The sequence below is a fragment of the Ceratotherium simum genome, chromosome 15, assembly GCF_057802395.1.
Source record: "Ceratotherium simum simum isolate JZ-2026a chromosome 15, ASM5780239v1, whole genome shotgun sequence".
Classification (NCBI taxonomy): Eukaryota; Metazoa; Chordata; class Mammalia; order Perissodactyla; family Rhinocerotidae; genus Ceratotherium; species Ceratotherium simum.
The window spans coordinates 7,986,999-8,131,177 of record NC_141914.1 but is presented as its reverse complement, the minus strand read 5'-3'; positions in this window follow the sequence as shown (position 1 = coordinate 8,131,177).

Sequence of the window (144,179 nt, the reverse complement as noted above, 5' to 3'; positions counted from 1 at the left end):
TCTTAAAGAGAAGAAGAGAAAATAATTAGAAATCAATAAAGGGCTCAATGCAAAGAAACTAAAGTGTATTCTAATTTAGAGCAACTGTTGAATTGTGCACAAGAAATGTATTTACTTTGGTGCTTGGTACATTCTCTTTAACACAGTAGTTTAAGGATTTCTCTTTATACTCATACATGGTACTTACTTCTGAGCTAAAAAAAATTTAATGATGTTTCTGGTTTTTACAATTAAATTATGGTTAAAGCATAGGTGTTTTGCTTATACAAACTGATTGTATATTTACATGTGAAAATCTCAGCTGTAAGAATATTCTAATATAATGGACACCAGATAGAACTCAGGAGCAGAGAAAACAGAACAGAGTGGTGAGACTGACAAGTTTGTCCTATTATGGATTATCAAGGTTTGGGATAATGTGTTTAAAATTGAGAGATTTAATACATATTTTAGAATTATAAAGACAAAAGATCTGAAAACTAGGTGTAAATAAAAATTATTGGGAAGAGAATTAAAAATAAATGAGTGGTGTTAGATCAATTAAGTAAATTCTCAAACTTCAAATAGGAGAGTTAATAAGTAATACGTAAAATTAATACATCACTAAAAGGAAGTATCCACTTGAAAACCCCAAACGAGAAAACGTTCAAAGTGTTTAACTTGTGGATTAGGACAAGGGTCAGATGTGAGGTGGCTGGTGGTGGAATTGGCTACTTTTACATTTCGTTCTTTTACTCTTCTGAAACACTTTGAATTTTTTGAAAGCTAAAATCTTGTGTTAACTTTGTAATAATTTTAAAATAAAAAATGATGCGACCCGTGACTTAAGAACATCTTGGAGGAGCAGGAGAGAGGGAGAAAAGATAACTTTCCATTTGATATCGCTTACATTGTTTTAATCAAAAAAGAGACATTATGAAGTAATATTTTCAGCATTTAAAATATGATATTCCACATTAATATCTTAAAGATTGCTCTTTTCTCCCTGTTTCACAGTTGCTACATTTCCACCATCACTTCCAATAGCAAAATACTCCTGTGTGCCCTCAACTGCTACCATACTTGGCATTTCATTTCGAGGACAAATAGCTACCCAATAGCTCTTTAGAGAACACAGTGCACCAGAGAAAGACAATAATGTTGCAGGAGCGAGAGAAGCAGGAAATGTTCTCTGTTTAAATCCTACTGTGTGCAGTCTCCTAGGAGGCTGTTAGTAAAAATTTCAGAAACGGTGCCTCCCTGTTCCTAACCTCTCTATTTTTTTTCTTTCAGTATAAATTCTACAATCAAGAATGTGACCTTCTGGGAAACTGTACATAACGTTTGATGGAAAGTTATTATCAGGATGATCACCTCCATTTTATTGGCTGTGCCCGTGTCGCCCAAGTAAATAGCTCTCACTCTTACAGAGAATTGGTTTGCTGCCCCAATTACAGTGTCATAAGATGCTTCTTGAAACCTAAACTGTTATTATTTACACATTGGAAAAAGTAATAATACCTTCAGCCTAAAATGGTTAATATAAACACAGAGAGGAAATCCACATCTCAGGAATCAAATTTGGAAGACCGTTCAATATCAAATATGTTCTGTAAAACAAAGCCCAACTTAAGAACAATTTTGATCTTTTTTTTTTTTTTTTTGCTGAGGAGGATTTGCCCTGAGCTAACATCAATGCCAATCTTCCTCTATTTTTAGGCTCCATTATTTGGTAAAAGTAATTCAAAAAATAATTTTTAACTTCATTTCTTTCATATTTCATGTAAATTGCAAGGCAGCAGTCAATGCCATTGCATTTTGAACCACACTGGGGCTGGGAACCCAGCACACTAACCTAGGGTTGGCCCTGTTTTTCACAAGGACAACAGTCATGCCATGTGGCTCCTTCCTTTGAATAATAGTAGCTTACGGAATCAATAATTTATTACTATATGAATCTTTCTGTTATGAATGTTTGTGTGCTTTTTTCATACACTTAGGAAGTAGAGTCTTTGAGGCCAGACATTGGGCCAGCTTGCGCTTCTATGAGGCTTAACGTAATTGCCTTAAATATAAGTGATGCTTAAAATTTGTTGACGGGGCAGAATTTACCAATTCAGATTATTAGCAGTCATTCTCTCTAATGAGTCTAAGCCTCCAACTTTAAAATTTTATTTTTCATCTTCTTTGACTTGTTTTTTCCCCATGGTTGGTAATATTCCCCTAAATTCAAAGACTTCAGTGACTTCTTCCCATGAGAAAGAGCTGAGAAGCTTTAAAAACATGCAGTGTCCTGGCACTAACCTAGACTGATTAAAATAGAATTTCCAGAAGTATTTCCTAGATTTATATTTTCTCAGAGCTCCACAGCTCACTGTAACATACAATCACAGTCAGGAATCAATGACATAGACTGTTAGACAAGGTCCAGCATCTCCCATCTCTACCTCCATTACGAAAATCTGTTCATTCTCAGCTTTTATTGTACACTCTTTTGCTCCTGAAATGTTTGTCCTCTTTGCTAGACATAGTAGGAATTGCCTTTATTAAGGGTCTTAAATGAGTGTTCACTGCACTAAGTTGTATATATTTATTATTGTATTTTAGAGGTATTATTTATCATAATGTGTGGCTGTAGAGTCTTTGGGAGGGTGACCTACTCAAGGTAAAACAACTAGCTATTGTGTTACATTTTGAGGATTTTATTGTTTGCTTTCTTCCTTTTCATGCCTTAAGGATCTCTTCCACAAACAATTCCTGAGTCTTTCTTTCACTAATAGTGGAAAGTCTTCATATTGCCTTTTTTTCCTTTTCACACCTAATAAAGAAATAGAAATAATTGGTGATCTTCCCTTGCTTTGATTTTTAACTACATTATGGATATATTGACAGTTAAATCTAGAACACCCCGTTTTTGCTCTGAATTATCTCAGGATTTATTGGAACATAGAAATAAGAAGGAAGTAAGATACAGAGAGAATAAATGACTTACCCAAAGTCACAAAGCTTGTAATTGGCAAAGACAGAATTGAAACTAGGTGTATCTTCTTTATTTTTCCTGCAAAATACTTAAAACACATGTACAAGAATGTATAGAAAAATAAAATAGTCATATTTCCACTATGCATTTTAACAAAACCTAGTATTTTTGGCCATATGTGATTCAATTTTAAAACAAATGTTTTATTACATCTATAATTAAAGCCCTGTAGGAAGCTCTCTCAGATTCTGCTCATATCCCTTTCTTCCTCTGTTAGTAGTGGTACCAGATCCTCTAAATGTGGTGTGTATTGTTTCAGGATATATTACTACTAAAATAATTAATATCCTTTGAATTCATAATGATTCTCACATTCTCTTTTTAAATTTTGCCTCTGATTTTATTTATACACTTAAGACTATTGTACTTAGAACATTTAACTCCACGTTAAGTAGCACTCACTATTTTTGCTTTTATTTGTTTTACTATCTTAGCGAAAAAAGTTATCTCATACACAAAGTTTAATTAAATTTACATCATAACTCTTTCAGTAAAGCTAAATATTAAATTACTGTTGTATTACATCCTAACAAATCTTGATTCTCTTATTTCAACAATTTCAATGACAGTAAAAGACTTATTTCTTATATCAGTAATTTCTTATGTCTCTTCCGTCACCTTCATCTTTGTTCTATAACTTTATGTTATCTGTCAAATCAAGTTGAAAATCTAAAAATGGGCTTTAACGTTTTTGGATACTACCTTTTTATTCATTCCTTGTTCATTTCTTACCGCTGCTCTGGATGCTCTTTCTGCTGCACACGTACTGCCATTTGAGGCACACTGGTGTATCCTCCTCCCCATGCGTCGGTCGGTGCTATCATATCTACCTAAATCATGTTCTCATCTTCTCTCTGATTAGAAATACTTCCATCCATCGTTGTGTTCTTTGTTTATTTTTTTGCTGAGGAAGACTCGCCCTGAGCTAATATCCGTGCCAATCTTCCTCTATTTTTTAGAATGCGGGCCACCAGCACAGCATGACCCCTAACAGAGTGGTGTGGGTCCGCGCCCAGGAACCAGAGCCAGCCTGCCGAAGTGGAGAGCACTGAACTCAACCAGTAGGCCACTGTGTCTGGCCCTTATTGCTGTGTTATTTTAAGGAAAAAATTACAAATAACCAAAAAATTTGGGACCCCAGAGTCTGATTTTATAATAGGGAGGATATTTATCTAAATTAATCTTTCAAAGTGTTGCAATGGGCTACGTTAGCCCACCAACTCCACTAGAAGTGCTGTGAGCTCTGCTATGACTTATTTCCTTATATTATATCCCTAAAGAATAGAGAACTTGTATAAACTCACTAATACTTTGAGCAAATTTTGGTGATCCTTCAGAAACTAAAAGCCATCTCCTTTCAAATCCACTGCCTTTACTCTACATTTACCAAATGACAAAGTATTGAGGCATATACTCAGACCTCCAAGAGCTTACCTAGCATTCATAATATTTCACTTTTCTCCTCAGTTACCTTCAATGTAAAAGAGAAGATAGATATCAACTAAGGAAACCGGAGTGACAGTCATGTCCTAAGTTACTCCTGCTGCCATCATGATTGTATTATATTTCTGGAATGAAAAATCTAAAAGGTAAAGCATAAATATAAGGACTCTTAACCGTGAATATTAGCTGTTATGCATTTCTGGTTTTCTCTAGACAAATCGCTAACTGTTGAGTTATTTTATGCTTTTATTAGAAAAATCGCAATATTGCTTTAGATGGTGATATATGGCTTATAGACATTCTAAACAAACTAAAAAAGAACCACATATTTTTCTAGTCCTGAGGGTTTTTTGCAAATAGTGGCACTTAATTTACAGAAATTACAAACAAAATTATTTTTGAAAACTTAAACTGAAATTATATCAGAAGAAAGCCCTAATCCTGTCTTGGTGGTAGGATAATGTGTTGGAGTCAGTTGGGGAAGGAGTGTAAAAGCTTGTGGGATGAGTCTTGTCTGCAGAATGAAGATCTATATACTGTGCTGCAGATTCTAAGTGAGAAATAGTATCCCAAGGCATTAGAGTCTCAGTTGATAAGGAAAAATGACTGTCTTGTTTATTAAGTGATAAGATTACTTGTGTTAAAAGTATTAGTAATAACACCAAGGCAGTTGCCAACATTGGGTTGGGTCACATTATTTTTCTGCTCTCTTTGTCAAATTAGCCAGGAGACCACCTCCAGTGCCAGGAGGTAAAACAATATCATACACACTTCAAAAAAGAGACGCTGGAGACGAGGAAGGCCCTGTGTTGTTTGGCCGAGCAGCATTCGTGTAATTGGATCTGGGGGCTGACAGCACTAATGCACTCAACGACAGGAGGTGATGGAGGCCCATCTGGACTGGCCTGCTGGGTTGATCAGATCAAGGAAACTGCTGGTCAGTTTTCTGAGAGTGACTCAGAGCCAAAATTAGGTTGCTGAAAATTTCCATCCATCTAATAGGAAGACAGAAAGAAATCTGCTGCTGTATGATGGAAAATAAATGTATTAAGTATATTAAGAGGCTGTCTTAAATTACGTATAATTATACTCTCTAAATTTTTTGAAAGGTACTTATTCATTCACTATTGGATTATTTTTTTTTCGTACTCTGTTTCCGATTTTTTGTCTTTTCAATGAGACAGCATAGCAAAGTCGCAGTGTAAGTCATACCCGACAGCCTGGACTTACGTCACTTATAGTAGCCTCTGTTTCCTTTTGAAATGTGTTTAGCTTCTGTGTGCTTCATCTTTGCAATAGGGCTTATAGAATTTTTGCATTAAGTATTATGTGTTTATGTCTTATTAAAGGCTTGGTAGCATTTCAGGCGCATAACACAAGATCAATTCACATAAATGCGAACATTATCATTAGTCTAGCAGTATTAGGAAAAAGTATATCAGACCTAATTTTGCCCCATCTAGCTTTATATGATCTGTTTAGCAAAGCTGGATAAAGAAATAGGAGAGTGTACTCATGACCTTCATGCAAATAAGTGGGTCCAGTGACCTCTCCTGAGCTACTGGGTTCATCAGGAATACTAGTCATTGGCTAAGGCACAGTGTTAATTCCTCATACTGTCTTCTCTGTGTAATTTCTATTTGCCCTGTTAGTGTTACTTCCTTACACACCTTTATGGTATCGAATGCCCTCATGCTATCTACCTCATTCATCTTCTCTTGAAACCTACTCTCAGAACTTTAAATCATCCTAAGTTAGACATGACCCATGATGGTTTAAATGAGTCACAAGGTTACTGGCCCTTTAAGAGTCTGTAAAGGGTCAAATTGAACAGGATGCATTTGAGAGGATGGAGTCAGGTGTCTGCTATAGGACGTCACAAATTCTTCAAGGTACAGGACTGCTCTTCCTGATGTACCATTGGGGCCGTGCCCACCAGTTAGGCAGCTCATGTGAACAGATGAGGAACTGCTCCGTGGCTACAGCGTGTACAGTTGGCTGACTCTCAAGAAGAATAAAGGCAAAGGTGCAAGAATGGTTGGTTCGTTTCTCCATTTATAGCGATGTGCTTTGCTAACTCCTTCAGAGATCTGAGGGGATGTTTATAATTATACACCGTATCTCCCTTTAACCCCGTTTATCATCCTCTTGTATAATAGCTGAGAGTTGAAGTTTATTATTTTCCACATTTTAATTCATTTTCACTCAGTCGTTCCTCAGCACAACTTGATAAAGCTCTCTTGGTTCAGAATATCTGTCATTCCTACCTATGAATAAGAATAATTCAATAAATGGGAAGAGATATTTGTGGATCCTCTTTTAGATGGATCCACAAATCAACTTTCCCCTGAAAAGCTCTCATTCTGAGCTCTTGCTGGGTGGGGTTTCCTCATGCTCAGGCTGCCTGGGTGCAAGTTATACCCCATTGATTATTTTGCGCTGCCCAGAACACTCTGCCCCACTCTTAGCAGACAGAAAGATAGCTCGGTGTTGTCATACCCTAGAAATCATCTATTTGAATTAGTATGTATTTTGTTAACCAACTAGAAAACAAAATCAACAAGAGCGTCTTGCATCTAGTTACCATTTTAAATAAATGACATATTGAGCAAAAAATGTCATAGAGGAAAGGATTTGTTGATCAGTTCCTCTAATCATCTTATCAAATAAGCAAATTGAGCCTCAGACTTTTTAAAATAAATTAAGGACTTTTTTTACTTACAGTAAGATGCTTTGAAAAAATTAAATGAGTAGAATAATGAATGAATGCCAGTTATGTTGCACTATCATATTCCTTTAGGAGTTTTGAATTAGATTATCTCCCTCCTTTTGATTATTTTGTCTCAATCAGTACATTCCTCTTCTCCAAATGAGTTTCATTAGGAATAAATTATCCATGGAACTCAGGCTTATATAGTAGCTAAATCTCCATTCAGTTAATTCAGATGACTTCTTCCCAGACATCGGATGTCAAATTAGGTCAGGTGAGTAATAATTGGATCTAATTAGCTTTCCCACAAGCTGCTAATTCCCTTACCTGGAGCCAAAGAGAAGACTGGTGATACTGTAACTACCTGTGTGAATGTATACGATCTGCATAAGGAGCAAAAATATTCTTTGCCACTGAAACATGAAAATATAAATTCTTTTATTATAACCAAGTAATATTTAAAAAACCAACCTGGGTTTGATTCCTTGGTGCTGACAACAATGATATATGTGACAGTTTTTGCATCACGTTCCTCTTTTAAGGAATAGTATATAAAATTTAGAGTATTTTATAATCAAGAATTAATTTCTCTGGACATGAGGGGTTTCTGCAACGTAAAAATCAATAGGGCTTATAAGTGATATAAATGAGTCCATAGTCACTCGGAACACATTCAGTGTAAGGAACTAATCTGTAAGGAACTAATCCCAATTGCACTTGTCACAAAAAAATAACCTTTTGACAAAATCTGCTATATTACTTTGCAAGTATTAGCAACTTTCTCCAACTGGATTAAAAAAAATAGAAACGGGTAGAGGATATAGAACTTTAGAAAGATGATGAGAATCTCAATTAATTGAAATAAAAAAAAGGCTTACCAACCAACCATACATTATTTCATCTGCTGCTAGTTCCCTAGCTTTTTATTCCAAATTACAATTTTGGTCCAGTTTAGGTCAAATATATATTCCTGAAGAATTAGATAGGAAAAAAATGCACAGTTGCAATAATTGAGATCCTAGCTATCGCTATAATGGCTATTCCCAGACAAAGGAAGTTGTTCTGAAGGAGATAGCCAGCCACAAGAGAGGTCCATCTCAGCTGCCCTGGTTGTATGTTATTGTGGTAGGAAGGACAACGTCTTGAAATGAAATGTGGGCTGGGATAATTAGGAGGCATTGCAAAACTAGTTGTTTGTCTCACTATGTTTTCCCTCGGCTCAAATCTGAACCAAATCTGGACGGCCATTTATTAAACTTTAATGATATGGTTCTACAGTTTTAGAGAAACTTGTCAATCTTACCCCTGATAATGTGTATATTTGAACATAAGAGTCTGTATTTGATAGCTCTATTAAGTAGTGCTGTGATGATACCAAAGAGCAAGCAGTGTCCATGTCTCAGGAGCCTAGAGCTGTGCACATTTCCCTCCTGAGTCTGAGAATTTGGTTGGGCCTGGGATCAGATCAATTGCATAGTCAGTGACTCATGGCAAGAGAGAGGAGAGAAATTTGTAATCTATCGCAATAGAAAAAATAGGCTAATTGCACAACAGATTTAGTGTATTTACCAGGCAACACAATTTTTAATGGTATGTTACTCAAAGGTATAAAATATTTAGCTGAAAAACACAATTAATTATAGAGAATTGACTGAAATTTATGATGTTTACCTATGTCAAAGAATATAAAATCACTGTCTAGTAAGCAAAACCAGCAAAATCTTGAGTAATTAGTTTTTTTATTAGTCATCATAAAAATGTATTTACTCATTTGTGCTATTGTAGGACATTACTGATTTATATTGGGACATTATGAGACTCATTGTTGTCTACTATAAGAGATGTGTTTAGGAATTACCACAAATTCCTCATTATGAGGGCAGAGAAATGTATTTCTGTCATAACATCATTAATAGTTACTCTTTCCTTGAGTAATTGGTGTGATTTTTATCATTAAACACTCTAAAATTATTTTACTCATCTGGTCTTCCTATTCAGATTGCTGATAAAGTTCAGAGACAAACTAATATCCCACTTCTAGGAAATGTATAAGATTTTGCTGTATTTATTTCTATTTTAGACATATTCCTACCTCTTTTCTATGATTATCTTGTTTACTTATTTTATTTTTCAGTTAGTTTTCAGTAAACTCCCTTGTTGTGTTTCAAGTATCATTATAAGCTGCCCTAAATCTTTTCTAGATCACAACAGGATATACATCAACAAATATAAAACATTATGCACCTTTGACAACTTGATTGATCTCTCCAGATCAGCTCTCTCATTTTCACAGCGAGGAAGTTTAGATTACACTGATTTGTCTAGCTCATTTGAGGTTTAATATGTTATTAGGGATAGATTCCAAGGTCAATGATTGGGGCCAACACTAAGCTCTTGAGATAAGGGAACCATTGAGTTAGTGAGCACCTTACTCAGCACACTAGAAGTGGTGAGAACATAATGTGAGTCAACCAGCAGTGCCTGCTCACAATGAAGTTGGATACCGATTAGGGAAAAGAAAGCACACAGTTAGGAAACTCAGAAGCAGAAGTAGATTTTGGCAGCACTATTAGATATCATAAATTAAGCAATTAAGAGGCAGAGCTACTTAAAATAGAATTTTTAGTGTTACACTGCAGTCCTTACATGTCTGAAGCTGTGACCAGTCACAAGCTGCTCTTAAAAAAGTTCAGATCCAACTACCCTTCTCGTTCTGTTTAACAGGAGATCAACCCTTAGGCAGGATTCTGAACCATTCAAAAATCTTTCCTAAGAAACCTCATAAGTAGCAAGCATTCTGCATCAGTGAGTACGTTAAATGGCTCCTCTCTGAAGGGAGATAAGGAACCAAGACCCTTACATTTCTTAACAGTCAGTTCTGCTCTCTGACTGTCAGATGTCTTTTTCAATCTATTGCAGAGGCAGTCTGCATAATAGGTACACTTCAGAGATCTCAAACTTAGGAAAGTTGTCATCGTCCTCAGTTATGTCATTTCTGTCAAGAAAAGCTGACAGAGTGCTACTCGTCATAGACCTAGGGACAGTAATTCACTGCTGTGAGCTTTCCTTTTAAACCCCTATCTCTGAGCTTTTTTCAGATTCAGGCAAAGAAGCTTTTGTTCTCTTATATTTGAATACACAGTAAATCAGCTTTAGTCAAATAAGTATTGAATGGCGGCTGATGGTCCAGCACTTTCAGCACACCTACTAATTGTATCATTTATTTATTTTAACTTTTTTTTTTAGTTTTCCACTTTTTACTAATTTTTAAACAAAGTAGTAAGAGTGAAGTGTTCTAACATAGTCAAAGAATTGCCTACATTTGTATACCTGGCAAGACTGTGTAAGCTGAACCCCTGGCTAAAAGGTACCACTGTCTTTTAGAAGCCTACTGCTGCAGTCATTTTATCAGAGGCACCTTAGAGGTGACACTGTAGACTGCGAAAGTGTGAGCATGCCTTGTGGTTAAGACCAACCTTCACTACAGCATGTGACCATTTGACTTACCTTTTGAACATTTCTTAACCAGAGGAATAGGCTTGGAAGAGCCTGGGGTCCCAGATTGTGGTGATAAAGCAAGGCTGTAGTATTTTATTTTTTCTGTTGTTGTGAACTTTACTTAAAGAGACATTATAGTATGTTCTGTTAACTTCTGGATGGGTTGTTAGTGCCAAGATTTTCAACTGTTATCAGTAACTTTTAATACATTTACTATTTTGTATTAATAAGTACACATAAAGAACTTTGGTGAACATCACTTTCCCTAATTGGTCACATAACCACTCTGCAATATAGGGGTTAGGACTACAAATCTGGGAGCCATATTTCTCTCGTTCAAATCTAAGTTTTGTCATTTTTTTGCTGTGAGATATTATGGAAATTACATAACCTTTCTGTTTTGCAATTTAACACTGGTAAATGGTATTAATGATAGTACTGACTGGGTAGGTGTAGAGAGTAAATAAGTTGATGCACATTTTATAAAAAGGAAAATAGTTTAAATATCAATAAAATCGTAATATTGTTTTTTTAATTTTAGGGCTGAAATTTTGGGCTAAGGACAGAATTTGTACAGAATTATACTGAGAGTTTTTCAAAATACATGCCAAAGATTGTCAAGGGGATTCCAGAAAGATGGTGCACAGGAATCTATCTTCCCACCTAACCAAAAATTGCACTGGCAGAATTTGTCTGATGTAATTATTTTGGAACTCTGGAGTCTGTTGAAGGCTTGTAGCTTCAGGGGAAGAATTGGATAGTAAATTGTGGTTAATTCCACTCAACTTCAGCTCTTAGCACAGTAGCTGCCAGCTACCCCTCACCACTCCCCAGCCATGTGGCAGGCAGTTGTGCATGTGTTCCTGGATCAACTTTTACACAGCTTGTGGGAGTGAGGGTGGGCAAAAAGGACCTTGTCCTCCAAATATCAGGGTTCTCTGCTGTGATTGCTTTTTATTGCCTCTGATCACAGAGGTATGACAAAGAGGTGGGCAGCCACTGTTGTTGCATCTCCTATCATTGTTTGTAGGCCTCTCCCTCTCTAGATGAAGTGACTTCCAGGAGACTTAAAGAGCTAGGACTCTTTTCCTCTTTCATTTTTTGCTTTTTCCCCTTTCAAGAACAAGACATTAAAGTGCAAGACATTCAAAAACAACTGCATACACAGGGAAAATTAGAAAGTGACTATGCATGTGCAGGGAAAGGCTCAGAAAAGACCCAAGGAGACATTGAGTTTATACTTCAGGCTAATCCTCAGCACAGACACAGTCTACAACAGTCAAAAAAACAAACAGAATAAGTAAAAACAAAAAGAAAACCTTTGGGAATGAGGAGAATCTGATTTCCAGAGTTACTACATTATTAGATTAAAATGTCCAGTGTTCAACAAAAAGTCATGAGGCATAGAAAGAAACAGGAGAGCATGGCCAATTCAAAGGGGAAAAAAATAAATCAACAGAAACTGTCCCTGAAAAAGACCTAATGGCAGATACACCAGACAAACACTTTAAACCAACTGTATTAAAGATACTTAAAGAACTAAAAGATGTAGAGAAACTCAAGCAAATGTATGAACAAAATGGAAATATCAATAAAGAGATAGAAAACCTAAAGAAAAAACAAAGAATTTCCAGAGGTGAACAATACCATAACTGAATTTTGAATTTATTAGAGGGATTCAAAGGCAGATTTGAGTAGGCAGAAGAAAGAATCAATGAACTTGAAGATCAGATAATGGAATTTATCAAGTTTGAGGAACAGAAAGAAAAAGGAAAGTGACCAGAGCCTAAGGGACCTGTAGGATAGCATCCAGAGGACCAACATACACATCATGGGAATCCCAGAAGGAGAACAGGAAGAGAAAGGAGCAGAGAGAATATCTGAAGAAATAATGGCTGAAAATGTCCCAAATTTGTTGAAAGACCTGAATATGAACATCCAAGAGGCTGAGTGAACTCCAAGTAAGATGAACTCAGAGACTTACACCAAGACACATATTAATCAAACTTACAAAGGCCAAAGACAAAAAGAGAATTGTGAAAGCAGCAAGAGAGAAGTGAAATGTCACATACAAGAGATGCTTAAGAAGATTATCAGCAGATTTCTCATCAGAAACTTTGGAAGCCAGAAGACTACAGGCTGATATATTCAAAGTGCTAAAAAAAATAAACAAACAAAAAGACTGTCAACAAAGAATCTTATAATTGGCAAAACTGTTCTTCAAGAGTGAGGGAGAAAATAAGACATTTCCAGATAAACACAAGCTGAGGAAGTTCATTACCACTAGACCTGCCCTGCAAAAAAGGCTTAAAGGAGTCCTGCAAGGTGAAATGAAAGGGTATTAGACAGTAATTCAAAACTGTATGGAGAAATAAAGATCTCAATAAAGGTAAATACATGGACAATTAAAAAATCTAGTATTATTGTAACAGCTGTTTGTAATTGCACCTTTTGTTTTCTACATGACTTAAGAGACTAATACATTTAAATTAAAAAAAAATAGTGTAAAAGGCAGTATTACTATAACTTTCATTTGTAGCTCCAAGTCATGTTTTCTACATAATTTAAGAGACGAATAGCTTTTTAAAAATTAATAGTTTATGTTTTGGGGCACGCAATATATAAAGATGTAATTTTGTGACTTCAACAACTGAAAGGAGTGAAGATGGAATTGTAAAGAGCAGAGTTTTTGTATGTGATTGAAGTTAAGCTGGTATAAATTCAAATTAGAATGTTATAACTTTATGATGTTAAATGTAATACCTATGGAAACCACAAAGAAAACAGCTATAGAATATAAACAAAAGGAAATAAGAAAGAAATTTCAATATTTCACTACAAAATTCAACTAAACACAAAATAAGACAGTGATGCAGGAAAAGAGGGACAAAAAAGGCTATAAGACATATAGAAAAAAAAAAGCCCAATGACAGATGTAGGTCCCTCCTTATCAATAATTACTTTAAATGTAAATGGATTAAACTCTCCAATCAAAAGGCAGTGATTGGCAGAATGGATAAAATCACATGATCCAACTATATATTGTCTATAAGAGACTCATTTGAGATCCAAAGACACAAACATATTGAAAGTGAAAGGATGGAAAAAGATATTTCATGCAAATAGTAACCTATATACAGGGGTGGCTATCCTAATAGACAAAATATACTTTAAATCAAAATAAGTTACAAGAGAAAAATGAGGATATTATATATCAATAAAAGTTTCAATACAGCAGGAAGATATAATAATTATAAACATTTACATGCCTAATGACAGACCACCAAAATACATGAAGCAAAAACTGAGAGAACTGAAGAGAGAAATAGACAGTTCTATAATAATAGTTAGGGGTTTTGATACCCCACTCACAATAATTGATAGAATAACCAGACAGAAGATAAGTAAGTAAATGGAGGACTTAAACAACACAATAAACCAGTTAGATATAACCGACATATATAGAACACTCTACCCAACAACAGCAAAATACACATACTTCTAAAGTGCACATAGGACATTTTCCAGAATAGATCATATATTAGATGACAAATTCTCATTAGAATTAGAAAGATAGATATTATACTAAGTATCTTCTCTGACCACAATGGGATGAAGTTAGGTATCAATAACAAAAGGAAAACTGGAAAAATCACAAAATTGTGGAAATTAAAGAACACACTTAGTCAATAGATCAAAGAAGAAATCACAAGAGAAATTAGAAAATATTTAGAAATGAATCGAGAATGAAAACACAGCATATTAAAACATTCAATAAAGCAAAAGTAGTTCTGGGGGAAATTTATAGCTATAAATGCTTACATTAAAAAACAAGAAAGATCTCACATCAAGAACCTAACTTTACAACTAAAGTAACTAGAAAAAGAAGAACAAAATAAACTCAAAGCCAGCAGAAGGAAGGAAATAATAGAGATTAGAGTAGAGATAAATGAAATAAAGAATAGAAAAACAATAGAGAAAAATCAATGAAACCAAAAGCTGGTTCTTTGAAAAGAACAACAAAATTGACATACCTTTAGCTAAATGGACTAGAAAAAAAGAGAGAAGAGTCGATTTACTAAAATCAGAAATGAATGTGGGGACATTACTACTGATTCTACAGATGTAAAAAGAATTATAAGAAAGTACTGTGAACAACTGTACACCAACAAATTACATAATGCAGATGAAATGGACAAATTCCTAGAAACACAAACCTGCGAAGATTAAACCAAGGAGAAATGGAATATCCTAATAGACCTATAACTACAGTCATGCATCACTTAATGATGGAGATATGTTCTGAGAAATGAATCATTAGGTGATTTTGTCATTGTGCAAACATCATGGAGTGTACTTACACAAACCTAGATGCTATAGCCTACTACACACTTAGGCTCTATGTTACTAATTTTATGGGACCACTGTTGTATATGTGGTCCATTGTTGACTAAAATGTCATTATGCAGTGCATGACTCTAGTAAGGAGAGTGAATCAGTAATCAAAAATTTCCCTACATAGAAAAGCCCTGGACTTGATGGTTTCATTGGTGAATTCTACCAAACAGTTAAAGAGCTAATACCAATTGTTCCCAAACTTTTCCAAAAAGTTGAAGAGGAGGGAACACTTCCAAACTCATTCTATGAGGTCAACATTATCCTGATGCCAAAGCCAGACAAAAACACTACAAGAAAAGAAACCTACAGACCAATACCTCTTATGAACATTGATGTAAAAATGCTCAACAAAATACTAGCAAACAGAATTCAGCAGCATATTAAAAGGATTATACACCGTGACCAAGTGGGATTTATTCCTGGAATGCAAGGATAATTTAACATATGAAAATTGATCAATGTAATATGCCACATCAAAAGCATGAATGAAAAAAATACACGATTATCTCAACTAATACAGAAAAAGCATTTGACAAAATTCAATACCCTTTCATGATAAAAACACTCCATGAACTAGCATTAGAAGGAAACTACCTCAAGGCATATATGCAAACCCATAGCAAATATCATAGTAAATGGTGAAAGACTGAAAGCGTTTCCTCTAAGATTAGGGACAAGGCAAGGATTCCCATTTTCACCAATTCTCTTCAATGTAGTACTAGAAGTTCTAGCCAGAGCAATTAGGCAAGAAAATGAAATCAAAGGCATCCAAATTGGAAAGGAAGAAGTAAAAGTGATCTCTGTTTGTGATGATTTGATCTTACATGTAGAAAGCTCTAAAGATTTCACAAAAAATCTGTTAGAACTAATAAAATGAATTTAGCATAGTAGCAGGATATCAAGTCAACACACAAAAATCAGTTGCATTTCTGTACCTGAACAATGAACAATCTGAAAAGGAAATTATAAAAACAATTCCATTTACAATAGCATCAAAAAGAATAAAATACTTAGGAAGGAACTTAACCAAGGAAATGAAAGACTTGTACAATGAAAACTACAAAATATTGCTGAAAAAGATTAAAAAGTACATACATATACATATATAAATGGAAACACATTCTATGTTCATGGATTGGAAAACTTAATATTATTAAAATATAAATACTACCCAAAGCAATATACAGATTCAATGTAATCCCTATCAAAATCCTAATGATTTTTTTTTTTTGCAGAAAACCTCATCATAAAATATGGACTCCTAAGGGACCCTGAATAACCTAACAATCTTAAAAAAGAAGAACAAAGCTGGAGGAGTCATACTTCCCATTTTCAAAACTTACTACAAAGCTACAATAATCAAAACAGTGTGGTATTGGCATAGAAACAGACATATAGATCAATGGAATAGAATAGAGAACCCAGAAATAAACCTTCACATATATAGTCAAATGATTTTTGACAAGGGTGTGAAGACCATTCAATGGGGGAACGACAGTCTTCAAAAAATGGTGCTGGGAATATTGGATATCCCACATGCAAAAGCATGAAGTTGAACTCTTACCTAATACCATATACAAAAATTAATTCAAAATGGATCATGGACCTAATGTAAGACCTGAAACAATAAAAATCCTAGAAGCAAACATAGGACAAAAACTTCATGACATTGGATTTCGTGGTTTTCTTGGATAGGACACCAAAGCACAGGTAACAAAAGAAAAAATAGACGAATTGGACTTCATGAAAATTTAAAAAATTGTGCATCAAAAGACACTATCAACAGAGTAAAAAGACAACCCACCGAATGGGAGAATATATTTGTAAACTATATATCTGATAAGGGATTAATGGCCAGAATATATAGAGAACTCATAAAACTCAATAACAACAAAAATAAACAATCAATTAAAAAATGGGCAAAGGACCTGAATAGACATTTCTCCAAAGAAGATATTCAAATACCAATGAGCATATGAAAAGATATTCAACATCATTAATCATTAGGGAAACGCAAATTAAAACTACAATGAGATACCATCTCATACCCATTAGGATAGCTCCTATCAAAAAATAGAAAACAGCACATGCTGGTGAGTATGTAAAGAAACTGGAGCTCTTGTGCACTGTTGGTGGGAATGTAAAATGGTATAGCCACTGTGGAAGACAGTATAGTAGTTCCTCAAAAAACTAAAAGTAGAGTTACCATATGATCCAGCAACTCCACTTCTGGGTATTTGCCCAAAAGAATTGAAAGCAGAGTCTTGAAGAGATATTTGTACACCCATGTTCATAGCTGCATTATTCACAATAGCTAAAATGTGGAAGCAACTAAAGTGTCTATCAAGGGATGAATGGTATATACTTACAATGGAATATTATTCAGCCTGAAAAGGGAAGGAAATTCTGCAATATGCTACAACATGGGTGAACCTTGAAGACATTATGCTAAGTGAAATAAGCCAGTTACAAAAAGAAAAATACTGTATGATTCCACTTGTATGAGGTACTTAAAGTAGTCAAAATCATAAAGACAGAAAATATAATGGTAGTTGCCAGGAGCTGGAGAAAGAAAATGGAGAGTTACTGTTTAATAGATATACAGTTTCAGTTTGACAAAATGAAAACAGTTATGGAGATGGATGGTGGTAATGGTTGCACAACAATGTGAATGTATTTGCACAACAATGTGAACAGTACTACAGAACTATGTACTTAAAATGGTTAAGTTTCTAAATTTTATAAGTGTATTTTACAACAATAAAAAAAGATTTTTAAAAAGGATTGTCTAAATGTAGATTAGGTTAAAATTTTGATTATGAAATAAAATTATCTAAAAATATAAAGATAAAATAAAATAGATAAAAAAGATAAAATAAAATAAAAAAGATAAAAGATAAAGATAAAAATTATCTTTATCTTTCAGATTTGTTTGCTATCTCCATGCTATCTTATGGAATCTCCATTATTTAAATCCCAAACTGTAGAAGGCATAAACATTTTAGTCTTAAAAAATAAATGACCAGTTATAGATGTTGAGGCTATGCAATAGGACATTTATTTCCTAGGGTTTTATGCTCATGAGCTCCTACTTAATAACTGAAAGTATGCAATCTTTACATCTTGGAGAATTTAAAATATCAAAATTTACAAAATTAAACTCAGGCCATATTTCAAAAAGAAAACCTTGATTTTTAGATTTATTTTATTCAATTACTGCTGTTCTCATGGGCACATGAGACATTATATGATTATATAGCGTTGATTGTATTCAGAAATAGCTCCCCTTTCCAAAGTATCACTGTGTCTGGTCTAAAATCTCCAATATCATGCACATAAATATATCTAGCAAATAGCTTAGAAATTATTAAGCACCATTAAAGACATCATATAATAAAGTACCTAATGCAACAGCAGGAGGTAAGATCATGTGTTTTCCCTTTTTTAAGGAGGAATGGTTAGAAAAGAACCACAAGACTCGTTTGCAATGGCGGCTGGAAGGTTAGAGTAATGTAAGAGTTATTCTAAGAATTTATTGTATTTCTTTCATTGGCAACTTGGGCGAAGACAACACAGCTTACATTGCTTCCTTTTTATACTTTCTTTGAGGTTGAGAAGCCCTAGCTAAACCTTTTACTCACGTGTTCTTACTCTTTACATGAGATACTCTTATTTCTAACTCATGTATCAATTTTGAACAAAAGCACTCAGATATTCTGAAAATGGCAACACTGCCCTTTAGTTTATAAGTAATTTGTCTATAATACACATCACCAAACTTTTGAAAGACTAAAGCAAAAGTCAATGACTGAATCACATAGCATATGGCATCCTCACGTTAAGGAAGAGCTGAGAGATCTTCCCGTCCCCTATTTAAATGTTCTAACATGTTATATATATTAAATGAATCTTTCATTAGGTGGATAGTGTCAAGTGGATAAAATAAAGGTACCTGGGTCACTGACTAGATTGTCGTAAATTTTAAATGAGGTGATGCATATAAAACTCTAAGAAAAATATCTACATTAAACAATTGTTTAATGAATACAAGCTATAATAACACTATCAATGATCACAATGATAATGAGATTTGGGGCAGGGAGCTAAGCCATACCATTTCTCAAACCTAGAGGAAATACACAAGATTTGGAGACACAAAAAGTATCAGAGGGGCTAGCTATTTCGTCTCTGGGTGTTACTGAGGCCTCTTTGATTGTTGCTTAGCAGTTAGTTTGCACAGAGATCTGCTCTGGAGCAAGCTGGTAATATTATTCTAGAGAAGCCAGCTGAAGAGAATTCTAAGTTCAGAACTCCAACACAGTTTGAGGACAAATAAAATGTGGAATAGACAGGCATGCATTTTCAACAATTTAGAAAGTCTATTTCCTACTGCTTTCTTTTCGGTTATTTTTCTGCTTAGCAAATCATTTGGAGATTATCTTTGAGTTATTTGCAGGGTGCCAATTTGTCGGTGCGTGAAACGTTTGTATGTATTTGGTTGGTTGGTTGGCTTTGGTAGAAACAGTTATCTGCTAATTTGTCACCTGTCAAGAATGTGGAGTGATCAGATGACAAAAGGGACAGAAAGTAGAAATGGTACTAAATTCAAAAATGCATTTTTAGGAAAGGAAATTCCTGGAATGCATATTGAATTCCATTTATGCTTTCCAAGAAAAAGTAGTACTGGCTAGCTAATTTACTTTAACTCCTTAAACTTTCAACATTAAGAAAGACAGATAGATAGAATTGTTTGCTTTTTCTTTCTGATTTCTAAATCAAGTACGATACTGAAAGAAATGTGTGGGGTATAGAAGCAAGGAAATATGACTCAAAAGAAAGTACTGCTGTTGAATGGTGGTAATTCCTAAGTAGGTTTAAAAATGCCCAAGTGAATTGACAAGGAAATAAAAGGCTTTTCCTTCAGATTCTTTGCCATTTAGAAAGAAGATATATACATATTTCCTGTGATGAGTTAAGAACCTAAAGGAGTTTTTCCCATTTTTTAATTCAGTTAATCAAATTGCAAACACTGACTATGAGGTAGACACCAAAGGGATTATAAATATGAGTTTAGACACAGGTGTTAATCACTTTAACTAACTAGCTGTGTGGCCTGTTGTAGCTTAATGTAACTTTCTGATACTCTTGTTCTACACATGCAAAATGGGGATAAAATTACAGACCGAACTAGGTTGCTTAACGTTTAATTAGGTACCATATAAAGCCTGACATATATTAGAAAGAGTTGAAGCCAGTCAATTAATGATGATCTGTCTCTCTCTCACACACACACCCCCCTCACTATCACGAAGCTAGAGTAGGTGAAATGATGAATGATTTATTGATGATAATCCAAGAGCCATGAAGTTTAAAAAAGCTCTGTGATTGAGACACCAACTATTGATAACATTGCTATAACTCCATTGACAAAGGCTAAACTCATCCTTGGTTGTTTTACATACAAGAGCCAACACATCTCACGTATCTCCTTTTTTAGCTAGTTTGGAATGTTTCCAAATTTTTAAAAAAAGCTAATGAATAAAACTTCCTCATGAGATTTTGATTACACCACTGGTTTTGAGGCAAAAAAAAATATTTGGAAAAACACTGATGCTAGATCAAACCTCAATTAACTTCATGTTTCTCTTTTCCATCATTTATCATATCTGTGCTTGAATATTTTCCATTAGAGAGAATGTAGTGACTCTTAAAGCATCATCTCCCATCTTTGACCAGCTCTGATAATTTTATTTTTATTCCTCATTTCTTTTCTAATCTACTTCACAAAAAAATTTATTTAACAAATATTTATTAGGTAAATTCTGTGTCAGGTACCATGGTAGGCTCTAAAAATATGTTGGTGGACGTCGCTAATTCAGTCTCTATCTCACCAAATGGAGAATCTACTGAAGCCAACACACATTGAGAGCCTAACGTATGTGTGCTGAGTGTTGGAGGATAAGTACTTATACCACTCTATTGATCAGATGAGTCAGATCAAATTGAAAGTCATTGACAATTTAAATACATTCATCAGTGTTCCCTGAAATGTATGGATTCATGTGTTAAATGCAATAAATAGCAAATTTCTATTGTCGTTATTTGTTAATGATGATAATAATGTAAATAAGACAATTTACAATTGTTTTATTCAGAGTCCTCATTTCAATGGTTATAGATATGTCCACATAGGAGAGTTTATGAGACACAATGTTGTTATACTTCTCCGCCCATACCATCACATTATTGTTTCATAGTAGGAAAAAGAAAAAATATGCAAAAATATCACTAATCATCTTATTTCCTAGCAATGTGTTCGACGTTCTGATTGTGCAATAAAAAGATAAAGTGCTTTAGTCACTAATTTGTAGCTTATGTGGCTGTTTAATGTTTTTTACTCTATGTCCACATGCCACCAGATGAGCTTGCTGACAACATGACATCCATCAATAGAAAAACTCTAGATATGAAGCAGGGCTACGAATCCATACGAGCTCTATCCACTCGTGTACTCGAGTCTGATTACAAATAGGAGTTGTAGAGCCTGTTTAGAAACAGCAGGGCAATGTTTTACCAAACAACACTCTTTGACCCTTCTTAATTTAACAAAGAGGCAATCTATCACTTTCTCTTGAGAATATATTTATATGTGGGATTTAACTTACATAACTGGCAGGCAGCAATGGTAATTGCCTTCTCTTACCCAGAAGGCTTATTTTTTAAACGACTATATACAGTTTTAAACCTCGGTGAGTAGTCAATAGAGCACTCAGGTAGAATACCCTAACGTGAATAGTATGCCAAATATATGGCTATAAGCATGTAAGTATAGGCTCAGTAGGAACTGCCTACAAACAGCATATTTCACGGTGAGTTTGTATGTACATATTTCTTTTGCAAATTTAAGGTTACAATGCACAGTTGATCTAACCAATGTAGAAAGTGTTTTAGATCCAATTCAATAGGGCTGCATTAAAGGCTAGCATCATTCGTGCATTGGATCAAATACATAGCTGTGACCAGTATCTCACTGGTTAGTAAGAAGATGTGTTTTAGAGCCCCTCAGGGTTAATCCAGGATATTTCAAATGAATCACAAGGGATGATCGCAAAGAGATGGGCACAATCAAGCATGAAAATAAATCTGACATTGGAGAGTGAATCAGATACATCATGCCTCTTACCCCTAAGAACTGTTGTGTGCATTTCCTTAAAAACTAGGACAAGGACATTATTTTATATTATTATTATTAAAAGTCAAATTATTCTTAAATATTATTACAGTACAATTAGTAAAAGTCAAAAATTTAATATTTATCAAATGTTATCCACAGTTCATATTTAAATTTTGTCAATTGTCTCAATAATGGCTTTTATAGGTTTTATTCGTTCCCTGGTCCAAGAACCAAATAGAGAGTTACTCATTGCATTTTAGTTGCTGTGTCTCTTTAGTACTTTTAATTTAGAAGAATTTCTCAGTCTTTTTTTTTTTTTTAGTCTTACTTGACCTGTACGTTTTTGAGGAGTAGAATGTCCTACATTTTATGTTTATTGGATGTTTTTCTCAGGATTTGATTCAATCCATGCACTTCAGGGAGGAATATCACAGACATGCTATTGTATTATTCTCAGTGTTGTTGATGTCAACTATGATCACTTTGTTAAGGTCACGTCCCTCAGGTTTCTTCTCCGTAAATTTGCTATTTTTCCTCTGTAACTGATAAGTATTTTGGGATGAAATTCTTTGAGATTACATAACTATACATTTTATCCTCAAATTATCATTAATTCTAGTATCGATGGATGATTTTCTAACTCCATTTCATCTATATCTTTATGTCATCATTCAAATGTAAAGAAGGGCTTTCCCTTCTAGGACACTTGTTTATTTATTTATTCTTTAATTTATTAACACTAGTATGAACTCATATTGTCCTATGTTATTGAGTGTATTATAATCTGTTATTATTTTTATTTTGATATTCAGCTTTTTCCAGATTGCACCTGTGAAGGCTCCTTCATGACCGCAACTGTGCCCTTTTGATAAATCCCTATCATTCTTTGAGCACTTTTAGGTACAATAAGATTAAAATATTCCAGGATGAACTTGTACATTCCCTGCCTCAGTGTTGGATTTGGCCTTACTCGAGGAGCATTGGTTCCCTTGAGTGGGAAATGGGATGTCGATAGCCAGATCTGAGCACTGGAAGTGGTCTCTGCTATTGGAGGGCCACTGCGTCAGGATCCTCTCATTGGACAGAACTAAGAAATACAGATATTGTAGATACTCTTATTACTTGTATTTAGTCTCTCTCCTTCTCCCTTTCCCTCTCCTTTTCTTCCCCCTTCTTTCTCTCAATGTAGTAAAAAAAACACAAAGTGCACTCTAGTCTCCTCCCTTTCAATTTTTTTGACTTAGTTTTCCAAAAGTGGAGACCTAGCTCCCAGATCTTCAATACCTTCATTCATTGATTCAAGGCTCAAATATAGTTTAAGTAGATTCAGAACTACCTAACAGCACTGAGAAAAGCAAACCTACTAACTAGAGTTCAATATTTGTTTACAGTTATTTATTTGTTTATTTTTTTGCTGCGGAAGACTCTCCCTGAGCTAATATCTGTTGCCAATCTCCCTCTTATTAGTTTTATTTTTGCTTGAGGAAGATGAGCCCTGAGCTAACTTCTGTGCCAATCTTGCTCTATTTTGTATGTGGGTCGCCACCACAGCATGGCTGAAAAGTGGTGTAAGTCTGTGCCCGGGATTCAAACCCACTAACCCGGGCTGCTGAATCAGAGCGTGCCGAACCCAACCGCTATGCCACAGGGCCAGCCCCTACAGTTATTCTTAAGGTAAAGTTTGCATATAGAAAATGCATAAATCTTCAAGTGGATAACTTGAGGAGTTTTTAATAAATTATACTCATGTAACTCATATCACCATCAAGATATAAAAGATTTTTATCACCCCAGAAATTGCTCTTTTGCCTTTATTTTATAAATACTGTAATTCTCAAAGTTTAAACTGTATTTTAGATTTAGTCAACTACCAGATATCAGATCTTCTTAATTGTTGTATTTCGTGTTGGTTTTGTTTCACAACCTAAGCCATGTTCTCTGGTATATCTTATTAAATAAATAGAAATTTCTTTTCAAAATATTTATATTATAAAAGCATAAAATAAACAAAAATAAAAAAATAATTTTAGAGTTCACATATTTATTTAAGAAGATGCATATAAATGAATGCACAAATCTTAAGTATATATTAACAGTTTTCACAAACTAAATTCACCTCATGTAATCAACACACAAAAAAGCATATTACCATAACTCCAAAAGCCCTCTTTCTCTTTGCTACTCAGTGTTATTCTCATAAGGTAGTCCATATCCTCATCTTTATGATTCATGTATGCCTAGAACTATATAACAATGGAATCACACAGTATGAGTTATTTTGTGGTTTTATGTTTCTAATATTTATTCATGATGTTGCATATAGCAGGTTCACTTGTACTCAGAGTGATACAGCATTACATTGTATGGATATATCACAATATACTAAATTTGATGGGCATTTGTTTTCATTTTTGTTTTTTTAACTGGGGCTATCATGTAAAGTGCTGCTAAAAACACCCTTACATGTGTCTTTAGTGAATAATGTACACATTTCTCTCAGGTAAATACCTAGGAGTGGAATTGCTGAGTCAGAGAATGCGTATATGTTTAACACTGGATGATAGTGCAAAGCAATTGGTTGGATGTTTTAACTTAAAGTGACACCAGAAGTGTAAGAGATTTCCATTTGCACCATATCTTTGCCAACTCTTGGTATTGTCTATGTTTCATTTTAGTCATTCTTTTTGGATGTGCAATTGTATTGCAATGTAATTTTAAATTGCATTTCCCTGATGACTAATGATTTTAAGCATACTTTCAAAAGTATATTGACCATTTTTATATTATTTTTTATAATGTGTAAATTCAAATCAGTTGCCCATATTATCTATTGCATAGTCAGTGATTTTCTTATTTCTAGTCAGTGCAAGAGTTCTTTTTATATTTCAGATATAAATCCTTTGTCAAATATGTGCATTGAAAATATCGTATGGTAATTTGTGGCTTAACTTTTGACTCTCAATGGTATAATTCTTAATTCTAATGTGGTACAATTTACCAATTTATGGCTATCTTTTTTGTCTTGTTAAACAATCTTTGTTTTGCATTTCACATTTAGTTCTACAATACAACTAAAATTGGCTTTTGTATATCAGGTGAAGGTGGAATATATTTTCCCATATAGGTATTCACTTGACTTAGTGGTATTTATTGAAAAGGTCATCTTTTCTCTACAGCACTGCCATGCAATTTATGTCATAAATCAAGTGGTGATATATGTTTGGATCTGTTTCTGGAAACCATTCTGACCTATGGGTCTATGATTTTTTTTTCTCCTCTCATTTATACTGACCAAGTTAATTTTTATAATATATAATATTATATTCTATATAAGTAATAGAATATAAACGTTATAAAAGCCTTGATATCTGTTAATGCAAGTCTTCTACTTTGTTTTTCTTCAAGAGTGTTTGGTTATTCATAAACATCACTTTTGGATGGAAATTTTAGAGAATATTTGTCTGTTTGAAAACCCCCTGTTGGGATTATTATTATTGTGTTTGCATTATTTTTATAAGTCATTTTGTGTAGAAATGACAGCTTTAGGATATTAAGTGTTCCTTTTCACAAGTATGGCATATCTTTCTATTTATTTAGTTTGTCTTTAATTTCTCCCAATAATATTTAATGATTTTCAGAATAGAAATTTGTATCTCTTTGTTAAATTTATTCCTAGGTATTAGAATATTCTATATTTGTGTAAATAGTATTTTTATTTCATTTTTTGTTTGCTGCTGGTATATACAAAAATAATTTAATTTTATAAGTTAATCTTTTTCAGAAAAAATTACATACTTGTTCTTATAGTTTGTCTATAGAATATTCTGAATGTTCTACATATATCATCATCATTTTTATGTAACACCATCTTTATTTCTTCCTTTCCAATTCATTTACATTTACTTATGTTATCACTCTAGCTAGGAACTCCTGTACAATGTTGAATAGAACATGATCTAATGGGGGGAAACTTTGAATATTTCAGCATTAACTTTGACGTTTGCTCAAGCAATTATTTTCTGCAGAAATTCTTTATCAGATTTTAAAGTCCTTTTTTTCTCTTTCTACTTTCCTAAAAATTTATAAAATATATTTTTAATTCTGTATGAATTTTCCATTGCTGCATAACACGTTACCACAAACTTAGAGGCTTCAAACAACAACTCTTCATTAGCTCACAATTCTGTAGGTCAGGAGTCCAGCACGAAGGGTTTGGGTTCTCCCCCCAGGATATCATAAAGCTGAAATAGAAGGGTTAGCTGGGCTGAGTTCTATAGAGTCTGGAAGCTTTGGAGGGAAATCTGCTTTCAAGCTCGTTCAAGTTGTTGGCATAATTCAGTTGCTCTCAGTTATGGAACTGAGGTCCCTGTCTCCTTGCCTGCCTACTGTCGGCCACAAGCTGTTCTCAACTCCAGAGCCTGCCTGAATTCCTTGCTATATGGCCCACTATCTTCAAACTCGTAATGGCCCGTTGAATTCTTCTTCTGCTTTGAATCTCTAATTTCTCCTCTCTCTGAACTCTAGATCTAGATTTAAAGGACACATATGATTAGATCAGGCTCACCCAGATATCTCCCTATAACATTAATTGATTTGGGACCTTAATTACTTTTGCAAAGTTCTTCCACAGCATCACCTATATTAATGTTTGATTGAATAACTGAGAGCAAATGTGTGTATGCCAGGGGCTTGGAATCTTGGGAGTCATCTTGTAATCTTGCCTACCCCAAATTATATTAAGTGGCTTTTTTTCCCCCACATCTATTGAGATAACCCTGTGATGTTTTCGCCTTTGTTTATTTAATTAATGTTGTGAATTATACTGATTTTCAAATGTTGAACTAACATTGCATTCCTGGAATAAACACAAAATAGTTTTCATATAGCTTTATATCTATTTCTAGATTTGATTTGCCAAAATTTTAAGATTTTTACCTCAATGTTCATTACAGAAATTGTCCTATGCTTTTCCCTTTTTTTATAAAGTTTTTTTTTTTTCCCCACATTATAGAATCAAGGAGATGCTGGCTACATCACTTGAATTTTTGGATTATTCATTCTGTTTTCTGTTTTCTGAGAGATTTGGGGTAAGACTGACATTATTTCATACTTAGAAGTTTAGAAGAAATTATCAGTAAAGCCACATTGATTTGAAAATGTCTCTTAGTGGGTATTTTTTTTTTATGTATAGATGTAGGACAGCTGCTATTTTCTTTTACTTTTTGTTTCACTTTTGTACTTGGAAAATTCTATTTTATTATATCTTCTAAAATATTATCTTATTAATAACTTTTGTCTTTTGATTAGCTGAGGTGCTCCAGAGAAACAGAACCAATAGGATCTTTCTCTCTATATGTTGATATTGATATTGATATACCTATTCCTATAGCTCTATATTTATTATATTCTATTTATATTTACTATGAGGAACCGTCTCACACAATTGTGCGCACAGGTAAGTCTGAAATGTGTGGGGCAGGCTATGGGCTGGAGATTTGGGTAATAGTTGATGTTGCAGCCTTAAATCCAGAAATGACTGGAACCGCCAGCGAGCGGGACACCCAGGCAGGGTTTTTTTTTGTGTGTGTGTGTGTGTGTGTGTGAGGAAGGTCAGCCCTGAGCTAACATCCATGCTAATCCTCCTCTTTTTGCTGAGGAAGACCGGCTCTGAGCTAACATCTATTGCCAATCCTCCTCCCTTTTTTTTTCCCCCAAAGCCCCAGTAGATAGTTGTACGTTATAGTTGCACATCCTTCTAGTTGTTGTATGTGGGACGCCGCCTCAGCATGGCTGGAAAAGCCGTGTGACGGTCCCCGCCCTGGATCCGAACTCTGGCTGCCAGTAGCGGAGCGCGTGGACTTAACCGCCAAGCCACGGGGCGGCCCCAGGCCTGGTTTTTGTGTTGCAGTCTTGTGGTAGAATTGCTTCTCCTTCAGGAAACCTCAGCCTTTGTTCTTAATACCTTCAACTGATTGGATGAGGCCGGTCTACACTATACAGAGTAATCTACTTTATTTAAAGTCCCAAATCAATTGACCTTATGATAGGGAGATTATCTGAGTGAGCCTGGCCTAATCACATGAGCCCTTTAAATCTAGATCTTTAAAGACTATTTGGGTGTTTCATCCTTTTTTTCTCTGATCTCCAGTAAGGATATTTTATATTAACTTGAGTACAGTTCAGTAGCCCTCTTTTATGCTGTGAGCTGTGAGTCTAATATTTGGTTAAATTCATCTATTTATTTTTTAACTTCAGTTGTTTTATTTCTTACTTCTAATGTTTCTATTTTAGTATTTAATATATGTTCCAGAATTTGGTGGAATTTTTATTTTTTCTTCTCTTTTTTCCATATTTTCCTCTACAGTCTACTACCTCAAATATCTCTCTATCACGTATAGTTCACTTTCTATTTTTTTTCTTTTTTTTAATATTCTGTCTTTTTCTGTGCCTGGTAATTTGTCCTTAAATGCTTGACATTGTGTTAGAAAAATTATAAAGTATACAGATGTTCTCCGCCTACAAATAGTTCACACTCTTTTCTGATAGAACGAAGGAATGTGGGCTGATTACATTAAACTAATTAGAACATAACCTGATTGTAGGATAGTTTGTATTTGGATCCTTGGGGTGTTTCATGAAGGCCCCCACTTTACTCTCCCTCCCTAGCACACAGGTCCTAGACTCCAATCATTATCTCTAATCGTTACTTTCCCCTCACTGTAAGACTGTCAAAATATCTAGTCAGATTTTCATAGGCATTTTGATTGAATTCTTGGTCTCATGTTTTGTGCAGTTTCACAATTTAACAAATATCCAGGGAAAAGGGTACATCAGAGAGTTGGACCTAGTTTATAGCTCTTTTCCTACTGCAAAGCTGAACTGAAAACTCTTTTTTTCCCCCCAGGATCATTAACATCTCTGCTGGTTTCTCTGCCTCTTAGTAGAGGCCTTTTGTCCTTTCGCAAAGCATCTTCAGATTCTATTCTGGCACCCAGAATTTTAGGCCAATGCCCTAGAAAAGAAAACAGTTGTTGACTATCCCCTTATGTATTAGTGTGTTTACATTTCTCTACGGGTTGTTTTCTCCCTCATGTTATTTTGACTTCACAATTCTCTAATACCTTCAATGTTATTTTTAGTTATTTTTAACAATTTCATCTGGATTTCTGAAAGATTATCTCTGAAAGCCATGGTCTACTGCAAGCTACTTGTTTGTATTGAGGTGTGGATGCTTGAAGGGCTCATCCTGCATGAAATATACATGAAAATGAACAAATGTATTCATCATCTCTCCCAATGAGATTGAATAGGTCTTTAAATACTAACTTCATTGCTGCCATTAAAATGGAAATGAAATGTCAGCCATCTAAAAATTAATAATATTCTTACTTAAAATCTGTTCCTTGAGATTCTTAGTGTGCCTTGTGTGTGAGGACTTTGCAAGGTTCCTTTTCTGTCTTAAAGCAGATAAATAACCTGAGGCCTCATGAGAGATCTTCTTTCTAGTTTCAGTGAAAAAACACATTCAGAAAAATGAAGTCTAAAGCAAAGAATGGCTTAAGATTCAATGCAGAGTAAAATTTAATTGGGGCTATTTGTCTATTATTAGTTAAATTCTACCTTAGTTAAGTTTTGTCCTTGAAAATAAATTATATTTCATTCTAATATTAACATTTATAATACTGTCCCCTCCTTCTAATTTCATACATTCTTATTTTTTATAATGAAATCACAGAATTTTATTATCTAACTGCCATGATTATAAAATTAGAAGTAAACAATTTTCATTTAAAAAAATAAACAATAGAAAGAATGGATATAAACATCTTGCCCTCTTTGCCAAAGTTTTTTTCCTCCTCAATTAAAGGGTAATTCATAATTTGCACATAATGGGATTATTTAGTGTCTGACTCTATGTGGATTATTTTATAATTCAGCTGCCTAACTTATTATTTAATCAAGACATGGTACAATAGATGAAGGATTAATTCACCATTTTTTTCAGTGTGTATTTAATGAAAGGCATATAGATTTTACTATTTACACATTTTATAATTAGAGTTCTGAAGTTCTTCCCCTCAAAAATTAAAAATTAGGAAGAAATATTTGCTACTTGCAAACAAGTAATGCTTTTTTTTTTTTAATTTTATTTTTTTTCCCCCAAAGCCTCAGTAGATAGTTGTATGTCATAGTTGCACATCCTTCCGGTTGCTGCATGTGGGACACAGCCCCAGCATGGCCAGAGAAGCGGTGCGTCGGTGCGCCTGGGATCCGAACCCCGGGCCGCCAACAGCGGAGCGTGCACTTAACCGCTAAGCCACGGGGCTGGCCCAAGTAATGCTTTTAAATTATCTGTGCATCCACAGGGAGTATCATAATGGCTGGAATATATAAGAGATAAATGGTAGTATGTCTCTTACTTAACAACATAGTGCATAATAAAAACTATAAGAAGAGGTGAATGAGGGAAAAAATATAACTAGGTTGTTCAGGAAGGACTGTTAGAAATTAATCTTTAACTTGGGCCTTATAGAATGTGTAGGCTTTAAGGAATGCCAGTTCAATAGTCCACAAGGCAAAGACAAGTATGTAGGAAAGAGCATTTGACATCTAAGTCAAGTGTGAGTAGTCTTATTTAATTTAAATGTTGAATATAAATAAAGGAGTACTGTTAGGTAGAACTAGAAAAAAATGGAGTGAAAGGTTATGGAAGAAAGGTTATGGAAGGTCCTGACTGCCAGACACAAGTAGATAATACAGGGTGTAGAAAAGAAACAAGAAATAAGCAGATGAGAGACATACTACGAAGACATTAAAGCAGCTGGATATATTGTATAAGACAGTTGAGACTCGAAGAGTGTGAGATTAGGTCTACCAGTTAGGAAATTATACTAAAAATAAGTGCTCATAAATTTATGAGAATTTAAAGCAATTCAATGATAGTGTAAGGTATTCATATGATATGAAATTTATTATTAATTAATAATTAATTAATCTTGAATTAAATTGATAACTGAGTGTAGAAGAACAAAGTGTGAATGGTGCAAGATTGCTCTAAGACTTTAGGCTCGTCTTCTTGAAAAAATGGTGTGCAGATATAGTCATAAATGGGAGAGTGAGAAGAATAATCTAGTTTTGACCTGTTGGTGAAGGAAGCAGGTAAGATAATGGACCTCCTGCAAAGTCAGCTTTGATGGTCCATCCGGATACGGAACTGGAAATAATTACTAGACCTCTGCACATGCAGAAGAGATTCTTGAAGTCTGAGAAGGCATACTCTAAATCTGACACTTGGCTGGGTACCATAAGTTTGCGAGTCAAAGATGGGGAAAGGTGTGGAAGAGGGGAGGAAGGATGAGAAGACATCTATCCCTGTGAGAGAACATTTGATGGGCTAGGTGAAGAAGAGGAAGAATTTAGAATGTGAAATGAGAAAAATGAAGGTCAAATTCCTTTTTTTTCCCAATTGAAAAAAAAGAAATCGGTCTTTTTTGACTTCAAGTCACTAGTTGGATGAAAATGAGTTTCAGTTGGCCAGAGGAAGGAGCTTCTTAGGAATCTTTCATATGTAACCAAATTACTGACTCGTGTGTTTGCGTGAACTGTGCTTGCTTAGAGGCAGCTCATTTAGCTTTACTGCTTACATATGTCAACGGCTTTTTAAAGTCTTCCACTCACATGACTTTCCTTTGGATAATAATATTTACTCTATTGCCTGGGGTCACGCAGTAAGCCCCTGAAATAAGACATGCAGCATAATTGCTATGTTCTTTCTTTTCTCAAACTACTAACAAGAAAATCCCTAGCTGGTCTTAAAGGCCACTAGGGCAACATGTAGATATTTCTTTTGAAGCATAAAGGTTAAGAAAAAATGTAGTTCCCGGAAAGTAATGGATATAAACAAGATTAGGACCCCATAAGTGAGTTCCAGCAATCATGTTCCTGCTGAAAACTCATAAAGCTAAGTGTCTTTCAAGCCATGTAATATCCTTTGTAAATCTTCTAGAGCACACATATCATTATACCATTTGGCAATCTTTAAACCAGATGGATATCAATGTTTTCAGTGTGGTACATTATACTTTGCTGTTATAGAAGCTCTAGGTAATAAAGGTTTCTGCAACCAATTTAAAGAGAATCCATTATGCAAATATAATAATACTTGCATAAAATCCTTGATGTTACAGTTTAGTATCATGTATCAGGTTGACTCTAATGATTTCCCAAAATAAGTTTGTTCAAACAAGAGAAAAAATAAAATACAGTTAACTTGTGTGTAGCCATTGTAATAAACGGGAACACTGGCGCTTAAATCTCCAGAATTTCCCTTTGAAAATTATTTTTATTCTGAATATGATTAAGACAGTCTTCTAAGTTTTTGATGAAAAGATATTTCTTTCTGCATGGCTTTCTGGTATCATGTTTTGCCCTAAAATATCTACCCATATATCACGTGGATATAAATATGACTATATAAAAAATGGTATTAGTATGTATATGCATATAGACACACACAGACACACATGCAGAAATATTTCTTACATCCTACTTTCCTCTGGTTAATTAAAATATTAACTCCTCTTTTGTTAGACTCTTCCAGGATGGATATATTAAGCTATATGTTAATCTTTTTAATGATTTAATATTATCAGTTAATAGATTTATAACTTTCAAAGTGAAAAGATAGGGATAAAGTAGAGAAACATAATTTTCAGTTTCTAGAATAAGAATTAAAAAAATAACCTGGTGTCTGACATAGCAGCCTCTGCTCCCAGCTCTGACTCACCTCTGCAGGGGTCAGTTGGCAGCCCCAGAGGCTGCCCCTCTGCTGACCTTCATGCCTCCCATAGTGCAAATCCAGGAGAGGCCACAAACTCTACAAGATTCTGGAAAGACCTTAAAACTCCCCTAGCATTCACAGCTTCACAACCATTATCTGCCTTGGTTCTATCTGCACAAATATAAGTGTGCCCTCTGCTTCTACTTGATCCATCATGCTTCATCACAAGAAAATACAAGACTCCCAGGCCTTTTGTCACACCTGGAATCTAATGTTCCTCTTGAACTCCTGAAACTTTCTACCCTGCTTGCAGGAACCATTAAAATCCCCTAAATTATTTATCTCTTTTGTGAAAGTTCTCCTGTACTCTTCCTCTAAGGAAAAACTGACTGTCCAATCCAACTTGTGCAAATGATGATTGTTTTCACCCATACTTTGGGGACCATTGGGCCTGAAAATGAGTATTATGTTATCAAATCACTACCTTCTTTTGTGAAGTCATCCAACGATCCTTAAGCACTTCCTGGTATTCCTAGTCTTGAGGCTCCTAGCTGACTGTCTTTCTCCGTTAGTCCTGGCATCTGCTTTCTTGGTCATTTCAGTATCCACGTAGATGATCCAGCTAGCACTGTACAGTCAGTACCATGGCTTTCTCTCTTCCAGTGACTGTCTTCTCCTACTATCTCCAACTTATTCCCTTTCAGCACCTCTGGTCTCCTTGTTGTTCCTAGGACACACCAGATGTAGGGATTTGGACATACTCCTCCTTCTGCCCGAATGCTGTCCTGCGATATTCACATGGCTTGTTGCCTCACCCTCTACAAGTCTTAGTTCATTTGTCACTTTCTCAGTGAGTCTTTTCCTTTCTAATTTAAAACTCAAAACTCACTTGTCCCTGCATTCCTTATCTTCCTTCCTTGATTTATGTTCTCTCTATAGCACTTCTCACCATCTGATATACTATATATTTTACTTATTTTATCCATTTATATTATTCATAGTCTGACACCCACTTTAAAAATAACTTCCACAAAGGTCGATTATTTTCTGTTTCCTTCGCTGTCATATCTTCAGTGTCTAGGAGTTAGTGGTACATGGTAGGTTTACAAATAGGAATTACAAATAATTCTTATTTACAAATAGTAACTATATATAAACAGTGACTTAAAACAAGCTGTTAATTTATTCACTGGTTGATTTATATATTAATGAATCCATCTATTAAATATGCACGTTTATCTTACTTTCTGAATAATACATTCATAAAAATAAATCTTTGGATAGTTATTTAAACCAGACAACTTAAATGATGAACCTAAATCTGTTACTGTCATTTCAGCCTGATCAGGAAAGAGATTAAGGTATATAATCAGACTAGAATGAGTAAATAATACTCAACAGAATCAAATAGTACTATCTTCCAAAATACTAATTGAAATGACAAGAAAATAATAAACAAGATATGATTTCTTAATGCATCCTTCAAATTTCTAACAAATTGTAGAAAGATCCAAATGAAAACCAAATTAAAGTATCTAGATAGTGCTTAAATAACTCAGTCTCTAAAGAAACTATAGTTTAACATAAAGGAAATCTTTCTGTACTTACATTAGATAGATGGATACAAGTATTCACAGACAGCTAAGTAGACCTATAAATTTAGTGGTACTTATTATATACTGTCATTGAGGTAAAGTTCCCTATTAGGAATGCACTTTAATAATATATCTGTCAGCCAATATACGTTTTTATAAAATCCCCCATTGTAGATTCCTCTACCCTAGACCCCTCTGAGGCAAATTTGAGAGTTGTTTGCTATATAACCTCTACACCTCTCCCCTTTAAGCTAGTTTCCCTCTCCCCCACTGCAGCAATTGATGGCTTCATGCTGGCCCTTGGTGCCCTAGACCTGGGGATACAGAGTCTAGCAAATAAAATACAGGAATCCCAGTCAAATTTAAATTTTAGATAAACAATATGTGTATTTTTAAGTGCAATTATGTCTCATGCAATATTTAGGACATGCTTATACTAAAAATTATCTGCTGCTTGTCTGGAAATCAAATGTAAGTGGGCATCCTCTATTTCATTTGGCGACCCTACTTGGATCTCCTCTACAACTGCAGTCAGGTACTCCATATGTGTAAATTGTTACCGCTAACTCCTCACACTTATTTATCTGTGCCACATTTTCTTAGAGGCCTATGGGATATTGTCTTATGTGACCTGTGTCCCAGCCTGGCATAAATCAGAATGAGAATTAATAAATGAAGTAGAAAATGTAAGCCTGCTAATAGATTAGGCAGTTAATTACCCATACTGCCTGACCTTTACACCCTCCCCCCAAAGCAGGCAGACCATAAAACACGCAAAGGTCTTAACTCTCTAGTTCTCTCTAAGGAGGACCATGAAGAATTTTGTAAATATTTGGAATTTTAGATATGTTTGTAGCCAGTTGATACAGCTTTTTAGTTTGGTTTAAGAATGAAATTGGCAGTAGAGCGAGCAAGGCTCTTTAGGTACTCCTCCTCAAAAGTTTGTTGAAGGCAGTTGCCTTCTAAGTGTCAATCATAACAGTTCTTTAAAGCATGAGTATGACAGAGCCTTATCTTGAACACATTGGAAATGTATTAATAAACTGATTTTAAAAAGCAAAGAAAGCTTTGGCGTCTGTGAGAGAAGCAATAAAAAGAACAAATTCAGTAGACATTTAAGTACTCCAGAAGGTTGCAATTGATTAGTATAAGCTAAATGAACAAATGCAACAAGACTATGTATGAAAAAATTAACAGAAACACATAACTAGACCTACAAATTGTCTTCAAGAGCTTAATTCCTAACATCTTTGAAAAAACAATGCCATTGAAACACAGTTCCTTTTCTATGGAAGAATTGTGCTCTTCCTTTAAAGAGGCTAATATAGAAGATGTATTATATATTTAAATTGTTTTGAAAATTTGCAGTTAAAATTATCTCTAGGAAAAACATGGGAAGGTGTAGTCAATTGGCCTCTTGAGAGTTTTCTCAGGGTTTCGCCTTTCCTTCACTTCCAATTATCCATGCGTTTGATGGTTGTGATTTTTGTAGGTGTGTATCATAGAGAATGACTGAGTCAACTCATGTTCTATCAACACTCCATTCTTTAATTTCTCTTACTCACTCACGCAGGCAGATACACACATACACACATACCCCTAAATAGTGTACAATAGCATTCCTTCCTGTGGTGAGAGAGACAAACAAGAAAATCTGAAGATTCCTTGAAGACATTTTAATGGGTATAAAAAGAAAGAAATATACTTTGATTTTTTATTCCTTCCTCCTTTTGATTGAACTCGGATATGAGACATTGATTCAGTAATCATGTATCTTTCTCATCTGTCAGTAACGTCTTTCCCATTTTGCATTCTGCTGTTGTGCTTTCTCTCTACAAGAAAATGTGTAAAATCAGAGCCTGATAAAGCCCTGAAAAGCAGTCACAATATTAGTTCTCTCTAAGTTAAAACAACAACGACAAAAAACAACAAAGTAACATCTTTTTCTGATACATACTGATTTTTTATGATACATACTTCCTGGCCACTGCGTCTCACAGCTCCGAGCCTCAGAGAAGTCCTCAACCCTGAAACTCCCAGGGCACACTTGCCATCCCGAGGTACTAAGTGCTGGCTTTAAGGTACGGCAGAAATAACCGAGGTTTTAAAGCAGTTGTCACTCCTCCAGAAATGCTGCTGTTCACATAACTCACAGAATTCTTTCCATCGATCAGTTTAACTTCAAAAACCATATTTCTCCCAACAAAAGGAGCCAAGTTACCCTTCTGGCAATTACCAGCGACTTGTGTTTCCTACCCTTTTAGAGGTATCTATTTACTGGCAGCTTGGGAGCTGTTATCACTAAGATAGTCTGAGATGCCTGCTCTGAGGTTTCACTTCACACACGCAGTCTTATATGACCATCCTTAGGAGCCCCCGTTTACAGCAGAATGATACAAGCCCCTCCATCATCATCAACTGGACGACATGTTGTATTTGTGACTGACTTGGGGGTTTCTGCTATTGTTTTAAACATAGCTTTTAACTCAATCATTTAAGAGTTTCAGTTTCAAAACTGTTAGAAAACTCACCAAACCCACGTATTAAATTAATTTGAAACAAAAATCATATAGACAAACAAGTATAATAAATAAAGCCAATGACATCAAGGTGACCATTTTCTCTAGTTTCAAGTATATTCAATATTTTTGCAAAACTCTAGTCCTTCTCTGCCTTGTCTCCAGTGCAGTGCTCATGAGCTAACCCTCAATCAATTAAAACAAATATTTATTTCATTGTGGTTTTGATTTGTATTTCCCTGATGATTAGTGACAATTGAGCATTTTTTCATATACCTGTCTGCCATTTGTATGTTTTCTTTGGGGAAATATCTACTCAAGTCCTTAGCCCATTTTTAATCAAGTTATTAGTTTTTTGCCATTGAGTTGTAGGAGTTCCTTATATATTTTGGAGATCAACTTCTGATTAGATACGTGGCTTACAAATATTTTCTCCCATTCTGTAGAGTACCTTTTCACTCTTTTGATTGTTTCCTTTGCTGTGCAGAAGCATTGTAATTTGATTTACCTGATGGAAATGCAAAAAGGTGCAACTGCTATGGAAAATAATATGTCAGTTCCTCAAAAAATTAAAAATAAAGCTACCACATGATCCAGCAGTCCCACTTCTGGGTATTTACCTGAAAGAATTGAAATCAGGATCTTGAAGAGGTATTAGCACCCCCTGTTCATTGCAGCACTATTCACAATAGCCAAGAGGTGGAATGCTGTATAGCACTCTACCTATAGCCAAAAATAATGTATTGTACACTTGAAAATTTGTTAAGAGGGTAGATATCATGTTAAGTGTTCTTACCACAATAAAATAAAGATTTACAAAATATGTATTAATCACTTAATGTGTAACACTGGAATAACTACTATGTTAATATAGAGGTAAGATAAATTTATTGATTGCATGTTATGGATTTTAGATGACTACATTTCTAGTTGATAATAGAAACTTGTTAATTGTATTACTGAAAGTTCTTATTTTTTTCAAATGTTATGAAGACTATTTGCAAATAAAAACAAAATATGTTATTTATAACATGCATTTTTTTTTTGTATTCTGGAAGCATGGTTAGTGTACATGTAAGAAATTTTGGGGGCCATTGGGGCTTTCTTTTGTTTTTAATTAAAAGAAAATTGACATAGAAAATCATATATGTTGCAATCACATTTGGTATATAAAGTGAAAACCTACTGTATTCTTACTCTGTACTAAGATCTAGGGATACAACCTGGTGGGGGAAACAGACAAAAACAAATAACCAGTCAAATACAATAACTCATTGTGGTAAGAACTAAGAGGAAAGAACCTGGCAGCCCAAAGTGAGCGATGGCGGGGGAGTGAGGATGAAGGAGTGACAGGTTGAGTAAGAAAGACTTCCCTTTGAAGATGTGAGTAGGCAGATGCTCAAAGGTTGAGAAGGAAAGTCATGTTAAGATAAGGAGGGGTGCGGGATCCCTGAAGCCAGAAAAAACTTGGTATATTTGAGAAACTAAAAGAAGGTTAGAACGGCTACATGTAGTAAGAAAATGGGAGAGTGGCACTATACCAAATGGGATCGATTGGTACAGACCACGCAGGACATCTCAGGTCATGATGAGACCAGGTTTCCTTTACGGTATTAAGGTTAAACACTGATTCAAGAGAGTGACGGTATCAAGATATGTGAATAGTTGGAGATATTACCTTAGTTGCTAGCTTATAAGTTAGCTTGTCAGAGTCAGGAATGCTGCTAGAAGACTTGAGACTCGAGTCAGAAACAAAAGACATTATTATTCATGGCACAATAAGTAGCATGAGGATGAACATACTTGGACCAGTTCCTCTTGCCTCCAATTCCCACAGCAGCAACACAGATGGGCCCAGATGGGTGCTGGAACAGACAATGGATTCTGTTGCAGGAGAGGGACCCTGAGCTTATGGAATATGACCCTTGTAAAGAATAGTAAGAACACTTACCATTTTCTCCAGGAAAAGACATGATTTTTATTATATTGGACAGTAAGCAGGCCTACTCTTTGCTCCAATAGGAGACACTTTCTCTGTCTTTGAAGACTTCCTCTTGCTATACAAACATTCTTGAAAACATAGTCCAGGAAAAAGGGAGATCAGTGTTTCTGCTCATCAGATATGCAGAAATGCAAGAAGCCCATGGAGAATTGTCTTCCAACAGTCGGGATCTGATTTATGTTTTAAGCAAATCGCTATGATTACATAGTAGAGAATGAATTGAGAGGAGGCAAGTGTTTATATAGAATGACCACTTGGATGTCGCTACTTTATGATGAGGTAGGCATGGGTGGAAGAAGAAATAATTCGGGGTTGAACTAGTCATATGCCTGGGAAGATGGACAAAACTGAATGTTAGTATATATTCTGGAGGTAAAATTGGCAGAATTTATTGATTTGTGCTTAATTGGATGTGTGAGATAATTCAGAAGGAAACAATTTATTCAGATAGAGATGACTATGTGACAGAAGGGGACACAGACATTTTTATTTAATCAATCAAGAGCTTAGTTTTGGATATGGCAAGCTTAAGATAAATGTAAAGAAATGAATGTGTACAAGATGGAGCTCAGAGCATAGGTCTGGGTAGAGATAATTGTGGAGTCAACAGTAAGATAATGTATGAATCGTTGAGATTGGATGAAATGACCTAATGAGAAATTTATGAGAGAAGAGAAAACTCAACTGAATATTGAGGAAAACCAATTCTAAAATATGGGACGTAAAAGGAGGTACTTGCAAATTTAGTAAATAGAGGTAAAAGGAAGACTATTCTGTCTAAAAACAAGTAAGCTTAGTGCTGCAGGGAGTGTACAGACGTCTGGTTCAAATAGTCCTGATTAACTACTTTGTCGTTAATCTAGAAAGCTTAATGGAATGAATTTTCTAACTGGTAAAAATAAAATTTATTTTTTCTTCAAAAAGCAGTCCACAGCTAGAATAAATATTGGCCAAGAAATTCCAAACTATAGTTAGAGTTGTTACAAATTTTAAAATTAAAATTCGACATCTACATCCCTCTACTACAAAAAAATACAAAAGACTTAAATATAAGTGGAGAGCAGCATAATATAAACCATGTCAATGTAAAGGTGATAGCACACATAGAAGGTGGTAGTGGGGGAGACAGCTGAAGTGGAAAAAGAGGTGCTCGAGTAAGGTTATTAATCTCTTATTCTTACATAGTGAGGAATCAAGAGACAGTCTGGAGTTCATAAAACAGTGAACAAAGTTTAATGCATCTTATTTAAAATTCCAAAGAAATAGACAAATTACAAAATATAGTTAACAAAATTAAGGATATCATAGTTTAGGTAAGAGTATTGTACTGATGTTACTTTCTTGGTTTTGATCATGCACTATTGTTATGAGATGTTAACATGAGGGGAAACTGGGTAAAAAGTGTATAGGAACTCTCTGTACTACTTTTTCAACTTAGTCTAAAATTATTTCAAAATAATATGTTTTAAAAATTATAAGTATCAAAGGGAAGATAGAAAGCAAAGTATGCTATTCCCATAATAATGTTGATTACCAACTACCATTGCTATTGTTTTGGTTCTTAATCAAGTATCAATACTTGTCAAGTGTTCACATTTTTCTTGAAAACATGTGTCTCAGAAGCAGCTGACTCCGCTGTCAACATCCAGGAAAAACCTGGATTAGTCTAAGTGTAAACTGATTACTCTTCTCAATAATTAGTTCAAGAGTGAGCATGTGACTTAACCTGGCCAATGAGTCATGAAAGGAAGAGTGTTGAAGGTCTCGTGAGAATAGTTTCACTCCTAAAGGAGACCACGTGACAGGGTGTCCTTTCAGCCTCTGGATTGTATGTGAGCTGTTTGATGCCTAGAATCTGAGTAATTAATTTGCTACCTCTAAAAGTAAAATTAATTCTGTTGATGGCACAATGCATTAGAAAGAACCTGGGTTCTTCATAATATAATTAAGCTTCTAAAGTAATTAACCCTGAAACCTGTGAAATTATGAAATAGTGAAGTTATGTGAAATAAAATAATAACACACCATGTTTTAAGCCAAATGAAGTTACATGCATGAAATTAAAAGCATCATATCTGAGGAAATTTATCAGTGGAAACCATGCAATGGCAGTAATTCAAGAAATGAATGTAGATTTAATTGTTTAGAATTATGTTGGTAACCACTGAATAACTAAAAGTGGAGTTATGTAAAGGTGCTTAACTCTAGTAAGTGGGGATAGAATAGGATGAGGAGGATTTATTTTTTTTTTAATTTTCATTTAATGTCATTCTGTGCTGTTTGATTCTTCCCCTGTAAACCACCCCGATCATTGTGCGTGTCACTTATATAATTGTCAGATATTCAGAAGCAAAAAAAAATAATAATAATATATACAAAGTTAAAGACAAGAACTAGATTGGAAGAAAGAGTTTGTAACATAATTCATGGTAATTGGATTAACATATGCATATATATATACCTATTATTTTATTAGGAAAAAACAAGACAACTAAATATAAAAATGGGCAATGGATGATAACTAGCAACTTACCAAAGAATAAATGTAAGTGCCCAGTACAGCTATAAAACGATACTCAAGTCACTAATAATCAAGGAGGATAAAATTAGAACAGTACTGAAATATTTTTCATCCATCAAATGCCAATAAAATTGAAGACAAATGATATGTTTTCTTGACTAAAATAGATCAAAATAGGCACATGAAAATTCTTCTCACAGGAAAGTTGCTTGGCTACATCACTTCTGGAAACCTTACTAATGGCTCTCGACACTTTCTGGAGCAGGATTTGATTTTTCCCCATACTAGTTAAAGAGGAAATAGAAGCATAGAAATGTTAACAAATCTTCTCAAGTTCATATAGGTCACAGGAAATGAAGCTGGGATTTGAACATTTTTTTCTTTGGTATAAAATCTCTTGCTTTTAACTACTGGAGACAACCTTCAGCCAGTGACCTGTTTACATAAGAATACATCCACAGGAAGAAGACTCTAGGCTCTTCTCTGCTACCCTCCACTGATGAATGACTTTGGGCAAAGATTAAGCATACTTTGTGCAGAGCCTCTAAACTGTCTTCTTGACCCTTCTGTTCAGAGATACGCAAATCTAGTCTTCTAATCCAAATTAAACACTAATAAATTCGATATTTTATTTCCATCTGCATTACTCCTGTTTCTATCTCCCTGTTGGTTCCAAGAAGGAACCAGAAGAAAAGTGTATCATATAATTGTCCTTGAAAACTCCAACAATAATTATGAAACATTTTCCCCTATAGCTTTATTTTCTGAGAGGAAAATAATTGGGCTGATAAGTATGAACAACTAGAATATCATTTAGATGAACATGCAAACATTTATTGAAATTTTAGTGCCAAAGCAACCTCCTTTTTAAATAAAGCTTTTAGATAGATTAATATTAAAATCAAATACTCTAATTATTCTAGGAAAATTAAAAGATAGTATGTTTATTTTTATTTCTCAGCGTCATGACTTAATGTCATTCTTGTCTTTAATAACTCCTTGAGTTTTATTGATCTTCTTACATTTTCATATGAAAGTAGTGTTTGCTTTTCCTCTTCCTTCTCCTCCTCCTCCTCCCTCTTTTTCTTTCTTAAATTTATGAAGGAGGAGGAAAGGTCTATTTTCTATTCTGTTTTATAATTTAAAACATTTAAAAAATTTCCCTAGCAAAATATTTACCCTTGGGCAGTTCCCTTCACTGAATTGCCAGAGAATAAACAAGTACGAAATAGTACTGCTTTGAAATATTTCTTAATTAGTTAACATTATATTTTTTTCTAAGACGCTCATAGGTAGTACTTTAATTAAATGAATTATATTTTCTTCCTTATCTTAGTTTCTGAGTGTTGGATCAAGACCTAGAAACTATGTAATTTGAATTGAGTGTGTTACCTCTGTGGGAAGCTAGAGAATTTTGGAATTGATCAAGAAAGAGACAAGGATCACAGGCGGCAGTAACATATGGCAGGATTTACTAGTCAGTGCTTGGACAGGGTCCCGTGAGAGGGGAAGTTGCTTCCAGGAAAAGACTTTTCAGAGACAGTGGCACAAGGAACCACTCAGAAGGCAGATAGGGCAAGGGTCTGGACCTTCCCGGGAGAAGGAAAAATCAGAGTGGGGGCAAATGTGTCTTGGTGATGTCACTCAGCAGTAAGGTGGGGAGTTTCTGGGTCAGAGTTCTGAGAACTATCTGCAGTTTGGGCTCTTTTATAGCTACAGGGTTTGTCTTATCTATGGTTATCAGATGTTGGGTCCAGTTTTGAGGAGTATGCAAAGTAGATAGACTCTAAATGGATAAAAATATGTTTATTTGGAATATATTTAAAATAATTTGATATGTAAGAATTTGAGTTTGGCACCAATGAGCTTTGGGCTAACAGTTCTGTCCGCCGTTAAGAAGTAAACCACACGTGGCCATTTTAGGCCAATATTCAGGCGCCATCTTTAGTCCACTTATGTAACAATCTCTAAGTGTGAAACAGGAATATAAATATAATTTATTTTGTTTCCTTCTTTGCATATTGAATGAGTTCACCTGACTGAATAATAAGAATGTCCTTTTAGGAGGCACATCATGTAATTTTGTCATTGACAAATTCATCAGCAGGCAGCATACTCTCTTTATCGTAAATAATTACAGGTTAAACTATTTTGCAGCTACAGCACAAGGTAAATTGTTAGAATATCAGCAAAATATAAAACCATTCCCGGAAGCCAGACATCCTGGCCAAAAATTTAGGAAGGATTTTTGCTTACTTGTAAATAAACTAAGCTTCAATAATTAAAGGGGAAAAAGAAAAGTCCAGAATGAAATCATATTTACAAAATGTCCAAAGTACTAAGGAGGAAATGATGGTTTTACTCTTCTGAAATGGTCTCTGAAAATATCGAGGTTTTATAGAGAGGAACTCAAGTTGTAGTGCACAGGGAATGGTGAAACTGGATAAAACAATCCCCTTTACTTAAGTAAAGTGATGCTTTATTAACCACAATAAAAATTTTGATTTGTTCCCTAGAAGAATTTCTTGGTGCCTGTACATGAATGTTGTTCTATTATTTCTTTCTTGCTTTAGGAATGAAATGTAAAATTATTATCAAAGAAAAATTCCATTAGGAAACACCTAACACATTAGGAATTCAATCTGTATAAATCACCAATAAAGTATGACATGGGAGAGGGAAGAAACTGGAAAGAACTTTTGGTACTACAAGGATTAGTGGAATATAAGTTTTATTATCATAGGCTATACACTAAAATTGAGGTGTGAAGGTAATGAAATGCACTTAAGGCATTAAGGTATGATGAAATATGACTGCCCTTGAGAACAAAATCAAGATACCATAGGTAAAGATCTTGGTGACTTACTTACACCTAGTTGGCACTTAATAATTAGTAATTCCTTTCATCACTATCTTTTCCACAGCAAACAGACAATCGTTTGGGAAATACTCGAGTTCTGTTTGTATGGTCTTGTGCCGGCTGCTTAACTTTCTTGGCACTTTGTCTCTCTTGATAATGCGGATAATTGCACAGTGCTTGCTACTTGTGTAGCCTATTGAGTTCCTGTTGCTAAATGATATAGATCCATGGGTTTAAGATATGTCCATACACACACTATTATCATTGTCAACTTAATGGTTTTTGTAGTTTCACAAAGAGTATCTTCATGACCACTTTTAAAGATTTATAGTGTTTGTTTTCAGTGGGAAATTCTTGTCTGAAAATTAGCATGAATGGTGTAGGGGAGCCAACGGGCTGTGAAACATGTTAAGGACAGCACTATAAATGGTAATTACTAGCTTACACACGTATTTGTTCCAGTGAAATATAACCCTCCATTTACATCGCATTTCTAGCTGTGAAATATAGCTTTTCTGTAAGCAGGGGACAGAGGTTTTCAACACCTGTTAGAAATGTATACAAAATACATTAAACTCATGAAGAAAACAGCGTGAGTTCTAAAGCCAAATGGTGTGATGTTCTGTGCAGTGCACATGGAAGAATAATATTCCTTTATCATTTCCTCTCGCTATGAGCCTAGTGATAGAGACCAGTGAAGAGAGGAGGCTGAGGAATGGAGAAGGTCGAGGAATTGAAATAAAACAACTTTGATTAATTCTTACTTACAGATTATTAATAATAGTATTTTAGAAAATGTTTCAGGAGAATCGTTGTCCCAAGCCAGTGATCACAGCATTAAAAAGAGATAACGTCATGTAGAATTTAACAACAAGATTTCAAAAATACAGTTACTTTGAAGGAGCTAAGTCCATTCATGTGGTATGTGAATGGAACTTTGAGTTCTTGTATGGGATGGCATGGGGGAAAATGATGCACGTGTCGCATGTCCTTGTAAGGCAAATTGCTTAATATGTCAATAGATATGTTTCAAATATTAGACATTATTAAATAATACTCTTTCCACTGTTTTAGCCCTCACTAAATTCAACCTACAAATTTATGGAATGATAGATATTTTTTTTATTTTGTCTAGCATGTTCATGACTGACTGCAAAGTTTTATTATTAGACAAGAAAACAGGACATTTTGAATTTTAGGGAAATATGATTGAGGTTGAAGTGATCGTTTCCTGTCTATAGATATAAATTTTAAAGATAGTAAAAGTTTTCGTTGTATGAACACTTTATGAACAATAAATCTAGAAAAATATATATATTATCCTATAATACTGCAAATTCTGATTATATGGAAAGTAAACTAGTAAATTTTTATCAGTAAACTAGTAAATTTTTATCAGTTTCCTAAATTCTACACACAATTGTTATTGAAATCTTTCATTATATTTCTGGGATCATGGCAAAGAACATGTCATGTAATGTGATGATTTACTCTGGAGACCTTGTATGTATTTATTATTGCTATTTTCTTTGTCTGGAAGATCATTCTACTTCTCCTCACCTGCCTAATTCCTACTTATTCCTCCAAACCAAGCCCAAGAACCTCCAGAAAAGATGACAGAAGAAGAATGATATTCAAAATCTCTGTTCCAAGAACTCATTGAATTTGTCAAAAGGGAAAAAAATTTAATGTTGAAATTAGAACATGGTGAAAACCAAGTACTGAGTAGAATTTCTCCCAGATATAGTGAAGACGGTATTATACTGAAGGAGTTTTTCCGTTGCCAACACTTCCCTCCCATTTCTGCAAAAGCTATTCAGTGTTATATGAAATAGATGAAGAAAATCTTGAAATCTCCAAAATTCGGAGACAAATATTTTGAAGGAACACAATGAGGATGGTATTTTATGGGTATCTCTGCCTCCTCCAATAAGAGACACTTTTGCTTCAATGAAAGTACAGTATTCTGAGACTGCAGCAAGTGTGAAGCTACAACAAATGGAAGTCTGTGGTTAGCTTGTCTTTACTCTGACTGACTTCCCAACAGGGGCTTGAAATAACCCAGGCATCAGTAAGTTTTATCCTAAGTCAAAAGAGAAGTATTCCAACCTAGGAAAATGAGGTCTAGAGTGTTATTTGTAACATAGAAAAGACAGACACTCCTACCCTATGAGAGAGAGATTTTATCCTCAAAAATCAAAATTTTTTAGAAAAATAGAGGAACAAAAAATATGTGCAGGCACAACAATAGCACGGACAAAAATGGGTATTGCCCCTGAATAAATTTCTTCCTCTTATGGTACAAATGATTGTCTGTAGGAAAGCTCTTAAAGCAAGAATAAAAATCTCAGTTAAATGAGAAAATTTTAATTCCCTCCAAATTTGCTAGCAAAATAACCTAGAAAATTGACCATACATAGACACAATCGTTATCTATGGCAGAGACCAAGTCAAACAGAAAATCAATGTAATGTAGATTATAAAAAATTATATGTGAAGACAATGAAGTTTTTAATTTCTTCCCCCATAAAATAGATATTTCATGTTAATTTTTCACCATTATAATCTCAGAAATGTGTTGAAGCGGAGGCTATTGGGACATTCTTCTGTAAAGTATAGACTCAGCTAACAAAGCCCAGGAAAACTGAAAGACCCTTAGAAAAATCTCTGCATTTATCATGGGACTGGAGAAAGATTGTGCCTCTCAAGTGGTAGTTTAGAAATTAATGGGGGGAAATATCCAGTCAAATATCCTTAAGCTAACTATTTCCTCCACCAAGTATGAATGACAACAGTGATACAGTGGATGAGAGGGAGGAATTAGGATTATTTGTTATCATAAAGTACTTGCACTACCTGTGAAACAACATAGTGTTATTTGAAAGTGGATGCATTAGTTGTAAATGTGTATTGCAAGCTCTAGGGAAATCACTAAAAAAAGTAAAAAAAAAAAAGTAACATATGCTAGGAAAGGACATAAAATGAATTCATATAAAATGCTCAATTAAAACCACAAAAGGCAAGAAAAGAGTAGAAGATGAAATAGGAAGAAAAACAAAGGCAAAAATAAAAAATAGTAACAAATATGGTAAATATTAATCCAACTATTTCAACAATTGCTTAGAATGTTAATGGTCTAAATGCACCAATTAAAAGACAGATTGTCAGAGTGATCAAAAAACAAGACTAAACTATATACTGTCTATAAGAAGCCCACTTTATGTATAAAAACACATATAGATTAAAGTAAATGGATGGATAAAAATATACCATCCTAATACTAATTAAAATAAAGGAAGAGTAGCTATATTAAATTCAGACAGAGGAGACGTTAGAGCAAGAAAAGTTATCAGGGATAGAGAGAGAGGAGCATTACATAATGATAAAGGGGTCAATTCTCCAAGAAGATATAACAATACTTAACACATATGTCCCTAACAGCAGAGTGTCAAAATACATGAAGCAAAAACTAATAGAACTGTAAGGAGAAATAGATGAATCCACTATTATATCTGGAGATTTCAATATCTCTCTATCAGAAATGGACAGGTTCAGCAAGCAAAAATCAGTAAGTACATAGTTGAACTCAATAGCACCATCAATCAACTGAGTATAATGGACATCTATAGGCTACTTTAACAACAGCAGAATACACATTCTTCTCAAGCTCACCTGAAACAGTCACCAAGATAGACCCCCTTCTGGGCCATAAAACATAAATTAACACATTTAAAAAGTGGAAATCATACAGTGTCTGTTCTCAGACTGCAGTGGAATTAAACTAGAAATCTAGTTTATTTTTGATCTTTGAAAAGATCAATAAAATAAATAAGCCTATAGCCAGGCTAATAAAAAAAAAAGAACATTCAGATTATTAACATCAAAAATGAAAGAGGAAATATAACTGTAGTTTTCATGGACATTAAAAGGATAAAAAAGGAAATTTATGAACAAAACTTATGCTCACATATTTGATAACCTAGATAGAATGGACCAATTCCTTGAAAGACACAATCTGTCAAAACACACAAGAAGAAACAGACAATCTGAACAGGGCTGTATCTACTAAAGAAATTGAATCAATTATTAATAACCTTCCAAAACAGAAAGCACCAGGTCCAGATAGGTTCACTGGTGAATTCTACCAAACAATTAAGGAAGAAATTATACCAATTCTCTACCATCTCCTTCAGAGGAAAATAGCAGAGGGAATACCTCCTAACTCATTCTGTGAGACCAGTATTACTGTAATACCAGAGCCAGATAAAGACATTACAAGGAAAGAAAACTATAGACCAATATCTCTTGCTAACATAGATGCAAAAGCCCTCAAAAAAAATTGGCAAATCGAACCAAATAATGTATAAAAATAATTATATATCATGATCAAGCAGGATTTATCTACTTGTTCTATAGATTCAACACAATCCCAAACAAAATCCTTGCAAATTATTTTGTGAAGATCGACAAATTGATTCTAAAGTTTATATGGAGAGGCAAAACACTCAGTATGCCTAACACAATATTGAAGAAGAAGAATAAAGTTGGATGACTGATACTATCTGACTTCAAGACTTGCCTTAAAGCTACAGTAATCAAGACAGTGTGGTATTGGTGAAAGAATAGAAAAATTGATCAATGGAACTGAGTAGAGAACCCTGAAATAGACTCATATAAATATAGTCAACTGATCTTAGACAAAGGGTTAAAGGTAATACAATAGAGCAAAGATAGTCTCTTCAACAAATGGTGCTGAAACAACTGGATATCCATATGCAAAAAAATGAATCTAGACACAAATCTTATACTTTTCCCAAGATTAGCTCAAAATGGATGATACAGCATGTAAACATAAAACTATAAAACACATAGAAAATAACATAGAAGAATATCTAGATGACTTGAGGTATGATGACTTTTTAGATACACCATCAAAGGCACAATCCATGAAATAAATAATTGATAAGGTGGACTTGATTAAAATTAAAATTTCTCTTCTTCAAGAGACACCATCAATAGAATGAAAAGGCAAGCCATATACTGGGAGAAAATATTTGCAATGGAGACTTCTGATAAAGGGCTGTTATTCATAACATACAAAGAACTCTTAAAACTCGACAATAAGAAAACAAACAACCTGATTTAAAAATATGGCCAAAGACGTAAACAGACACCTCACCAAAGAAAATATATAGATGGCAAAAAATCATATGGAAAGATGCTCCACATCATATGTTATCAGGGAAATGCATATTAAAACAATTATATACAACCATTAGAATGACCATAATCTCCAACACTGACCACAGCAAATGTTGGTGAGGATGTGGAGCAACAGGAACTCTCATTATTATTGGTGGGAAAGCAAAATGGCACAGCCACTTTGGAGAACAGTTTGGTGGCTTCTTACAAAACTAGGCATACTCTTACTATGTGATCCAGCAATCATGTTCCTGGGTATTTTCACAAAGGAGTTGAAAACTCACTTCCACACAAAAACCTATACACAGATGTTTATTGTGACTTCATACATAAATGCAAAAGTTGGAAGAAACCAAGATGTCCTTCAGTAGGTAAATGGATAAATAAATCGTGGTGCATCCATAAAATGGAATATTCACTCAGTACTAAAAAGAAATGAGCTATCAGGCTAAGACAAGCCATAGAGGAACCTTAAATGTATATTACTAAGTGAACAATGTCAATCTGAAAAGGCTACATGCTGTATGAGTCCAACTATAGGACATTCTGGAAAAGACAAAACCATGAAAACAGTAAAAAGATCAGTGGTTGCTAGGGGCTAGGATGGATGGAGGTATGGATAGGAGAAGCAGGAGGATTTTTAAGGCAGTGAAACTACTCTGTATGATATTATAGTGGTCAATACATGGCATTAAACATTGTCCAAACCCTTATTTTATGATTCTGTTAAATTAACATTTGTTAAGTAGAGCTCTGGTGTGCTGGGTGGTGAGCCATGGTTCAACAAAAGACCACAAGGGAAAGTGAAGTAGAGTAGTTCATTACTCGCAGGTCCTGGAGGAGGTACATGGCACACGTTGAGGGGCCATCACGGGGAGGTCAAGGCAGAGTGCATGCAGAGAAAGCGTGGCATAACCTAGGCCACCTACTTTTATTAGGGACCTTAGATGGAGTGCATTGGGGTTACCAGGCTAAGGGTGGATTGGTCAATTCAAACCAAAAAGAGCCAGGTTTTGGTAAGCTTCTCGGGGAAGTGGGGGTTCTTATCTAAGGAAAGCCCTGGGAGCTGAAGGAGAGTGCTTATTACAAGGGTGGCCATACCAGTCATATCAGGAACTTACATTTGCTTGTGACTCTGCGTGCTGTTATCTAGAGCATGTGCTGGAACGAAGGGCTAGTGTCAGTTCAAGGCCCCCATAAGCTGCTTGGCCACACAAACTGGATGCCAAGGCAGCAATATTATGCAGTAGTTTGGCTAAGCTCTCAACACCTTACAATGTACAACACCAAGAGTGAGCTCTGGTTTAAACTATAGACTTTGGGTAATAAAGATGTGTCAATGTAGGTTCATCAAGTGTAATAAATGTACCACTCTGGGGGAGGATGTTGATCCTGCAGGAGGTTAATTCCACCAAGGCAGTAAGAATTCAGAAGTCAGCACAATGTGTGGTGGCATCTTTTCCATTTCATCATAATACTGGATAATTCCCCTATTCTGCAATTCAATTTTGGAGCAAAAACGACAATTTAGCTGTAACAGTCAGGGACTCAGCAGGTAAAGATTACACTTTTAAATTGGGTAGTTAGAGGACAGTTTAAAAGGACTATGTACAAAGATGTTGCTGGATATACGAAAACAGAAGGAATAGTGCCGACTTCTAGAGCTGGTAACAGTTTCATTGCCACTCTGGCATGAATAAGCAAGAGAGAGGAGCTGTAATGGGAATCCAGAGATGATCTGCTGTGGAGGGCCACTGTTACAGATATAATGAGCCAGGGTGACTCAGCAGGGAGAGCCCAGGGCAATAAACACCCTCAATCTCACTCTTCTCTCTCCCTTAACTATCCCTAGACTCTCCATTGGCAACCCAAATAGAAACCAGAGGGCTGGCAATTCTTTTTTGTAATTCATACAGGCAAATCTCCAAGACAGAGGGTAGTGTGGACAAAAGGGAGACCGTATCAGACTAGGTTACATGAGATATAGAGAGAGAGCACACAAAAGAGCCTCAGATCCCCTGAAACTGTCTCCAACCTGAAAAAACTCAGACACTTTTGTCAACTGTAAGGCTTTGGTATTTGTTCTTAATTTTTGACTTTGTTTTCTATCACCGTTGGCAGAAATATAAGCTTCTGAACTTGCCAAGATGCTTTTAGAAAAAAAAAAATGCTACTTCTTTTTCCACATCAGTGTATAGAATGTGAAAATTTAATCTGTTATACTAGATTTGGAAAGATCCTTCACGGGGCAATGAGAGAGAAAAATCAGGCAAAGAGATCACCCCTTAATGAAAATGTTTGGCGCTAGTTCTTTTCTCAGACTCCCAGAGTCTCTAAATGTCTCAGTGGTAGATGATGATGATAGATAGATAGATAGATAGATAGATAGATAGATAGATAGATAGGTGATAGATAGATAGATAGATGATATAAAATTTTAAATATATACAGCATATATCTCTGCAGATTAAGATCACAAGGAGGGCTTCAAGAACATTCAGATAAACAGTGAGAGGACACAGAAAGAGTTCAGTTATGCCATTTGGTCAGGCCTGGGGACACGATCTCATTTAAGAATGAGTAAATAACAAAAGGCAACATGCAACCTATGAAAAAGTTGAACAAATAAAGCAGATAATAATTACACCATGCAAAACATACAGGACAATCAATAATGCAAAAGGATTACTTATATTCAGGAAAAAAAGATCTATTTTTGACAGCATCGTTTTAGTCCTTTTAAGGAAATGAAAGAAGTGCAAGAGGAAATATTAAGGTCAGAGTCTGAGATGAGAAGATTGGCGGAGTTTGACAAATAATGCAAAAAATTTTAGATCATCAGAAGAGTGAAAGCTTTAGAAATTGACAAAAACAAAATGTATAGTGCAGCAAAATGAAAAGGAACTTGAAGAAAATAATTAAGAAAGAAGTTTTGGAGTCCGTGGGGAAATATACAGTCATGCATCACTTAATGGTGGGATACGTTCTGAGAAATGCATTGTTAGGCCATTTTGTCATTGTGTGAACGTCATAGAGTGTACTTACACAAACCTAGATGGTACAACCTACTATACACCTAGGCTATATGGTACTAATCTTATGGGACTGACATTGCATGTGCAGTCTGTCGTTGACCAAAATGTTATGCGGTACATGACTGTACTGATGAAATAATTCACATATTTATTGAACACTTACTATTTCTTGGCATTGTAGAACCTAATAGGGATATGAATAGAAAAAAAAAAAAGAAAGGAAGGAAGGAAAGAAGGAATTAAAGAAGATTCCACCTTCATAACGCTTTCATTCTTGGTGAAAAATAAACAAAATCATTCCAAATTATAAGTGTAATCAAATAAGAAATTCAAAGACTAAGTCAGAAATCAACAGGAGGTGCCCCCCCATTAGAAGGGATGGCGAGTAAAGGTTTGTCTGTAAAGAAGGCGTATAGATGAGCCTTAAAAGCGAACTAACTATCAACAATAACAACATATGGGCAAGGCGACAAGATAGGGCAATATTCTGAAGGAGGAAAGAGCTTGGGGCAGATAGGAGGCCTAATATCAATCACCACTTATGAACTGATTACAATATACTAGTACCATAATAAACATTTACATATATATTTAAACTAAATTTAACGATCAATTTCTTTCACCATAACTTCGTGAAGTGAAAGTTGTGGATGTGGACACTGATGTTGAGAAACATTAAGTGATTTGCCGAAGGCAATGCAGTTATCAAACGGCTGATTTGAAAGGAGGTCAACTTGACCCCAAATCCCATGGAGAACAAACTCTGAAGAGCAGTATTTTTGGCTAATTGTTATATCTGAACAAAGTAATACAATTAATTGAACATAAGAATGTGCCCCCAAAAAGGGAAAAAATGTCAAAACCAAGGAAAAGCTTCAATTTGAAATAACAAAGAGGTCACCATGTACTGGAGAAAATTGTTGAAAAGCATAAAACATTGAGCCATACCCCAGATAAATTATAATTGTCAACTATGAAGAAAGCAGGATTTAAGTAATGTTTAAAAATTCAGAGAGAAACAATTATGCTAAATCAATAGGATCCTCCCAGGTACCACTCTCCTCTAGGATGGATCCCTCGTTATCCTCTACATTCAGCCACCAGGTGGAGAAAAACCTTTAAGGATTACAGTGCCAGCTGTTCACAAGTCTGGTCTAGAGGAACACATGCTCTTTCTCCTCATACGTCACTGGCTATTTCCCAGTCACAATCCAGCCTAAAATCCAGTGAGCCTTGGAGAGTCATCATCATATGTGCCCAGAAGGGGAAACAGATTTAAGACCATCTAACAGTCTTTGCCACAGGCAAGCAGAGAAATGGGTAATAATCCAAGTGTTTTGGGCTGGCCCCGTGGCTTAGCGGTTAAGTGCGCGCGCTCGGCTACTGGTGGCCCGGGTTCGGATCCCAGGCGCGCACCGGCGCACCGCTTCTCCGGCCTGGCCATGCTGAGGCCGCGTCCCACATACAGCAACTGGAAGGATGTGCAGCTGTGACATGCAACTATCTACAGGGGCTTTGGGGGAAAAATAAGTAAATAAAATCTTTAAAAAAAAAAAAAATCCAAGTGCTTTGGTGGAATGTGGGATTTATTTGTTTGTTTTACTTTAGTTTGTTTATTTTAGATAAGCGGCTGCATATTGGGTGCCAAAAATTTTATTCATATAGCACAACACCCAAGAACACTACTTTTTAGTGCATTAAATATTTAAATATTAAAAAAATAAAAATATTATAGAAAATTAGGCAGCAATTCATATAAGCTTTCACTACTGATGGCCTCTGTATCAACAGCACAAAACATGGAAAACATAAAGGAAATAATAGATTCGTGAAGATAAAATTTAAAACATACTTACTACAGTAAACTCCATAACTGTTATTGAAAGAAGAGTGTTTATCTGGGAAAATAATATTTGAAAATTATTATTGGAATAAAGGTTAATATGTGTTATCAATAAGGGCTCTTAAGTAGTAAAAAAAATGAACTTCCTGAAAAAATATGCAATTTACAGAGAAATATTTTTTTAATGCTAGTAAATAAATAATAAATACTCAGCACCACTAGTAATCAAAAATGCACACTGACAAGAAAAATTCTTTGATCTTAGCATATTGGCAAATTTTATAATGCATTATTTTACAAGGTCCTGTCAGAGACTTGAGGAAATGAATACTCCCAAGCAGTGTAGGAAAGAATGTAAATTGTTTCACTTTTTCAGAGTTTTTAGGCAATTGATATCAAACATATTAAAAATATATACTTTTACAAAGCATTTAAGTTTTTAGTAACTTGGCCTAATAAAATTATCAGATGCATTGTTCAATAGATACATAATTATCCTTACTTATGTTTTACAATGTAGGTTTTATTATTATTCAGGTATGATGAGGCCAACAGATCAGGAGACGACTGTCACTGAAAGGATGGTTTGTTACTCACAGTCCCCAAGAGGAGGGTACATACCGCATCGCTCAAGTCTACAAGGGAAAGTACAGGGTCATTCAGGACCGTTCCCAGAGGGAGTGAGGGGAAAACATAGGCAAGAGCCGTAATTTGGTTTCCATGGGAAAGCAAGACAGGGTAAGCAGGATAAAGATTGACTGGTTTGAATGATTTCAGCAGGCCCTGGACATAGGGGCTGTCCCTAGTTTTGTGGTACCTGGTCCTGGGGTGATGAGGGTAGATGGACAGTGGTCCATAGGGTAAGAGCTAGGTAAAGAAGGTAGGTGAGGGGGTGTGGGCTTTGGATTGGTTGGTTTGCATATGAAAGGTTCACTTGCAGGTGAGCCCTTTACTATCTCTAGGACTTGGCTAGCCTGGGAAGGGCAGTGTCTCCAGGATCAGCAAGTCTCCAGATGTTAAAACATCAGAAAACACAGAAAATAAAAAGGCACGATTAATGCAATTTATAAGATTATTAAGATGCACATATTTCTCGTAATCAGAAAAATGAAAAATGCAAAAGAAGTTACTAAAACATGATACTTTGAAATATTAATCAATAGAATAACTTAAAAATATTGTGTTACAAATGGCCTTTTCCATATTCAATCAGCTAAACATTCAGTACTCTTTGCCTCAAGAAAAGATAAACATAGAAAGTCGAGGGGGGAGGTGAGGGAGAATTCTCCTAACTTTTGATTTTTTGTTTCTTCAACCTATTGGAATCAGAATACCTCTAGCACAGACCACCAAACAGATGATCAAAATTTCTTGTTCAGAGAAGAGAGTGAGTATCATAGGAAGTGAGGAAAACACAGATTCTGCGGTTTTCAGAGAGAATGTTCTATGTTCTGCTCCTACCCTATCTTTGAGCTAGAGGTAGAGGGCTTGTTTAAAATCCCAAGTATCCAGCAAAGTCGGGGGATCCAAGAGCAGAAAGGACTTGGATCTCCTTCCTAGATAGCGTTTATGAAGTTGTCATGTCCCCCAAAGAAGAAATGGCTGTGTGGTATGTCTGTGCAACAGAATGAGGCAGTCTCTCAGCTTCCTTGGTCATCTGGAATGGCAGGAAGGGTCAATGCGGGAAAATAGCACCCTGCAACTGAAGGTGGTACTGAGTTTTTGGGATTTTTTTAATGCTACTAAACCAATGACAAATACCTGTGGTTTTTATTGCAGTAAGTACCCCTAGTAATAAAAATTTTAAAGTTCCCATCAAGATAAGAACCCATAAGGATAATCACAGTATTTATGTATAAAATGTCTAGTCATTCAGTTGTTTTTGTGGTGTCTTTTCTTTTCTTCCTGTCAGTGTGTCAATCTCCTTAATGTATGCCGAGGACCTTTCTGCAGGCCAGTTATACCGTGTACCTCTTCTCAAGAGTAGTATTTTTAAATGCATGAAGTACATTGATTGGCAGAAGACAATAATTTACTAAAATACTTACTAAACTATTTTAAAATATCATATTTGTGATGTGGAAATATTTGTGGTTTGTTTATTAATGTATTAGATAAAAAGATCTAAAAGGTGAGTCTGAGAACTATTGTAATTTCAGAGTACTGATTAACAGCAATATTTCAAAAAGTCTGCAGTGACTATGGGTGATATGAAAATATCTGTGATTTTTATTGTTACAAGTTCTAAAGTGCCAGCTACTGCTTTTATCACTGTGGATTTTTACCTACATTCATATTGAAGGAAATGCTCAATTTCAGTTAGAGTTAAATGAAAATATAAATCTATTATTTTCCCATCTAAGACCATAAACTCCTGAATTCGTGCCCTGGGACAAGATCCATAGAACCCATATTAAGTCTCTGGAATACAAAGACTACATTTCCTTTGTTGGTATTTTTTAAATCGATATTTTAAAAGTTACAGAATGAATTATTTTAAACCACCTATTAAAAAAGTAGCAAGAAAAGAAATCTAGTCATAGTCATTACACGCTATGTCTTTCTTCTTTCTCTCCATGCCTGGCTTTATTTTTTTGCTTCCTTCAAATTCTTTTAGTATAAAATCATGAATAAGGCATTCTGGTAGCTTGCTTTTGTGTGAAACTCCATGCTACATTCATAGAAAGAAGGATACGAGAATTACAATTTATTTTCTTTTATGGAGTTTTTAAAATGTCAACTTCCACTCTTAAATATGTATATAAGAAAAAAATTAACAAATTCAAATTCTAAAATCAAGAAAAAAATTAATAGAAATATAGTCATCGCCTTCCAATTTCAGCTCCAACATGTAAATAACTTAGAAGTCATCCCTCCCATTTTTACATTAAGAAAATTTGAACGAACTGAAGATCAATGACTCTACCTGGACCTAGATCTCAGAAAACTGAGATCAGAGGACATACAGCCACACTAAAGTTTGGACAGACAGGCAAATCAAGGTTGTCACAACTTGATAGCAGAAGCCACTGAAGTCATGAACTGGTAGAAACACTTCAATGGTAATTTTGATAAATTGCTGGAAGCTGAGTGTGGACTAGCTTGTGAATGAAACTCCTGGACACCGTTGGGGGTCTCACACTTTTCATGAGTTTTAACTCCAGAAACCCCGCTAGGTTCTCAAGATTAACAGCAAAGAAAGATCCATTTTTTTCCCTCTAGCAGAGGGAGGGGAATATTAACCATTGTGAAGTACACACAGAGCATTCTTTATTGCAAAGACCTACTCTCCAGGGTAAAAGACTTTAACAGAGACTTACTCTATCAGGAGAAAGGGCATTTCTATCACTTCAGTCTCCTCTAGCCTTCTTGTCACACCTAAGTGGGGAAAAAAACTATGAAACACTTGTGAAGGTCACAGCCCAAAGACGCAGGCTCACTAAAAAACTGAGATTTAAATATAAACTTATAGAATGCTTCCCCTCACTTACACCTTAACACTACACCAATAGGACTCCAGTATAATAACAATGGATTACATGTGCAAGATCTGAAAGATGCAGACTCCTTCTGAAGATGAGTGCTTAGGAGAGCCCAAAGTCAACAGCAGAAACATAAACCAGGACACTAGAGGAATTTGAATCCTCTTACTTACAGCTATAGCAAACATTAAACATAGTCAGATTAACGTAAAATCTCACAAGAAAAGCTCATTTTTACCAGTTCCTTTTGCCTGATACATCATGTCTGGCTTTCAACAAAAATTGCAAAAAGGCAAGAAAAAACACAGACTGAATAGATGCAGACAGTCTTAGAACCACATGAAGCTTTGACACGGTTGTTGGAATCATCAGACAAGGAAGTTAAAATAATTATGATTATTATAAAGGACTCTAATGGATAAAGTAGACAACATGGAAAAATAAATGTGTAATGTAAGCAGTGAGAGAAAAATGCTATAAAAGAATCAAAAGAAAATGATTTAGAGGTGTTGATAAATTTGATGAAATGGACCAAGTCCTTGAAAGACACAAACTAGCAAAACTCACATTGGAGGCATAGATAATCTGAATAGGCTAACATATATTAATATATTAACTCAAAAAAGAATAGCATTCCAAAAAAAGAGAGAGCACAGGGTTCAGATGATTTCACTGGTGAATTTTACCAAAAATTTAAGGAAAATATGTTACCAGTTGTCCACAATCTTTTTTTGAAAACACAAGCAGTGGAAATACTCTGTAATTCATTCTATCAGGCTACCATTACCCTAATATCAAAAACAGTTCAGGACATTAGAAGAATAGATAATTACAAACTCATATTTTTCACAAACATAGACATAAAAATTCAACAAAAATTTACAAATCAAATCCAACGCTGTACAAAAATAATTACATAACGTGACCCAGTGGGATTTAGTCCAGATATGCAAGGTTGGTTCAAAATTCAAAAGTTAATCAATGATAAAAACTTTCAGTAAACTAGGAATAGAGGGAAACTTTCTCAATTTGACAAAGAGTATCTACAAAAAACCTACAACTAACATCATATGGTGAGAAACTTGAAATTTCCCATTAAGATCAAGTACAACCAAGAATGTCTCCTCCCACCACTCCTTTTCATTATTGTAATGGAAGTCTTTGTGAATACCATACTGCATGAAAAGGAAATAAAAGATACACAAACTGGGAAGGGAGACATAAAACTGTCTTTGTTCACAGATTATATCATCATTGATGAAGAAAATAGCAAAGAATTAACAAAATGTTCTAGAACTAATAAGTGATTATAACAAGGTTGAAGGATAGAAGGTTAATATACAAAAGTCGATTGCTTTCCTACATACTGACAATAGACAAGTGGAATTTGAAATTAAAAATGCAATACCATTTACATTAGCATCCCTAAAAAATAAAATACTTAGGTATAAATCTAAGAGAATATGTACAATATGTATCATGTGTATACGAAGAAAACTACAAAACTCTGATGAAAGAAATCAAAGATCTAAATAAATGGAAAAATATTCCATGTTCATGGATAGTAAGACCCAATAAGGTTGAGATGTCAGTTTTTCTCAATCGATTTATAGATTCAATGCAATCACAGTCAAAATCCCTGCAAGTTATTTTGGGGATATCAACAAACTGATTCTAAAGTTTATATGTAGAGGGAAAAGACCCAGAATAGCCAGCTCAATATTGAAGGAGAAGAACAAAGTTGGATGACTGACACTACCTGATTTCAAGACTTACCTTAAAGCTATGGTAACCAAAATAGTGTGGTATTGGTGAAGTAATAGACAAATAGCTCAATAGAACAGAATAAAGAGCCCAGATAGACCCCCCATAAATAGTGAACTGATCTCAAAGGAGCAAAGGTAATCCAATAGTGCAAAGATAGTCTCTTCAACAAATGTTGCGGAAAAACTGGACATCCATATTCAAAAAAACATGAACCTAGACACAGACCTTACACCCTTCACAAAAATTAACTGAAAATGGATCTTATATATAAATGTAAAAGGCAAAACTATAAAAATCCTAGAAGATAACAGGAGAAAATCTAGATGACCTAAAAAAGGTGAGACCTTTGTTAGATACAACATCAGAGACATGATCCATGAAAGAAATAATTGATAAACTGGACTTCATGATAAGTTCGACTCACCAAAGAAGATATATAAGCATATGAAAAGATGCTTCACATTATATGTCATCAGGGGGATGCAAATTAAAACAATGAAATACCATTACACACCTGTTAGAATCACTAAAATCTGGAACATTGATAACACCAAATGCTGGCAAAGATGTAGAGAAACAGGAACTCTTATTCATTGCTGGTGGGAATGAAAAATGGTACATCCACTTTGGAGGACAGTTTGGTGGTTTTTTACAAAGCTAATCACACTCTTGCCATATGATTCAGCAATCAGTCTCCTTGACATTTACCCAAATGAGTTAAAGACTTATGTCCACACAAAAACCTGCACACAGATATTTTTAGCAGCTTTATTCATAATAGCCAAAACCTGGGAACTACCAAGATGTTCTTCAGTAGGGGAATGGATAAATAAACTGTGGTACATCCACACGATTGGATATTATTCTGTGCAAAAAAGATGTGAGCTATCAAGCCATGAAAAGACATGGAGTAACCTGAAATGCATGTTACTAAGTGAAAGAAGCCTATCTAAGAAGGATACATAACATGTAATTTCAACTATAGGACATTCTAGAAAAGGCAAAACAATGGAGACAATAAAAAATCAGTGGTTGCCAGAGTTGCGAGTGGGGAGTGATGAACAGGCAGAGAACAGATGATTTTTAGGGCAGTGAAAGTACTCTGTATGATATTATAATGATACATATATATGTCATTATACATTTGTCCAAACCCATAAAATGTACAACACCAAGAATGACCCCTACGTTAAACTATAGACAATGGGTGATTATGTTGAGCTACGTTGATCATGGGAGAGGCTATGTATGTGTGGGGTCAGTGGGTATACAGGAAACCTCTGTACCTTCCCGTTAATTTTGTTGTAAACCTAAAACTGCTCTAAAAAAATTAAGGCTTTAAAAATAAAAAAGAGGGGTCAGCCCAGTGGCAGAGTGGTTAAGTTCGTGGCTCTGCTTCGGCTGCCAGGGTTTCGAGGGTTCAGATCCCAGGTGCAGACCTACATACCGCTCATCAAGCCATGCTGTGGTGGCATTCCATATACAAAATAGTGGAAGATTGGCACAGATATTAGCTCAGGGACAATCTTCCTCAAGCAAAAAGAGGAAGATTGGCAAGAGATGTTAGCTCAGGGCCAATCTTTCTCACCAAAAAAAGTTAAAAAGAAATTTACAAAGTTAATCAGTGTAATCCACCACAATAGTTAAAGAAGAAAAATCATACGATCATATCAATAGATACAGAAAAAGCATTTGACAAAAATTCAACTCCCACTTATCATAAGAACTCTCAGCAAACAAGGAACAGGACAGAACTTCCTCAACTTAACAAAGAACAACTAGAAAAATTCTACAGTTAATATTATACTTAATGGTGAGATGCTGGATCATTTTCAACTAAGACTGGGGACAAAGACGTATGTCCCCTCTTACTACTCCTAGTCAATATTGTAATGGAAACCCTAGCTAATCCAATAAGGCAAACAAAGGAAATAAAAGGTGTACAGATTGGGAAGGAAGAAATAAAACTCTTATTGTTGGCAGATGACATGATTGTCTATGAAGAACATCCTAAAGAATCAGCAAAAGGTCCTGGAACTAAAAAGCAGGTATAAAAAGGTCATAGAAAACATGATTAATATAGAGAAGTCAATTGCTTTCCTATATAGAATCAATGAACAATTGAAATTTGAATAGAAAAAATAAAACAATTAAAATAGCACTAAAAATTAAATATTTAGCTATAAATCCAACAAAATATGTACAGGATATATATGTGAAAAACTGCAAAACTTTGATGTAATAAGTTAAAGAAGAACTAAATAAATAGTGAAACAGTCTGTGTTCATGGCTTAGCAGATTCAATATTAAGATGCCAATTCTTTCCAACGTGATCAATACATTCAGTGAAATCCCAATCAAAACCCCAGCAAGTTAAATTCTTAATATTGACAAAAAGATTCTAAAATGTATAAAGGAAGGCAAAAGATCTAGAATATCCAGCACAATACTGAAGAAGAACAAATTTGAAGGAGTAACACTACCCAATTTCAAGACTCACTATAAATCTACAGTAAGCAAGACTGTGTGATATGGTGCAAAAAAGACACATAGATCAATAGAACATAATGGAATAGAAATAGACCCACATGACTGTAATCAACTCATCTTTGACAAAGAAACAAAAGTACTTCAATGGAGAAAGGATGATCTTTTAAACCAATGGTGCTGGAAATATTCACAGAACTTATACCTATCGTAAAATTAAATTCAAAATGGACCATGGACCTAAGTTTCAAAAAGAAAACTATTAAACTTCTATAAGAAAACAGGAGTAAATCTAGGAGACACTGGGTTTGGTGATGACTTGTTAGATAAAACCCCAAAATGATGATCAATGAAAAAAACTAATAACTTTGACCTTATTAAAATTAAGAACTTTTGCTTTGTGAAGGATTTTGTCAAATGAATCAAAAACAAGCCACAAACTGAGAGAAAATTCTTGCAAATTACATATCTGATACAAGACTTATGTCCAATATATATGAAGAACATTTTAAACAATATGATAAAAAATCAAACAGTCTAATTAAAAATCAATGAAAATATCTGGGCAGATATTTCACTAAAGAAATATACAAATGGCAAACATCAAATGAAAAGATGCTGTACAAAATTTTTCTTTAGGGAATTCCAATCTAAAACAACGATGGGACACCACTTCTCACCTTTTAGAATGGCTAAAATTCAAAATACTGACAATCTAATTACTGGTGAGATTATGGGACAACGGGAACCTTCATTCAGTGCTGATGGGAATGCAAAACAGGGTAGGTACTTTGGGAGATAGAATGGCAGTTTTTTTGCAAAGCAAACATAGTAATAACATATAGTCCAACAATCACCCTCCTAGGTATTTAACCAACTGATTTGAAAATTTATGTCTACACAAACACTTGTGCATGGATGCTTATAGCAGCTTTATTCACAATTGCCAACAACTGGAAGCAAGAGAGATATCCTTCATAGATGAATGGATCAACACACATGGTATATCCATACGTCAGCGAACAAAGGGAAGGAGCTTTAAAGCCATGAAAAGACATGAATGTATCTTAAATACATATTGCTAAGTGAAAAAAGTCAGTCTGAAAAGGCTACATATTGTATGATTCCAACGCTTTGACAATCTGGAAAAGGTAAAACTATAGTGGTGGTAAAAAGATCAGGGTTGTCAGGGGCTCCTGGGAGATGGGGAAAAAGGATTGGTCAGGTGAAGCAAAGGGGACTTTTTAGAACAGTGAAACTAGTTTGTATGATACTGTAATAGAGGACATATGGTGCCATGCCTTTCTCAAAACCTATATAATTTCACAGCACAAAGACTGACCCTTAATGTATATAAATTTTAAAAAGAATTACTTAGAAGATCAAGGGATCCCTGGGTGGAATGCAAAACGTGACAACAAAACAATCTAACTGTATTACAGACTTAAGAAACAAGCTTACTGAAAGGCATGGGGAAAATGATGCTGACCTAAGTAACTTTGGAAATGAGCAGAGTCTATAAGACTAAAGCAGAAGTAATTGCTCCTAAGTACTGTCCTCCAGTTCACAAAGTTGTTTGTCACAGAGGAAACAAGTTAATAATATATATGTATACTGAAATTAAACAATCAAGTAAATAGAAGGTGGATGGTGGGGCCAGGCTTCTCATTGTTGAAGTGAGAGTTTACAGATAGGAAACGGAGGAGGCTAGAATGATTTACTGTAATGTATTGGAGGTGGAGACATCAGTATTCACTCATATTTAGCTTAATGTAGATATAGGCGGTTACACAACACAAAATTTCTAAAAGAAATTTTACAGATATGTGCATACACAGTAGTCAGTATATACACATATCATTCCTTGCTCGGTCATTTGAGAGGGACTAGAAATGACACCCCAGTGACAATGAGCACGCCTTGTACCCAGATCTTAGATTATAATGTGATTTTCAGTTAAAGAAACTAGAGCTCCTTGGAGAAATGGCTGATTTTAGGACTGGGATAGAAATATACAAGATGAGCCTGGAGTACCTTTCAGTACCAGAAAGTAAAGAAGTTTAAAAAAAGAAAAAAAACAGTATGATGTGGATCTATCAAAGAGATGCAGTAGGTAGACAGTAGTCAACTGTAACAGTTCCCAGTGGCCAAATCTGAAACAGTTTGAACAACAAAACAGACATAGTAATATTGGATTATAAGCCAAAGTACAAAATAAATATCTATGAGTCCATACTGATATAAATAAATAATTGAATAAGTAAATAAGTGGGTAAAATACACAAATCTATGCAAAACAATTCCAAACAATTTACGTATACGCTCTACGCTCAAAGAGGTGGGGCATGACTCCCCACTCCTTAAGTGTGGGCTGTGCACAGTAACTTGCTTTCCAAAGGGTAAAATATGGAGGGAGGGAAAAAAGAGTAACTTCACATGGATAAATCTGTTAACCACTACCACAGCCAAGTGATCAAGGTCAACATCAAGAGTGATAGTCCTGTTGGCAGCATATACCCTGAAAGGATGTGATGAAAGCAGCACTTTCCCTCTGTGCTCTTCTTACCAAAAACACATAATCCAAATCTAATCATGAGAAAACTACCAGACAAATTCTTATTAAGGGACAGCTACAAAATACCTGAATAGCTCTCCTTGAAACTGTCAAGGTCATCAAACACAAGAACAGTCTGAGAAACTTACAGCCAAGAGTAGCCTAAGGAAACATGACAACTAAATGTAATGTCGTATACTGGATGGGATCTGGAACAGAAAAAAAGGAAATTAGATAAAAAATAAAGATACCTTAATAAAGCATGGACTTTACTTATTTGTGATGTACCAATATCAGGTCATTAATTGTAACAATTGTGCCATACTAATGTAAAATATTAATAATAGGGGAACCTGGGTGTATTACTATACTCACATTTTTTTCTGTAAATCTAAAAGTGTTTTAACATAAAATATAGAATTTTGGAGAATTTGCATTATTTCATTAAAAATCAAATCATTTGCTGTATTATAGTTGTTATTGGATAAATAAAATGGCCCAACTATACAGAAAAACTTCCTTTGTAAAGAATTCACCTTTTAAGCTCATTTGACTTTAATTTCCTTTCCTAGCGCAGTGAGGCACTGGAGAGAGAGAATATTTTGATGATTATCTTTTTATTTGCAATCAGTCTTCCAGCTATGGGCTCCACTACTGCAGCCACAGCATGAGATCATCTCTTTAAACGCTCTGTTTATCATCAACATGGCTAATGGAGCAACGCAAGAGACATGGAACTTTGTTCTTCTTTGACCAGACATTAGAACAAACCCTAGATCTTTAAGAAACCGAAGAATAGTCAATTTACTAGAGTTGTCACTTTCTATTTTCCCTAGAGAATTTTTTTCTGAACTTTCACTAACCTTCAAGATGTGCTTGATTATGCTGATTGTATCCCATGAAGTTATCACTAAATAAAAGGCAATTAAATTTCTGACACTGATATTGAACTATTTGCACCATGAAGAATAAAATATATTTGGATTATAATATAAAGTCTTATAATTAAATCTTATAAAGGCTTATAATTAAAAATGTGTGCCAGTGAGGATGGAGCAAAACAGTTTTCCTTTTTAATGAATTATTAACCTAAAATCAAGTGCAAATGTGAAAGTGGAAGCCAGGGACCAGAGATGCACACTACAGTGGTGAAGGTGAGTAGGGCTGGTCTAGGCAGATTTTATATGGACAGCCTATTAAAACTGGCTTTTGTTTATTTCTTCGAGGTTAATCAGTCAAGATGTGATTTGAACATAGGAATGCAAATAATAGGGACGCTATTCATAGTTAATGAATCCAAAATTGCTGATTGTTTTTATTGGTGGTAAAATAACTATGGAAATCAGAATAACTCACTTTGGATTAAATTCACATTATTGGCTTGCTTTGTTGACTAGAGTAAATGCTTGAATATTTTCATACTACAGTTATCCTAAAGGTTAAAAAAGATGAATTACATTCTTTCTCACCACTTCTACCTTACTGGTGCCTTTGGGGCTTTTTATTGAAAGCTATATTACTATTAGTTACATTATTATTGTTTCTAATGCAATACATATTAAAGCAAACTTTATAATACAACTAACAAGTAATGATTAAACAATAGTTAATCGTTCAAATACTTGAATTAGCTTTCCCTTACAATTTTTATACCATATCTGTACGTTTTACATGAACGCAAATAATTGATATTAATTGAGTGTATCCTGTAGGAATGGAGGTGGTCTGTCTTCATTAAGAATCTTCGATAATAGACTGCTTGAAAAGCACTCAACAATCAGGGAAAAGCACTGTTTCTCTTCAATCTAGAAGAATTGTTTGATTAGACTTTCTGAATAGATATTAAAATATGCAGAACACTGGACGGGGTGAGTTAGAGCCACGCCTTTTCAAAGTTGATTACATGAATTTTAGTTTGTCATATTCTGTCAGAATGACTATGTCACTATAGGTTACACTCTCTTTTTAGGGGAAAACAATCCACATGTTGGTGAATCAGCCTGATAGATATCAGAAACATGATGACTCAGTGTGTAGGTTGGTGGGAAATCAGGAAGATATCTTATTAACAGCAGTGCCCTGTTAGGTTGATCTTAAAGCCACATAATTTTATAACTTCAGCTTACTAATGGCCTAATAAGAACCATTTACAAGCTATGACTCATCCCAGCTGCAGCTCACAGAATTAACATACCTCTGCATTTGACTTTAGTCTGCATTACATAAGTACAATATCTCTCACATTCCTAGCTGGGTCTCTACTGATGCTTCTTTTTAACATCCCCATGTTTCCCTCTTTGGTTCCCATTAATATTATCACAGAAGCATAGCACTGCTGGAGACAGTACCATCCTTAGACACAGGCACAAGGGGCCTTTGTCCTGGGTCCTGCATTATTGAGGGTCCTGCTTTGGCTTTTCCCTGGATGTCCTGACGGTGTGAGGGGAACAAACGCACTGAGTCTGTTTCCTCCATTCTAGATTATGTTCTGGGAGATTGGGACAAAGCTAGATATTTGATTAATTAAACGCATAGTTTTTTTTCTTTTTTTTTTTTTACGTGTTAGACATCAAAAGAAGAACTTAAAGCCATTTTAGAGTTATGCCCTGTAGGCTGTCAACCGGTTCTCAAAAAGAAGGCCTATATATGTTAAAAAATAAAATTATATTCTAAGATGCCTCTGCAGTTGTTCAGATAGTGAATTATAAATTTACTCATGCTATTTCTCAACTTCTCAAATGGGTAAAGATAATGCGGTAGATTTTTGCTACTTATTTGTTTTGTTTGTTTATTTTCCAATAACTGGACTAGTCTTATTCATAAACCTCCAAGTGTACAAATAAACAAACAAACAGCTAGAAACTTGTCCATTAATGGTAGGTCAGTCTTTTCAAGTTAAGAGTTCTTTTCTGGACTCATAGGTAAATGTTCAGTGTTACACATATCTGCCATAGTCCTCTCCAAATTGGCACTAAGTACCTAGAGTGACTTTTGTAACTCCATAGAAGCTGGTGAGAGGGGAAACTCCATCAGTTAGGAATGTCATGATCTCTTGCTCTTCTCTGATGCAAAATGGCTGATCTGTTTTGGTCCCTTAATTCATGTCTGCCAAGTTATGACTAGTCCTAGGTAATTTTTCGGGATGATGTGGCATCCACTACTGATCTCTGGGGTAATGGAGATTGGCCTCTGGATTCAAAGATTTCACATTACGGCCCCTTTAATCCTAGCCCTCCGTGTTCCCTTCCTGTGGCATTTAGGAATTTCTCGATTACTCGTTGCTACTTGAAGGAAAGGGGAATTAGAAAAACTACCTTAGTTTACTCCTTCCACCAGTGGAGCACTCCCCCTCCGTGTTAAATGGTGCCAAGTGGTGGTAATCTGCTGGTGATGAGCAGCACTAGCTCTGTGTCTTTCCTCCATACAAACACGGATATCTGCATAGCGGCAACCTTCTCAAACCCCAAAGTTTAGGTCCATAGTCCCATCTGACCTGCTTGCCCTACTTCTACTTCTGTCGTCCTTTCTGTACTTCAAACGTGGTGAAAGAAGCAGCTTTTGCTCGTCCTATTTGACAGGCTCTTCTATCTCATATCCTTGGTGAAGTGGCCTTCACTTTGTTTCTTTCTGGAGAACCATAATGGAAAAACAAAAAGTTTACTGTTTACAGAAGAAGCATCAAAAGGTACTTCATTGCCTCTGCTGTGAAAACAGCCAGATTGCTTTCCTCCTTGAGGCTATAATATATATTTTATCATCATTGTTTAAATGTTAATGCCAACACCTGAGTCATCTGTGGGTCTGCTTCTATTGAATATCTTTTTGTATTAGTCATATATCAAGTTTTCCTGTTTTTCCACTTCTCACATTTTTCCTTGTCTTTTATTTTCTGGACAATGGGTATAAAATAACAGTTAGGGAAAATGAAATGAAGAAGAAGAACAAAAGACATTTTTTTTATTTGCATCTCTGAGCTTAGAAGCTCTATCCTCTATCTAGCAGCTAGGATAAGGAGCTAAACATTCAGATTCTATCAATTTACGTGCTGTTTTAATATGATTGCTTTTACCCCTTGTTAGTAAAAACCCTAGCCATTCACATCACAATTGTGAAGGGCTAATCTCTTTAGTCTTGTAAACATTTGATCTGGAATGTTGTCGGAGTGCTACTTCACAGAGTTTTGTGTCAGGGTCTATGAATCTAGTCTCTTTGAAAATCATGAAGACTTCATAAATTCTCTGGTTTCCAGCTGCTATTTCACTACTTATTTTTCAGCAAAATTCATGAGAGGAGAAATTTTAGGTTGAGTAATTTAATTTTACATTTGAAGCTTTTTGGATACTAATTTATCTTGCTATTTCAAATTGTCATTTAAATCTCTGCCTATTCGTCTACTACCTGCACCCAGAAATAGTGTGGTTTTTTTCTTCTTTAGCTATGGCTGTCTGTTCACCTGTGGAAGACATATTTTTCTCCGGAATTCAGTTTTTCAGGCTTCCCTGCATCTACTACTCTACAATAGCCTCCTATAAAAGACTATTATAGGGGCCGGCCCGGTGGCATAAGCGGTTAAGTGCATGTGCTCCACTTTGGTGGCCCGGGGTTCGCCGGTTCGGATCCTGGGCACGCGCCGACACACCGCTTGTCAGGCCATGCTGTGGTGGCGTCCCATATAAAGTGGAGGAAGATGGGCACAGATGTTAGCCCAGGGCCAGTCTTCCTCAGCAAAAAGAGGAGGATTGGCAGATAGCTCAGGGCGGATCTTCCTCACAAAAAAAAATAAAATAAAGGCTATTGTATTTTAATTATTTTGTCTATATTTTTCTTTTTGCTACCATGAGAGTACAGGCCATACCATCATTCTACGTTCTAACAAAGAGTAGTAGAACTCAAGTTTATTTTAAAGCATGAAAAATATAAAAATTATTTTAGTTATGCTTAGTTAATTCTAAACTTGAATTTCATGGAGTCACTGTGAAAAATCTGTGTGTGTGTGTGTTTATATAAATAACAGGTAAAGGTAAGTTTAAACTTAAAATATTTTTAAACTGAGTTGATGTAGGCAATTGTATCATTATTGAAAGGTGAATAAGTAAATAGAGGGTTCAGCTTAAATCTCCAATTTGAATTAACCCCACCCATGCAAACCTTAGAATCACTGCGCAAAGACATAAAATATTATTGGGCAGACTAAATGCAGTAGTCCCAGCAAAAGTAATGACATCAATATTTCTCGCAAATGGATATAGAAAAAGAAATAAAGATAGAAAAGTAGGAAGTTGCCATGAGATACAAGTGAGTGTCTCCAAATAATCAATGACGATACTGATGCATAGCTTCTCAGAGAATACAAGAGAAGCAAGAACATGATTGAATATAATATTAAAAAATTTGGTGATGGGGGGCTTCCAGCCTAGAATTTTAGCAAAATTATCCTCAAAAAGATGAAATTAAAACGTTTTTATTAAAAGAAAAGCTGAGAAAATGTATCACTAGCATTCCTGGTGATAAGGGAAGTATTATAGGGTTATCTTCAAACAAAATGTAAATAAAACCAGACAGAAGATCAGAAAAACAGAAAGAATAGAGGATATCTAAAAAGGAAAACATTTTGATAAATTAAGATGAATATTAGCTACTTAAGACAATATAGTGACATCTAATAAAGTTTTAAAAAATTAATGTACACGAGAGCAAGAGGATAAAAGTTCAGAGAGAGATAAATAGAGCTAATGTGACCCAAAGCCCTTGACATTCCAGCTTGAAATATGGATGGTTATTTTTATTAGATTTTGATAAGATAGAAAAATATGATATAATCTGAAAACTGCTAATATAGTGATAAAAGGATGAGTAATTAGATAGATAATAGAAAGAAAATGGAATAATTTTTAAAAATCAATATGTAGAAGTCGAATAAGTGATAAAAGAAACACATAGGCAGAATAAATAGAAGGGAAACAGTAAAAGTTTAATTAAACCCCAAAATATCAGAAAGCACATTAAATATAAATAGAATTTATATTTAATAAACAGACAATAATTATTAGACATTAAATAAGTTATAAATTGCTAATAAGAGAAACATATCAAATAAACAGCATTTAAAACTAAAAGCATGGAAAATCAAATACTATGCAAATACCAACCAAAAGAAATGGATGGAGCTATTACTCAGACACAGTTGAATTTAAGGGAAAAAGATAAAGAAAAAATTTATGATGATAAAATGCTTAAGTAATCAGGAAAATATAGCAGATCTTAATTTGTGGTCAGATAATATAACATCAAAACAGATACAGTAAAATTTGACAAAACAAAAAAGATAAATATAAAAATCCATAATTATAGTGGGAGATTTTAACTTACTTTTGTCAGTACTTGATAGGACAATCAGACCAAAAATGAGTGAGAATATAAAATTTGAACTCTCTGATTACCAAACTTGATCCAAATTTTATTTATAGAAGACTGCTAAAAACAGTTGCAGAAAGCACATCCTTTTCAAGTACACTTGGAACATTAATAAAATTTCACCATATGCTGTGCCACTAAGCAAATGTTGACATGGTTAAAGAATTTAAGTCATTCAGAGTCATTCTCATTACAGAATAATGGAAGCAAGTTAGAAAGTCATAACAAAATATAACTTGAAAACCATCATATGTTTAGAAATGTAAAGCTTTTTCCTAAATAATTCATAGCACAAAAAATAAATTATAATGGTAATTAGAAAATATTATGTACTAAATGTTAATGAATGTATGATATATCCAAATTACAAAAGAGAGGAACAACAAAGTTATTTCTTTGAATAGACATGCAAAAAGTGATAACTTCCTGAGAATGGAAAGAAGAGAGAGAGACAGAAAGAGAGAGAGCTTGGAAACAAAATAGGCAATATCAGTAAGGAATAAAGGATATGAACACGGATACTGCAGGTATTTAAAAAAAAGTACAAAAAGAGTACTGTGAACAACTAATGCCAATAACTGTTTAAAAAATTAAACAGGAAAAATTCCTATAGGAATCAAAATACAACTTAGTAAAAATGACACACGAATAAAGGGTTATTCTAATTAGCCTATTATATATTGAAGAAATAGAATCTGCACTTATAAACATACCAACAATAATAAATCCAGGCTAGGTGCTCCACTAAGAATGCTTTCAAACAGAAGCAATAAATGATTTTCATCCTATAACAAACTCTTCCAGAGAAGAGGATAAAAGCGAAGACTTGCTAGTTCCTTTCATGAGGCCAGCATATCCTTGATACCAAAATCTGAGGAGGACATTATAAAAAAATTTTAAATATTTTACAGTATCATGAACGTAGGTGAAAAACTCTAACATTAACAAATTAAATCCACTGATAAAATGCATAACATCACAAAAAAAGGAGCTTATTCAAGGAATATTGATGGAGTGTATATACAGAATACTACAAAAACAATTTCTCTGCATGGTGAAATTTTGAAAAGCATTCCCACTAAGATTGGGAGTGAGACATGAAAGCCCTTTATCGTCATTGCTATCTAACGTTGTTTTAGAGGTCCTAGCCAGTTCAATAATAAAGAAAAAATTACAAAACGTATAAGGATTGAAAAGAAAATACTAGAGTGAATAGTTTATATGATTCTGTATGTAGATAATTTAAACAACCTGTAAGTTGTTAGGTCTAATAAATGAGGTTAGCAACATTGCTGGATACAAGGTCAATAAAATCTCTACTGCATTTCTAGATTTAAAACAGGAATGAATACACACATGTGCACAGCACACATACACACACACAGACCCCATTTGGAACAGCATCAACAGTATCAAATACCTAGGAATATGTAAATTAGGATAAGACACAAAAGACTTTTACTGAACAATATAAAATATTGTCAAGGGAATTTTTTTTAAACTAAACACATAAGGGAATATACCGCATCCACGAATTGAAAGACAATATTGGAAAGATGTCAGTTCCTTACAAATTGATCTGTAGGATCAAGATGCTCCCAAACAAATTTATGCATAAATTTTACTAAAACTGGCAAACATGTCTAAATTATTAGAAATTCAAAGGCCAAAAATAGTAAGACTCCAAGGAAAGGAAAAAAGGTAGGAGGAGTTATTCTACTGAATATCAAGACTTACTATGAAATAAAAGTTATTTTGACAGTGGAGTATTCACGCAAGGTTAAAAAACAAAGTAGACTAATAGAACAAGTGAGTGTAGAACACTTCATATGAACACTTCATTCATACAAAGATGACGCAGAATAGCAGTGGAGAATCAACTTTTATAAATGTTGTTTTGTCAATTGAGCTGTCATAAGAAAAATTATTTGTGGTGGTTCCAAACTGGACACAACTCAGTTTAACACGAGTAGACTGCATACATGAATTGTTGCATGTAAAAAATGCAATGCTGTATGAGAATGAAATAAATGACATGCATTACATGTTGTCGCAAACATAATGTTGATGAAAGAAGCCATCACAAAAGAATGCATCCTAAATGATTATGTTTCTGTAAAGGCCCAATACAGGCAAAACCAATCTCCAGTGTTACAAGTGAAGATACTAGTTCTCTTTGGTAAGAACAGAGGGGATAAAGATTGGAAGGAGATGGGGGAGGCAGGGAGGCTCCTAGTTTGTGAGCATGATTTTATTTCTTGAACTGGATGGTAGTCACGTAAGGATGTGACTTTGTAAAAATTTGTTGAGTTGCACTTAGGATTCGTGCATTTTTCAAGATATAGATTCAATAAATAATTTAATTATTATTTATATCCCTGGGAAACTAACTTTTGTTGTTTTATAACTATACATGACAAAATTTCTAGGTTTTCTATACTACACAAACATGAGGCGCTAATGCTGGAAAAGCAGTATGTACTTAAGTATTTATTATAAATTAGAATTAAGTGTAGTTGAGAGTCACATCCCAGTTAGGCTGTTTAAACCTTGTAATCTTGACCACATTACTTGAACTGTCCTCTCAGTATCCTCATTGGAAAAATCTATATATTTTCTGTATCATAATATATTTTTAATAATTAAGTGAAATAACATTGAAAGTGACTAGCACTTAGTAAGTACTTAATTATAACAAACATAATAATAATACAATAATATCAATACTTCAAGTTTAATTTGCTAAATTAATTCCTAATGAACTTCTGATTTAAATAAAAAATTTTCGTATTAAATTGTACGGTAGTGAAGAATGAATTTTTCCGGTCATTTTTCATGAAATTTAAAATTTTACGTGTAAGAAATCTGTGTCAAATGATTTGGTAAAAATATTTCCTTTAATGACAGTTTTGCTAACTTGTACCTTAGGATACAAACATTTCAGAAGCACACAGTTATGAGCAACTTATATGTTAAAAAATAATTGATTACATGTTCTCATCTCGACTACCTCCAACTGGAAAAACACTAGGTTCAGATTATGTTTCTGTGGTATTTCTACCACACATTTTAGCATAGATTCTGAAGGTTTATTTTATGTTACTAACTTTGCCTTAAAGAAAGCTCTGCGATCTTAAGACATTGATTTAATTTTCTTGATATTCAGTGGACTCGTTTTCAGAGTAAGAATAATTATTTCATACCATTATTGAGAGGATTAAATAAGATTTGGCTGGTTATAAGCAGTAAAGCTTGACAGAAATAAAAGTTTTCTTAACATTGTCAAAGAGCTTTCCCATTAGCTATCCCTAAAATTTTCATAAGTACACCTCATTTTTTATATCCCTCACCTTTCACATCTAATTCATCACCAAATGTTTTTAATTTCGCCAACAGAAATATTGCAAATAAAGCTGTTTCTCTTTCTTCCTGTTGATACCATCCTAACAACCATTGCCTCTCACCTAGAACTAGGGAACGCTTGTATTTTGCAATCTTTAATTCACATTTCATAAAAGCACCCCGATTCACTGTTATAAATTCAAATAAAATGAGATTACTCTCTTATTCAAAACCAGAAAAAAAATGTTTTCTATTGTTCTTGGTATAAAATCTAAACTGCTTACTCTAATTTTAGAAAAGGAAAGAAAGAAAATCTTATTCAAGTAAGTCAAGCTTCTTCCCACCTCTGGGACTTCATGCTAGTCATAGACTGAAATGTTTCTTCTTCTGATTATCTGAACAAATTGTTGACAAAATTTAGTTCTCAGCTTGACTATCCTGCCCTCTAAGAGGATTTCTTTCTTGACTTATTTATGATCATTCTTCCTCAGAAAATATTTCTGCGATTTACACTCTTTATAACATTATTATCATGAGGAATTATCTTTTTGTTTAATATTTTCTTATTTATGTTTCTTGAATAAGAGTTTTATGAGAGTAGGGAACGTGTTTGTCACACTGAGTGTGTTTTCACTTGGCGATTAGCACTGAGACAATGATTGCTGAATAAATATCCAGTTGAATCACTAGCCAACAAGGCAGAGAGCACACAAACCAGATGGAATCTGTGATCAGAGGGGTATATGTATTCTGAAGTGGTATAATTCTCCATTTTAAGAGGGAATGCTTTAGCAATTGACTATTAAAGTAGTAGTTGTAAACACTAAAACACAGATATAGGGGCCGGCCCGGTGGCGCAAGGGGTTAAGTGCGCACCCTCCCCTGCGGCCACCCGGGGTTCGCCGGTACGGATCCTGGGCGCGCACGGATGCACTGCTCGTCAAGCCATGCTGTGGCAGCGTCCCATATAAAGTAGAGGGAGATGGGCATCGATGTTAGCCCAGGGCCAGTCTTCCTCAGAAAAAAAAGAGGAGGATTGGCATCAGATATTAGCTCAGGGCTGATCTTCCTCACACACACAAAAAAACACAGATATAGAAACAAATTAGTTGGATATTTTATGAGTGCAAGAGCTTATATACACAAATATTGACATATTCGTAATATTTATCCTTAAGGAGCACAAGAATATAAAATATATGTACTCAATATTACTGGAGATTGACCAATTTCAGAAACAATTTTTTTTTGTAAAAATAGTAAGATATAACACAAAATATATGATACAATTAATATAAAATACCATTTGTAAGAAGGAATTCAATTTGGACTAGACATCTCTTAAAAATTCCTGGAGAAATTAGTAAGTGATAATCAGTCATTGATTAAGAAGATTTGGATAACTAAATATTTAAGATACAGGTTAAAATTTTTCCAAAGGAACTTGAGACATAAAGACTTTGGTTTTTATTAGAGTAGGAGAATTTTATGCAATTTTCTCTCTTTTAGAGACAGTTTTTTTTTAAACGTAGCCCATCAAAGCAAAACATAAAGCTTCTTTCAAATAAGTAATCAATTATTAAAGCAGGCCACTGGCATCACTGTCATTTGAAGCTGTACAGGAAACAATTGGAAGTTGCCAGCTGCACAGAGCCTCAACTGGCAGCACCAAACTATTCATTTTGAGCGAGACGACTTTTCAGCAAACATAAAATGTGACGCCAAAAGTATTTTCACAAGTTAAAGAATATTGGATTGGACTTGGCATCTGAAATGCTTGACTGGGCAGCATTTCCCAATGTGAGTGTTACTGCACCAGGACGTTTTATTGGAATCATATTCTGGATCCGTCATTAAACATCAAAAACTTAACCATATTGACAGTTGGATGACCATTGGACTCCTAAGTGAGCTGTCATGCGAGACAGATTAACTTCAAAACAGATGACTCTGAGCATTGACTTTAATTTTTTATTCATCAAATATACCTAGAAAATGCTTTTAATGCATACAATTAAAAAAGAGTATGCTCAGACCTGGCATAGCTTTACTCTTCTTACTCGACTCTCTTCATTGCCTCTTGCATGTGTAAGCGATTTGAAAGGAAGCTGTTATACAAAATGCCTGGCACAAAATAGATTCCCAATAAACAGTAGCTCGTTTATTATTAATATTAGTAATAATATTGATGCTATCAGTATGTTTTTACAATACTATGTATGGCTAGCTTCTTAACATCAAAGCTGTTTGATGATGCCTCTATCAGGGTCCAGTCAGGAAAGCAAAAGTTATGCTAGTTAATTCATATGGAAGATATTAAAGGCTAAGAACTGGTTACAAAGGTGTTAGAAGGGTATAAGAGCAAAAGGAAGATTTTTGAAGTAACTAGGGATTGATAATTTCAGGAAGCTTCTCCCATCCCAGAGCGCTGGAAAAACCAAAGGCAGGGAGGAAGTGTTTCTGGAGGCCAGGTGCACATGTGCCCTTGACTCTGCTAAAAGCTGCTGATGCCAGACCCTACGAAGGCTACTGAGGCCTGCAGCTCCTCACAGCTATAGCCGTCAGTGCTGCTGAGCCTCTGAAGCCTGTGGCCCCAGCAGCCGCTGGCAGTCACCCATCGCTACTTCTGCTGGGATACCAAAGTCACCAAAGTCCATCACAGCTCACTGGCTTCTACGCTCCTTCCTCCTAAATCCTACCAGTGCTGAGGGCATTATGCTGAGAAAAGCAAACAAATCCCTAAAGGTCACATGCTTGATGATTCCATTTAGATAACATTCTTGAAATGACAAAATGATAGATATGGAAAACATATTATTGTTTGCCAGGGGTTAGGGATGGTGAAGGGGTGGAGGAGGTAAGGAGTGACTATAAAAGGATAAAATGAGAGAAATCTTTGTGGCAATGAAATAGGTTAGTATCTTGATCTGGTGATGGTTACATAAATCTATACAAGCGATAAGACGAAGCAGAACTAAACATACATTTTACAAATGTCAATGCCTGGTGCTAATATTGTGCTAGAATTACATAGTGTGTAACAATTGGGGAAAACCAAGTAAAGAGTATACTGTGGGGCCGGCCCCGTGGCTTGGCGGTTGAGTGCACGCGCTCCACTGCTGGCAACCCGGGTTTGGATCCCGGGCGCGCACCGACGCACCGCTTCTCCGGCCATGCTGAGGCAGCGTCCCACATACAGTAACTTGAAGGATGTGCATCTATGACATACAACTATCTACTGGGGCTTCAGGGAAACAAAGGAGGAGGATTGGCAATAGATGTTAGCTCAGAGCCGGTCTTCCTCAGCAAAAAGAGGAGGATTAGCACAGATGTTAGCTCAGGGCTGATCTTCCTCACAGAAAAAAAAAAAGAGAGAGCGAGTACTGAGCCTTTCTGTGCTTTCTTTGCAAATTACTATGAAAATATAATTATTTCAAAATAAAAAGTAATAAATGCATAAATAAATAAATCCTACTAGTTCCTCTCCCTAGCCAATACTAACTAGAATCCAGCTGGCAGAGGGGTCTAGAAAATTTAATTTTTAGGGGTTTGTATTCCTTTAATAAAGAACAGAACAATGAATGATAAGAATGAAATTGAGTACATATAGATGAAGGAAAAAATGGCATTGTTCCAAGCATCCCTAACATGTGCCCATTGGCTAGCAAGTTGAACTGTATGTTAAGAAATATTTGTAGAATTAAAACATATTTAATTCATTCATCCCATAATAACCAATATCAATACCAATGGTGTTGAAGGCTCTGAAGAAGTAATTGAGGAAAGTAATACTCAGAGAAAGCTTACATTACTCAGAAAACAATATTCAGTCCTCATGCTATTCCTACCACATACTAAGTGATCAATAATATTTGTCAAGTGAATGGCATATATGAATGCACTAATTCTAAATAATGTTCTATTGTGATTTTTCTGTTTAATATTATACAAATTTTCAAGAGTCTTGTATTTGTGGTACTATGTAGCTGGGTACTGACTTAGAGGATTTCATGGAATACGAGCCTACAGTCATACGGCTGAGTAAATAGAATATCATCTTAGTTCTGAATTTCTAAACAAGCAAAAGAGATGTTTCTTCAAAAGGAGGTAGATCTAAAGGCTGTTTTGTTATTTAGCTCAAAACTCCAAATTCCATTTCTTTTTGTTTGGTCTTTTCTTAGATGTTTCCTAAATCAGCAAATCTTGGGAATAATTGAATACAATCTAATATTTTTCTTTTATTACTATTTTATTTGACAAGTAGAAACCCATCATACTCCAGACAGTAGTCTCTTTTCATTGGTCAGAGCTACAATTTGTAGATCCTGATGTGATCAGAGACTGCTAGTTCAGTGAGAGTTTGCATCATGAATTGAGGTTGAATTTTGTCAAATGCTTTCCATACATGAATTAATATGACAGTATGGTTTTTCTTCTTTAGGTTATTGATATGGTGAATTACATTGATTGATTTACAAATCAATTGACCCAGCAATCCCACCTCTAGCTATTTATCCTAGAAAAATGAAAACTTACATGTGCACAAAAACCTTCAAATGAATATGTATAGCAACAGTATTCATTATTGCCACAAACTGTAAATCCATATATCCTTCGACAAGTGAACGGATAAATAGACTTTGGTACATCCACACAATGAAACACTACTTGCTCAGCAATAGAAGGAAACAAACTATCGGTATATGCAACAACATGAACGAATCTCAGTAGCATTATGCCAAGTTAAAGAGGTTAACCTGAAGACGTTACATACTGTATGATTTCATTTTTATAATGTTCTGAAAAAAAAGAGAAAACTATAGCAATGGAAAATAGATAGTGGTTGCAGGGGACAATGAGGGGACAGGGTCAGAATATAAAGGAATTCTTTTGGGTGTTGGAATTGTTTTGTGTCCTTTCAGTGATGGTGGTCATAAGAGTTTATGTAAGTATATAAATACACATATCTATCCAACAAAAAAGTTAATTTTACTGTGTATAGATTTTAAAAATTTAAAAACAAAATAAAAAACAAACCAAAAACCTCTTTATTAAACTCTCCTCCAATAACGCAACTCATGGAGATTGTTTTCTACTAAAACTCAACTAATCCGAATGACCACCGTAATTTAGAGTAGCCTACCTTCCCCCAGAATCTTTAAGGACTATTGAAAAGGAAAGGTTTAATGCACTGCATTTCAATATGCATAAGCATATGCATAAGAACCTGTTTCTTCCAGTCTTCTCAAATTTATTTACGCAAGGGAGGAAATGTGTTTTGTTTAATATTGAGATATTAGGAAATTTTACAATCTCAACTCATTCTTCATATTGTGTTCAAAATGTTCAGTAACCAATTCCATAAAAAATGCTTTCTAGTATTAGCTATCTCTGATACGCATTTTATCACTAAGTATACTACAATAACACAGAACTTGTTTCATGTTATGGGTTTTCTCCGAATTAGAAGCAAGGTCAACCCTCAGCAAAACTGTGAAATAAGTAAAAGTCTTTGAGCTCTTTTCCCAATTTTACTTTTCTCCTCCTCCACTATGTGCCTTATTCAGAATTGTTTCTTTATTTTTCTTTCCCCTCTGAAAATCAATCATGCTGTCTCTTAATAAATCATATAAATGAAGAAATATTGATTGTATACCCATTGTTTACAGGAAAGTATAAATGAGTGAATAAAGTAATGAGCCTCCTCCTTAGGATATTCGCATTTTAATGAAAATGAAAGTCAGAGCACCAGACCAAAAGAATAAGTATCCAATTTGTAACTTTAGATATCAGTGAGCTCATTTTCTGTCATTTTTTTTTGGAGATAAGAGAGGATTTACTGAAAATCATCACAAATAATTATAGGACCCTCTACTTTCCTTTCCCATAAACTCGGAATGACATATTCAAAATTCTTCTTTGAGGATCTTTTTTCTCCTTTTAGAAAAATGACTAGCTGAAGTTAAAAGTTCCCTAGTATAGATCATTTTACTGGACCTCTATAACATGAGAAATAAAATTATATGTTGACTTTAACTTTAGTTGATACAGTGGCAAAAAAAAGTAGGGGCCGCAGGTGGCGTAGTGCTTAAGTTTGTGCGCTCAGCTTTGGTGGCCCAGGGTTCGCAGGTTCGGATCCTAGGTGCAGACTTACACACCGCCTGTCAAGCCATGCTGTGGTGGACGTCTCACATAAAATAGAGGAAGATGGGCATGGGTGTTAGCCCAGGGCCAATCTTCCTCAGCAAAAAGAGGAGGATTGGCAGAAGATGTCAGTCCAGGCTAATCTTCTTCACTCACACACACACAAAAAGGCAATTTAGTGCCCACAGATGATGGCGGTGTTTTGCAAATCAAACCTAGGTCTATCTGATGAAATAGTTAACCAGGCCAGTTATTTCACTTACCTATATATTTCTTCAATACAGAAATTTCTGATCAAAAGTATTTATTTGAATGTTTGATCTGCTCAGATGGCTCCTTGTCCTGGCTACCACTACCTCCCTCCTGTCCTTTTATGGACTCTCACATTGGAGAAATGTGTTTCCAGGGGCCGTCACTGAGAAAAGGAATGCTTTGCGTTCTAGCAAGTCAGCGCAGTCACACAACCCCAACGTGTGCAATCGCTGTGGGATCAAGACTTTTGTTAGACATATTTTAGGGTCAAATTTTGAGGCCTATATTATAATTGTACTATAGGCATTATTTGAATATTTCTTGGAAATACATAAGTATAATGCAGCTGGGAACAGCCAATGAATGCTCAGATTTTTGATTTTCCTGAACTTTCTCTGCTTCTTGTATATTTGCAAAAAAATATTATTTTACAAACTGTAATATTTCATATAAAATAGTAGTCAGCCCTTAGATTGCACCAAAAATAAAACTTTATTTTTAAGTTATAAAAACTTTAATTTTCAATATTGTAATACTTATTTCCCACTGGGGTGGAATCAGAAGTTTTCAATTTTCTTGTATTCTCATGAAAAATTCTGAAGCATGTGGATTCAATCTCTCATGAATATTGGGATTTTAATATATAAATGCACAAATTATAAATGGAAGCTGATGAAGCAATTCAATTTTACATGTAAGTGATCTTATCGCTCCATTCTTAGACTGTGCATAGAGTTTGTAATGAATGTCTAGTATTTCATTTGGTAGAAAAATGATTTGTTTTTTTTGTTGCTATCTCAGGAGGATTTAATCATTTCTCTTTTCTATCCTATTTTTTAATAATTTCAAATGTGCTCAAACACACCTATTGAAATCATTTAGAAATATAGTCCCATGACACTGGTCAATATATATGTGTACTGGATATTTTAAAGACGCAATAATAAGTATGATTGCATAAACTAGAAGGTTAAATTTTGAATTGATTTAAAAGAAGAAGGTTAAATAAAATATAAAGAAGACAAAGTTGGTTTGGTTTATATTTGGCTATTTGAAGACATTAAACTTAACCATAAGATGGTATGCAAGTCAGTAAATATGAGGGTAGAACAGATATTTTAATTGAAAATGAAAGATTATACTGAATAATCAAAAATCACCCTCTCTGATGACTCTTTTTCTCTTTAGTTTATCCACGTGAAACTGAGTTTTACCACATCAAGGAAGTAACTAATTACAGGATACCTCCCTTGCAAACTAGGTTGCCCATACAATAGTGCATAACCAAGCAAAATGGAAGATTCATAATTAGAAAGCAATGACTCTGCTAAAAATAAATGAAATTTTGAAATTTAAGCCCATCAAATATACAATTCCTATTACTGGAGCATTAAACAATTCCTTTCTGTTAATCTCTTTGAATTACATCAGAGGCCTATCAAATTATATAAATTGAAAATAATTCCACAAATGATGTATGATTTCTTTGGATAGAGAGGTATCTTACTGAGCAGAGTCATCCATCTGAAACATTTCATGGGGGCGACATTTACTATAAATACCTCTCATAGGGACATAATGCTGACCTGAAAATCTTATCCCAGGAAAAGAAAGGGAGTGGAAAGAACCATTAAATTCTTATTACAATATAGTTTGACTTTAATTTCTGCATGTGAAATTACCAACAAAAATGTGTTTTGATTACTTGGTAAAAAAAGAAATATAGTAAAACAAAATTACAAAAGGTAAAAGCAAAATTAATTGCCTTAGATAACCATAAAGAATCAATACAGCACATTAGTCAGAACCAGGTATCATGTTTAAGAGAATATTGAGAGTCAGTTGAGAGGAGAGTGTATATATCATTAATCTAATTGGATATTATAAATCATGGAGAAAATGCTATAAATTAATCATCACATTTGTACTAACTCCCAGTGATTATAGCAGATAGATAACTTCCATTTAATGGTTCAAGCATTATAATTAGGGAACACCAGAGCTCTTCAGGTATTTTCTAACACAAATCACAGTTATTTATCCACTTACTCTTCTCATCTCCTTAGATGACTTCAAATACCTCTGCCATCCCATTCATCAATTTTTGGTAGGTGCAGTTCTCAAACACGAATAAATTGCTTTATTTGTATAAATATGATTGAACTAAGTCATGCATATGGATAACTAACTAAATAGTAATGGTTTAGTAAAATAAACTTTTTTTTTTTCTTGGAGAGGTATATAGGATGTGAGAGGGATAAAAAGAATTTTAGGTTAAGTTATCAACAACAGGCTACACCTAGAACCGTGTCACCATAAAATAAAACACTATTTCAAACATATCTGATTGTTGAATTTAATCATAAAATTCAAAGTGGTAACAGCTTGCCTGCCTTTTCTCTTCATTCCTATTCTCTAGACTTACAAAGCTATTTTTTTTTTTTTTTTTTTGAGGAAGCTTGGCCCTGTGCTAACATCTGTTGCCAACCTTCTTTTTTTTTTTTTCCTTTTTTCTCCCTAAAGCCCCAGTACGTAGTTGTGTATCATAGTTGTAGAGTTATAGCTCTTCTACATGGGACGCCACCCCAGCATGGCTTGATGAGCTGTGAGGAGGTCCACACCCAGGATCCGAACCTGTGAAACCGGGGCCACCGCCAAAGCAGAGTGCGTGAACCTAACCGCTGTGCCACTGGGCCAACCCCACAAAATTATCAATGATACCAATTCCATACCTTCACTTGTGTTAGCCATTCCTCTTATATACTGGATTCTATTTAGAGTTCCAAACTACACACATATGTAATTTAACATATTTCTAAGAACATAACATTTTAGAATAATTTTTCTATAGTTCAAAACTCTTCTGGATATATATCTGTCATTTTAGCTTCTTGTGAGCAAATATAAATGTTAAACTATTAGTTGCTTTAAAAATAACTAATAGTAAATGAGTAAAGAGTTTCTTAGAGATTTAAATGGACAAATTGAGAATTCCCACATTAATGACTAGAATCCTATTGGGTTTTTATGAAATGTTAGTTAAAGAATGTGTCACAGACAACCTAGTAGAAAAGCCAAAAGTATGGCAGAAATAAAAATTCAGAAGCTAAAATGCAATATCGCCAACAGTTGGCAAAAAAACCTACGGGATTGCAAAATAACCACCTGCCTATAAAATATTCAGTGAGCAAAAGTGAAAGTCTGGCACTACCTGGTCTTATCCAAGCTCTATTTTAAAACTGAGGGCATTTGATTTATTTTTTACTTTAATTATCAGTTTCCCTACTTCTTGCCTCTTCGATTTGCCCGTAGAGGACTAGCCCACAATTTCCCTTCCCAAGAGAATTTTTCTTAAAAAAAAAAAACTTATGAAAAGAGGAAAGATTATAAGTATGTTGCCTATGAGATTTGCATGACCACAGAAAAGTAACAAATTCTATGAACCTATTAAGAATACTCCATTTTCAAAATATAATTTCCAGGAAGGAAAAGAGAGAAGTTTGTCTGAAGTTCAGCCTCACTGCCACTACTTATTTCACAGGTTTGCACAAATTATGACGGAATAAATTGCTACTAAGGAAGAATTTCTAAACCAGAGTAATCCTTTTAACAGCATTTACTTATTTCTTATACTTCCAGAAATTTGCCACGTGGGGTGTGCAACGGGAAACGTATAGGCAAAAAGTCAGAGCTAGGAGTCAGAGAAATCAAAGCAGAAAAGAAATACGAATTTTTTAAATCTCTGAATTAAATAGAGAAGCTTGCAGTAGGTTAGGACCTTAAATTACTAAATTATGAAATGGTTAAGCAACTACGATGAGCATAACTATTCTTCAGTGGAAACTTTTTAAATGAAAGGAATAAATTGAAAATGAAACTTTGTGTTTCTTTACTCCTCCAGTAGTATTTAAGTTAATTATCATAGGTGTCAATAACAGATAGAAGCTTTTTCCTTAATATGTTCAAAATACGTATTCCTCTCAATTTAAGTCAATGCAAGGGGAATCAAACATAGGAATAGAGAACTATTTTATTTTCGTTAGTTAACAGCAAATGTTATCTAGTAGCTTGTTTCCTTCTCAGATCAATTAATTTTTCTTTTATTTAAAATTAAAACCTTTTTATTTAAATATAAATCTTATATTTACATATACAATATTTTTAAAAATGGATCTTTGAATTCTTAAAGAAGGACTTTGTAGCTACTATAGAGATTGGGAAACTGGTCCACTGTTAATAAAAGTTGATCTTTTAATTTATTTTGGAGGGAGGTTGATTTAAGCTTGATACCCATGGGAGGAAAAATAAATCATGCGTGAACTAGTATTGGAAACTGCTTTCAATAACTTCTTCTGAAACCTGAAAGGCTTTCACGTGAAACAAATAAGACTACCTCTTCGCCCACACACTGATGAGCTCTATTATGTGAGTACTGTTTATTAACAGGCAGCTGAAACTGTACTTATTTTTATAAACTGTACTTCGTGATGTGAGTTAGAATTTGAACTCTTATTTCTAACAGCAATCTGCCAATAGTTTAATCCATTTCACACACATGCACAATTTGTTATTCTATCCTTAAATATGAAAGCTCTGTTTTTAATACTCTTTTCCAAGTATCTCCTATTTTATCTGAAATGATATGACATTTCTGTTCCCTGATTTTTTATTCTTGATCAGTGGCAGATAGCACAATATTTGTTGTCTCTTTGATTCTGCTAATAATAAAGTCCATAACTACTCAAGGCTTCTGTAAGAGCTTCTCATAAACAGCTGCTGCCTATCAGATACATCAACGAGTGCTTACATCCACCAGACAGCAGCTGACAGAGGAGATAAGCTTGTGGAGACAGAGCTGGAGTGAAATGCTGTGAGCTTTTCTGGAAAATTAAAATGGAACAGTGTTATAGTCCTATTAAATGAAGCTTATCTGAGCCTCCTTGTGATCATATCTACTAAATATAAAATTTAAGTTTGTGTATTTCATATATATTTTGTTCATAGCACGTGCCTTGTTTTATATGTCTTATTCTACTAAAATTCCTTAAATATTTGCAAGTTATATATATTTTAAAATATTCACCATAACCACACTGCTTTGGAATTAGACTTTTTTTTGTGGGAAAGTAGAATTACTTGTTACTTTAGTTTTGTTTGTGTTGGGGTGACTCGTCCTCATCTATTATTATTTTTGTTGTTTTTTAACTTCTAACTTTTGTGTAAAATTCTGGGTTGTCCTTTTTCCGGTACTTGAATGATAGTACTCCATAGTCTCCTTGCTTACGTGGTTTCTGACAAGAAATCTCCTCTAATTTTTATCTGTATTTCTCAGTATGTATTGTGTCTTTTTTTCTCTGTTATTCTTCCTAATTTTCTCTTTATTGTTTGTCTCCAGCAGGTTCAACGTAATACGTTGTTTCTTTGTTTATATTTAATCTTCATTTTGTTCTCTGAGCTTCTTGTATCTGTGGCTTAATGCCTTGCATTATTTTTCAGAAAGTTCTTGATCAACATCTATTTCTTCCTCCCTGTTATTTCTCTCACTCAGTCTAAGATTTCGATTACATGAATGTTAGAATCTTTGATGTTTTCCCAAAGATCTTGGATGATCTCTTTTTTGTTTGATTTTCATATTTCTTTTTGTGTTCAGTTCAAGTTTTTATTTACTTATCTTCAAGTTCTCTTACGTTTGACTATCAAGTCGATTGATAATCCTATTGAAGACATTCTTTATCTCTGTTACCATTACTTTTTAAAAATTTCTATCATGTCATTTTGATTGTTACTTATACTTTCCATTTCTTTGCAGGTATTCCTCATCTGTTTTTGCATGTTGTCCATCATCTCCACTATAGCCCTTGATATATTAATCATAACTATTTTAAATTCTCTGGGAGTTCCAAAATCTTGGTCATATCAGAGCCGCTTCTTTTGATTGCTTTGTCTATTTTGTCCCTTGTGTTATTTCTTACTTGCTTTGTTGCATAATTTTTGAACAAAAGCTCTACATCACCTGTAGGTTAAGAGAGACAGAGCTAGTGTTTATGCTTCAAAATTTGCATGCTTCTTTTTTTCCAGCTTTGTTAAGGTATGATTGACAAATAAACATTATATATATTTAAGGTGTACAGCATCATGGTTTGATATTTGTATATGTTGTGAAATGATTCCCCCAATCAAGTTAACTAACCTATCATCTTACATATTTACCTTTTGTGTGTGTTTGTGTGTGTGTGTGTGTGTGTGTGTGTAGTGAGAACACCAAGATCTATGGTCAGCTAATTTCAAGTATATGATACATTATTAACTACAGTCACCAAGCTGTATGTTAGATATCCGGAACCTACTATGGGCATGCTTCCTTTGCTAGAACTTTAGTATGAAAGTTTTTGTCAATATAGTCAGGAATCAAGTTATTGTTGCTATTATTAGAATCATTACAGTACTGGTTTCAAATTCCTCAAGTGTTGCCCATGGTTCTTGTGGGGCTGGGTTGATGGAGATTTTTGCTAAATGTTTCTGTTCTTTTCTCAGCTTCAGGTTATCCTGGTGATTTCCGGCCTCCAAGAGATTCTCTCTCCAGGCTGTTGTCTCTGCCCCCAGGGATAAAGTGCTGTTACCTATTGCTGCCACTTGCTAGCCTGGGGGTGAGATGCAGTGGTGGCATTCTCTGCTATCCTATTTCAATTGCAGATTTTGGCTGTGTTTGTGTCGCTGGGTCTCAGATTTGAGGCTTTCACAGTGACTCTGACCCTCCTCCATATGTGCAGGATTTCTAATGGTCTGGGATCAGGACAGTTTCTGCCCTTCTCTTACTGTTAGCAGATTTTTTTTCTATTTTTTACCCCACTTGTATTGAGTATTTTTTCAGTTTAATGGTTGTTTACCATGAGAGAGCTAGTCCAGTATAATCATTCTGCCATTACTAGAAGTTAAAGTTGGAAATAACTGTCCACAGCCCAATTAAGTCATGCAACATATGAACATATGGACATATTAACTTATTTGAGCAGGTGTATGTGTATGTATAGATCCAAAAAAATGTACTACATAAAAATCACATAGCTAAGAATCGTTAAAATATAGAGAAAGTCAAAACTATGGAAAGAATGCCAAGGTTGTACAGTTTATTGCCTGTAAATATTTGCAGTCTGTCTGAGGGATCTCCTTTCTAATTCCATAGTGTAAATTATGAAGAAAATAACTGTCTTCTTGAATATTATATTCAAGGTACCATAAGAAGTAATGGACAGCAGTATTCATTTAATATTTCAAAAGAAGCATTTTGGATTTGCCCTAATTCATCTAATGGCGTAGTAATTTTAGACCATGGGCATATGAGACTCCACTGATGTCTGAATTATCTATGCCTGGAGGCCAGTGAACAGCTAGCCAGCTGTCTTTTATCACTGAAGTCATTGGGAGAAATCGTTTACATCATGGTATCCTGTTAACTTTCACCCTTGGTTCACCCTTGGTTGTTTTATCTGTCAGGGTGAGGAATTTTGCTCTTTCAATCTATCCTAGGAGTTCATATTTTCTGGATATTTGATCTGTCTTGTGGATTCAGAACTCTTTTTAAAATATCAGTTTCTCACTTGGAATGTTGTACTGCAAAATGGATGTGTCTTTTAGATAGAGGTAGTAGGGTGGAGAACAGTAGGGTAGACAATTGTCCTCTTCATCAAGGTGAGATTAATGGGTCCCAAATGAAGGTCTGTTTCAGAGGATGTTAATCTCTACTCTGTTTTCAGTGTTAAAACTCGGATTAATTCTGGATATTTTATAGATCTCTTTGAAGTCTCTTTACGTTTAGCTAATATTTATCTACTACAATATTATGCCTAATTTGTTCAGTTTCCCATTATTTAGGAATGATAAATGTTAAGAATTCTAGGGGAAAAAGCTGACTGGAACCTTTAAAAGTAGATCTGTATTTAAAGTTTTAAAATCAGGATTTACCCCATATATGCTCTGCTGAAAATGTGGAACTACATTGAAATTTTCTAAAAACATAACACATCCTTTTGAGTCAGGAGTCCCCTTGTGAAGCAGGGATATATTTATTTTTAATATTTTAAATTGAAGTAACATGTGTTAGTAAAACGGTTTAGGAGTGCTACCTTGATTGGAAAGGTTATTATGATTCTTTTTGATTGATTCAAATTGTAATGATACATAGCATTTAGCAGATGACCCAGGAGTATATTGTTATTTTTTAAGTGATCCTGGAATTTGTGTTATACTTTATGGAAATGTACTTGTTGACCTTTTTTTTTTTTTTTTACCATTTCTTAGAAGCAAGAAATAAAATATCATGTTAATTTTCAGTTGATTATATAAATCTACTCTCTTCATGTTTCATACTTGCTTTAGTTCTTACATGATATCTTTCACACAAGTACTTCACAATTGAGTAAATCACACCCAAGTTGTGTATATTAAGTAAGTTTCTGCAACGTAAGAATTAATAGGAAAGGAATCAAATGGCCAAGTACAGAATTACAATGGAATCCTGAAGCTATGGGTGTCCATTTAAAAATCATCAATAAATAGAATAAAGATAGAATCTCATTATGATTTCCTAATCAATTAAGAACAAAAAGTAAGCCTGAGTATTTTCTAAAATGATAAACCATAAGCATGTTACCCACATTGAATGTGAGGAAATATAGATAAATTTAATCCAAAAGAACTAAAATGTGTGCTTTTGCTTTGAGGATGAGAAGGACATTTCGTTTTCTTCTTAATTTTATTCTAGAGGGATATTTTAATATCCTAGTGTGTCTGAAACACAAGCTACTCCATATTTATTAGATTCAAGTTGGAGGAATCAGGGCATAGAAATAAAATATATTCCAACAGAAGAAGCAAAATCTAAGACACAAAGTTGGTGGAGATGATGATGACAGAAACATACCACTCAACCAAGCTTGCCCAGATTTTTTGCAAAAGATCTGTTCTGCAGCTGATACGTCAGGGGGACCAGTTTCTAAGTTTCCCAACCGTAGTTTCTTTGCAGTAATTAGAAGTTAATTTATTCATTCATTCATCATTCATTCATTTCCCAAACACTTACAATGAAATATTAACTTGTTTCAAAACAATGAAACAGAATGATGAGATCTGTTTTTCTCCCCACATTCTCATAAACATCTTCCACATTCTCCTCCTCCAGAATCCCAAAATGCATGTAAATGCTAGTTTTAGCAAATATATCTCCAGTTGGAAGAATATGCAAAACAAAAATCTCAGGTCCATTCTGTCTCTCCACCTTTGCCCCACTGCAAAAGGTGAGCTGTATAGCAGTACAGCAAGTATGAAAGGTGACGTTAAGAAAAGTAATTTTCAAAGAGCAGAATAGCTGATGTGGACAGGGAGTGTATGCACACGGCATACGAGGTTGATTTTTGGAGGAAGGTATGAAGAAGAAAGATTGTCTTTCATGGTTCATGGGAACAATTTTGAAAATATGGGGCTGGAAATGTTTTCACCTCTTTATTTCTGATTGATGGAGGTCCCCTGAATACTCCGTGAAAACAGTTTGAGTAAATCTAGGTGGGAGAGTACAGACACATTCTCTCTTCCCAGTTCTCAGCTGGATACAGGGGCTGAACCCAGTACCCTGATCCCGAACCAGGAGACCCCAATTTCAGCTGAGAGGTGGGCTGCTGTCCTGGAGGACATTTTACTGTACTTCTAGAAGCAACAAAGGGAGACCATTTGGCTGTTCAAAGTCCTCCATGCCAGCAAGTCTAGATAAATTTAAATATGGCCTCTTTTTGCATAACTTATTCTGAGACACCATAGCAGATAAAATCAGTACAGTCAGAACATTTCACAGGGAAACAGCTTATTTCTAGGAACCAGACCTCATGTAGTCACTTACTATTCTTAAGGATGAGCACAGCAAGAACCCAAGACCCAGATGCACACAATTCCTCTATTGATATCGCAGTGAGGAATCTCACCCTGAACCTGCCCTCCTGAAAAGGTTACAGGAGGGTGGGAACCTTGAATCTGAATAAACAGTTTCCCCAAATAGGATAAGGTTTCAATATAACTAAATAAATTACGTGACCAACTTAAGCATTAGCTTAAATGGGGATCATTGCTTATTTGAAATTATTTAAAATTTTCTTAAAGATACATTTCTTCAAGTATGTTTGTTACCATAATTTTATGCCTGCTGCATATTGTTTAGTGCAGTCACTAAGCTAAATTCTGAAATTAAAAAAAAGAACATGCATACTATATTAGTCAGCTAGGGCTGCCATAACAAAATACGACAAACTGGCTAGCTTAAACAACAGAAATCTATTTTCTCACAGTTCTGAAGTTGGAAGTCCAAGAACAAGGTGCTGGCAGGTCTGGTTTCTCCTGAGACCTGTCTCTGTAGCTGGCAGATGGCTGCCCTCTTGCTGTGTCCTCACGCGGCCCTTCCTCTGTGTGCATGTACCTAGTGTCTCTTCCTCTTCTTATAAGGACACAGGCCTATTGGATAAGGGCCCATATGACTTCATTTAACCCTACTTACCTCCTCAAAGGCCCAGTCTCCAAATACAGTCACACTGGGGGTTAGAGATTCACCATAGGAGTTTGGGAGAGGGACACAATTCTGTTCATAACACGTACTAAATTTCAAAGTTTAATGGGGGAGGTTAATGTGATAGGCAGAATAATGGTCCCACAGGATGTCCACATCCTAATCCCCAGACTGATTAATATGTTACTTTACCTAGCAAGAGAGACTTTGTCGATGTAACTAACTTAATGATCTTGAGTAGGGAAAGCATCCTTGATTATCCAGGTGGGCCCAATGTAATCTCAAGGGTCATTATAAGAGAGAGGGAGAGGGATCAGAAGACAAGACAACAGAAGAAAAGATCAGAGCTATGCACGAGCATGAGCCAAGGAATACAGGTAGCCTCCAGAAGCTGGAAAAGGCAGCGGAACTAATTCTCTCCTAGAGGTTCCAGAATTAATGCAGCCCTGCTGACCCATTCTTGACTCCTCATCTCCAGAATCGTGAGACAATACAATTGTGTTGGTATAAGCCACTAAACTGTGGTAATTTGTTACAGCAGCAATAGAAAACTAATGCAGTTGACTTGGAAACAATAATGAGAATACATTTTGGTGAATGTCATAACATGGGAAATAATAAATTGTTGGCAAAAAGAAAAAAAATTAGAAAAAGCTTCACAGAGAGGGTGATCCTTGGGCTAAATATTAAAATATGAGTAGAATTAAGCTAAGGAAACATAGGGAGGAAGGGCATTTTAGGCCTTTTTAAATAGGAAAGAAAGTAATTTCAAAAGAGAATTGATAAGCTGAGATAAAAGGGAAGAGTCATGAGATGTTGGCAGTTTTAGAAGCGTGTGTCTATGAATTGGAGTGAACAATCTCAAGGGACATTGGATTATGGGTAGAAAGTCTTTTAATTAAAATTCTCTGTCTCTGGGCCTGATTGGAGCTGTACAGGCATAAAATCTTCCAGGGTGTCTCACCTCCTTGTTGTAATAGAAAATGCTGCCCAGAAAGCAACTATTAGAAATCAGTTTTTAACTATTTTGTTTGTTTGTTTTTTTGGTGAGGAAGATTCCCCCTGAGCTAACATTCATTTTCAATCTTCTTCTTTTTTTTTTTTTTTGGTTGAGGAAGATTAGCCCTGAGTTAACATCTGTGCCAGTCTTCCTCTATTTTGTATGTGGGATGCCTCCACACCATGGCTGATGAGTGGAGGTGGTCTGCCCCTGGGATCCAAACCCAAGAACCCAGGTCGCCAAAGAAGAGTACGTGGAACTTGAACCACTCGGCCACGGGCCAGCCCCCTAGAAACCAGTTTTTGATTTCTCTAGACATGGAACTGTGAAGACCAAGTGGAGTAAAGGGTTAAAATATCATTGCTTTAATGTTAGGTCAGATAGTTTAAAAACTTCTGCATACTGTGAAGATTCCTTGAGTGCATTAGTAAAGAATAATAATGTAGAAGATTCTTTCCAAAGGACGTTTTTGAAGACGTAGTGAATAATACTTTCAAAAACTCATCTCAAGTGTTTTCTTGACTAGGAGAGAAATACCAATAAATAAAAAAGAATAACATAAATTTGGAATGATTTTTTATAACTTTGTTACATAAAAAGTAAGTTGATACAAGGTTTGATAAACATCTATTTCCTTGATTCTAAGGCACATGTTTTTCACATTTTAACATCCCTCAAATTGGGATATATCTTATAATAAATGGTGTGGCAGTTATAATTGGCAGTGTCTCTTTATTTCACAGTAGTAAAAAAATATATTGTTGTATCATATAATCAATGACGACTTAGGTTCATTGAATAGAGTAATCCATTACAACTTTTCTTTGGCAACAAATAAAAAAATAAATAAAAACCAATTTCTTAAAAATACACAAAGCATTCTCTGGGGACAGTCCTTACAGATGAATAAAATAGTAACATTGTCAATGAATAATGTCAGCATTAATGGAATAAAGTATAGTGTCTCAAAGGGATGACATTCCTGAATGTATGTCAAATCCCAAAACAAAGATCTGTATCAACAAACAAAAACTGAAGCTTACAGATAATAGGGGGGGCTGGGGGGAAGGAAGAGGAATCAGCCACAAGGCAAAATGCAATATTTGAACTCTTGTTTCTATTTATTTTTTGTCCTAGTTCATAGATAATCAAAGAATGAGCTAAAAAAGATATCTAAGATCACTAGGTCAATCACTTCGCCTTAAAAATGAAGAGCTTAGGATGCATATAAATAAGCCTACGGAACATCTTTCATCCACTGGCACAACTAAGACTAGAAGTTGGTCCACTGGACTCCGCTTCCTATGTTTGTTCCACTCCATCACAGCTGTGCTTCCATCTTCCAGGTGACAGCCTCGATCTGTCAGCATTTGCCGGGGGTGTGGAGATTCAGATGAGCACTGTGAGTGAGAAGAAAAGGTAGGTACCGAGGAACAAACCAAGGTGTTTGAAATGGGAGTCCACAAAGTCAACAAAGCGAACAAAGGCTGTAAGATTATTTTCTGTGGTTTATAGCAGCATTTCTGTCCCTTTTCAAATATTATGAAGCAGTAAGCAAAAGAACAAAAAGTTACCATAAATATAGTAATAATTCTCTTTAAGTAAGCAATTTATTCTCCTTTGCAATTACAGTGTCATTTGATGAATACTTTCCCTTGAGCATATTTCAGAGTTTGTAACGAGACTTGAAGACATCATACTTTCTCAAACAAGTATCCATTTCACTATATCCATATTGTATGCAGTGCAATGAACAATAACATTAATATTACATTTTCCAGCATGTTAGACTTAGCAAATATTTTTAGGTACATTATCTTATTTAATTTCCACAAAAGCAACGTAAGATGTCAGGACAGATATTATGACACCCCTATATTACAAAGAAGGACTGATTCTCAACTGATAATGATTAAAATAATTCTATTTCAAACGTATATGAGTAATTCTATTTTAAATAAATATTTAAATCTATTAAATAAATATATATGACTTAGCACAGTGACAGCTACCTAGTTTTATAGGAGGTGGGTATTTAACTTCCTCGGGTATTTCCATTTTCAGCAGTAGCTGTATAATTATACATGCCCACAAGCAGTGTATGAAATTTCTAGTTTCTCTTCATCCTTGTCAGTGCTTAGCAATCATTTTCGTTTTACCATTCTAGTATGCATGTAGTGGTTTTTATTTGAATTTTTTAGTAGAAATGCTTTTCGTGTGCTCATTTGCCATCCATATGTCTTCCTAGGTGAAGTAGCCATTCAAACATTTTCCCATTTTAATTGTTTGTTTTAATTGTTGTTCACAGTTACTTGACTTGTTAGTATCGAGTTATTAGAACTCAGATAGGTAGGTAGGTAGATAGATAGATAGATAGATAGATACATAGATACATAGATACATAGATAGATACCTGATATACTCTGTAAATAAGTCTTTTATCAGATTTTTTTTTTTGGAAATATTTTCTCCCTGTCTGTGGATTGTTTTCTTAAATTTCCTTAACAGTGCTTTTTGAAGAACAAAAGCTTTTAATTTAGAAAAAAATAATTTATCAATCTTTTGTTTTTATTCTTGATGCTTGGGGTCAGCGCTAAGAAATCCATGCCTACTTTCTGTTAACAAAGATTTTCTCCTATGTTTTCTTTTAGTAGTTTTATACTTATATCTATACATTAGATCTAGGTCTATGATGCATTTCATGTTATTTTTTGCACATGGTGGGAGATAAAATTTGAGTTTTAATTTTTCTATATGGATATACAATTTTCCAGCTCCATTTGTTGAAAATATTTTCCTTCCCCTATTGAATTACCTTGACAACTTTGTCAAAACTCAGCTGACTATATATGTGTGGATCTACATCTGAACACTCTGGTGCATTGATTTATGTATCTATACTTTAGCCCATAGCCCATTTTCTTGATTACTGCACTTGTCTAATAACTTCAGAAATCAGATAGTGTAAGTCCTCCAGCTTTGTTCTTCAATTAAAAAAATTATGTGCACGATTCTAATTCATTTAAGTTTCTATTTCTATAAAAGAGCCAACTGGAATTTTAACAGAAATTGCATTGAATTTATAGATCAACTTGGGAAAATTGCCATTTTAATAAATAGAGTCTTCCAATTCACTGACATGGTATACTTTTCACTTTATTTAGATCCTTAAATTACTATTAGCAATATTGTGTAGTTTTCAATACATAGATATTGCATGTCATTTGTTAAAATTACAAGATTTTTATAATTTTGGAATTTTAAATTTCATTTTCCAATTTTTTCTGCTAGTGTATAACATATTATTACCTCTCAAAATTAACTTTGTATCCTGTGACATTATTAAATTACTTATTAGTTCTAATATTTGTTTTGAACAGATTTCCTATGTAAACAACCATATCTACTGCAAATAGAAAGAGTTTTCTTCTTCCTTTCTGATTTTCATGACCTTTATATCTTTTACTGACTTATGGCATTGGCAAAACCTACAGTGCACAATTTAATAGCAGTGGTAAAAATGTGTATCCAGCCATTTATCCTGACCCCTTTTTTACCAGCTTTTGGGAAAATTAATCATTCACCATTAAATATGATATTAGCTGTAGGTTTTTGTAGATGCCCTTTATCAAATCAAGAAAGATTTCTTCTATCCTTAGTTTTCTGGGTATTTTCTTTTTTTTACATATGGGTGAGTGTTGAATTTTGTCACATGAGTTTCCTGCATCTACTGAAGTAAGCAAATTTTTTTTAACATTTATTTTGTTACTATAGTAGGTTTCTTTGACTTTTGAATGTTCAACAAGTCTGCAATCTTAAAATAAACCCCAATTGATCATGATATGTTACTATTGATATACTTATGAATTAAATTGCTAAAATTTTGAGATTATTTGCATGTACAATGAATAATGTTATTGATCTGTAGGTTTCTTATATAACCTCCTTAGTTTTATATGAGCGTAATGCAGGGCTCATATAATGGAATGGAAACTCTTCCACACTTTCCTAATTTCTGAGAGATTTTTGTGCATATTTGGCATTGTTTCTTCCTTAAAATTTTGGTAGAATGCACCAGGGAGGTTGTTTTGGCCTGGATTTTTCTTTCTAAATTTTTTTAAATGATGAATTTTTTATTTAACAAATATAGCATTGTTCAGGTTATCTATTTCTTCCTGAGTCATTACTAATGATTTGTGTCTTTTAGGGTAGTCATCTATTTAACTAATTTATCAAATTCATTGGCATTATGTATTTTAAATTTTTTTCTCATGTAGGAGTTGCACATTTCTTGTTAAATTTATCCCTATAGATTTAATCATTTTTTGTTGATATTGTAAATTGGGTTTTCTCTAACATTATTTCTCATGTTTATTATTTTTGTATGGAAGGTTATTGATTTTGGTTTCTAATTTTATATTCTATAACAATATTAGACACATCCAGTGATTTCTTTTAAAATTCAGATGTTACATGTTTGTTACTTCCTAAGTTTCCATGTGATTATTTTCATATTTTTTATTTCTTGTGGATGTATCCTATCTTTGCCTTCATTGTATGAACTATTGTATATATAGTATAATATACATATAATTATATAAAGACAAGGTAATAAAATAACTATTTTCAATTCCTAGTTTGATAGTTTCAGCAGCAGTGTCATTTCAAGCCTTGCATCCCTTTCTTGTCTTTTGACTTTAGAGTGGCTCACCTTCCTCTGGCTTTTTGTATGTTGAGCAATTTTGGATTATATTCTGGCCATTGTGAATGATATATTCTTTACTACATTATTTTATGTTGATCTAAAAATTGTTTATGGTTTGTGTTAGCAGGCAATTAACTTGTTTGAACTCAAATAGAATTGTCTCAAGTCTGTAGCGGGCAGTGACTCAGATCACTTACAATTTTTACGCCACAGACACTAGCTAAATTTCATTTGCACCACACGTTTACGGATGCCCTTTATCAGATCAAGGAAGTTTCCTTTTACTGATAATTAGAGTCTCCCTTTCTCTGGCATTTCCCTTCTGATATTTCTCTCCCTAACTATCCAGTAGCCCCAATTTGTTAATCTCCTGACCCTGCCTCCTCTATCCAGAAAGAGGTTGGGATCTACCATCAGATTTTTCACTATCCTTTGCCTCCTGCTCTAAAGCTCAAAATAAAACAAACCAAAACAAAACAGGGAAGTTACTTTGTCTTAGTCTCTTTTTCAAAGTTTGACTTCCTTCGGAAGTCACCTTGCCTGTCTTCACTCTCCAGGGCACTCACATACGCGTGTTTTGTACTTTGTCCAGAGTTTACAGCTGTTATTTTCAGGAAAATCAGTTTGTAAGGAACTTATCCCTCTGTATTATAAGCAGAACTCTAATTTAGGAGATTTTTGAAAAGGGGTTGACATTCGTGCCTGGAATGGCATACTTCAGAGGAGGAGATAAGGCAATTGACAGACTTTTTGGAATTTATGTAATTATTGATAAGAGTTCATGGTTCCATAAATGAGGACTTTAGACATTCAAGGTAATTTTAACCAAATTTCAAGAGGCAGAGATTCCCAGCTAACATCCATGTTTAGTTTATTTATTACAATATAGGATATTTTAATATCTCTCTACTGTAGAGAATATGTCACCATTTTATAGATAAACAAACAAGGCTTAGAAAAGTAGTTGACAAGCCCAAGTTTCCCTAAATGAAAGCATTGGAGCCACGATCCTTACTCTAGTCTGTATGACTGTAACTTTTCTGGAGTTAAAATGTCAAATCGTGAGTACAGTTTCAGCTCAGAGATATAGAGAGCTGGGAAGGACATTGTTCCCATCTTTATTTCAAGAGTAAAATCTGAACAAACTACCAATTAACAACCTTTCATGAACCAATCAAAGAACTAAGATCACTGGAGAAACTACTAACGCAAAATTTGAGGAGAGACAGGTGCCTTGAGGAAGACACAGCGCCAGAGCAGTTGTATACCTAAAGTAGATTCTGCAGCCATACAAAATGATAGGAAAATTAGACTAAAAATGTTTAATTGGTTGCTGAATGCCCAGTATAAGCCAGCTTGAGAGTGTGAGGCCTGCAGGTACCCCAGACATAGGAACGTTCCCAACATCTTGCTGCTTTTTCTCCATAAACACCACCAGGATCTTGCAGGGAAGATTGGGGAGAATCCACATCAAGGTTTCCCCATGGTGCTGGTTAGGGTGGGGGAAACAGCACCCTCTGCTGAAATCTGCTTATATCTATCTCAGCTATCTTCACTTCAAAATAATGGAGGAACATTAAATCTATATCCTGGAGCACTAGAGGAATCCCACTGTGGCTAGGACAGGAATGGAGGCCTCCCACCAAAACTTCACATAGATTCACCTCCCTACCTCCCTTAAGTAATAAAAGCCTTGAACTGAAGTTTAAAGAGCATCTGTTTTGTGGTTTGAGGAAATTGGTAGATACTCATTATAGTGGGTTAGTGGAATGAGAGGAAATGAAGCTCTGTTCCTAAAGGAGGGGCATGGGCACTTATGAAGGCCGTACTCAAGAGACCCAGGTTCGTAGTTTCTGCCGAGGACTGAGGTTTAATGAGAACATCAGAGAAGTCAACCCCTTCGCCAACCACCTCTGGTAACAAGCCATTAGTAAAAACAACAGAGGAGCGCAGCTGGTAGAGAAGCAAGAGTTAGATTTCTTTTGGGGAACAGGGTGATGAAAAGACCCAAATCCAAGAAAGGAAACAAAAACAATATGTTACCGGAGGATTTTGAAGTATCTGGTTTCCATAGAAACAAAATACTTCAAATCTGGCAACTACGTAAATGAAAATTTCAAACCCAGCCCAATTCATGACTAGATTACTAAGACCCTGCCCTGAAGGCATACCAGAAGGAAATGTTGCTTATTTCTAAAGATAAAAAAGAATATTTATCATAGTATTTACTATCCCATATAACACGTCCAGCTTTCAGAAAAAATATTATGAGGCAAACCATAAGAGAAGAAAAAAGAAGAGAGATTTAATGGGACAAGGAAATTATCGGAACCAGAATTCTACATGCCACAGATGTGGGAACTATCAGCCTGAACATTTTAAATACCTATGATTAATATGTTAAGGGATGTAATGGGAGGCGTAGACAATATGCAAGATCAGATGGGTAAATTCAGCAAAGAGATGGAAAGTATGAGAAAGAACAAAATGGAAATCCTAGAAATCAAACACAGTAGCATAAATGAAGAATTCCTTTGATGGACTCATCAGTAGACTCAATATAACCAAAGAAAAGTTCAGTGAACTTGAAAATAGGTCAATAGGAATTGCCTAAACTAAAATGAGGAAAGGAATAAAGAGTTTTTAAAAAATATATAGGTAATTTAAGTGCTGTGGGACAGTATTAAATGGTGTAACATACATATAATTGGAATTCCAGAATGAGAAGAAAGAGAGAACAAGGCAAAAGAAATATTTGAAGAAATAATGGTCAAGAAACATCCAAAATTAGTGAAAGACAACAAACTATTGATACAAAAAGATTAGGGGATATCAAAGAGATTTTTAAAAAATGAACAACTAGGGTTATCATATTCAAATTGTTGAAACCAAAAACAAAAAGAAAATATTGAAGGTGGTGATGGATGGAATGGAGATGGGAAGGCATTTATTACGTAGAGAAACAAGGATAAGTATTACAATAGATTTCTTATCAAAATACACGCAGGCAAAAGTGACATCTTTATGTGCTAAAAGGAAAAAAAGAAAAACAAGCAAACTTACCAACCCAGAATTCTATACTCAGTGAAAATATTCTTTGAAGGTAAAACAGAAATGAAGACTTTTAGACAAATGAAATTGAGGTAATTTATTGCCAGCAGACCTACTGCGCAAGAAATATTGAAGTTCTCCAGACAGAGGGATACAATTTAGAGGTTAGAATTTGAATTATTGGTAATGGAAAAATAAAGAAAAAATAAAATCTATTTTTGTCTTAAAAAATTCTCTAAAAGATTATTTTATAAGACAACATAGGAAGAATGTGTTGTATGTTTACAGAGTGTTTGAAACTAAAGTGACTGATAACAATGACGTAAAGAATGGGAGGGAAGACAGGGCCCACCTGGCGGTGCAGCAGTTAAGTTCATGCGCTCCGCTTCAGCGGCCCAGGGTTCACAGGCCCGGATCCTGGGCATGCAAAAGCTTGGCAAGCCATGTTGTGGAGGCATCCCATATAAAGTAGAGGAAGATGGGCACGAATGTTAGGCCAGGGCCGGTATTCCTCGGCAAGAAGAGGAGGATTGGCAACAGATGTTAGTTCAGGGCTAATCTTCCTCACACAGGAAAAAAAGAAAAGAATAGGAGGGAAGAATTGGGAATATACTATTTTAAGGTCCTTGCAGGTGAACTGAAATTATTTAAACATATGTATTTTAGAATCTTAGGCAACCAAAAACTTTTTTTTGTGTGTGAGGAGATCAGCCCTGTGCTAACATCTGCCAATCCTCTTTTTTTGCTGAGGAAGATTGGCCCCGGGCTAAAATCCGTGCCTATCCTCCTCCACTTTCTATGGGACGCCGCCACAGCATGGCTTGACAAGCAGTGCGTTGGTGCGCACCCGGGATCCGAACCCACGAACTCCTGGCTGAGGCACAGGAGCACGCGCACTTGACACTTGCGCCACTGGGCCGGCCCCTGAAAACTTTTTTTTTTAAGAAGCATATGTTGTCTATAAGAAACCCACTTTGAATACAAAATTCAATGTCTGGTATTTAGAAGAATTGGAACTAGAATCCAGATCTTGAATGTGTTAGTAAGAAATGCTGCATAAGGATGTAAATGTAAAAGAATCACAAAAGCAGACGTTTAAATTATGTTATATTTTCTTGAATGCTAAAACCATTATTTCCTTCCAGTCTTCCTGATGAAGAGTATAAATTGCAGGTTTCACAGGGAAGACGGAATGATGGGTGGTTTGGTGGTTGCGCAACATCTGAAAGAGTATAAAGCAAACATGTATGGCAAGGGGCAGCATTAAATGATTCCTGGAGTCAGGGATGCCAGGACGCCATTCCCTCCAGCATCTCACACACACACACACACACACACACACACAGGTTTATTTTTGTTTTTATAAATCTGACTCCAAATGTATTCCAAACATAGATAATCACTCTTTTTCAAATATGACTTTTAATTTACCTTGTGTGCCAAGTGACAGAATTATTATTTTATTTGATAAATCAGTTAAACAAGCTATGCTATTTCTGAATGTTGCTCAAAAACAAAACATAAAAGCCTCCATTTTTGTCAGGAGAGGACTTTGATAGCATTTATCACACCGAGATTAAATCTCAGTGGTTCTCATAATTATAGAAATTAAAAGCCTCAGGTTCTAGCTTTAGAGAACTAACATTCTCAAGTGAGAACTTTACTGGGAAGAGATGTTTACTTTAGGACAGAAGACTTAAAGGAAGAGATACATCAGAAAAATAAAGATATGTCTATGGGTATAAAAAGTTTTTTCAAAAGACAAATTATAGGGGCTGGCCCAGTGGTGTAGTGATTAAGTTTGCGTGCTCTGCTTTGGCTGCCCAGGGTTAACATGTTTGTTCCGGGGCACAGAGCTACACACCGCTTGGCAAGCAATGCTGTGGCAGGTGTCCCACATATAAAGTAGGGGAAGATGGACACGGATGTTAGCCCAGGGCCACTCTGCCTCAGCAAAAAGAGGAGGATTGGCAACAGATGTTAGCTCAGGGCTAATCTTCCTTACCAAAGAAAATAAATAAATAAAAGACAAATTATAAACAAATAAGCAAAATCCCAAGCTAACAAGGATCCCAGGAAGTATTTGGGCTGCTTTGATTTAGTCTAGCCTGAGAAGAGAATAGTTACCCAAATCATAGCAGTAATCACGTCATTGCAAAGTTAGATTAGAACTCTGAATTGTATGCAACAAAGTTTTATTAAGAATGATGCAAAAATCTGGAAGGAGAGCATATGTTTTCCAGATGCACTGGTATAAGCCTCTATGACTGCAGCTAAATTCTTTAGATTCTCCAGGAAAAATTCGTAAATTCAGGTGATTTCACCTTAGCACAGTAAAGGATGTGAACCCATTTGGCTAACTTTCTCTCTATTTTTTAAATATATTCTTTAAATAAATTACTTGATGTCTTCCCAGGAGCATATGTTTAAACAAACCCACGAAATTGTCACTTATTGCTATTCTCACCCATGAGCATTCCATTCACACCTGTAAAAGCATATTTTGAATTTCACTTTACAGCAATTTTATTTACAAGATGATTGGTGTTACAAAATCTAAAATAATACTGCCAGTTTATACTGAATTGCTGTTTACCCATTACTGATCCCCATTTCTCTGTGCAACTACAAGGATTCTAAGAAAATACATGGATGGAAAAACAGATGTAGATATCATAATAATTATTTGAAGTTATAGAACTCTCTTCTTCCATAAATCTCAGAATATATTATACATGTAATCTGATTAAGTCTCAGTGTTGTCCTTTTCACCATGAAGGGAAATCAGAGACGTTCAGGTGTTTTTTCCTGTGTGTACTAAGGTGAGTCCCTGTGTCTATTACTCAATTCTGAAACATTCATTGAGGATTTTCTTACTATATGGCAGATACTGTGCTGTGGTTGAGACATTTTAAAAAAGATACAAAAAGAGTTATAGGCATATAAATTCACAAAATTTGAAGAAAACAGAAAGGAATGTATTTTACTCTTGAGAGAGTCTCTCTTGAGACTCTGATGACAATTAAAAACCTTTATTATTTGTAGCAATCTACCTTTACAAGGAAGTCAGAAAGGCATCATTTATTATTCCTTTATGTTTTCATGAACGTTATGATTTAACATGTGTTTTGAGTAAGTAAGTCAGGCACATGATACAGAATTCAAATGGACATAAGCTCACACCGTGAATACTAAGGCCCCCCTCTCTCTGTCACTCCCAAGACTGAATTCTTCATCTGAAACATATTTTCTCTTACTTTTTTTTTTTTGTGAATCCATCTAGAAATATTCTATTGAAATACAATCATATATAAATTATTCTTTCATTTTTCACACCAATATTTGCTTTCTATACACAGAAATCCATGCCTTGTTTTTTTCACTTACCAGTATATTTTAGAAGTTATTTCATATTGGTGCACGCAGAGTCACCTCATCCTTTTTAATGCCTGTTTATTATGCTATTGAATGAGGTACAGTGATATATTGAACAGTCCCTCAGTTGATGGGCATATAAATTGTTTCCAAGCACTTAGTGTTACAAACAATTATGCACTAAATATCCTGGTATCCGATTTGGAGTGTACTTCTAGGATAAACACTCTAGAGTTATGTGCATTTCGAACTTGAGAGATATTGCCAAATTGCCCTACAAAACATGCTGTCAACTTTCTCCCATACGGAGTATATGAGAGTGTCTGTTCAACACAATATTTCATTAAATTTTTTTTGTTCTTTGTCAATCTGATAAGACAAAAACCTGTTGCTTGTTGTGGTTAGACTTTTCGTGATTTTTATAAGTGCAACTTAATATCTTTTCCTGTTTATAACTCTCTTGTCTTTTTCATGTTGAAGTATTGGCCTTTTCCTTATTGGTTTATGGGCATTTTTAGATCACTATTCATTTGAGACCACAGCATTCCACTTTAGTGCTGCGGAATTTAACTTGGAATTTTTTCAAGGGTTTTATCAGTAAGTCTAGCAGCCATAGAAAACCTCAATAATATTCATGGGCCATGTCTGAGTCTTTGTAATGTTAAAATTCCCGGTGTGCCTGAAATGTTGTCAGGTGAAGAGTGGAGTATTCTTGCCCGCTCGAGTTTTAGGCTTCATTGATCATAAAATTGTTTTGATCATATCTCTCCTTATTTAGGAAAATAGAAATTAATACTGGTAAGCTATAAAGTTATTACGCCTGAAGCAAACTTTTTTTTTCATATAAAATATCGGCTTGAGAGTACCAAATCTCCAGTTGGTTAGGAAGGAAGCTGTCATAAAGTAAACTTTTATGCATAAAATTTTGGAGCTGAATTAGGATTCTGTAATGTCAATTATATTTCATGTTTCTTGAGTATCCTCTTTAATGTCCTGTTTTTACATACTGCATCTATAACTTGGCGAAGCATCATTTATGTTTCCTTATAGCCTAACAAGCCACAGCCAACAGGGCAAGACCCATATGTGCCCAGAGATGGAACAGACAGATCAGTTGTAATTTTTCAAAAATGTTTTCCTAGAGGTGATGGAAAAATTGTATCTCTCTAGACAATCAAGACAGAGTTTACGTAAACTTTCTGACAGTAAGAGGAGATCTGTGTAACTTGAGAGTTCCCATCAACTATTCTTGGATAAAACGAAATTGCAAATTGCCAGGGGACAATACAAGTGAAAATAAGCTCAACAGTACAGCTGGCTGACTCTTCCTCCCATCCTACTCACATAAACAAAACATTTTGTTCATTAGTCTCCTGTGCTATGTCCATTATCTGCTCTTTCCTTTCTTAATCCCATTACTTTAGATCACACATTGATATTTCTTATCTGATTTATGGCAATAGTTCCTAAATTCTTCTCCATCTACAATTTTTGTCTTCCAAAGCAGATTTCATGTTGCTATTGGAGTCACTTTTCAAAACTCAGATAAATGAAATTCTTATTCAAAACCTTAGAGTATATCCTGTTGCCTGTGTCCCTCAACCCGGCCCTGCCCCCAGCCACAAACACCACAAATCTAAACTCATTAGCATGACATTCAAACCTCTCAGCGTTTTGGCCATAACCTGGCTTTTCTCATTAGAATTGACCCTGTCTTCCAATGAATCCCATTAACATAGGTTCACCAAGTCATATATCATTTCTCAAAATATCCTGCATTTTCCTATTTCCAGACTTTTATTCATGCTGATCTGTCATCTGGCAGTCTTTTCCCACTTAGTAAAATTGTACTTAAAATGGCTAAAAATTTTTTTTTAAGAAAAAATTTTTTTTTTTTTTTGGTGAGGAAGATTAGCCCTGAGCTACCATCTGCTGCCAATCCCCTTCTTTTGCTGAGGAAGACTGGCCCTGAACTAACATCTGTGCCCATCTTCCTTTACTCTATGTGGGCTGCTGCCACAGCATGGCTTGATAAGTGGCATAGGTCCACCCCCGGCATCTAAACCTGCGAACCCAGCCACCAAAGCAGAGTGAACGAACTTGACCACTGCACCTCTGGGCCAGCCCTAAAATAGCCAAAATTTTTTGCTAGCTTACTGCCCAGGGACAATTTAAGCATTTCACCCTCACAACATCACTAAAAAATGTAGGTAGTAGAACTGTTCTGATTTTACAAATGATGAAACTGAAGCATGAAGGGGTTAAGTAGCATAGACTTAAACAAAATCTGTCTCTAGGGATGGCCAGGAGAGACTGGATTATCCTTTTATCCTCCACAGCATGTTATACATTATTTGTACTGTACAGGTGCTAAATAAATGTTAGTTAAACTGAATGTTTTATTCAAATTATAATTTGGGCTTGAAAGATCCAGAAAATTAACTATTATCCACTTGAGAATGTCAGTGTTGATTGACCTATTTTTGTTGAGAATGGTTTCTTCCTTTTTTTCTTAAATATTTCTATTTTGACAATTTACAGTCACAGCAGATGCTAATCTCAGAAATTCAAACAAAGGCACCACAACATAGCAGTTGAGAGAGCAGTATATGATGACCCAAAATGGTGGCAATTATGTAGAAGTGGCCACAGTTAGTACAGTGACATGCAAAGAAATTTGCTTTCCTTTGAGGGAAACTTAGAAAGTAAAAGAAAAAACACGATTAAGAAAACTGACATTAAAAATTTAGAATACATGCAGATTTCAGTTTCTGTGAGTTAGTCACAAAGAATGTGGTTAGAAGAAATTGAGAGACATTAGTTTTCCATGTAACAGTCTTCATTTGATAAAGCTAAATTATCAGATTAATTGAGATTTATATTTTAATGGCAACCTATAAATAACATTAAAAGAAAACCGTTCACATCCTTCATAGCCCTCATGTCAATTCAGGCCAGATACACGTTTCAAGTATGGACCAAAATTTATAGAAATGGAAATAGAAAATTAAAAATAAAAAGCAAGGTCCATGGAATCTCTTTACCTTTCACTAAGACATGTAAAATTAAATTTCAGTATCAAAAATGTGTGAAACATATATCCAGGTAGGTTTTACAGTATAATAGAGGTTCATTTGGTAGAAAAATGCATTTCTGTGTGATACTTTTCCAAGTTAACCTTTACTCTTGAATGTGATTATTTTTTGGAAGAATTTTATCAAGGCCTTACTTGCTGACTTACTTTACACTGGGGTTTCTCAACCTCCGCACCACTGGCATTTTGGACAAGAAACTCTGCTGAATGGGGCTGTCCTATTGTATGTATGATGCTTAGCAGCATCCCTGGTCTCTAGCCACTAGATGCCATTAACACCCTTTAAGTTGTTATAACCAAAAATGCCTCCAAATATTGCCAAATATCCTGAGGGAGAGAGGGAGGATCACCCTCTGTGGAGGATTATTGATTTATGTTGACTCATTGCCCTTAGAATTTTGTATTAGTCACTCCTCAAAGAGAGACCGCTTTCGGGAAGGAGTTTACATTCCCAGGCCTTTCATCGTTCTTTTGCTGTATCGCCTTAAGGGCTCTTATCCCTCACCTACTTTGGTTCCAATACATTTCTCTCATGCTGTCTGGCATATATTTAGCGTAGGTACCAGAGATGCAATACCTCCAATTAATGCATTATTACCACACACTCAGACTCTTCTGCCATAGCCAGCTCTGTTTAGAGATCATACTGCATTCCAGTGGGGAGGAATGGAAGGACCACAGCTCACGCTCTCGTCCTTCAACAGCACAGTAGCAGGAATTAGTGCAGCAACTCGACCTTGTGAGTTCCTTCCTTTCAGGTGTCAGTAACTGTTGGTTCTATTGTTTTGGATATTATGCATTAAAGCAATGCAGCAAAAACATTGACCTGAGTTCCCACCTTCTTTTTAGTCAGCCTTCTACTACCTGGAGCCATCTCAGCAGGCACATGTGTAGGCAGAGGATAAAGACAGCCAACCACCCCTGCCTCCCAGGATGTTTTCATTTCACCCAGAGGCAGTAGCTGCAGCAGCACAGACCTGGAGTAATAAGAATGCAGACTGAGTAGCCGACAAACACAGATGACCTGGAGATACCATGCAGGTTTCCTAACACCTTTAATAGCTTGCATTCGTATTCCTTAAAAAAAGTAAACTCAATGTATATTGTTCAAGTATTCATTCTACTGGTTTGTACAGGTCCTAGTTTTCTTTATAGTCTTCCTCCCTTTTTGCTGTAATATTGACTTGGTCTTTTGGAAAAAAGAAAAAACAGCAGACACAGCAGGTCCTCCTAATGCTGCGCACTTAAAATGCTATCAGATCTCCCAGCAAATTAGTGTCTCTGAATGGGGCATTGACATTTCCCTATTTAAACCTCACTCCCTTAGGGAAGCCTCTGTCACCAGAGTCATTAACTGGGATCTAGATCTAACTACTGCATGGTACCATCTATATCCAGATGGTATAAAAATGGAAATTTCCATATTTTTCAGGTGACCTTTAGGATGAAAACCAATTTCTTTCTTTCTTTTCTGTTCTTTTTAACCCACCTGAAGCCTCCTGTTCTGCATGTGATACTTTCTAAGCATAAAAAGCAATGTAATGATTTATGATAGCATAATAAAAATTTTGACCCCAATATATTTGTCAGAATAGATCTTTTTCCGTTGGATGATTATTTGCCTCTCCCTTATTGTGACTTGCCCTTAATTGCAAATGTAACATTTTATTTATTTTTATTTTTTTTAAACATATTGGCAACAGTTTCTTTATTGTACTTTTAATTTTATTTATTTATTTATTTTTCCCCCAAAGCCCCAGTAGATAGTTGTATGTCATAGCTGCACATCCTTCTAGTTGCTGTATGTGGGATGCGGCCTCAGCATGGCCGGAGGAGCCGTGCGTCGGTACGCGCCCGGGATCCGAACCCGGGCCACCAGCAGCGGAGCGCGCGCACTTAACTGCTAAGCCACAGGGCCGGCCCGCAAATGTAACATTTTAAAAGACTCTTGATCATTCTTACTTATTTCTTGTCATTCACTCTTTGGTTTTGATTTTTTTTAATATAAATCATTTCATAGATCTAAAAAATTCTTAGCATATCTCAGTGTTTATTAAGTTAGTAAATTATAAGTATAAATCAAGAGTTATACTTAAGAGACTGAGTAGCACCAAGGGTTAGGCGTACAGATTTTGGAGTCAGAAATGTGGGTGTTAATCCAGTTTCACCCCTTCATATTTGTTTGATTTCAGACAAGTTAACTGCTGTCTTGGAGCTCCATGTTTTTATTGGCCGAGTCACCATTGCACTACATAACTCTAAGCACCACTTTAAGTTTCATGAGACTTAATCATGAAACGTTAATCTTATGAGAATGTCAAGCCATGTTTTCCCTCAAGTCCAATCTCTCTCTAATATTCTGTGATTCTACACTTCTATGTATTTCAATTTTTCCATCTTCCAACTGTAGGAAACATGTTGAATGGTCATAAGATTTTGTTCCTCATTGCCCAAGCACTATTTCTTAGGAGAATAACTCAGCTTTGTCTGCTAAGAATGCATGTGTGTCCTCTGTGTGTGTGAGTGTTCTGTAAAACATTTGTTTGACAAAAAAAATATATTCAGCTCTTTGAGAAAGTTCGAAAACCACTCTCCTATTATTTCTAGCCTGAGGGCAAAGCATGACATTTCCTGCTAGATTTCTTCAGGACAGTTTAATTTTTTTTTAACCCAAAACTCTTTGGGTCATGGACAGTAGTTTTGCATGGGAAATAAACGTTTGAATAGTTGGTCAAATCTAGGAAGCTGGAAAACATACCTGACTGAGTCATCGACAAGGTGGAGCTAAAGCAGCAAGGGTTTGAACAAGGGAACAGAGACGGTCCACGCAGGCAACGCCTGAGACCCACGCTGCTCTTCTCGAAGCTTTCCCTTGTTCAGCATGTACAAAGTGTGCCTATGCAGAGAAAAGCGACAATAGTAGCTTAAACATGAGAAATGTAAAGCTGTAAAGGTAGGTTGGATCCTGAGTATGGAAAATTTGTGCAGGCAAAAACCAGAGGGCTATTCAAAAATTAGAATTTTATTGTTATTGTTCTGTTTTTTCTTGTTCCACTGCTGAGAAGAAAAAAGTTCGGTCTTTACTCCTGACTTTCTCCTTTACTCGCACTCTACTACCACACTCGTAACAGTTCTGACACCAGATGCGTGGGAGTTTTCTCCCACCAAGCAATTCTCTGTGACACCAGCTGGATATCCTACAGTTCAACTCAATTCCAACACTATCTGCCTGGAGATAGCGTCAGATCCCACAGGTTAGGGGCTCAGTCCCACAAGACTGCTCCCACCCCACTTCAGATGCCAATGCAAGTCCAGGCTGTCACCTGTGCTTCAGCCCAGTTGGCTATAAATCTGAGGTTCCCATGACCCGCTCCTTGGGTTTGATTAATTTGCTAAAGTGGCTCATGGAACTCAGGGAAACACTTAGATTTACCAGTTTATTAAAGGATATGATAAAAGATACAGATGAACAGCCCGATGAAGAGATACATAGGGTGAGGTCTTGGAGGGTCCGGAGCGCAGGCACTTCTGTCCCCGTGGTGTTGGGGTGCATTATCCTCCTGGTATGTGAATGTGTTCACTAACCTGAAAGCTCTCCGAACCCCATACTGTTGGGATTTTATGGAGGCTTCCTCCTGTAGTCATGATCAATTGTAAACTCTGTTTCCAGCCCCTCTCCCCTCTCTAGAGATTAGGGGGTACAGCTGAAAATTCCAAGCTTCTAGTCATGGCTCGGTGTTGCGTGACCAGCCCCCATCCAGGAGCCATCCAGGAGCCCATCCAGAGTTGCTTCATTAGAAGAAAAGATGCACCTAGTGCTCCTATCGCTTACGACTTTATAAGGGTTTTAGGAGCTCTATGCCCAGAACAGGGATGAAGACCAAATATATATTTCTTATTATGAATCACAATATCACGCTTCACACCCTGATCTTTGAAAACAGATTCATTGTAGTAAAACAATCTTAAAAATCGAAAGATACTGGCACATTACTAGAATCTCATTCAGTCCTTAATAACTATCCAGTCCATCATCATATCATGAAAATGACTCCCAGGACAAGGCCACTTGCGTTTGCAGGCTTCCACTCCACCCTGTCAGGTTCCAAAAGCAGGAGTGATGTCAGCAGTACATGGCTTCACTTTTTCAGGCATCTGGCATACTCACGCTAACAGTGTCATTTCTTGCTCTAAGCCTCTTCTGAGGTGTTAACATAATATTGGATTTCCCTCATTACACAACCCAGTTATTCACTCCTTTACCCATAGCTACTGTTTTCCCTTCTCTCCATTTCTACCCAGACTTTCCCACTTTTGGAGAGGACATTAGGTTTGACGACTGTCTGATCTAGATTGCAGGCAGCAGTACTAGTCTAGCAAGTCCTTCCCCCTCACGGATCATAGTGATTTTTGTATGTGGTGTAAGAGTTATATATGCTTACTGCCTGGCTAACTTCACAAGAAATAGTGAGACAGACAAGTAGACAACCATAATACTGTGCATATCAGTCGAAACGGAGAAATGTTACGTTTTAGTAAATTAGAAATCAGGCAGAGTACCAAATTCATCTAATATCCAGGCAGAGAATAATTTAAGAACTGAAGCAAATAACTCATTCTCTCCAAGGCAGAGGTCCTTGCCTCTGGCTTTACATTAGAATCAACTGTGGTGGAGGAAGTTGTCAAAAATCCTGACACCTGTGCGTCACTCCAAACCAAATTCTCCTGATATCCCAGATGGTATCTGGACACTGGTGGGATTTTTTTTTTATACTTCTAGATTATTCTAATGTGTAGCCAGTTTTGAGAATCACTAATGTAGGAAATTTGTGCTGAATTTCTCTAGTATGAATGAAGACATACAGATTAAATTTAAGTTTATGCAATTATTTGGTTAATTGCACTTTAATGAGTACAGTTGCTGTGTTCATTTTGCTTTGTACTGGAATGTGAAATCTGTCGAAAGTCCCATGATTTCAGTGTTTTTGTGAATCGACTCTGTGTGTTTTAACACCACTATTTTTCCATATCTGTCTCCACTCTTACTTATGCAAAGTTGTGTCTACATTCTGTTAAATTTCAGCCATTACAATTTTAAGATGCTCAGACTCTAATGTTCTCCAACTGTACTACTTGCTGTGATCCAAATCAATTTAACTCTGATATTTTTCTCTTTCCACTTCCTGTCTAATTTGCCATCTTTAGGCTGCAAGAGGAGGATTATTTGGTGCTAAAATGAAATTCCAATTTATCATTGTAGCTAAGAGAAAAGTAAATTAGTGTATAACTCGTTTTTTGACGTTTCTACTTTATTGCAGAGAAGCATGTGAATTCAATTAAATGCAGTTATGTCGTATATCTAACTAATGTGCTTCTCACGGATCATTTTGTACACACACTAATATACAAGCAGTGTAGCCTGCAGGAGTCATTTTGTTCTGTGTACAGCGAGATCTCCAGGTCACAGTAAGAAGCTGAGGTTTATGAATTGTTGAAATAGTCTCCAAAACTTCGCAGTGATATTTTCATTGTAGAACATAATATTACTGTGTAATTATTGACTTGGCTTCAGGAAGTATTTTTTTACGGAATCATTAGAATTATTCTGTGGCATTAGAACAACACTAGAGTTGTTTTTTTTTTAATTTCTGTTAAACCTGATTTAATCAGGCCACACCAGAAACAGACGCAAGCTGATATAAAATATGCAAATAATTTGTTGTATTGAAATTGCACGCCTTTCTAGAGAAGCACAGAGAAATTTTTATACGTGGTATTATGTTATAAATCCTCACATCATTCCTCCAAGGCAGGGACTCATTATTTTTCTCATTTGACAAGTAGAGGTTAAATTGAGGTTTTAAGTGACTCACCTAAAGGAATGCAAAGTGTCATTGGTGGGCCGGCAAGCTCTATTTGCTTTTTAGAACAACATTCTCTCTTTTTCTGTATGCTGTGCAGTACACAGCACACAGTACATAATAAGCCCTACACTGTGCTAGCAAAATTCTAGTGTTGAGGACAGACTGCAACAGAAAACAATGCAGCAGAGATACACGTGCACAAAGGTTTGCAGTAACATTTTTCATAATAACCTTAAACTGGAATCAACCCAGCTGGCGAATAGATAAATTTTAGTCTATCCGTACCATGCAATATTACTCAGCAATAAATAGAAATTAAATATTAATGTGTACAATCATAGATGAATTTCAAAAACATTATGTTAACTGCTATAAGTAAAATACAAATGAATACTTCCGTATGCTTTATAAGCAATCATTTATAAGAAATTCTAGAAGTGCAGAACTGTGGCAGAAAGCAGATCAGTGGTACTTAGAGCAGGAAGTGGGGGAAGGGGATTGACGTAAAGGGCGTGAGGAAATCTTTTAGGCTGATAGAGCTGTTCTGTTTATTGAGAGTGGTGGTGCTAACAGGTGTAAAATTATGAAAACATTTAAAATTTTGGAATTTTATTATAGATAATAGGAATTTAAAACTTAATAAAAATTAACTTTTTTTTTTTTTTTGTGGTGAGGAAGATCAGCCCTGAGCTAACATCCATGCTAATCCTCCTCTTTTTGCTGAGGAAGACTGGCTCTGAGCTAACATCTATTGCCAATCCTCCTCCTTTTTTTTTTTCAGTCCCCAAAGCCCCAGTAGATAGTTGTATGTCATAGTTGCACATCCTTCTAGTTGCTGTATGTGGGACGCGGCCTCAGCATGGCCGGAGAAGCAATGTGTCAGTGCGCCCCCAGGATCCAAACCCGGGCCGCCAGTAGCAGAGCGCACGCGCTTAACCGCTAAGCCACCGGGCTGGCCCCAAATTAACATTTTTAATAAAAATTTAAAATGGTATTGGCATACAGTTGTTCATAATATCTACTTATCCTATTTTCAACGTATGTAGTGGCCACAGTGTTGCCAGATTTAATCTGTTGCTGACTTCCTTTCCTCCCTCTCTCTCTGTCTCTCTAGTCCCCTTTCTACCTTTTTCTTTTCTACATAATCCCATCAGAGATTTCCAGTTTGATTGGTCTGTTCCAAGAACCAAAGTTTACATTTGTTGACCCTCCCTATTGTGTGTGCTTTCTAGATCATTGCTATGGCGATGATTATTTCCTTGCTTCTTAAATGTTCTCATCACAAAAAAGAAATTGTGATTATGCAACATGATAGAGGTTTAGCTAATGCTATCATGGTAATCATTTTGCAACATCTGAGTGTATCAAATCTACACATTGTATACCTTAAACTTACCCAATGTTGTATGCAAATTACATCTCAATAAAGCTGGAAAAAATGATAGTAAAAATATAAAAAATAAATAAACATAATCATATTATTAATCGCTTGAATATAAACAATCTACACACCTAAATTTAAAAGTAGAGATTTTTGGGTTGGGTGAAAAGCAAGTCCCAACTCTTTGCTGCCTGTATACTTTAAGTAGTATGTAGTAGGTATAATTAGCCTGTAGGGAGCACTAGCACAATGCTGACTACATTAAATATAAAGAAAAAGTAAACTAAAAGTAAAAGGATAGGAAAACATATAATGCTAACTTTAGTCTAAAGGAAGCTGGAGTGGCTACATTAATGTAAGATAAAGTTGATTTCAAAGCAAATAATATTGCCAGTGTAAGAGTTCTTTCATAAGGATAAAGAGATTAATTACTTGAAAGAACATAAAAATGCTAAACATTTATGCCTTTGCAAGCTCCAAAATACATGAAGCAAAGATGATAGATGAGAGATAGATAGAGAGGTAAGTAGATAGATAAATAGATAATTACATACATAAATACATACATGCATACATACATACATATGGTTCTCAAAATGAAATTGACAAATCAACAAGTATAGTCAGTTTTCAAATCTCTCTCTCTAAATAAATATTATAATAAGCACAATAAATAGAAAGAAAATCAGTAAGGATGTAGAAGATATCAAAAATACTATCAATCAACTGGATCTGATTAAAATTTGTAGAACACTCCACCCAACAACAGCAAAACGTCCATTCTTTTCAAGTGCGCTCATAACATTTAACAGGATAGAACATATTCTGGTCCATGAAACTTTTATCTATAAGTTTTTTACAATAACAAAACCATATCTGGAAAATTCCAAAACATTTGGAAACTAAAAAATTTCTGAATAACCCACAAGTTAAGGAAGAAACATAACGTGAAATTAGAGTGTACTTTGAACATAATGTTAGTGAAAACATAAATTGTCATATAAATTTTCAGAATTCCCCTAAATTTAGCAATATTTAGATGAGATTTTATAGCAATGTATCCCAATTAAAAAAAAAATAAGGGTGTCAAATATATAACCTCAGCTTCAACCTTCAGTAACCACAAAAAAAAGAGCAAACGAAATCCAAAGTAAGTAGGAGAAAGGAAATAATAAAGAATATTACCAAATACTTAAGGAAAAAATACCAATTCTACACAAACTCTTTCAGAAAATTGAAGAGGAGGGATACTTCCTCATTCGTTCTATAGTCTAGCACTACCCTAATATCAGAAATGATGGAAAAAAAAAAGAAAAAGAAAGAAGAAGCAAAACAAAAACCTAGCTACTAATATCCTAGATCCCAGCAGCACAGATGCAAAAATTCTGGACAAAACTTTAAGGAATTGAATCTAACAATACAGAAAATATATAAAATATAAAAAATTATATATGGTGACAAAGTGGGATGTATCCAGGAATACAGGTTGTTTCAATATTTCTATATCCCCAAAGCCAAGACCCTGGGATTTAAGCAATGGTCAATAAACATTTATTGAATGGAAAAAATGAATGAATAAAAAGTTCATCCCCTACTTGAAAAGCCATCCCACTACTCTTCCTTCTAGAGAATTCCTAGGGTAATGTTAACATCTTTGACTCCAGAGTTGTTTGTTTTGTGTTTTATTCCTCTTCCTAATATTTGCTAATTGTGTGACAGGTTAGTTGCTTAGATTTACCCTCAGTATCACCATCTTTAAAATAATGATAAAGTAATAAGACCTAACTTATAAGAGTATTGTGAGAATTAAAAAGAACATGACAAGAGCCTATAATTATGTCCACTAGATACTGGGCATCCAATACGTCTTAACAATTATAGGCTTATTTGAAATGTTACTTTTTTTCTGAAAATATTCTAAAACTTCTCGCTCCAACATACTTCCATTTTAACACATCTATTTCCCTAATATTTAACATTGTTATATATTTTTATATTTGTTTAAATATATGCTTCCCCCACTACTGGACATTTGCATCATAAAATTTGATCTACTGAAACTGACAGTATAAACACAGTGAAATCAGAATAATAAACATTTATGGGATTAATTTTGGATGAAAGAAATGTGTTTTTTCTTTTTTAATTCTTGTTGCAGTGATGGTCAAACTTGAAGGCAGTCTCATTATTAGTTCAGGAACCTGAAAATTGTTGGAAGAAGGGGGAAATGATACATTACGACTTTTTGTTTTTGTTTTTTTTAATGTGCCAAGTTTCTACTGTCACACAAGCATCTTCCTAAGTGTAACTAAAGGCAGCTCTAGGAAGACGGGAAAACTAAATAGAAGCTCGATATCAAGAGTTGGAAATGGAACTGTTATAAATGATAAGGGAAATACAATCAAATCAAGAAAACAGAGATAAAACTAAATAATAATAATGATTTGTGAAATGGCAAGGGTTAAAATATGGAAACACCAAAGGATCCAGTAGAGGAGATGATACAGGATTGGCATAACGTGAAAAAATCACAGCTTCCTGGGATATTGGGAAGGAAATGGTCTCTAATGAAATTGATCTCCAGTGTAGCTACAGTCCGTAAGTATGTGCGTTGAGGAAACTGCTAAAATATCTGGAAGTCTTCACTTCATAACATATGGTTACTGCTGGTCTATTATTAAATGTGGAGTTTTAATAGAACCAGACTGTAGTTCTTTTTGAAGATATTCAGGCTCTGTCTCCCCAGTAATCATGGCTGCCTTCTCCCTAGAGTCAGTTTGCTCCCCCTGCAGACTTAGCACAAGTCTATAGGATGATTTAGAGATTTAGAAGGGAAGACTTGAAGAAACTCTAGACTGATACTCTGGTACTCAACAAAGTCACCCCTGCATCTCTCTTTTGAGTCTGCTTTTGCTTCAGCCTTATTTCCCTATGCCAAGTTTTGTTGACTTAATATATCTGAATTTCAAAAGGAATCTGCCAGATTTTCTCATAAAATTTTTGTGGTCGAGATGGAAATATGAGGGAGGGGGATGCATGACAGTTTATCTCATTGGATTCTAGTCCAAAAATATCATGAGAAAATCTGTCAGATGCCTTTTTGCATTCTGATATACTATATCAACAAAGTTTGGCATGACTTGTTCTTCATGAACCATGCTGGATCCAAATGATTAGCCTTTTTTACTTAAATGTTCTTTAAATATGCCTTGAAAATTATGCTCTAGAGTTTCGCTGAGACTCATTTCCAAATTCTTTGAAGTTTAAGAAATCAACTTTGTTTTTTCCATATAGAAAGCTTGAATTTATGCCTAATTTTAGACTTTTGGTATCTCTCTTGGTCTCATGGATTTACTATATTAATTTTGTTATGTGCCACAACTTACGACCCTCAAATAATGTAAGCCTGATTCATCAAAAGTGTCATTTGTGGCTATGTTCCAGAGGCAGATTTTATGATGGTCAAAACTTAATCACGTGCCACTCCTATAATTGCTTAATATATTCCCACCCACTGCAGTGGGCCATCCTTGTCTTTCTGTGTGAGGGTTATGATTCCCACATCATCATCTTGGTCATATTACTTACCTTGTCCAATGCAATATAAGAGGAAGTAACATTGTAGCTTTGAGTCATTGCATGTTTCCACCAACTCTCTTTCTCTTTCCCTCTGCCATGAGAAAGACATGTCCAACATAGGGTCAGTTCCTTTAGTCTAGATCCCAGAATAATACACGTGCAGAAGTCACAGCCGTCATCCACAATTGCTCCCACGTAATGTTGTAATATAGGCAAGAAATGCATATTAGTTGCTGTAAGCCACTGATATTTGAGGTCTTTTTGTTACAATAGCAAAGTTCCAGTATCAAACTTTACCTTCAAAACTATATAAGTTTCATTTTTGGTCATTGAAGAAACAAACTCTTGGTGATTTTTTTAATGCATTTTCCCCTCACTGAGGAACTAACTATTGGTAATGTGGCTGTACTAATTAGTTTCATACTTAGATTTATCAAATATTTTTATAATGTATCTCAAAATCTTAAATTATTTCGAAGGGTTGCGATTGCATTTACTATGACTGGGTTCATCGTGAGCAAAACAACACTGATTATTTTAATTTATGTAGCTATATTTTTTGTTCCTCATTCAGTTCTTTCATATAGAATGCACATGGTACTTATCATCTGCCTGTCTCACAGGAAACATGGCTCTTGTTGTACAAGTGTGTAAGCCGTATGTAGCAAAAAATGGAAAGAGGATTGTGGTTGGTGATTCTAACTGTGCTCAAAAACGTTGCACTATATTCTAATGCCACGCTTAAGCCACATTGAAGGTACCCAATTTTGTTCTTTTCATCATCTCAGCCTCTGTACCCTGCCCTATAGACTCTAATATTCTATATATTCTTTGTATCCTTATAGTCCCCATCACTCACAGTAGACTTGTTTTTTCTCCCTATATACCATTCCTTCTTTCCAGCCAGCCTTTAATAGTAAGAGCATACAGTCATACTCATTTAATGCCCATATTATTTTTTACAGAATTTTTTTCTCTGTGAACAGATGGGTAAAAGCTTGCAGGTGGGAAATAAGGCAAGCATGGTGCCAGGAGGATTCCTGGGCACTGAAGTAATTTAGATTGGCAGTGATAAGTTTACCAATAAGTGAGATTAGTTTCCATATTAGTCCTTATCATCGATAGGCTGATGGGACAACTGAGGTCAATAGTTGGTCTTGAGCTATTCCTCAGAGCATGTGAAATATGTAAATTGCTCCTACTGATATTTTGTTTTCTTTCTTCTTCTCTTTCATCTTTTCTTCAGTTCATTTTACTTTACGCATGCTGTGTACTAAGGAGCACTAGACGCTGGGAATAGAACAATTAACAAGGCAAAACAATCCTTCTATAGGAAAAATTCGGTGTGCATTAACATGGGAACCCAAGCTAATCTGGAAGGTCAGTTAAGTTTTCTCTAAAAAGACATTTGTGTTGAGGGCTGAAGGAGTTACCCGGACCAAAAAAAAAAAAAAAAAAATAGATTGAAGATAGCTTATAATGAAACAATAATGAAAAGAAAGAAATAATGTTTGAGAAAAGATAATAATGTTCTAGGAGTTGAAAGAACCCTAAAGAGGAAGGTGAGGATCCACTAAATGTAGTGATTGAGAGAGAGAATGGCCTGAATTAGAGTGGAGAGAAGGTGAGGATCTGCTAGAGCTGGAACGGATTTTGGATCATGTTTAGGAGCATTCATGAGTCTTTGAAATAATTTAAGCAAGGGAGTAATATGAAAATTTCCAAAAGCTTGTGTGGGGAACAGAGTTGAAAGGAAACATATAGTGGATGCAAGAAAAGTGATGATTCTAGAGATGTGGTTAAGAACTTGCCTAAGTCAATTTGGTCATGCAAAGCATTTAGGTTCTTTTTGGTAATGAGAAAATTTTGTGGTTGGGTAAGGTTAGTCATTCCCACATAAACTTGCTAGAAGGTTACAGTCAAATTTTTATTGAACAAATTTTTATGAGCAAACAAACAAAACAACTTGTTTTGAAAATTCAATGAAGTCCCAGTACTTTGTTCTTTTTGGTTCTGCCATCATCACTGATACTGAAGGTTCCTAAGGCTGATGAGACAAAATTCCAGAGACAGGATTCTTTTATTGTCATTGTCTTCAAAAGACAATAAGAAATTCTCTTATTTTACGTATATGTGTATATATATATATTATGTATATATGATTCTCTCTCTCTCTCTCTCTCTCTCTATATATATGTATACATACAGGGCAGGGGGAGTTCTAGATAAGGATCAAGACTTGGGCAGTATTTTCAACAGTACAGGACATAGGCCTCACTAAATTCACATATCCTGTTCATAAAAATGAAGGGAAATTTTTCTAAAATATGTTTATAATTCATATATCATAAGCACTTAAAATTTACCTTCTAATTTCTAGCATCCATTGTGCTAATTAACAAACTCATTTGTATATTCACCATGGCAATTAATAAAACCACCTCTTCTTTTCTAGGTATGGCCAACAGCACTCACAGGGCCTAGTAGCTGTATTTGGGGTGAAGCTTTGCTGATATCACGCCAATTCGCCACCACTGGAGAGTTAAATCCCGATTAGGAGAACTGCCAACACCTGAGTGGCAGCCTTAACTCACACACAAAGTTAAATTTTTCCTGCTTAAACACTTTAGGATAAAATATAGATGTAGTATTAGATATCTAGCAAAAAAAATGATAGAACCTGAACTCAAGTGGTGGTAGTGGAGATAGAGGGATGTTGAGGTTTGAATATAGAATTTTCTAGGAAAATCGACTGGCCAACCTAGAGAAGTGGATATTTGCAGGTGGTGATAAAGAGAAGTAGATTGTAAAGCAAGACTGTGAGTTCAAGTGACTCATGAGAGGAAATCTGACTTTTATTATTTAATTCCTTCTGAGGTTCATGACAAGGCCAAAATGGTATAATTGATAAAATATGGAGAAGGAAAGGAGATGAGAGTGGATCATAAACTGTCCAAGATCACAAGTGGTCTTAATCCAAATGCACTTGCTCCCAGGATTGCCAGACTCTCTATCGGAGCCACCTTTGTCAATCTACTAGGAGGAATACACACAGATATTGAAACATGCTTTCAGAATCCTATATGTAAGGAAAATTTCCTGTGTAAGGTATCCTTGAGTTACAGGTAATTCTGCATTGCAGGATAGTGTTACATATTACTTCATCTCTTGATTTTTTCCCAAGGTAAATGCTTTGAATTGAATCCGTTCTTCTGAGTTCTTGTCAATGACCTCATTGTTTCTATGTTGATTTATGTGGTTTAAGAAGGAAAATGGAAAGAAACCAAGAGATAAGTAAAATACGTCAGTATCGGGTACGGTAAAGATTTTATTGCCACTTGTTTGAAAGGAGCCCACATAAAACAAATTATTAATCCAAGTGTACAGAAATATTTATAGCAGAGTACATGCATAAACTATCACGAAATAGAACATGTATATGTGTGTGTGTTTATATATATACATATGTATAACATATATATTACACATTGGTTGTAATCTTGCAATTTTACTTTTTTGAAAAAATTCTATTTGTTTTATGCTCAGAGTTATTGTTTTGTTGTGTAAAGGAAATTAATTTGTTTCTATTACATTTGCCTCAAATTCTCCTTCATTAAAATAATCTTTGACATTAAGTCAGTTAATATCATTTGATACACAACCTCACAAAACCTTTCCCAGATGGAATTTTGAAATTTTCATTTGCATTTAATACCAAAATACTCAGGGTACTTGTTTGTTGTTGTTAGTTTTTTTTGTTATTCAGAATGACTAAACTCTCCTAACTGTGTGATTTGTGATTACATGTTGGCCTAAGAAGCACAAGAAAGATTACACGATGTGTCTGAATACAGCCTTATTGATTTTTATACATGTAAAAAGCTGCAGAATTACAAGAAATTCCACTCATATCTCATCTTGGGTTGAACGTTGACATGTAAAGCCACAGTGCTTAAAAGTGCATGGAACTTATAGGCTGCAAATGATTCCTCTTAATGAGCTGGATTTTGTGGCTCTGGCTCACGTGTCCTGAGGAAATGCATGTAAATCTTACATAGATTAATAGAGCAGGAAATGTCATTGATTTAAAATAAACCACAACTAACCCACCATAATCAATTCTCAAAACACCGTATTTTGTCCTGTCAGATATGTACTTTGTTGTTTTCTGGATGGGAGAAAATGAACAACTATAAGACGAACAATATCAATTGGTTTAAAATAAGATTGCTGTTGCAAATTTTTTAGGCTTTAATTTGGTTGATGGGATTGGAAAGAAAAGGGATTTTTCTTTTTAATCATGTGTAGGTGATCTATGGCACTAGAATCCTGGACAGTTTTTATTCCCTGAACTCCTTAAGGGCAGAGACCTTATTTTATTCATCTTTATTTTCCTAAGACCTAATAGATAAACGATATTCGAGTTAAAAAAGAAGCGTCTATACATCTTTATATTTTTAAAGTATAAAGTACGTGTATATTCCCACTTATACTATTATCTTTTATTTCCCCCAGCTCTTAGGGAAAAATAAGGTTGCTCTCTTGACCTTTGTTTTTCCATTTATTGCATGTTAATCCTATTATTATTAATTCTATTCTTTGCTCTCTATTTTCTCTTTTACCATAAATACTAATCCTTTGGCTTTTTGTTTTCTCCTGATTACGTCCAAAGCATAGACTTGATAACTATCCGTAAATAACATCCAATGTTTCAGACCCTATTATACGGTATTTGGTATTCTACTATTGTAGATTATACCACTCAAAAAATGATTATTTCTCACAGATCTGTGGGTTGACTGAGTGAGTATTCTGTCTCATGTCATGTTGGCTGGCTATGGAGGTGACTTAAAAGTCTGAAATGTCCTCTCTCACATAGCTGACCATGCTGGTGAGAGCCACCACCTAGGAGTTCAGCTGGGGCTGTAGGCCTGGTTGTCTTCCATGTAGGCTCTCCAAATAGCTGCTTTGGCTTTATGTTAGCATAGGTTCCAAGAAGGAGTATTCCAAGGGAACTAGCCCCAATGTGCAAGTGCTTATCTAGTCTGCATACATCATGCTTGGTAACCTTCCATTGGCCAAAGTTAATTGCATGCCAAGCCCAGAATCAATGTCGGAGTGTGAATATTAGATGGTAGTTCATTGGGGAACCCAAAGTAACATTCTATCACAGTCCAGGATTTGGAGATAAAAGTTTTGTCAAACAGAGATTGATAGTTTCTTTAATACTTTGAAATAGACAGCAGAGAAAAAAAAATGATTTAAAAAAAGCGTATGAATAGAAAGAACTTGGATGATTCTATCTTATGTTAGGTTATAAAGCCTCTGTTTCATATGGAAAATCCTGTGGAAATGCCAAAATTTGAAGTCAAGGTATCTTAGTTCAAATATCCTTCAGAAAGGAAAATAGTATTCAAGTTTTAATCATTAATGTACAAATTAAAAAGATGGGGAAAATGGAACCAATATTTTTGAGCATCTACTATGGGCCATATACCTTACTAATGTGTTATTATTTAATTATGATAACATTTTGTGAAAAAGTATTAATTTTTATTGAGAGAAAAATAAGACTCAGAGTACAGTAACCATCCTATAGTTTAAAAAAATAGTAAACGCTAGACTCAGGAATAAAATCTGTCAGTCTCTAAAATCCATGCTCTTGCTACTACACCATGTTGCCAGAAAGAAGAAATACATTTAGTTGAACTTTCAAAAGAACAAGAACTTGAAATGTAAGTCAACTTGGTGAACTTCAGGGAGGAGGCCAGACTGTGTCTGTCAGATCCACCACTGCCTTTACCAGAAATCTATACACTCAGGTTCGCTCTCAACTTTCTGACTTCCTATATCATCTCAGGTGACAACAGCACAGGTTCTAAAAAGATATGACCTAATTTACAGTCAAACTAATTTTAGCAAAGACAGCTAAAACACATAGTTTTTTCCTCTATGCCTTCTTAATTCTTAGTCATGTCTACTTACAGTCTGGGATTGCCAGATGTAGTATTTTACTGCATAATGGAAAATTTTAAATACTTGCTATAGCAAATTCAGACTAAGACCAAAAATGAGATAAATAAAATGAAGAAAGAGCAAAAGAATAACCCCAAGGAACAGTATCTTTGGGACTCCAACTCATATCCCAAAAGGAGTTTCAGAGCTAAGACACTACTTTTAAATCAAACACACTAACTTTATTTCTATCAAATGACAATATCAATTCATCTTATGTGTTTTGAGTGGCTGAGAATAAAGAATGTAAATGAATTCTGAAGTGCCTCATCTCTTCTAACCCTTAAAAGCATCATTTAGTGCTTCAAAAGAGAAATGAAACTCTTGGTAAAGTAACTATTCAGGATTTTAGTTTTTCAACTTTCATGAGGCCGTACTTCATTGAAGAGACATCCTCCAACTAAAAGCTCCAGTAAAATAACGCCAGAACTTAGAATATAAATGACTTTAAAGGCTTTATCGAGGAAATCCCAGATAATATGGTGCTAGTCTCAAATATGGTCTTCTGATCAGTTTAGTTTGGCCAAATTCCAGCTTAGTAGATAGAAATTCCACTGGCCTGAGCACTGAAATTAGCGTCTCTGAATGTGATTGGAACAAAAAAAAAAAACTTTTCTTTAAGATTTGTTAATATGAAAAGAGGTTCCGTTGATTAGTTGCCTAAATTAAATTCTAGTCCATGCTGCTGGCAATTTTTTTGAAAGAGGTGGGTTCCATTCTTATAATATTGTTTTAATTCCCCTCCTGAGCCACTACCCTTTAAAGTAGGGAAGAGGGGAGAATGAAAAGGGAGTTATCAAGCAGGAGAGAAATGTGGATCTTAGCCGTTCTCTGGATTTGTGTACTGGCTGCATTAATGCACCCTAAGGTGATAAAATTTATTTGCACAGGGCTAGCTTTGTACTGCTCTCTGCTGTCTAGATAAAGTAACAGCAATGTTTTGACTATATAATCCTATTTTAGTAGTTCTAAACCTGTAGGCAGTCTTTCCTTTTTTATTTTTCCCTTGGGAGAGGATAAGATATGAGCACGTGTGCTAGAAATATAATATTAAATGACCTTAAATTTGACCGAATGTAATATATTTGGATATAGTAGTTGTAAATGGCAAAAGCTCAGTAAAATTTACTGGAAAAACCAATAGAGATGTGTAAGAAGTAAATCAGAAAAACTTTCCACATCAATAAACATAAGCTTAGTTTATTTACTCTGAAGAAGAATCTGGGAATACTGAAGGAATAGGACAAGAAGGAAGGAATAGGCAAAGTCCTGAAAAGTATGCTCCCCTCCTAATATGTGCTAGAAACGACTTTCAACTTGTGGGTGTGATTGTCCTTAGATCTTCAAAGTATTTGCAAGAAAAGATCTTTTTTCTAGTCCCTAGCAATTTACACTTGTCTAAGTGGCTACATGTAGGATGTTTTATATCCTACGCTCAACTGTGAGGCTTCAAAAATCTTAAAGTTCTTTAAAAATAGAAAAGAAAGCATTTTTTTAAAATGTCAAAAGGTACTTGAAAGAGATTTGGAATGTCAAAATTTAGGAAAGCAGGCATCAGTTCTCTTTTTCCTTTTACAGAGTATTTAACCCAATTAGCCATCTTTCTATAAAAGAGCCAATCCCGGGTACAGCCGTGAGCTGCTACAACCAGAGCTTTCCTGAAAACACATCTGGCACTAGCAGGAGAGCTACAATGTGAAGAGGTGTACATAAGATGACACTCTTAATCTTATTCCATCCATTCTAAAAGAACTGAGCTATATGATCACTGATGAAGCATGCTCCTTATCAAGTTTCTTCCCTGAGGGGAATGAATAGACGCAGTAAGGCTCTTGCCTCTATAAGGGTCCCAGGAGTACATTACGGGCACTTAGAAGCAATAGTGAGTGATTTGAAGCTAGATTTCTTTTTAAAGGGGCCTTCAATGGACTCTGAGCTGTATGAAATTTAAAACAAAATTAGAAAGGTTGTTAAACAATTTACTACCACTAATAGCAAATAATGGCACAACTTATTATACTGTTTACCTACTGCCTGACATTGACTACCTCTGAAAACAAAGGGGATGAGAAATTGTTTAGAGTGGTCTTGAGATTGTAAGCTCCTATTTTGTGAATTAACAGCCAGGAATTTGCCTGAGGACATGAAAAATTGTTCCAAATTTTCAAGTTCTGTGTTTAATATAGAGAAAGTGTATAGATGGCACCATTCTGGTCTTTGGAAATAGACATTGTGATGAAAAAATACATATGATGAAAAATATAAGAAAAAACTACCTATTTATTATAGCCCATAGTCAATGGAAAGGAAAATTCTCTTTTGTACTTCCAAAGTAGAACTGAGCTGAATACATCAAAATAAGCAGTGAATAGAAAGGAGCCACCAATCGAAAGTATATCTTGTATGTATAATTATTATTAATATTTGACCCCTGACATCTGAACTTTAACTTGCTCTCATATTCTTACGGCATATCCACCCTAGGATGTAATTAAATTCTATTGGGTATTGAATTTGGACAGGACATCTTTTCTGTACACTTATACACAAATTGTGTGATAGCAGTTTAAAAATATTAGTAAATATCAGCTCTAATTCTTATTTTATGATGCCCTATTCCAAATGATAAATATAGACAAATTTAATCAAAAAGTATCTTCTAAAGTAGGGATTTGCAATGGTTGCAAACTGGAATTGGTAGAAGCAGATGAATACCACTTGAGACAAAAGACTTCCAGCATTACATCATTGCACTATTCAATAAGTGTAGATTGAGTTACATAAGATCTTGTTTAAGTATTTCTTCGAATTGCCCACCTCCTGTCAACTCTCCTATTTCTTTTAAACCGTGCAGCATTTCAAAGCAAAACAAGAATGAAAGAATGAGAAACAAAGAAAGTTGAGCAGGTATGTCTGTCTCTATATCTGTGCTAGATTCATTCCATCGCTACATTTTAGTTGATTGTAAAACCCATGGGTAACATAAGGGATTCATCAAGTCTTATGCGCATTCCATTCTGATGGTTCCTCTAAGCAGTCTGCTCTTCTGTCGAAAATGATAACTTCCTTATGTGTGGGTTGCCCACAAAGAACAGACTTGGAAAACAGACTGCTCTCAATAATCTGTGGTCTCAGTAAAATCTATTTAACTTTGTGAAAGTATAACTGGCAAAAAATGAAAAAAAAAATGACTCTAATACACTCAGTGCCCAGATTTCAATTTCTAATAACATTCTCCAATAGAAGGAAATGAGTGATCCTTGGGCTGGGGCAGGTAATATGTAAGATGAGCCTAGAGCATTTTGTAGTGCCATAAAGTAAGGAAATGCTCAAACACACACACACACACACACACATGGAATGTCAAAGGCAAATGGGAGTGAACTGAAAAGGCTCCCAGTGACCAAGCTGGAACGATTTGAGCTACAAAAGAAATCATGTAATATTGGATTATAACCCAAGGTGTAAAACAAATATCCATGAGACCGTAGTAATATAAATAAATCATTGAAGAAATAAACAAATGGGGAAGAATAGACACATCTCCTATGCAGAATTCCTAATAATTTTGGTAGATACCTCCTCTGCAAAAGGTGGAGCATAGCTCCTCAGTCTTTACGTGTGGGCTGCACGTCCTTCCAAAGAGCACGGTATGGAAGACGGAGAGCAGTAAGGGTTCAGGGGAGAAACCCGACGAACTCTACCTCCGCCAGGTGATTAAGGTCGACAACAACCTGGTGAATTATGCTATTAGGATGTGCCCTGGGTATGATGGGATGAGAATGTCACTGTACCTCGTAGTCTTCCTCCCAATAACCTATAACCCCCGTGTAAGCATGAGGAAAACATCAAATACCAATTGAGGGACATGCTACAAAATATCTAAGATACCTCAAAATTGCCCAAATCATTATAAACAACGAAAATTGTCACAGTCTAGAGGACCCTAAGAAGACACAATAATTACATGTAATATGTATCCTTTATGAGGTCCTGGAACAGAAAAAGAGCATTAGGGAAAAACTAAGCAAATTTGAATAAAGCACCAACTCTAGTTAATAATGTTTCAATAACGGTTTATTAATTGTGACATATGTAACATACTAATGTAAGATTTTAACAAGGAAAAGTGAGTGGGGGTATATGAAAATTCTCTGTCCAATCTTCGTGACTTTTTTGTAAATCTAAAACTATTATAAAATAAAGTTATTAAAATAAAAAAAAAAGGCTCTCTAAAAAGTACAAATTGAGATTGTGTCCCACTTAATTTGCTCATTAATGAGGGATCCACGAGGTGGTAAGGCTGATTCAAAGAGAAAGATGAAAGTATTTATAGTTGCTGAAAGAAATATGTTTGAATAAGCTTGCTAATTTAGATAAAAACTGGGACATGTCTTAACAAAGCAGTAAAACTACAAATTTAGGGGGTTAATTCTATAAATCATTTTCATCTTTACTGAGTGAAACTGGACAAGAATTATTTGCATTGCAATTGGTTTTCTACAGGTTAACATCTTTCCTTAGAGAGTTGTGAAATACCCTACTCAGTAGAAAATAATAAGTCAAACAGAGGGTCTCACCTAGAGATTCACATAAAGGATATGAAGGGATCCCTTTGCCTTTTTTCAGGTTTTGATAACTTTCCATAACAGTTTGCTTGATTTGATTGTGTAGACGGAAATGATGTTATATAACCAGTTTCCTGCCTATGGTATCATTATGTCTTACGGTGCAGTTTTTGAACAGCACACAGAAATTATCCCACAATTTTATTAGAATATTTTTCCCGGAGCATGAGTCATCAGTTTTCTTTTGACGCCTTTAAAACAAGGTGGTCATCCTAGAAACAAGAAAAGTGTGCTCCACACATGAATTTAGTAATAGCTTACTAAAATCTAATAAAGAAATAAGAACATGATTCATTAAACAGTCTTTCTTTAACCTTCTCCTTGAAATAAAAATTGTGCCTCAAGAATATATAAATTTTCTATGAAAATAAATTGTTTAGAAAACCCCAGGGTTTAGCTGAGCAAGCATCGGTAATTACGGTTTCTGTTGAAGGATAACATGCATCATTCTGTAGAACACAGAGACTTCAGTGCAACAATTCTCAGAGGTGCAGAGTCACAGATTATTTCAGCTCTCTGAGGTCCACCAAACTAAACAAGTTGTATGAGAAAAGAAAGAATAGAGATAATATATTACAGTTTTAGAATGTTGGAGAACAACATTTAGGTTTAAGAAAATATTTCAGAGCTGAGTTCTTCGGGGAAGTTCTAAAAGGCCAAGTGCCTTTTCCTGGTCTTAAAATGTGAGTCAGCTATTTTGTGACAGATCTGTCTTGTCCAGGCAAAACTACACGTATCTAATTGAGCCTACAGGTGTCCAGTCGCAGGTGGAATCAAGTGGCTAATTTGTACTCTTGGCATGAAGTTCCAGTGGCTAATTATGCATTTAGTTGCTTGTGGGTGCAATTTATTTTCTTGTGCAGTTTTTATGCCTAAGTGATTATAGGCTCAAACCTTAAACTCATTTATAAGGTTGCTGTGACTGAAAGGTCAGCTTAAAATTCCAAGAAAATTTGGCCATTGTAGTAATAACTAGGGAAACAATTTGTAGATTACTGAATTTTACCAATTGTCAACATGTAAAAGAAAATACAATTAAAAGAATAAAGGGATTAAAGGAACCACATGGAATGAGAATTTCATTTATTGGCAGGCATATAATTTACTTTCATTTTTATAGTTCAAAATATATTAGTAATTGCCTAGTAAAATGAATAAATTGGAGTGACCTAAGGCCTATGTCACTGCCAAGTTCTTTAAGTTAATCTTAGTAAAGGAATAAGAAAACCTGATAACTCTATTATGAGCATTGTAAGTTTTATGGATGTGGCAAAATGAAAATTAGTAAAAGTATATGGATATTCTTATCTTAATGATGAAAATATAGACTGTTCTTATTATCTTTTTTTGTTTGCTAAGGAATTTACCAGTTTTGGGAAATCATTCAATATCCAACGTCTCTTAGTACCTAGTTTAGGCTGGGAAATCTCTGGGTGCTCAAGACATATTTCCTGTTTGGTTATCTAATTAATAAATAAGTAAACATATAGCCATTGTGTCATAAGCTTCTCTCTTTTACTTTTTCATGCAACTTTGTACAATGGTCATTTAGAAAAATTTCTCTTGGCCTTTTGAATGGAGGTCCTATTTAAAGCTATCATTGCTAGTGTCATGTATAAGGAGAAATAAATTTGGGGTACTGGCAGGTCAATATTAAAATGGAATAACTACCTATGTATGTGCAGTATACTTTTTCTTTGCAGTATACTATTCATCTTTAATTTCCTTTATTTAAATTGTTTTTCTTATAAATAATTCAAGGTGAAACCATTTGATTCTGAAAGGAGTAAATCAATTAATGATTACCTCAGAGTATTTATGCATGTGAGACTCACAGCAAATGCCAATCAATACCGAGAAACTATCAATTACCTCATTTTGACTACATTAGGAAACAGTGGCTATTTGCTCCATGAGTATGAAGTCAATAATCCCTAGGTTTATAGATATAAATTATAATGATATATCTATTGCAAGGGGCTTTCCAATTATCTTCTGATGAGGCATGCTATGCAGTTTTAGGGGAAAACTATAAATCACTTAATAAAAGAAAAATATCCTGAAGTTAGTTGCTCCTTTAGGATGAGGGGAAAGATGGCTTCTTTCTTCAGTACCCTTTCAACCCAGGCCCCATCCAAGAGACAAAGTGGAGGTAGTCATGCAAATGATGAAAATGCAAAGTAGTTGTTTAAATTGCAAAACATCTTTTTTCATTGTGAGCATAGTTAGGTTTTGTTTGACTGATTCCTTATGTTCAAAGGCTCTTCCACAGAATAAGCATGGCTGCCTGCCTATTGCAGCACTGTCCTCTCACTTCTAAGCTTCCATTTCATAGAGTATGCACCCAAAACTGTCTGAGGTGGTTTAACAAAACTAACTGCACATACTGTGTATAGTATAAAAATCCTGATATTTCTCCCTGAAGGTAATGGTTTCCCTCTTCTTTGTTTTGAGTTTGGCATTTGGAAATCACTACCTTAATATCTGTTCCTTGAAGTTCTTTCCCTTAAACTTCTGCTGACCTTCCAACCCTGCAACTAAAATATTGAATCTGGAATCTGACAACCTCATGGGTATGTTGTGCATTTCATAGAATAACATGGTGCCTGACACATGATAGAGTTCAAATTATTTATTGAATTTGATTGAGATGTAAAATTTGAAAAAAATTCAAGTTCAAAAATGAAATAGAAGTCTTTGTGAAGCATGAATTATCTTTCTAAATACAAGCTGTTAGTAAATGTTTGCTTGAACTCCTCCGATACAAAGAAATTGTTCTTTTGATCAGTCTTTCATTGGATTAGCATGTACAGTTTCTCGTTTTCAGAAACTTCCTCTGATCCCCTGTAGAGTGGTTTGTCCAGTAGTGTGGAGTCACGGCCTATTAATCAGAGGCTTTTTCCTCATTCCAGTTGAGCACCCACTCACCAACCCCTCCTTTTTTTTTTTTTTTAAATAAAAATGTCAGGGAAACTGAATAAGGTTTTCTTATTTAGGAAAGAAATGTTGAACATTTACTATATACTAGGCAAGCATCATGCCTCTACCAGAAGAACAGGATAAGGTGATTCCATGAACTCAAGCTTGCAGAATGTAAGTGAAACAAATAATTGAATTGATTATTTTAGTCTGGCACAAGATTGAAAGTGCCATGATCGGGTTACCATACAATCTAATAAATAAAATAAATAGAGAAACCCAATTCAGGTTCACAAAAGGCTTTGAGAGGGTAGATATTTGAGCAGAGTCTTGAAGGACAAGAGTTGGTAGCAAATTGAGGAAGGGAGGGGAGTTAAGTTGCAAGATGTAACAGTGACATGGGCAAATCCACAGATCTGTAAAGAGCATGACTCATTATGGGACATGTAATTGATTCTGAATAGCTAGTCCAAGTAGTTAAAGAGGAAAAGAGCTGTGGGAGAAGAGGCTGGGGAAGGGGCTGGGAAGGGATCCTGAAGGATTTATATACTACACTGGAGATTTGTTTTATTGTAAAAATAAAGAGTATTAATCAAATAGTTTTGAACAGAATCCTGGTAATAACTGATAAAGACCTCCAAAAAAGGTGGCAACAGTTAGGTTAAACAAACAAGCAGACAAATCAAAAATCTGGAAAATATTTAGCCAATAGAATGAATTAAAAATGATTGAAATTTGAATAAAGATAGGCAGCCTAAATTAGCAAACTTCTTGATTTCTGGCTTGGGTGACATGGGGATGGTAATGCAATTCTCTGTATAGGGAGGGCAAGAAGAGGACACAGATCATGAGTGGTATTAAGGATGAGTTCAGTTTGGAGCTTTTCCATTTGAGAGCCTGCTAGGTCATCTAATTCATAAGGAAGGAATTATATTTGGAGGAACTTAAACAAAGACGTAATAGGAAACCAAAGAAGGCTTTTAAACTGAAGGGTTATGTGATAAAATTTCTGATGTAGAACAAACACTTTAGAAAAAGGAGTGTAGGATTGTCATCGGAAAGTCTCCTTACTCTGAGGCAACGCACTATTTAAAATACAGGAGGGAGTTAAAACCTGTATCTCACCAGAGCGCGGGTCCTTTTTGTCAACGTCTTCCTGTTCTCCCCGCACCAGCTCCATTCAGGGAGGTTCTGCCTCTTCTATCGCCCTCATTGCACTTGAGCACACTTCGCTCTTCTGAATGTTCAGAATGCACTCCTCTTGCTCACTCTTTATGCAGATTTTATTTATTTATGAGCCCAACTCAGGTCTTATCATGTCTATGATAGCTCAGAATTTATTTACACTGTCATATAATGGCTTTATGTATTTAAATCTCATTTTACCAACCAAGATTTTAAGCAATAAGGACATTCTTAAATATCTTCGTATCGTCTTTAATGACTTACAGGTCTAAATGTCTAGTAAGTCCCAGGAAATACCTGCTGATTAAAACAAATATTAGACTGATTGCCTAGAAATTAAAACTTAATAAATGCAGAGGAAGGGGCTCTCTTCCAAGATGAGCCACTTTATCTCACAAATTTGATTAGAACTTGGGAGCACATGCAACTCGCTATGAAATGATGCAAGATATTTTGCTAGTCATTTAGAAAATCATTACTTGAGGGCTTTAAGTTGTTTGCTATAAACATGAGAGAATCCATGCAGCTTCCAGAGAGGCTGAGAAGGTGGTAATGGGAATACAAGTATACAGGACACCTCAGGTTTTACATTTTCCAAAAGTTGTTCTCCTTTGAGAATAGCACTAAAGAAGATGTGCGATGTGGGAGGCCTGGTGACACACTCCTGAGATGAGTGACTGTCCATCTTCTAGATCTCTGTACCGTCCCAGTCAGTTTGTCATGAGTCAGGCTAGGAAGAGAGGCACTGTTTTCCTTTCTCTGCATGGCAAGCTGAATCTTTCTGTGGTTTGCCCAAGGTCACAAACCACCGAAAGAACAGAAAATCAGAAGTGGTCTTTGGTGCCCTCTCTCCAATAGGTGACACCTCCATCTGTGCTTCCAATGGAGGTATATTTAGGGACACAAGGGTAAGAGGCATACCTTTCGTAATTACATAAGCCAAATGATTAACAATACCAAAAAAGTTGGCTTTTAAATTTCCTTTTTTAAAATAAATGTGTTCCTAAATCTAAAATCATTTTTACCCAGGTTGTGCCTGAAGCATATTTTTTCTAATCCAAATTATGAAGTACTAAAAAATAAGAAGATATAATGGAAATGCAAACAGACCTCTAACTTAAATGGTACAGTTTTCAAGAATATATCACTAGCCTAAAACAGAGTAACCAGAGGTTTCTTAAAATTTATGAATATATTCATGATCAATGTTTCAAAATTTATACATATGAATACTAAACTGGAAAGATATAACTAGAATAAAATGACTGAAAAATTAGGTGAACTTGGATTATAATGCATATATAATATATGAAAATAACTAGGCATATACAATATTTTAGGTTGTTGGTTTCTTTTCATTATAATTATTGCTTCTAGTATCATCCTAAAGTAAAACATACACCACATTTATTTTTTTAGTATGTGTGTTTGAACAGCCATAACCATTTACAGATTGGAAGGATTGCGTGAAACTGTTAAAGTGAAGACAGAATTACCTAAGGAGGAAAACCTTTTCCAAAATGCTATTTGAACAAAAGTATAATTAAAAGCAATGATAGACATGATTGTTATTTCTTTATTACATAGAAACTTTGTCCTTGACATTGCATTTCCTATGGACTCAATATATGAAGTAAAGAATAAAAATGTAATGAACCAGATAAGAAAATAGTCATTTCTTAAAGGACCACATTTTAAGATATTTATATTTGTCTATAGATGTGATGTTTTATCAGAGAAAACTATGGCGGTTACAAAAAATGGTGACTAAATGATATTAAATGAGAAAATCAGTGATGAAGGTTTATGGAAGATCAGATTTTGTTAGCAATGACTTCAAGATGATCTCAGGTGTGACAGGATAATTACATGAAGCTTGCTCCTTAGAATTTTTATTTCACATGATTTTACTGATGATCTAATTTATAGTCCACTTTGTGATTTTTCAAGTCCCATAAGGAGAGTCCATTTTATATACCCATCTGTCATACACTCTCAATTTTTTTTCCATTTAACATTTAGCAATTTGTTGTGAATTTGTTTGGCAAGTTAGAGATCTTCTAAGATATCAAATTGCTGTGATAGCATCAAAATAATGGGAATTTTTTAAGTGGTCAAAAGATAACACGGAAGTGTAAAGTATTTTCCATAAGGAAGAGTAGGCTATGATGCCAGACACTTTTGTAAACATAAACTATTTAACATCATAGAAATATATGTTTATAATAATTTTCTTCTTTAGCAAGAAACTGCAAAGTGAAAAATGGAACACTTTATGTTTCTTAATAACATATACTGAGTCCATCCTTTTTAAAACATTTTTTGTTGTTGAAAAATGTTGAGAATATTTGTATTTGTGTTTTGGGTAGATTATTATTTGGGGGGGATGTATTTTCTTTTTTTAAATTCTGAATTCTCATCTATGTCTGGTTCAAAGTTTCATAAAAATGTTTGGTGATGGTTGCTGAAATTAAAAGAAATATAATAGAGTACTTCTAAATTCTCTTAAATTCACTCACACTGAAATTATCAAAAAATACTTATAAAATCAATTAATATTTATAAATAAATAATATTTCCATATGATAGATACAGTGAAGGATAGACACAGTCCTCAGGATCTGAATGCTCCAGTTTCACACAATTATATAAATATTGTATAATATATATTTTGGAGCTGTATCTAAAAGGTCAGAGGAAATTCAAATATTTTGAGCAAAGAGAACATATTTGATAGGGATACTGGTAAAGGAAGGCAATGAAATTTTAAAAATGCATAGACAACGAAGGAATGGAGAGTTACATTTGGCTCGTACTGAGCGTAAAGTGTGTCTGGAACAGATCATTCACGTAGGAGACCCATCAGGAGTAAGACGGTTTGGGGCCGGATTATAGCGGTCCATGAAGGCTAAATTATGTACCTTTTACTTTGTCCAGAAGAGTTTGGGGGCCATGGAAAGTGAGGTCTAATATAGGTTGGTATATTTGGTGATGAGCACAGTATTGTTTGCCTTTGTGAAAGCAAATAAAAAGGTATCAGAGAAACTAAGGAATTGGGGACAATGTAGTACAAGTGCCTATAAGTGACATTAAGCCTTTGATGGCCACTGCTGAGGCATCCATTTCAAAAGACATCCATCCGGAATAAACACATTGCCAGCTAGATGACACAGCTACCAGCAAAACAACCAGATAAGGAATTGGGCCGCTCTCAGGGGTGAAGTTCCCTCTTTCAGAAGGCCTGGTCACCTGGATAACTGACCTCTAGAGTAACCCTGCACCTCCCTTCTGAGCTCCAACTGCCTCTCTTATGCTTTAAATTAACCAATACAGAGCGGCTCCGAGACCCTAGATACTCCAGCTCTCACCCTAGTAAAGGCAGAGCCCCAGGTCTGAGGGAGGTGTCTGTGGTGGCTCCCTAGGAGTGCCAGGGCCAGGCGGTGCCTCAGGCCTTCCTGCCTCGTGGTCGATAGGCTGGGACCCACACAACAGGGGGGCAGTGATTAGGTAAATACAGTCATGTGTTCTACTGCTTCCAAAATTTAGAAACAAAATGCAGGAAACGGTAGCTGGAAGGAAAATAATCTCAATGCAAATGCTGTGACTGCTTATATTAACATTGCAATTTCATAAGAGAGAGGTGAGAGGACAGTGACCCACACTGTCCTTTTAATGATCAAGAGGAAGGTAGCAATGCCAGATGCAAGTTGGGGTCACTCTATCCCTAAGTATCTAGAGAAGAGAAATCTAATACCATATCCTGTGGAAAATACAAAGTAAATTCTCAGGAGATTTTTGTACTCATGTCACCTCTGGTTCTGATTCCCTGCTTCCGTTGAGTTAGTTAAGTGTATGGAAATCTCATTATCTTGCAACTGCTGCTTCTATCCCAGGACCTTTTCTGGCTTACACAAAACAAAGTATTTGCTTATGGCCTTCATGCACATGGAATGCTGTCAGTCCGTTTGGAAACCTATGGCTTGCCACAATACAAATAACTTAAAATTGAATATGTCGTATCCCAACCTTTAAAAAGACAAAATTTGGTCTCTAGTCTCTTCATATTTCTCCATCACCTACCCCACTATTCTTTTTCTCTCCTTCCTACATTATCAGATGAAAAACAAACCCCAAAGAGAAAAATCAATAAATTCCCAACATTTTTCATTTGTCTGTTTAAACAGAGAAGAACGTAGCCACCTTGTGGTTTTGGTGTCTCCTATGAGGTTCTAGTCTCTGATCTAAAGCCTATCTTTTCATACACAAATACTTTTGTATTATAAACAAAGATAGTTCTTTCTAAGAGGAGTCTGATACCAGGGGAAATATCAACTGTCAAATTCCTAGAATGATTCTTCTTATTACTAATTTTAGCCAGCCCTTGATACTAAGTTATCACCTTCTCTCTTGGATTTTTAAGTGTCAGATCTCACAACTCGAGGCACCTCATTTGGCCAAGAGGTTCCTAATTCCCTGTCCTCAAATCAATTCTCACTTTTCACATTTAAGTACAATTATTTGTTTACCTGTTCTATACCCTGAGCAGATTGGAAACTACCTGAGGTCAGGAATCCAGTAATATTCCTACATCAACGTGAGGAGCATCATCTGATCAATTAGTCAATATTGGGTGGATATACAGAGCACATCATGAAAGGAAAGGGAAGGCAGGAGTGATATAATGGCCCTGTAACCATCCACTCTAGAAGATGGATGGAATGTGTCTCTCTCCATCTATATATTACATCTCATGTATTACAGGAAGTGATTTCCATAAACACCTACATCACCTCTTGAATTTGAGGAATTTTACAGCTTCCCTGACTCAGTGGTTCCACTTCTCTCTCTGGCTGTAATATTCCATTAGAACCCTAAGCAGTCTCTTTTACACTTCCCTTATTTTATTCCCTTAATCTGTGATTGGTCTTTAAGAAATAGATTGTAGTATAGTGTTGTAATACACACAGTAGGATTTTTCAGGAAAAGGACACCACAATTACAAGCAGGTAAGTAATGTTAATTCAACCCAACACTATTGAAAAAGAGAGAGAGAATAATGTATGCAGTGTCACTGATTCTACAGGGCTCTTCATTCAATGGATTCATGCCCCAGTGTGTGAAATGGGATTTCTGGGTCTCCCATTTTATCAGTTGTCAGAGTTGCCTTCCACCTCCTTAATGTCAGCATTTCTCCAAGTTAAGTGTAATTATGGTGTTAATCCAATGTTTATAAAAATCTCTTTTCTCCAGGGCATGTAACCCATAAATCACAGGGTCCAGTGTAGGTCATGTAGAGAAACCATCTGTGCAGATGGGCGCTTATTATATTGATTGTAAATGTTTCTATTTATTATACATGAAATGTTGAATAATTTAAAATAGATTTTAGATAAATACCTAAATACAAGACAACTATCACATGGCATTGCCACATAAAGAAACAGTGATTAGATACGGCAGTAAAGAAAAAACTGTCTGTGTTGATATCAAACGTGGATTCCCTGAGAGATTTTCAAGTATGATTCAAACCAAATGAAATTTTTACTCTGTATACTGAGTTTCCAACAGATTCTCTAGGGTAAATATACTCTTCAACGTAACACTATATTTCTCAATCTTTTTCTAAAGCCAATCACTTTGTAGTTCTATGGTAAAATATTCCTCTATGTTGTGTGTGTGTGTGTGTGTGTGTGTGTCCACGCATGGGTGGAGATGGATTTAGTAACTATTTAAATTTTTAAAACAAAAACCCACGTGAGTCAAAATCCCAAACATTTAAAACAAAATACCCAAAGCAAGATCACCTTCCTGTTTTTTTCGTTGGTGATTTAATACCCATGCTTATGAAACACACTGATTAGGGGATGCTTCAGATTTGGACAGCAAGAAGAGGGGAAGGGGTAGTGATTACTGAATTCTGTTAAAATAAAATGATATTTTAAAGGAAAGCCAAGCTGTTTGGAGTGTAATAGACCAGAAACCTACAACTCTGTTTATGATAAGAAAGGAAGCGGTGCCCGGACGCAGCAGCTGCATCATGACTGTTCTCTCGTTTGCTGTAATATAATTATAAGGATGGTGGTGTTTTTAGTGAGTTAAGTAAATTTTAAGAGTGCCTAGGAGTACTCAGTACATATCTGATATCCTGTAATGAAAAAACAATATGGTTTAAAGGAAGATAAGAGTAATGGACAGCCAGACGGAGTTTGGATTTGCCTAGAGGTTATGGAGAGGAAGAAAGGCTTCATCCTCCTTTATTTGTACCACCACTGTTTATATTCTGTCTCAAACATGATGTTAGTTCAATTTTAATGCACTGTCAAATCTTAACATTGACACTGAAAACTGAATCTGTCACATTTCCCATAAGAGATCATTATTCCTGGATATCGCCCTTCTCCTCCCTTGCTGCCGCTGATGTGATTCTTTTCTAGCTGCCCAAGCTAAAATCTAAAACCTCTCATCTCCTTGTCCCCAATGCCACCCACATTGAATTTATCAGCAAGTCCTAAAAATTCTATGTCCATTTTAAATTTGGCCTGCCTTTTCCATGTCCTAAATAACTGCCCAATCCCAGTTAAATTTCTAAGTACTATGTACAGACTTTTCTGTACAATTATCGTGCAGAAACTTTCCTCCGATTTCCTCCCAGTTCATTTCTCTTTTGCTTGATGTATTGTTCTCACTTAGTATTTTTCATGTTGTTCTGCTGCACAAAACCTATAATGATTCTTAATTATGTTTTATCAAATTTGCTTTCAGGACCCTTTGCAGTATAAGTTACCCATCCTAATTTTTCATCTCTTCTATGTGTAGAGTGTCTTATCTGTCACAGGTCGGTTTCCTAACCTGCAATGCCATATATGCCACACCCTAAATTTACCTTTATGCAAATGAACTTAAGGTAAAGTTTATGGAAAGGACCCCTCAAATTATTATCATATCAAGAAAGAATGAAGTAGAGAATGTTTACTATAATCATGCCCTTCACAATTCTTTTTAGAATAAAAGCATATTAGCTTTTATTTTCCTACCCTGAAAAATGTTACTAATTTTATTAAAACTTAACATTACTTCCGACATGTTTCAGTATTAATATTTTAGAATGTTCAAGCTATTATCATTTATTCAAAAAATATATATTGATCACCTGTTATGAGCCAGGGGCTTTACCAGTAATTTTTCTAAACATTCGCAATGCAGACAGATAAGCTTACATTCTAAAAGAAGACGAAAGTAGGTAAGTGAACAATCAAGATCATTTCAATAGCAATAAGTCCTAAGAGAGAGTAAAAGAGATGGATATAATAAAGAGCAGTAATAGTGGGGGAAAAGAAGTGGATATCTTTGATTAGTGGTCTGTTAATTCTTCCTAAGGAGAGGAGACTGAGGTAGAATCTGAATGTTCAAAAGGAGTCAACCTTGTGAAGATCTGAGGACAGTCCACACCAGACAAAGAGAGTAAACACGAATACTGTGATGTGAGGTTGGAGCCACAGGCAGGGCCTGATCATAAGCCTTACAAGGAGTTTATATTTAAGCCCAGGTTAGGTATAAAGTTATTAGGGATTTTGAATAATAAAATGATCATTCTAGCTTCTATGTAGATAAAAAATTATAAAGGCATCCTTTCGAAATTTACTTTCATGAACGTGTTATCTTACCTCACCAGCCTTCTCTCTGCTTCTGAACATAATATAGAGATGAAAAAGAATTCCAGAGCAGAGTCTTGAGACATGCCAATACTTAGAACTTGATCATAAGCAAAGAGGAAAACAATGTGGAATGAGAAGGAGAGCTGGCGAGCTAGGAAGAAAATTACAGTACAGCCATGCGTTGCTTTACGACAGGGATCACGTTCTGGGAAACGCATCGTTAAGTGATTCTGTCATTGTGTGAACATCATAGAGTGTACTTACACACACCTAGATAGTATAGCCTACTACACACCTATGCTCTATGGTACAGTCTATTGCTTCTAGACTACAAACCTATACAGTATGTTACTGTACTGAATACTGTAGGCAATTGTAACACAATGGTATTTGTGTATCTAAACATAGAAAAGGTACAGCAAAAATGTGGTATAAGATAAAAAATGTTACACCAGTATTGGGCACTTACCATGAATGAGGCTCGCAGGACTGGAAGTTGCCCTGGGGAAGTCAGTGAGTGATGATGAGTGAATGTGAAGGCCTAGGACATTACTGTACACTACCGTCGACTTTATAAACACTGCACACTTGGGCTACACTAAGTTCATAGAAAAAATTTTTTCGTTCTTAAATAATAAATTAACCTTAGGTTACTATACGTTTTTCCTTTATAAACATTTTAATTTTTTTTAACTTTTTGTCTCTTTTGTAGTGACACAGCTTAAAACACAAAGACATTGTACAGCTGTACAAAAATATTTTCTTTCTTCGTATTCTTATTCTGTAAGATATTTTCCATTTTTAATTTTGCTTTTTTTTACTTTTTAAACTTTTTTGTTAAAAACCAAGACACAAACACACGCGTTAGCCTAGGCCTACACAGGGTCAGGATCGTCAATATCGCTCTCTTCCACCCCCACATCTTGTCCCACTGGAAGGTCTTCAGGGGCAATAACATGCACGGAGCTGTCATCTCCTATGACAACAATGCCGTCTTCTGGAACACCTCCTGAAGGACCTGCCTGAGGCTCTTCTTGGGGAGGTGTCATTATTTTCAGAAATATGTCCATGGTGGTCTGCTTGGTTTGTTTCCTTTTTTCATCATAGATTTGCTTGTAAGTAGATAACACACCATGAACATTCCTCTCTATTAATGAAAACCTTTCAGTGTTGGGATTCATATTTTCAAACTTTTTAAGGAGCTTGTCGAGGTCTGCAAAATAGTCTGTTAAATCCTTCACTGTGAATTTTCTTAGGGGTTATTCTTTTTCTTCTCCTGTAGTTTCCTTTTTTCTTGCATTTTCTTCACTATGTGTTCCTGTCCAGTTCCAACAACTCTTCATTAGTCAATTCCTCAGAACCACCTCTAGGAGCTCCTCAATGTCATCCTCATCCATACCCAGGTTAAATTGTTTGCCATCTCAACCACAGCCTTGTTGATTTTTGCAACCTCCTCATCCTTGGCAAATCCTTTGATGTCATGGACAAACCTCTTCAGTGTCTTCTTCCAAATACCATTCATACAGCCATTGGAGACATTGCCCCAAGCCCAAGCATGGTTCTTGATGCAGTCATAGATGTGGTAATCCTTCCAGAATTGCATCAGTGTCTTCCTTGGTTGCAGCAATAGCCTGGGCAAAGGTCCTCCTCAGGTAGTAGGACTTAAATGTTGCTATCACTCCTTGAACCACTGGTTGGAGCAAAGAGGTAGTGTTTTGAGGGAGAAACACCATTTTGATATTGGAATAAAGATAACCAACAAAGGAGAATGTCCAGGAGCATTATCAACAATAAGCAAAACCTTGAAAGGTATGTTATTCTCCAAACAATACTTCTCCATTTCACTGGCACAGCAATTCAGGGGGCATCTTGGAAGAGGAGCTGGGTCACCCATGACTTCTTATTGTTCCTGTAGTACACTGGCAGTGTGTGCTTACTGATATACTTGAAGGCCCTGGGGTTGTCACTGTGCCAGATCACAAAGGGTTTCCATTTGTAGCCTACAACATTACCCCCAAGCAGGACTGTTAGCCTGTCCTTAAGTCTTGAAACTTGGCTTTGGGTTGGCCTCCTTATAGATGAAAGTTTCTCAGGCATCCATTTCCAGAATATGGAAGTTTCACCCACATGAATATTTGCTCTGGCAAGTAATTTTCCTCCACATTCAGTTTATCTAGAGTTTCTAAAAATTCTTCAGCTGCCTTTACATCAGCACGTGCAGAATCACAACTCACTTTCACATTATGTGATGAATAAAGTTTCTTGAATTGTTTAAATCACCCAGAGCTAGCAGTAAATTCAACATTGTAGTCAGATCTAGCCTTTTCTTTCAACACTGTAAACTTTTTGGTTTGGCCGTGATCATCACGGTGCTGAGAGGGATACACTTCTGTGTCTGGTGTTCAATCCAGGTCATTAGAAGTTTCTCCATGTCTGATCTAGGCCTTTCTTGAATTTTTGTTAGTTTCATTGACCTCAATGAGACATATTCTTTAAAAGTCTCTATCACTTTGTTCTTCCTCTAGATTTTAGCTATGGTGGAATGGGACATGCCTGACTGGAAAGTAGTAACTATCACTGATTTTACACCTTCATAGTCCTTAATCACTTTTAATTTCATTTCCAGGTCAATCACTCATGCGCCTTCTCACTGGCAACATTAGCAGTGGATTTTGTACACTTAGGGGCCACGATGAACAAAACAACATGAGATTAAATCAAGCACAAGAGAAAATGATGCAATCAAGAGATATGGTAATCACGAGATGTATGAGGCTGCTGCTGATATAACAGAGCATACTGTTTTACAGTAAACTTTTTTTTAATACATAGAGTGCGCTCTAAAATAATGATAAAAAGTATAGTATAGTAAATACATAAGCCAATAACATAGTCATTTATTATCAAGTATCATGTACTGTATATAATAGTATGTGCTATACTTTTATACGACTAGCAGAGCAGTAGGTTTGTTTACACCAGCATCACCACAAACATTCACTAATGCATTGCACTGCGATGTTATGACAGCTATGATGTCACTAGGCAATAGGTATTTTTCAGCTGCATTATAATTTTATGGGACCACTGTTGTCTATGCAGTTTGTCATTGACCAAAAAATTGTTATGTGGCACGTGACTATAGTGTGTAGTTATGGAATCCAGGATCCAAAAATACCTTAAGAAAGTGGGGAGTGGTCAACAATGTCATATGCTATTTAAAGGCAGGTTTAGATACAAACCGAAAATGAGCACTGGATATTAGAACATGAATGTCACTGATGACTGTGACAAAGAGTAGTTTTGTTAAACTGGAAAGGATGAACTGGGAATATTAGAGAGTATAAAGTGAGAAAGTTGAGACTGACTGTACACAACTTGATTTCTTTTCTGGATGTTTTGTTGGTAAGGTGATAAAAGAATTTTCAAAGTAAGTAATGTGGTCAAGAGAGATCTTTTTAACTAGTTTGTTTATAGACAGGCAACGCCTAAAATTGAAATATACTGTCTGCTGATGGGAATGACCCTGAAGACAGAGGAAAGTTGATGTAGAACAGAAACAATGTATCACCATAACCGAGATATTGAGCGTTCTAGAAGAGATGGAATCCAGAAATCAAGTATATTGAAACTTGGATCAGAGGCACAGGAGCAGAGGAAAAATTATTGGGTACCGATGTCGGTTGTTAACTGATTTGATTGTGAGAAGATAAGGACTTTCCGCAATTCCCTTTTTTTTTTCCAATGAAATATGAGGCAAAATCATCCACTGAGAAAATTGATGGGGATTGGGTAATGATTTGGTAAGGAATGGGTTGTGTGAAATAGCCTTCTCAGGGGCTGGGAAGCAAAGCTCACCAGGCAAATATATATGTGGGCTGTTGGCAGTGTTGAGTGCTCATATGAGATTCATGATTATGAATTCCAAGTGGGGCCAGTCAGCACTGTTGTGTCATTTTTCCTTAGAAATATTGACCTACAAGTGGGGATGTGCAGAGAGTTGAGATTTAAGGCATAGATAACAGAAGAGAGTTATTTTTCTTGAAATATGGTGTCCTGATGAATATAAAATATTTCCAATTCCAGAATCCCACATTTGATGTATTTTACGTTTCAATTCGAGTGGTCTTCCTCATATAGT